The sequence below is a fragment of the Muscardinus avellanarius genome (genome assembly GCF_963383645.1).
Source record: "Muscardinus avellanarius genome assembly, chromosome: 2".
In the NCBI taxonomy this organism is placed as follows: domain Eukaryota; kingdom Metazoa; phylum Chordata; class Mammalia; order Rodentia; family Gliridae; genus Muscardinus; species Muscardinus avellanarius.
Window position 1 is genome coordinate 146,114,287 of NC_137787.1, and position 144,179 is coordinate 146,258,465.

Here is a 144,179-nt window from a genome sequence, read left to right on the forward strand (position 1 = left end):
CTCTTGATCTAGAAAGTTTTTAAAATTCTAGAGAACGAACTGGTAAAATGCTGCAATATCCTCCGGTGCAAGTTTATTCTTATGTAAAGATGTGATTTTTAAATGTTTATAACACATCTAAGTAGTAGACTTTTTCAGATGACATTTAAGAGTTAGGAATACTTGCTGAATAATTACTGAAATAGAATGCTGGCATATTTTCTACACTTTTTAATACCTATCTTTGCCTCTATTCACAGTAATTCTGGGAGGAGGTATTTCCCTCCTGCTCTTGGAGAGAATTCTGACTGGACAATTACTTGGTTTTAAATGCTGACTCATTGTAAAGTTCTCACAAACTTTAAGGTAAATTGTGTTATAATATTCAGTACATTTTCTATTTTATAGTAGAATATACACTAAATACAGGCAAATATAGAGGTTGCCTGGCAATATCGCAATAAGCAAGGTTTAAATGAAACCTGAAGTATGGACAAGCTTTTTGGCTAATAGAAAAGTAATTCAGAGGTACAATTTCAGAATGAAAACAGGCAAAACTGAGTCTTCCAAAAGGCAAAGGACAGCTGGGTGCAGTCGCACACACTTGAAATCCCAGCTACTATGGAGGCTGAAACAGGAGGACCACAAATTTGAGGCCAGCCTGTGTAACACAGTGACTCTCAAAATCTCAGAAAAAGGGCGGGAGAGGGATATAGCTCAGGGGTAGAGTGCTTCTGTAGCGTGTGTGAAGCTCTGGGTTCAGTAATGGGGTGGGGAAGCCAAAGGGCAGCTTTAAGTGTATTGGGTTCAAAGGATTTGACCAGTTTATACACCTAGTAGTAGGCATTTAATGTTAATATGAAAAATAAGGTAGAATGTGCCTGAGTTCAAACTCCAGTTAAAAAAACATTTTTTTCACAATCTCCAGTTAAAAAAATATTTTTCCACAAATTATTCTTTCAGTCTACATTCCATTGCAGTTTCAACCTGTTAAGATAGTTCCTATTTTTCATTCAAAAAATGTTGAAAAAGCATGTCAGACATACACACCAACAATGGATGGCAGTCATTATTAATCAGGCATATTGCTCCCAATCAAAGCTGCTGGGGGGGGGGCTAACCAAGAAATTATTAATTTGGTAAAATAGACCAATGGCCACAACTAAACCCCCAGCCATTCATGTGTTAATCAGCAAATTAATATAAAACAAGAAGCACAATCTTTTTGAATGTACTTGGCTTTTATTACAGTATCACTCCCAGTATTTGTGAGCACATACTTTGTAAGTAGCAGAGCTCCATATTAGTGTGTGTGCATACACACACACACACACACACACACACACACACACACACACACATATATATGTATATAATTTTTTTTGGTACTGGGGATTGAGCCCAGGGTCATTCTACCTGAGCTGCACTATCAGCCCTTTTTATTTTGAATGGGGGTGGGGGGCTTGAGAGGTTGCCGAGGCTGATCTTGAACCCGAATCTGTGATGGATCCTTCTGTCTCTGCCTCCCTAGTGCTGGGATCACAGGCATGTGCCATCACGGCCAGCGTGTTTTTGCTTTTTAAACTAAAATTTCAGATGGCCCTTTTTCTTCTCCGGCCCTAAAAGGCATTCTTCATTTTTATCATTTCATTTACTCTGCCACCACGATGAGGCCACCTTGCCAAGTCAAGCCCACGGAAGCTACAGCTTAGACAAAAAGAAAAAAAAAAAAAAAAAAGCCATACTGCTGGAGATAAGCTCCACCTGTTGAGGTCAGTTGGCTCACTGGGCTGGTCGGCTTCTTCCCTCCAGGTAAGGATGGGGTGCAACCACTCCCTTTTCAGAGAAGAGCCTACCCCGGGGAGTTTAGGCAGGTAACTGCAAACATCTGCGCCGGCTGCCGGCTGCCCGGTCCCAGCCCGTCGAAGGGCGCGGGGACCGCATGGCAGCCACGACTGCACTGCACAAAAGGCGACCCCGGCGCGGGCAGCCCCCGGGCTTCCCTGACCCCGCGGCTCCGGGCGCTGGGGCATCCCGCCCAGGGCGAGGGCGGCGCGGAGGACGGGGACGAGGACGGGGACGAGGACGAGCAGGAGGGCTCCGCCGCGCGCCGGGGAAGAACGCCTGACTCATGCCGTGGCAGCGGCGGCGGGCTCCTGGGAACTGAAACTCGTGATGCTGTTGCTGCGGAGAAAAGCCTCATTACCCATTCCGCAGGCGGGACACCACCCAGGGCGCGCACGCCCGGGCCCCGCGCCCCGCCCGGCCCCTCCCGCCGCGCCCCCTCCCCGCCCGCGGGCGCGCGCGCCGGCCCCGCGCGAGCGAGCGAGCGAGCCAGCGCGGACACGCCCCGCCCGCGCGCGCCCGCCGCCCGCCCCGCCCCCCGCGCGCGCGCCCGCACCGGCCGACCCGGATTCGCTCCCTCGGCCCGGGCCCCACCCCCAGCGCCCGCGGCGGCGCGGCGCCTCCGCTCGCCTTCGGCAATTTCCGCCGAGAGCCCGGAGCTCGGCCGCGGCCGAAGACCCTCCGCCTCCTTCCCCGCCGGACCCGGCTTTATGTCTGCGGCGCCGGGGCGCATGCGCAGACGCCATCTTCCCTCCGTCTCCTCCGCCCGCCTCCTCCCTCTCGGCCGCCGCCGCCTCCACTCGCCGGCCGTCGCCCCTCCTCCTCCTGCGCTCGGGCGCTGGTCCCTCCTCTCCCGATGCCGCGAGAGACCCGGGGATACGGCGGAGCCCGAGAGGAGCGCTAGTAACCACCGCCGCCGCCCCTCCCCGCCGCCGCCCCCCGCGCCGCGCCGCCGCCCGGCCTCGCCCGCCCGCCCGCCCGCCCGCCGACGGTCGGCTGCGGCGCTGCACCAGCCCCGGCCCCACGCCGCCCGGAGGGACGCCGAGAGCCCGCAGCGCCCGCGCACCGCCGCCCCGGGGACGCTCGGGCGCCGGCCCTTCCTCCCCGAGGACGAGCGCCGAGCCGCCCGCCCGCCCGCCCGAGGGAGGAAAATGCCCCGGCTCCATGGCTGCCAGTGATGGAGCGGTCCCTGGGCTCCCGCCGCCTCCGCCGCCGCGCCCCGGCCGTACCCCGCGAGGACCCGGCGCCCCTGCGCGCCCGCCCGCGCCCCGCCGCCGGGCTCAGCGTACCGGGCGCCCCGCCGCCGCCCGCCCGCAGCCGCGCCGCCCCGGCCGCGGCCAGCGCGTCGTCCCGGAGCAGCCGCCGCGAGCCCAGGGGGTTTGAGAGGGTCCGCGGGGCGCGGGCGGGGGGAGGCCGCCGGCGGGGGGGCTGAGCGGCGCCGAGCTCGGCGGCGAGGCCGCGCTCGGTGCAGCGCGGCGGGGGCTGCGCGGCGGCGGGAGGCGGGGTAGGTGGCTCCGGAGTTGGCCGAAGAAGGTGGGCATTTCTCGCTTTTCCTCCCTCGCCCTCCCCCTCCCGGCTCCCCCTCCCTCCTGCCCCGCACCCCACGTGAAGCGGAATATAAAGGGGGGTGTGAGACTAGAGGGGAGAGTGAATGGCGAAGGACTGAAGGGGGCCCCCTCCGGGTCCCCGGCCGTCCTGTTCACCCTGGTTCATCCTCCCTTCCCGAAGCTCGCCCTCGGAGGCAGGAGCGGCCAGCGCCTCTGGCTGAGGAGGAGGAGGAGGAGGAGGAGGAGGAATCGCGCCGGGCGGAGCGTCGGGTCCGGTTTTCCTCTCCGGCGTCTCGAATACAAAGATTACGGTGCAGAAGGAAATTGCACTCGCCTCCTCCGCCCCCCGGTACTCTACACAATGCACCAGCCGCCCGAGTCCACCGCCGCGGCGGCCGCTGCAGACATTAGTGCTAGGAAGATGGCGCACCCGGCAATGTTCCCTCGAAGGGGCAGCGGTAGTGGCAGCGCCTCTGCTCTCAATGCAGCAGGTACCGGCGTTGGTAGTGCTGTCACATCTTCTGAGGATTTTCCGCCTCCATCGCTGCTCCAGCCGCCGCCTGCTGCAGCATCTTCCACGTCGGGACCACAGCCTCCGCCTCCACAAAGCCTGAACCTCCTTTCGCAGGCTCAGCTGCAGGCACAGCCTCTTGCGCCAGGCGGAACTCAGATGAAAAAGAAAAGTGGCTTCCAGATAACTAGCGTTACTCCGGCTCAGATCTCCGCCAGTATCAGCTCCAACAACAGCATAGCAGAGGACACCGAGAGCTATGACGATCTGGACGAATCTCACACGGAAGATCTGTCCTCTTCCGAGATCCTGGATGTGTCGCTTTCCAGGGCTACTGACTTAGGGGAGCCGGAACGCAGCTCCTCAGAAGAGACGCTGAATAACTTCCAGGAAGCCGAGACACCTGGGGCCGTGTCTCCTAACCAGCCCCACCTTCCTCAGCCTCATTTGCCTCACCTACCACAACAGAATGTTGTGATCAATGGGAATGCTCACCCACACCACCTCCATCACCACCATCACATTCATCATGGGCACCACCTTCACCATGGGCACCATCATCCATCCCATGCTGCTGTGGCCAGTGCGTCCATTCCTGCAGGGCCACCCTCGAGCCCGGTGTCCAGAAAACTCTCCACAACTGGAAGCTCCGATGGTGTTCTGCCAGTTGCACCAGCTTCTGCTGTATCATCGAGCGGCTCACTTGCCTCTGTAATGACGAATATCCGCGCTCCGAGTACTACAGGCAGTATAGGTATAAGTTCTGTTACTGGCGCTAATACAGTGAATAATGTTAACATGGCTGCTGTGGGTAGTTTCAGTCCTAATGTGACAAGCAGTATGCTTGGTAATACTAATATAAGTACGAACAATATTCCTAGTGCTGCTAGTGTAAGTGTTGGGCCTGGAGTTACCAGTGGTATTAATGTGAATATCTTGAGTGGCATGGGCAATGGTACTGTTCCTTCATCTGCTGTTAACAGTATCCCGAATGCAGCTGCAGGGATGACTGTGGGATCAGTTTCAAGTCAGCAACAACAACCAGCAGTTAACACGTCAAGGTTCAGAGTTGTGAAGTTAGATTCAACTTCTGAGCCCTTTAAAAAAGGTAGATGGACTTGCACCGAGTTCTATGAAAAAGAAAATACAGTACCTATTACGGAAGGTGCAGTGATAAATAAAGTGGTGGAGACTGTAAAACAAAACCCGACAGAAGCGACTTCTGAGAGGGAGAGCACTAGTGGGAGTTCAGTGAGCAGTAGCGTCAGTACACTGAGTCACTACACAGAGAGTGTGGGAAGTGGAGAGATGGGAGCCCCTACCCTGGTGCAGCAGCAGCAGCAGCAACAACAACCAGCTCTTCAAGGTGTGGCCCTCCAACAGATAGATTTCAGTAGCACTGGTCCACAGAGTATTTCCGCAGTTAGTGTGCCACAGAGTATTTCTCAGTCACAGATGTCACAAGTACAATTACAGTCTCAAGAACTGAGTTATCAGCAGAAGCAAAGTCTTCAACCAGTACCTCTGCAAGCCACTATCAATGCTGCAACTGGTATTCAGCCATCACCTGTAAGTGTGGTTGGTGTAACTTCAGCTCTAGGTCAACAGCCTTCCATGTCCAGTTTGTCTCAACCCCAACTACCATATTCTCAGATGGCTCCTCCAGTGCAAACTCCCCTTCCAGGGGCACCACCCCAACAGGTACAATATGGACAACAGCAGCCGATGGTTTCTACACAGATGGCCCCGGGCCATGGTCAGTCAGTGACTTCAAATCCTTCAGAGTATGTACAGCAGCAGCCAGTTCTTCAAACAACAATGTCCTCTGGACAGTCCAGTTCTGCAGGAGTGGGGACAGGAACAGCAGTGATGCCTGTGGCTCAGCCACAGGGTATCCAGCTGCCAGTGCAGGCCACAGGAGTCCAAGCACAACCTGCAGGGGCATCTGGCCAGCCTGTCGGCCAGGCTCAAACAGCAATGTCTGCTGTACCTGTTGCTGGTCAAATTGCAAGTGTTGGTCAACAAGCAAACATATTAACTGCAGTGCAGCAGCCCTCTACCCAAGTCACACCTTCAGTTATTCAGCAAGGTGCTCCTCCATCTTCACAAGTAGTTCCACCTGCTCAAACTGGGATTATTCATCAGGGAGTTCAAACTAGTGCTGCAAACCTTCCTCAACAGTTGGTTATTGCACCCCAGAGTACCTTGTTAACTGTGCCTCCCCAGCCACAAGGAGTAGAGCCAGTAGCTCAAGGAGTTGTTTCGCAGCAGTTGCCCGCAGTTAGTCCTTTGCCCTCTGCTAGTAGTATTTCTGTTACAAATCAGGTTAGTTCAACTGGTCCTTCTGGAATGCCTTCTGCCCCAACAAACTTGGTTCCATCACAGAATATAGCACAACCCCCTGCCACCCAAAATGGTAATTTGGTTCAAAGTGTTAGTCAACCTCCCTTGATAGCTACTAATATAAATTTGCCTTTGGCACAACAGATACCACTAAGTTCTACTCAGTTTTCTGCACAATCATTAGCTCAGGCAATTGGAAGCCAAATCGAAGATGCCAGGCGCACAGCGGAGCCTTCCTTAGTCGGCTTACCTCAGACTATCAGTGGTGACAGTGGGGGAATGTCAGCAGTTTCAGATGGGAGTAGCAGCAGCCTAGCAGCCTCTGCTTCTCTTTTCCCGTTGAAGGTGCTACCGCTGACGACACCCCTGGTGGATGGCGAGGATGAGAGGTAAGATCATGCCATATTTCTGCAGACATTCAACAGATTCAAAGTTAAATAATTGGTAGAAATATATATGCACAAATATAAAGTATTGTTTTTAGTTTTGATGGTGAAAATGAATACTCATGGTAAGTTTTTTAGAAGAGCATTATGGAATGATTTCAGTGTGGATAGGAAATAGTATAAGTAATAAGGTAAATATTATTACCCATAGAGTTATTGAGCATATATTCATATTAAAATAGGTTTGAGGTACCCAGTGGTTTGAATTATAGTAAAATGTCTTTTAGAAGATTAATTATGAAAAAAGCCTAAATTTTCCTAACCTACATAATAACTAATCTATTCTTCTGAGTTTCTGAAATCCTTATCTCTTAGGAGGGTTGTGATGCCCACATTTGTTCTCCTTTACTAGATAGACCTTTTTTAGTTCTATTGTGCTTGATCTTAGGCTGTGAAAGATACTGTTACCTGCTTTTCCTATTCAGACACTGTAGGAAAGATGACCTAATCTGGGTTATATAGGTTGCCCTCCTACTGTAATTGACCAGCTTTTTGTAAACTTAATGGTCATTTTATCAGAACAGACAAGTAATGTGAATCTTAAAAAGTATTTTTTGAGGGAGAAAGGCAAACACTATCAAAATAGCCAGATTTACCTTTGATAGACACGTGCTATAGATTTTTTCTTTTGCATAGTGGTAGCCATTTTAAAGAGTAAAAGTAAGTCTTGCATGTTGAATATATACAGGCATGAAAATAAGGCATTCTGCTAATCTACTGCACCTGTTCCCTTACCAAAAAAAAAAAAAAAAAAAAAAAAAAACAACAAAACCCAAACTCAAAACCATAAAGCCTAAAATGCATGATTTTAAACCAGCATTTTTTCAACTAGATTGGAAATGTGCTAATAACACTTACTGAATATAATAAAATTATATCTGAAGCTGACTGGCTAAAAAGTTGTGAAACCGTTCGAGTTTCTACATTGCTTTAAGATCCAGTTTATTTTTTTAAGAAATGTTCTTTTCGCAGATTTGCCAGTCTGACTAACCTTGATCAGAATATCATAGGAATTATAAAAAGACTATTCATTTTCACTGGATTTTGAGTAAGCGTTCAAGATATTTAATTATTTTCGTATTAGTTGGATATTTTTGAGATTGTACTTTCATCAATTGAAGCATTTGTATTTTACATTTATATTTGAGAGTTTCACTGTGGAAAACAGCGTATTGCAAAATAATTTTTAGCTTTAGAAAAAGGAACAGGCCAAATGAGATTGTTAAAAATTTTTTAGTTTAAAAGGTAAAGGCATGGTTAATTAAAAACAAGTTAAAAACCCGTCTTCAAGAGTTTCTTTCTAATAGTCATATAATTAAAATCTTGTTACTAACAAAATGTATCTTGATCCTTGTACAAAATTGTACTTTGAATGATGGGTATTTCTTTATTAGTCCCATATAGTTATTATTCAATCCTTAATTTTATCTATCATTCCGATACTCATTGGAATCTTAAGATTTACCCTAATTATTAATGTTTTCTAGACCAAAAGGGTGTGATCTGAATTAAGGCCCTGTAAAAACCAGGTATACCATGTAGATGCTAAATTTAGAAATGAAAGACAGGGGTGACATATATGAACGAAAACCACACATTGGGATTTCAAACCTGCCTTGATTTTGTTAATTACCACTGGTAGTCTGGTATGACTTTCTCTTGTTCCTCTTGGTAGAGCATTATAGGGCTTTCTAAAGTCTTCTGTCCCACACAAAGGGTGTAACTTAAAACTTTAATTTTTTAACCGTAGGGATAGAGTACTAGAGTTTAAGATATTAGTGTAAAATTATTTTTCACATAGTAACTGAAATAAAGATTAAGGACAAATTATATAGAAAAGTTTGGAATTCTAGTAAAGAACAAGAAATATGAACTGTTAAAGTAATTTGTCTTTATACTACTTATTTTGAATTTACTATAAATTTGACCCTTTTTTAGTTGACATCAAAGTTAACTTTTTTTGTTACAAAAGTATCTTTCAAATTCTGTAAAATCAAAATGTTTCAACCCTAAAAATCTGTAAGGTCAAAAAGAAATAAAAATACACACACACATATGTATGTATATATGTATATATTTATTTATGTGTATATATAAGTGTATAAAACCTTTTTATTGGGTCGTACTGCAGATTCTTTGTTTTACTATTATAGTAGTTTGGGAAAAGAAATGTTTCATTTAAAAGTGATAAAATCTTAAGCTGGGTGTGGTGGCACATGCTTGTAATCCCAGCATTCTGGAGGCTGAGACAGGAGGATCACGTTTTGAGACCAGCCTCAGCTACTTAGTGAGGTCCTTTGAAACTCAGTGAGACCCTGTTTCAAAATAAAGAATAAAATATAGGGCTGGGGGTGTATCTTAGAGGTAGAATGCCCCTGGGTTCCATCCTCGGTACCAAAAAACAAAAAGTCATAGAATCTTTAAAAAGTTTATTCTAATCTTTCCGTATTGTTTCTGTATAACTTGCATCCGCTGGGCTTGGTCACCATTAGTCTCTCAGGGGAGAAAAGGGTACCATATCATTGCAATATTATGATGCAGGAAATATGTTAACAATATAAAATTTTGGTAGTAGGACAAATGAGAGTTGTTATTTATTTATTTATTTATTTATTTATTTATTTTTGTGGTACGGGGGTTCCTGGAAACCCGTCTACCACCGGGCTACACTCCCAGACCTATTTTTTATACTTTTTAATTAGGAAACAGGGTCTCTTAAGCCAGCGCATGTGGCTGGCTTTGAACCTGCGAGATCTCCTATCTCCGCCTCCCAAGTGCGGGGATTACAAGCGTGTGCCACCATGCCCGGCTTGAGAGTTGTTATTTTTGGGTCATCTTTTGTAATATTCTAACACTTCAGATGTTAAAATATTTAAAAAGCATGTGAAAAGTGCTTTCAGTTGGCCTCTGTAGACTATAAAAATACAAACATGGTTCAAGGCATTAAGATTACTTTATTTAAAAAATAATCACTTAATAAAAATTCTGATCTCTTAGCCTTTATTAAATAGCCTTTGTAAGAATGGGAAGATATAGTTATTCACACTGAAATATAGTATTTTGGGTTTTGTGATTGTTAGTACAGCCTCTTATGCGAAATTGGTCGAACCTATTCATCCTTCAAGATTCAACTCAGACATTCCCTCTGGAGGATTCTCTTTCCCCAGGGGATGTTTCCTTAATACTTTTATTTAGGCACTGTATACATTTCATTATATTTGTGTTTACCAGTCTTTCCTACAAAGGAGGCATTCCATTAGGGTAGGTATTAAATATTTTTGAACAAATGAATGAGCAGACATTTCTCTGCTTTTCCTGCCATGATTTAGGTTTCTGTTGTCTCTCATCTTAAACACAACTATTAGGTATGTAGGATCATAATTTTTGCAATGGTTTGCAAAGAAATGAATAAATGACTTGCTAATCTCTTCATTGTTCCTTGAGATAGATTGATGTCTACCTTGAGTTTTTTCTTTTTTTAAATAAAAGAGGGGTAATACTCATTTTGCCCACTATGGAGAATGATAGCATCATGAAAACACTTTAACTGTAAAATATCGAGTTAAACTTTTTGAAGTTTAAAAAATATTTAATATGTACATACACAATTTAAAGTGTCCTGTGATTTACATAGTCATCCAAAATAAACAGCTTCCTGCTCCCTTCCTTCCAAGGTTTCCTTTCATAGAAGCACTTTATCTCTTTTAGGTGATTAATTTGATATTACTTCCTACTCTCTAACATGCTTGTCTTAGTACATGTACAACATAACTTGATGGTTAGGAGGGTGGACTCAGGAGTAGTTAGACTGCTTAGGTTTGATCCTTCCTCTGTCATGTGTTACTTTATGTAACTTTGGGTCACTTAGCCTCTCTTTACCTCCATTCCTCATTTAAAAAAATAAGGATAGTAGTACGTTTTTAGAGCTGTTATGAAAATTAAGAGAATTTTTTAAACCCTTAGAACTTATGACTAACTTATTAGTCCCTAAATAAGTGTTTATTAAATACTCTTTGTTTTCCTTTGGCTTTATTAACTTCTTGGATAGAAAATGAGGATCTACACAGCTGGAAACCTTTCTTACCAATATTTATTTCTTTGTTACTTGTGATTCTATCACTCTTGATTTTTTAACATTCGTATAAGTTATTTTTTATATTCCAAAAAATATCCTGTGGTTACTTCCCTGATCCCACTCCATCCCTAGCTATCTCGTATGTCGAATGTTGGTGGGTTCTCCCTTCCCAAGTATTCATTTACCATCATAGTCTGTTTCTTTCAAGTTGCTTCTCTTACTCTACTCCTATTTTTGCATGTTTTGGGCTCTACCTTTTTGATAGAATCCTTCCTTAGATATCTGGATATTCTTGGTTGTGTGCTTGCACTTAAGTATAAGAGGTCTATAGAACTGGTTAGAAATTTTCACTGTGGCTTAACTGTTAACTTTACCCTGGGAAGATGTGGCTGGAATTGCTCCTCCACCCCATTTTGTTTTTCTTTTTTTTTTTTTTTATCTTTAATTCTACATGTTATCAGCTGTCTCAATATTGATACCAGTTATTGTTACCAATTTATATTCCTGAGATCTTTCTCATAGCCTTCATTCTGGGAAGATCGCCTTCTAGGCTTGGGATTCTTTGCACTTTCTCCTGTGTAGGATTCCCATTTCCCAGTGAAAATTTGATTTCATTTGTAACATACTCTTACTTTCTTCATTCTTGATTTACTTGATGTTATAAAATGGCTTTAGTTTACTCTAACACTTGTTTGATTCTTTGGTTAGGAAGAGTACTAGGTGAGGAAATTATCTTAAATTTTGTACCATTCCTATCTATGGATATACTGCTTTTAAGAAACCTGAAACCATTTTGAATTCTCATATCATGACCTTATGTATGTGTTGTTTTTCTTTCTTCCTTTCCCTACCCTTATTTTAAAAATCTATGAAAGGTTTTAAGACATTGTTTTCAGTGTTCTTAAATTTTTACAATGCTGGGTCATTTCATGGGTCTTTTTATTTCTGGTGCTGAGTATTTGATGTGTACCCTTTTAAGTCTGGAAATATGTTTTAGTTCTGGGACTGTTTCTTAAATGAGACTATTGATCACTTCATTTTCTCTTTCTTAAATTCTTATTTGGATAATGGACTGTCTTGACTCATCTGATTTTCTGTGTTTTTCTTAACTTTTTTATCTCTTTGTCTTTGCTCTATTCCTATTGATTTTTCATTTTATTAAAAATATATTTTACTTTTCAAGAGCGTTGTTGTTTTTTGTTTCTAGTTTAGTAATGATAGTACTTTTAGCCGGGCGTGGTGGCGCATGCTTGTAATCCCCACGCTTGGGAGGCTGAGATGGGAGGATCGCACAGGTTCGAAGCCAGCCTCAGCTACTTAGTGAGGCTCTCAACAACTTAGTGAGACCCTGTTTCCAAATAAAATACAAAAAAAAAAAAATAGGTCTGGGAGTATAGCCCAGAGGTTAGAAAGCCCCGGGTTCTACTCCCAGTTCCACCAAAAAAAAAAAAAAAAAAAAAGATACTACATTTTATCCTCTCTTTGCATGGAGTGGGTTTTTGTTTAGTTTTCTTTTTGTGCTTTCTTTCTTCCAGATTTCATTTTCTTTTGCTTTGCTCTTTTATCTTTCATGTTGTGGTCTTCCCTTATATAGTTGGTGACCCTATGTAAGAGTAGGTAATTGCAGTGGTTATTAGAAATTCTCAGCAAGGCTTATCAGTTGTTAGCTTTATTTTATGCTAACTTCACTGGGCCATTGGTTGACAGACTCCTAATGCCACCTAGCCTGTGGTAAGGTTGCTATAAAAAGACTTTTCTGATTTCTTGTCTGGAAGTGAAGGCATGTCTACAATTTGTGTGTGTGTGTGTGTGTGTGTGTGTGTGTGTGTGTGTGTGTGTGTTGAGTGAAGGAGAAATGGAGTAAAAGGTTTTGGATTTAGAAATACATTGGGTTTAGCATCCCCAATATATTTCTTCACTTGACCTTGTTTGCAGCATATTCTGCCTTCTGCTTTTCCTGATAACTTTCATCCTTAAATCTTGGCTTTACAAACTTCTTTAGACAGTATAGTTTCAGGTTTTTTTTTTTTTTTTCTTTTGGTAGAGTTGGAAAGATATAATTGGGATCTTTGGGACTGGTTATAGTCTTTCTTAGGACTTTCTTCCTTATCCACATCCTGCTTGATACAGGGTTGTGATACTGCCAATTTTGGATTCTTTGGGGGACTTTGTAGTTTAATTTGGATTTGTTCTTGGCTTTCTTCACCATTCGTTAAAGTTTGATTTTCTAGTGTTTGCTAATTTATTTGTAACTCAACCATCTACTTTTAGAATTCCAAATTTCTGTTGCTATTGTCTTTTTACCTCTCTTTCTCAATTTTAATAAATTTATATATTTTTATCTTTAAAACTCATGCCATTTTAGTGGAGCTTTTGAGGAAGGAATGAAAAAATGTGTTTACTTAGTTACACATTTATTTCAACAGTAGAATACTGCAGTATTGGTTGTAAAGAATGATCTAATTTTAATAAAACCATTGCTCTGAGGTATATATAATGAATATTATACATGGATTTTTTTTACTTTTATTGGTTGTAATTATAGATGATAGTGAGACTCAGAGTGATATATAAGTACATGCATACAGCACTTGGTATATTTCCCTGCATATCCCATCCTATCCTACTATTTTTTCCTTTTTCCCCATACATGTTAGTGAGATTGGTAGTGATATCTTCATTACTGCATGAATTTTAATAGTGGAATTGCTTGGATTATATCTGTCAGAAATAAGAATAGCATAAAACTTAGTATTCCATTTATAGAAGTGATTAGAAATGTTAGGATTCGATTCAATTAATATATCACATTTAATCACTCAGTCTTTTAATTTTTTCCCCCTATTTCACTGGAGAATAAACTGAATCTTACTAAGTTTATTAGTCTAAATGAGTTGTCTAAGGTTCATTATGTAGCCGTAAAGCAGAGCTAGAATTCAAAGCCATTTTTTCAAATTCAAAATCTAATACCATTTGTGTTGCAGTGTATAATGCTAACAAGAGGTAAGGCCAACACCCATAAATAATGTTTGAGTGGCTCAAAACCTGGAAAAAAAAAGATAGGCTTGTTTTGTGTGTAAATATAAGAATTGTCTTAAAATACAGCATTTTCCTGTAAACCCTTGGTCAGGAAAAAGCAAGTAAAGGTGTAACAGTGTTGTGCCTAGAATGCAGTAGGCATTCAGATGTTGAGTTAATTTGGACATGTTTTTTCTTTTCAAAGTTTGTATGGAAATATTCTTTTTAGGAAAACCATTTAAATTTTCTAGTAATTTAAATTCAGTTTTTGTAACATTGGCTTCAGAATTGGAAAACAATTCTGTTTTTTGATGTTATTTCTTGTTTAGAAAGTTTAAAAATATGAAACTGTGGAAAGCATGATCTAGGTGCTGTAGTTTCAGAACCTTGGTGTTGGGTTTTGTTGTGTTACTATTGTTAAAGTTGAGTTTGTGCTGGTAAAAATACGCTTTAATGACTCCTTAAAAGAAAGCTGTATGAGGGGAGAAATTACAGCATCTTTGTGCCACATAAAAAGATTAAGTCAGGCATGGTATTGTATGCCTGTAATCTTAATACTTGGGAGGCTGATAATAGGAGGAATGCAGGTTTGAGGACAGCCTTGGCAACTTAGTGACACCCTGTTTTAGAGTAAAAATAAAAAAGGCTAGGGGTGTAGCTTGGAGGTAGAATGCCCTTGGGTTTAATCCCTAGTACAAAAAATATATGTATTTATAAGAGTCTCAGATTCTAGGTTGAGTTGTTTCCTAGGCTCACGTCTATTCAGCTCCTCCCAGACCCACCATTCTTCTTTAGTAGTCAATTTGACTAGGACTTCTGACTGACTTTCCAGCAGTTGTTAGACCTAGTTCTTAGTTTCCTCCTTAAAAACACTTATACTTTCTGCAATAACCTAGTCCTACCTCTGTGGCTGTTCCTCTTCAGTGTCTCAGATTCTTCTCTGTCAGACGCTCAGTGCCATTTTCTTTGGATATCTGAGTTCTTTTCCCACTTAGTGTATTTTCCCTGTCCTTAAAGCTTTGAAGATGTTCAGTATGTTATCAACTTCTAAATGGATGGCACTAGTCCAGCCTTGTCTTCTTAGTCTTTGCCTAGATTTATATAGTAATCTGTCTTTGAAACATCTATTTGACTTCTCCTAGTCTCCTCAGTCTCAACAGGTAGTAAACAAACTTGTCTTCATTTATTTTAATTCCACCCCCGCCCCCAAGTCCATTGTACCTGTCTAGTTGCCTTTATTTTGAATATCAGTTGTTCACTTTAGGAACGGGACACTCATTCTTTGTGTTGCTCCCATACCTCACTTTCCATGGTCAAACCATTTCTTCAAATGTATTTTGAATTTGCCCCCCCACTTTTGCTACCACAATTCTAGTGTAGAATAACAGTTTACAGTGTACTTCCTCACTGAGTCTTCTGCATACACTTTGCTTTTTTCAAATATTGTAAGTCATTCAGAATGATATTCTTAAAAATCTCTTCATGTTAAATAACTCACTTGCTCAAATCCCATTGAAGGGTCCGATTTATTTTAAGGTAATTGCTTTCTGTCTTTGCTTATTCCTGGCCTCATATCATACTGTTTTTCTCCTGCTTTCTGCAGTTCAATTGGACTTGTTTCAGGAAGTGTCTCACCGTGCCATCTTCTCCACTAGGTTACACATGTTCTGCAGTCTGCACATCCCCTGTGCCCTCCCTCTGTTCTTCCTTAAAGTGTCAGTTTTTAAGAGGCCCCTGATAACTAGACTTCGGTTCTCAGTTAATCCTGATTAAAAGTGCTTTGTTTTTTCTTTTATAATGCTCATTACAGTTTGTAATTGTTTTTTTGTGATAATTTTAAGTTTTATTAATAGGGATGTTTGGTTTGCTACTACATATTCAAAATCTATTCCATTGCCAACCGATAATATTCAGTCTGTTTAATGAAGAAACTATATTAATATTGACATAAGAAAGTATAGTAGAAGCTTATCCTTTAAAAAGAGTATTATGATATATTTAAAAGATAAGTTATTTTCTCCTTTACTATAGAGATGATTGAGCATTAATTGATTTACTTTTTAGTAGCCAAAAATGTGATACTTAGTTGGTTGATTTTAACAAGCATTTTGTTCTGTGTTTATTTTCTATTTACTTATGCCAATAATGATTCTCTTAACTTGAATGACAAACAATACTCCATTTCTTTCAAAATTAGAATCAGCCACTATTTCTGCTTTTGACTGGTATAGCCATTTCACATACCATGATTCTTAAAAATCTTAAGTATTACTTTGGAAGCAGTTTTAGCCACTAAAAATACAAACTTTTAACTTGTGCTGAGTTTTTTTTTTTTTTTTTTTTTTTTTTTTTTTTTTGTAGCAGTACAGAGGATTGAACCCAGGGGCATTTTACCTCTGAGCTACACTCCCAGCCCTATTTCATTTTTATTTTGAAACAGTGTCTCACTAGGTTGATGAGTTCCTCACAACTTGCTGAGGCTGTCTTTGAACCTGTGATCCTTCTGGCTTAGTCTCCCAAGTACTGGGATTACAGGTGTGTGCCACTACTCCTGACTGTTGAGTTTTTTTGTTAAACAGTTTAGTAAACATTGAGTAATTACTTGTTTAAACTTACTTATTTTGTACAGGGCATTACACCCAGAGCCCTGCATATATATGCTAGGCAAGTGCTCAATCAGAGCTACATCCTGAGCCCACTTTCTTAAAATTTTGTGCTCAGTTTTACTTATGGTTATTCTAATTACTTGTTAAACTAGTAAGCTAAGAATTATAAAATGGAGAGGAATCAAGAAAAAAGTTGATCAGAATTGGCACTAAACTTATTATGTATGGGTGCTAAATGGGAGTCAAAAGGCATTTAGAAATAAGGCCTTTACTTTTAAAGTTAGAATAGTTAAAAATAAAAAGAAATGATAATGCCATGCAGCTATCATTAGATGCTAATTCTGAGAATTTAAAGGTTTCTTACCCTGATTGTGGACATATCAGTGTTAAACCTGGTTGCCTGGTGTAAAACTATGTTTGTTGATTGGGGAAATTTACTGTGGCTTGATTTTATTAAGGATTAATTTTAGATCATGGGGCCTGGTATTGGTCCGGTGTTAGATACTCTGTTTCCTTAAGTCAATTGAAGTGCATTGGAAAACACAGGAACTATAGTGGCATAGACTGTTTCTTTCATGATAGAATACCCAAGACTGAATATTTTTATAAAGAGGAGAGAGGTTTATTTTGTCACAGAATTCTGGTGTCTGGGAAAACCAGGATCGGCAGCTGTGTCTGGTGAGAACCTGGTGCTCCTTAAACTCACAGTTGAAAGCAGAAGGGTAAGCAGGTGCAAGTGGAATAGGCAGAAACAGGAGGGGCAGCTTTGCTTCCCAGTAACCTACTCTTGTGATAACCAGTTCAGTCCTGAGAGAAGGGTATTATTCTTTCCTAATGACGTAACAATCTTAGAGTCTCCACTCCCCAACACTGCCACAGTGGCAGTCAGATTTATTTCAGCATGAGTTTCAGAGGGGACAGGCAGTATTCAAACTGTAGCATGCAGATATTTCTTAAGTCATGTCCTCAGAACACCCTGGTTTAGATTTTAGAGTTCTGAAGGGGATGCTACTCATATTCCTATACTCAAGAAAACAAGCTCCATAAGAAAAGTAACCTTACCTTTCTGATTAACTGCTGTATTCCTGCATGCAATAGTGCCCTGCTCACAGTAAGTTCTGAAATGTTTGTCAGATAGGTAAATTCAGACATAGAAAAACAAAAAAAGCACCTATATTCAGGATGGGATAGAATCATTACCAAATACTTTGCCATCTTGCTTGCCATTAGGTGCAGAGCTATTTGAAATATAGGACTAAGGTTCTATTCTTCTTAGATATGTTACTGTTAAATCTCTCTCCACCCATCATTTGCCTATAAATGGGTAGATTTACTGTATAGATACTAAGTGTAAATCATTATTTCTAGTAATGGTAGGCAAAGGTATAATCAAACAAAGTTTTTGTATTTTTCTTTTTTTGTGTGTGATACTAGGAATTGAATCCAAGGGCACTCTACCGTTGTCCTAAACCCCTAGCTCTTTTTATTTTTATTTTGAAACAGGTCTTGCTCTGTTACCGTACACTGGCCTCAAACCTGTGATCCTCCATCTCAACCTCCCAAGTACTGTAATTATAGGCATATGCACATCTGTGTCTGACTTTGATTCTTGTCTTCATGGATGTATAAGACATGGGGGAAATTAGATGGAAATGTAATGGCTAAGTAACAGTTTAAACAACTTGAAGTGTGACATCAAATAATCAGAAATTTACAGCTGAAAATGGTGAGATCACATTCGACTTTTGGTTTATACATGAAAGAAAAATTCAGAGAGATTAAGTAAATTCTCATATGTTTCTTAGATTGTAATGAACTCTGGTTTTCAAAATTACATGGGCATTATTTACAGGTGAGGTGATAACTATATTGACCTTTGGTAGATGAGGAAAGCAGTGTTATTTGAACTGACTTTCAGATGTTTTGGGTTGAAGGAGAATGTTTTAGCCAGGAGAATATTAATAAAAATGGAGGAAAATAAAAACATCTGGGCAGCAAAAAGGCAACAGTAGAATGTACTAGTGTTAAGTTTGTTACCATTATCTAGGAAATGATAGGAAATGACTGGAGATTGAATTGGGGAACAGCCCTCTATACTTGTTTACTAAATGGGGTTCAAGATAGATTAGTATAAAAGGAATTTGTAGTTGGAATTGGAGTGGAAAGCAGAAAACCAATTAGAAAATTATGTTTTTCTGTTGTTAATTAATGGAATAAGTATATGAGGGGATAATGATTTCCATTATAAAATGACCCAGGACTGGCTTTTTTTGGTTAGCAGATACCTCAATTTATAAAACACTGTATTCACTTCCATACTTTTTTCTCCCTCAGAGTAATGTTTCTCATTTTGAAAAAGAAAAACAAGACTTAATAATGATTTCTCCAAAATTGATTCTGCAATTTCAGTTTTAAAGGTTCAAAGTTAGGGTTTTTGTTAGTTTATGGTTTTTTTTATTTTAATAGTATTTATCTATATATGCAAATCAAGGCAGATGTGTTCTAAATAGTTTGTGAAAGAAATCCAAACGAATGTGCAATATGAAGAATGTGCAATATGAAGGATCTCAGGATTGATTCTTCATATTCATGACCCAGGAGGCCTCTGCCTGCTTTCTTTTTATACCACTGTTGGCTCTCTACCTATGGGTTTTGCATCCATGGATTCATTCAACCTCATATAAAAATATTGGGGGTATACTGAGCATATATAGTTGTTTTCCCTAAACAGTACAGTATAATAATAATTTACTAATCATTTACATTTTCTTAAGTATTATAAGTAATCTAGAGATGATTTTAAAAGTGTCCAAGATGATGTGCAAAGGAGCTAAATGCAAATAACATATTTGGTATTCTCAGCAGGGTCCTGGAACCCCTGTGGATAATTGAGGGAGGACTGTAAACAGATTCTATCACCAGTTTCTTCATTCAGTGGAAAGGGATTCTTTCTTTCCCTAGGACTCCTAGGTCTGACAAAAAGAAAGTTGTATAATTCTTAAATTATTTAATGTGAAAAGTGTTAATGTTACTATTAAAATATGAGTAATATGATTATTTCATTGATATTTAAAGTGTTACAAAACTTCTGTTTCTTTATTGCATTTCTCACCTTGTGATTTTAAAAGCATAATATATATATGTGTGTTAGGTATATATGTACATTTATATATATGAAAAATTTAAAAATTATTTTGAAATATTTGCTTTTGTAAGTAAGCTGCTTTAGTTTGAGGAATGGCTTGGGATAGAAATCCAGTAAATGGGAAACGCATGACAGTAGGAAGTGATAGGAGATGTATTAAGTGGTAATGAGAGTCAGGGAAGGTGAAGATCACATGTGTGAGGAAGAGATACTTGATAGTAGATTGATAGTTTTGAGGACCAGTCATTGTAGTACAGAATACATAAAAAGGTTTAAAGTATCAGGAACATTTATAAAAAAGAATATAAGACATCATCCAAGTTGGTAGGAAGTGGGGCTTTTATACAAGATAAGGCTAACTTTGAAAAATTTTTATGTAGCTCATTGGTAGAGTTAGCATGCATGAAAACCTGGGTTTAATCCCCAGCACTACAAGAAAGAGGGAAGGTATAAATGCAAGATTGAGAGGTCTGGACTTAATTGGATATGGAATCATGGAGTGGAGATTGGCTTCTTTTGGTTTTTGCACCATGTAATGCATGGCCTGATCAGCCCTGTATTTTAACAAAGTCCTGGCTTTACTGGGAATGTCTAGTGCTCCCTTCCTTAATGGGTTGAGAAACACAGTAATTCCTTTTTCTTCAGTGGTGTAAAATAGAGGCATATTCACTTAGATGTTGGCAGTCTGAGGTAATGGTTTGAATTGTTGATTGTGGCCTCTTTAGGAAAGGTAAGGAAGGGGTAAGGACCCAGTTCATATGTGTAACAATACACTTTTCCAGAGGTTGGACACTGGTAACCTAACCATTTGGAAGGGCCTCAAAGCTGCTTGAGGGTCTGGGAATGTAGCTTAGTAGTAGTAGAGTGCTTGCCTAGGAGAAGTGAGGACTTGGGTTCTGTCTCTAGCACTGGGGGGGAAAAATGCTTGAAGTTGCTATCAAAAGAAATTCATGTGGGGCCTTTTGTTTTGAAACAGTCATCTTAGGCTAGCACTGTCATCTTAGATGAAAGTAGGGAGAAAAGCATTATGAAGCAGTTCTGATGACATCAGGAAAGTAGCAGTGTATATAGACTGACATGAAAGTAGATATTAGAAACTTTAAGGAAACCCAAAAGAACTGCAGTGGTAGTGAATTATTACAGGGAAGCATGGATATCAAGAATGAATTCCAGTAATGTTAATTACTGAGCGGTGGACAAGTATGAAGAAACTGTTTTAGGTATCTCTGCCTCCACTTGTAGCATTTAACCATAGATAAATAATTTTACTGTTACATATTGCATCTTTTGCATTCTAGATATTAACAAATGCTTCAGATTTTCCTAGTTATTAATATAGTAAGGTTATTCTGTAAGATATTTTTAATGTGTTACCAATAAAAGCTAGACCTCTATATATAGAAATTAAAAAAATATTTGTAGTCATATTTAGTGGCAAATTTTGAATTCCCTAATAGATGCTAAGATTTCTTTATTTATTTAGAGACAAGGTCTCCTTGTGTTGCCTGGGTGGACCTCAAACTCACAATTCTCCTGTCTCAGGCTTTCTAGGCAGTAGGAGTACAGATATGTACCACTGACATGTATCACTGAATCCAGCTCTAGATTTAAGTAATTATTAATTATGATTTTTATTTTAGTTAAATAACTGATAGTAAATGAAATATCAGATACTGACAGCATAAAAATTTTGTAGATACTTTCTGATTTAGGTGTTTTGGTGTTATAGAGATTCCCCCTTTATTTCTTTTTTTTTTTTTAGTGGTACTGGGGGTGGAACCCAGAGGCTTTCTACCTCTGGGCTATACTCCCAGACCTATTTTATATTTTATTTGGAAACGGTCTCACCAATTGCTGAGAGCCTCACTAAGTAGCTGAGGCTGGCTTTGAACCTGCGTGATCCTCCTGTCTCAGCCTCCCAAGCGCAGGGATTATAAGCGTGCGCCACCACAAGTGTGCGCCACCATGCCCGGCTATCCCCCGCTATTTCTTTGAAATATTTTTAATAATTGCCTTTCTCAACATAGTAAATCAATATGGTATCCAAGGGAAATTGATTTTTATTTTTATTTTTATTTTTTGGTGGTACTGGGAATGGAACCCTTCTATCTCTGTGCTATACTTCCAGACCTATTTTTTAAAAATATTTTTTAGTTGGAAACAGGGTCTCTTAAGCCAGCAAGGCTGGCTTCAAACCTGAGCTATCCTCCTGTCTCTCGGATTACAAGCGTGCGCCACCATGCCCGGCGTGGGAAATTGACATTTTATGTTTTAATTTTTTTAATGGTGTTGGGGATTGAACCCAGAGACATCCTCTTTCTGAGCTACACCCCAATCCCAATTTTATGTTTTGTGTTTGAAATGGTCTAGTGAGATTGCTCAGAGTCTCACTACATTGCTGAGGTTGTTCTCCTGTCTCAGCCTTCCAAGTACTGGGATTATAGGTATATGCCACCATGTCTGGCCTTTTAAGTTCTTTTTAAAGAACCAAATAATCCAATGAACTTTTTCATAAGAAAGTTTTTATTCATGCTTAATGTTATATTTTTTTTAGTTGTGCTTTCTAAATATTTTTGTTGTGGTATTTTTGACATACATTCTCTTTTTGTTGAGGAAATAGTCACATGTTTTAAAAATTGCTTTTTAAAGATGGTCTTCAGAGAAACATTTTATAGTATATTTTAAAAAATACACTGCTTTGTAAATTCCTTTTTGGTTGATTTTTTTTGTTTCTAGAAATGTCTGCCTTTGGGTACGAGGTAATGAGGTATGTGACTTGACAAAATCTTTTCATGTGGTTATAATGCTGTCCACGGCTCAGTCGCTGATAAACCATCAAGTTTTCCTCTTCCTTTTTTTTTTTATTTTGTGATGCTGGGGATTGAACTCAGAAGCATTCTACCTTGGATCTGCCTGATTTTATTTCTTATTTAGAAACAGTGTCTCGATAGGTAGGTGAGAGTCTCACTACTTGCTGAGGCTGTTCTCGAACCTGCGATCCTCTTGTTTCAGCCTCCCATGTACTAGAATTACAAGCATGTACCACCACGCCCAGCTTGCCTCTTCCTCTTCCGATAGTCTTTTTCTGCTTAAAAAAAAAAAAAAAAATCAAGCACGGTGCCATTTCTTTTCTTTAGTAGAAGTTCTTTTTATTGTAGAATATTGAAATAAGGGATTTAACTGATTCCCATGGTGTTTTTTTCACTGTTATTTTCTTCCATGGGGATTCACCAAACATTGACCAGTTATTCTCTGAAATTTTATATAGTAAGATGTATACATTGTATAACTGGTTTAATCTTATTATTAGGAATTTTATGAAATTTGAGATTCCAGGCAGGGAAGGTGGGCCCAGAATGAGGAGATGGTAGTGAGAACTTAAAATTAGATATCATGCCAAGCATGGTGCACATGCCTGCAATTCTAGTACTTGGGAGGCAGAGACAGGAGGAGCCCAGGTCAGGGTTAGCCTCAGTAACTTAGCGAGGCCTCCTCAACTTAGACCCTGTTTAAAAATAAATAAAATAGGACTGGGAGTATAGCTCAGAGATGGAATGCACCTGGGTTCAATCCGCAGTACCATCCCTAGGTACCATATTAGTTTTTTTTTTTTTTTTTTTTTACCTGTATTCTTAAATCTCACAACAATGAAAGAACCATGTTATCACACCTAATCCTTTTAGGAACACATGTATTTAATGGCTATTGAATATATGTAATATTTGAATTGACAACCAATTTAGCTTCTTTCTGTTGTAAATTTATATAAAATAAATAAATTCATAGGGGACCTGGGGATTGCACGAGAGGGAGATAATTCTAAGATTTTTTTTTTTTTTTTTTTTTACTGTTATTGTAGATAAAGTAGAAGTTAAGATGACTTGGTCACATAATTACTAAGTAATGGAACTATTTAGTATTTCATTAGGCAATTTGATTCCAAAGCTTGCAGTCTTAACTATCTTCTAGAGATTTTCTCCATGTCCACTGATAAGCAGCAAAACATCTGACAACTATAAGCAGCCCTCAGCCTATGGGCATGAACGTGTTTGACTCTGTAGATGTCAGCGTTTCCTTGGGGTGCCACTATTGTAGAGTTTCTAGTGGTAGTTCCTTTAGTGTGTATGTGGGGTGGGGATTTGAGTAGTTATTGGGGATTGAACTCAGTGGGTTCTACCTTTGAGGCATACCCCTAAACCCCTCCTCTTTTTTTTAAACAGTATCTTACTAAGTTGCTGGGGCTGGCCTCAAATCTGTGATCCTCTGTCTCAACCTCCTAATTATTGGGATTACAGCTGTGCACCACCACACTTGGCTGCTTTAAAACATAATTGTAATTATTATTTTCTTAGTACATCTTAAAGGTAGTTTCTACTCCAAATGGCTAAAAACTTCCAAATTTATTGTTAAAGTATAAACTTTAAGAAATTTGATTAAGTAAAATCCAGTTTCATAAGAATAGGTAGTATAGGGGCACTCAGTTGTAAGACTCGAGTATTCAATAAATCAGGTTGGTAACTTCCTGCTGATTTTAGTGTGTGTGTTTGGTTGTTTTACCATAAGCTGTCAATACTTAGGATATTGTCAATACTTAGGATATTAAGCATAATGTTGTCAAATTACATTAAAATATTTTTAAAAGCAGAAACCTTAGTTAATTGAATTGTGATAGCACATTTTATGACTCAGATCTTTTAGTTGTTATTGCATATTCACGTCACATGCTTGTTATTAGAATAGGAAAGTAATAATTCATGAATGCTTTAGTATTCAGTTGAAAAATAGGATTTACCTTGACTTTTTGCTCATCATCCTGGAAGTTTATTTTTTTATTGTTATCTAAGTCAATTATTTTATGTATTGTTACTTAAAAAATTTTATAGTAGAGCTTCATTTTCATTTTGTTTTTCCTGATTCATTTATAAACATTGGAGTATTTAAAGAAGCAGTTAGAATTTTTAAAATTGTAGTTAACAGTAAAGATTTATGGTAAAAGATAATTGTAGTTTGATTTATCATTTAATAAATAATATAGCCCATTTTATTTGCCTGTTTCATAAATTTTATGTCATGCTAATATGAAATAGCGCAAAGCTGCTGAAGGCTAGTGATTTTTTTACCTCTTATTTTTAGATATTGTACTTACTGGGTATAACTAAACAATCACATAATTGCTATTTTCCCCAGTATACATAGGTAGTTAATGTTTTAATTGAGTTACCTTTTGTAAAATGAGCAGTTTAAAACCCACTTTGGAATTCTTTCTTAATTTAGGGTTTCAGTTATCTTTTTAGTTGTACTCAGATTCTTAGCTCATGAAGATCTCCAAGTACTTTACTAGAAATTGATCCAATATGTAAAAATAAAAACTTTTAACAAGTAGATACCTTAGCCTAAGAAAACCAACTAAACCATATTGTGCTCTATTCGAGTTTATGCATATGGGACCTAAGTGCCATTAGTCTGAGTTACAGGCTCAACACATGAGTAGAGGAAAAAAAGAAAGGAAGGGAGTAGACTGTGGAATAGGGCAGAAGGGAGAGAAAAGTAGGTCTGAGGACGGGTGATTTGGTAAGCAGTTGGTGCAGCCTGTTGGGCACTGTGCCTCATTGCCTATATCTGTAAATTTAGCAATATAAATTATGTTAGAAAAATGAGACTAGGGGATCACAGATTAGAGGCAAGCTTGTAGAAACTCAGACCCTGTTTCAAAATAAAAATTAAAAAACAGGCCTGGGTTATAGTTCAGATAGAAAGTCTTGAGTTCAATTCCCAGAACTATATGTATTCCCCACCCCCAAAAAAAGGAAAAGAAGAAAAAAAATTACCCAAGCTAGGTCAAGCAATTAATAATCTAGAGGGCTTTTTTTTTTTTTTTTACAATAATCCTGTATTTTCCTGATGTTGTAGTGACATATGTAGTTCATAAGTATTAGTTAATTGTGTGCTTTGTACCTAGCACTTAGCAAAGGCAATAAGGATACAAAGAAAAAAAGTCATGCTTTTGTTCTTCAGGAGTTTTGTTTAGTACCTTGAAAGAGCATCATAAGATTCTTAATTGTATCATTCTCAGTTGTTCTGTATATTGCAGGACAGCTTTTCTATTCAAATTAGTTGATTGAACAATGCTCTAGGTTGGTGAATTTAGAGTATTTTAAGGTAGAGTTTAATGAACACTAGTCTTGCCATAAAACCTATCAAATTTTGTGTCTTCCATCTCTTTATTGTATGGCCTCTGTAAATGAGTTAACCTTTCTAAGCCCCATTTCCTTACTTGTTTAGGAGTCATAGCTACCCTTGAACTGGTTGGTAGGATTCAAGAAGATAAGGTGTGTCGTGCCCCTCCCCTCGTCCAGTTGTTTTTGGTAGCTCTGTGCTGAATAAGAGCAGGTAGAGTGAAAAGCTCGTCCACATGCTCAGATGCCCTGTGTCTCTAAAGCTCGTCCACATGCTCAGATGCTCTGTGTCTCTAAAGCTCGTCCACATGCTCAGATGCTCTGTGTCTCTGTGACATTTCCAGTGCAGCTCTTCCCACCTGTGCTTCCATATTATAGAAAAAGTGGCTACTTTTATAGTTCTCCCAACGATGATATATTACTAGTATCACCATTCTAAAGGCATAAAAAGTGAATTTCTTATATATAATGGAAACATCATGGTTTAATTCTTTTGCTAAATCCCATGCTGGTAGGACTATATCAATTTGAATAGTGCTTTGAAATTCTTAAATTCACAACAACAAAAGTTGTTTACAAAGCATACCGCCCCCTTTCACCTAAGGGTACTTGGAAGAAATAAGTGTCATATATCAGTTTGTTAATACTCCAAAATAGAACCATTACCCAAATCAAACAGTTTTTCAAGCTTTTTCATTCTAAAGATTGTTTTAGGTGGGCATAATGCCCTAAAGACCATCTGTTCCATGATCAGTCCCATATGGGACTGAAAACTATCTTCTTAGAATGAATGGGATTAATCAGTTTGTTTTTAATAAGATAATGAGTCAGTATCTGGTATTTTAAGTTTCAAAGATTCATTGAACTGTATTTTGAAATTGAGTATAAAGTTTCAAAATTCTGTTTTTGTATACATGTTCTTCAAATGAGGGGAAAGAAGTTCTAGAGCCAAGGATTTATTGCATATATATAATGTCTTTGAGGTTGATCCACATTTTATTAAAGACTGAGAAATTTGCAGAGGCAAGTTTGTTGACTCCCAACTTTTTTCTATCAAATAACAGCTATTACTGATTTATAGAACGCTAGTGCCCTTGCAACACACATTAGAGAATATTAATTTGTTTAATTTTATATTCAAGTGATGGCAGGCCTCAACTGGAGCCCATTTATACATTTATTATTCTACCATAACAGTTCCCTTTCTGCTTACCACCCTGTTTTCTGTAAATATACAATTCATGTTAGAAATAAAAGTGTAATTGTCATAAGAGAGACTACCAAGGGGAAATCTGGCAGACATTTAGGGACATGTTTTGAGAAATACAGCACTGACATATTTGCAGGCTCATTTAACTGGCCCTGTCTTTGTTAATAGTTTGCAGTTGTTAGGAATAGATCTAAGTGTGCTAGTATAGTCCTGAGAGAAACCGGTAGTAAATAAGTGAGAAGGAACTAGTTAACATTGTAAACAGTCAAAGATATGGAAACTAATCAGACTTTGTTCTTTGTTCCAGTTCCATCAATACTAACTTTACATTCTGTGTTCCCTCTATTAGAAAGTTAAATCTTGTTAAGTAAACAAAAGAGCCTATTGAAACTTCTGGTCTACTGTCTTACCCATTTCCTTTTTATGTTTATTCAAGGAATGGAATATGACAGAAGTATGAAGAAGATATGTCTGGTTCTCAGGAGAAATGTTTTTTGGGCCTGAAAGATTTAATAAAGAGGTGAAAGTGATTATTGGAGACATTTTTAAAGATGTGTTAGCAAAATGCAGAAGGAATTTTTGACTCTTTGGGGAGTGCCTTTAAGGTGGACCATCATAAGACTACAGGAAACTCTTTAAAGTACTATTTGAATGGGAATTTGGGAAGAAAAATAAAGATTTTTTTTTTCTTGTTAGAAATACCATAATCTGGTATACCATGTCTGAATAATGCATAATTAATGACTTACTAAAATGTGTGAAGGAAGATACATTAGGCTCATTTACTCTTTTTTGGGAGGTTATAGAAATATATAAACATTTATTTGTAAGCCAAAGAAAGATTGAAAACAAGCTTCCTCCACATGGGGTGGGGGGTGTCCTTGAAAGAGAGTTTGCCCCATTAGGCTCATTTCCAAGTGGAGGTGTATCCCCAGGTGAAGATAGCTAACTTGCTAGGAAAAGAATGCGGGTTCTAGTAGTGGCACTATTAAGGACAGAAACTGATCTTCTGTGGCTTTTACATTTATTCACCAATGGCCAATACAATTCTAATAACAAACTCCACCATATCTGTTATATCAAACTATATTTCTTTGTTCTTTTTATTTGATGTTCTTTTTGTCTTCATATATTTTCACCATTTTCCTTTTGGCAGTATTTTCTGTCTCATATATGGATTGCTACTATCAAAATGTATTCCCCAAATGTTTGGAAAGTGGAAATAGCTATGAAAGTTGTGAACAGTCAGTAAGACACCGGGATTAAACTTGTTTTTTAGAATTTAAATTTAGGATCTTGGGTCGGTTATCATTTTTCATTTTGGTTTTTAATCTCATAATTGTCTAGAAATCAATTATGTGATAAGTAATTGGTGAACACAGGCTTTAATTCCTGATAAGAGCTGGCCCTCTTTCTAAGCCTGGTGGATACTATTGACATATTTCTTTGTCATTTCAGGCTCTGTTGGTACATAATTGCAATAGAGTAGGTTAAAGCATTTATTTGTAAGTAGATATGTTCTATGTTTTAAAACACATGTCTTTTATTGGTAAAGAAAGTACCAAGTACCCCATTCTTATCCCATATATTGAGTACAGATATCATTTATATTGATTTTTTATTTTGTTAGGTTCAAATTGAGATGAGGAAGGGACTGAACTTTTTTTGCTCTTATTACAGAATAACATAATGATAGAATAACTTTTTAAGCTACCTATCAATAATACTTAAAGTTATATTAAAATTTAGGTCAACCGCAGCCTTAATATAGAACATTACCTGTTCTGTAACAAACAAAAGGCTATTTTCTGGGTAGCAGAACTGAACTCTGAATCTAATTCATTATTTCCAGAATTATTATTATTTTAATCATGTTTAGAAAGAATAAACTGAAATTATGTTTATATTACATTAAGATAATAACTCATTCTTTATAACATTTTCATATTAATCTTCATATTTGTATACACTTAAATTAGAAATTCTAGTTAGAAAATAATTTACCTTTTTGTGGGTAATTAAAAGGAGAGAGAAATCTCTTGATGATTACTTCAGCATACTTTTAGATAAAGGCTTTTTTTATAAGTTCATAGAAACATGTTTTAAGATTATATTGCTGATTTTGACTTGTTAAATTTTGCTACAATTTATTTCCAACTTTTATTATCATCCATGTCAAACTTTTATAAGTTGATAGAAATGGCAAAACAAAGACCCACCCTCCCTCCCTCTCTTTCTTTCTTTCTTTCTTTCTTTCTTTCTTTCTTTCTTTCTTTCTTTCTTTCTTTCTTTCTTTCTGGTTGGGGATGGAACCCAGGGGCATTCAACCACGGAGCTCATCTATATTTCAATGAAATTGAAGGAGTTTCAGAATTCTGCTTAAAACAAAATGTGTTTATTCTTGCATTTTTATTGTATATTGTTTTAAAACAAGTAATTGTTACTCAAAGTAACCATTTGGAAAAGTGTCAATGTTAATTATATCTCAGGATCCTGGAATCAAAATGATTTTGAATTTTCTATTCTTCAGTTTACGAGATGTGTGATTCTAAGTGAGTTACTTCACTACTTTGTACCTCAGAATCCTTATTGGTGAAGTTGTGATGATGATGACAATAATATTTAATATAAGGTTATCGTGAGGATTTAGTGAATTAGCATACATAAGATATTCTTCATATATTAAGTTTCAAATGTTTTAAAATAATTTATTTTGTGTGTGTGTGGTACTGGGGGGTGGAACCCAGGGGCTTTCTACCTCCCGGCTATACTCCCATACCTATTTTATACTTTACAGAAACAGGGTCTCACTAAGTTGCTGAGAGCCTCACTAAGTAGCTGAGGCTGGCTTCAAACCTGCGCGATCCTCCTGTCTCAGCCTCCCAAGCACTGGGATTACAAGTGTGCGCCACCACACCTGGCTAAAATTAAAATAATTTAAAATAAAATATTCAAGTATTTTAAAATAAAAAGTTATGAATAGTTGAGAGTTTGGGCTCTTGAATTTTAGTTAAAATAATAAGGAATACGTGGTACTATTTCCTGTAGAAATCTATAAAAAGTTAGAAAATCATCCATTTTTAATGCCAAAATAAAATTTATGCATGATAATGTAAATTGAAAGACCTTTTACTTTTTTTCATGTGTTCTGTCTTATCTATCCTGTAGTCTAGAGTTAATACCCACACTTATTTAACATAAACACAATTTGGCTTTTCTATTTGTAGGACCGATTTTCTCTTGATCAGTAGTTCACTACACAGATAAACTATTACTTTCTAAAAATTTTCTGATGTTGTTGTGGAACATGAAATAATATATTGATCATAGTGGGACTAGTTTTTAAGAAAAGATAGGACTAAACTCATCTGAATGGAAAAAATGTGGATTTATGTCTTTCAACTTATTGGATATTCCACAAGTACAGAAACTTATTCAGGGCCCTATGTTTATTTTTATTTATAAGAAATAAAAATTTACTCTAAAATTTTTCAGGATCTTTCATTCTGTGTTTTAATTTTAACTTTATTTATTTTGAAATAATTTTAGACTGGCCAGAGTTGCAGAAAAGGTACATAGACTTTTCATAAACCATTTTGCCCAGCTTGCCCTAATGTTCATATTCTGTATAACCATAATACAAATATAGAAACCAAGAAATTAATGCTGACTAATCTGCATTAGACTAATCTTCATAGACTAACATTGACTTTTTGCCTTTCATGACCTTGAGTTTTTTCTTGATCAGATTGATGGGAGTGATGTTATGGCCTTAGGAGTCCATCATATGAAGGTATATGCTGTTCATTTGTCCCACTTTTGGTGGTGTCATCCTAATAATTTGGTTAAGGAGGTGTCTTTCAGGCTTCTGAACTGTCAAGTACTATTTTTCCTTTTGTAATTAACAAAGTGTATTGGGGGAGATATATTGAAACACCGTAAATACTCTGTTTCTCTTTATATTTTACATTTTAATTTTATTAATGTTGGTGTTATTGCTTATTGTTTTGGTACTAGGGACATAACCCATGGGCATTCTACCTCTGAGCTCTACCCCCAGCCTTTTTTTATTTTTTAAAATTTTGAAACAGGGTCTCATTAAGTTTCTGAGGGTCTCCCTAAGTTGCTGAGGCTGGCGTCAAATCTACAATCCTCCTGTAGTGGGAATAGTACAGGTGTGTGACATAATTTACGCTGTTGACTGATAAGTCATTTTTCTTATAAGTGATTCAAAGGCCTAATTCATATCTATACGTGGGTATTTCTTACTGTAGTCTTTTATGTTAACTTTTTCTGAGTATACTCATTGTGAATGTAGTACAACCCAAGATTCTAGAATAAAACATAATAGAAAGACAATCCTTTATTTTAAAATAATGTTAAGTGTACTTTAAGGTATGTTGACCTTCATAAGAACAAAACCAGATATTTCATACTGAGAAAATAAGCAAACAAAGAAGAGGCTAGAGAGGTGTGAAGTAAATGGTAATAAATAGGCTCACTTCGAATAAATATTTCTTAGGGTAATTGAGATTTTCTTAAAATTATTTTCACTAAGCATTCTTTTGTCTGTATGCAAGCTTGTTTCATTCAAAAGAATTGGGCAATTTTAAGCATTTTTGTGCTTAGTCTTAACTCTGAGGATTTTTAAAAATCTCTTATAGTTGATGTAATTTAAGCAGATATGTTTTTAATGGGTTTTAGATTGAGCAGTCTGACAATAATTTGTTTTCGTTTAAGTCTGAAAAAATCTATAATAGGTATTTTGATTTTGCTGACATTTTTATCATCTCAGGATACCATTGAAATTTTTGCTGATCAAACTAAAAAATTAATCCTAGAAGTGATTCCTTTCAAGAGATTTATGAAAGTAATACTTTTGATAAAATTTTGCTTCCTTTTGAACTTTTTATTGTCTATCTTAGATATTAGCCACTTGACAAAATCCATCCTTTCTTTCTTTCTTTCTTTCTTTCTTTCTTTCTTTCTTTCTTTCTTTCTTTCTTTCTTTCTTTCTTTCTTTCTTTCTTTCTGTGTGTGGCACTAGGATTTAAGCCCAGAGTTATTCTACCTCTGAGCTAAATTCCAAGCCCTATTTTATTTTTATTTTGAAAGAGTCTCACAAGGTTGATGAGAGTCTCAACTACTTGCTAAGACTATCCTAGAACCTGTAATCCTTCTGGTCTCGTTCTCCCAAGTACCTGGAATTCACTGCACCACGCTCCTGGCTATAGTCCTGTTTCTTGATTGGTGGGATAGATGCATTTATAAAACATGTATGGAATTGTTTACTTGCATGCCAAGCGGTTTTCTAAGGGCTAGAGATAAAAAGGACTCCGCTTTGTTAATCATGTTGTTTCTTTTTTTTCTTACTGCCAATCTTACTGGGGCAATTTTGGACACTTAGAGGAATTTGTGAGAAATTTGTTGTTGGTTTTTTTTTTTTTATAGAAATGCTTTAGAACGAGTAAGGATGAGTAATAAAAGATTACTAAGAAAAAGATGTTATATCATGCTTCCAACTCATTTACTATGTCTGTTTTATAAATAATATATATTTTTATAAACCAGCATGTTTAACTTTAGCTCAATTATAGCATAAGTGTATAGAAATCATGGTCTTTGTAGACTCATATTACCTTATATATTATTGCTTAAAAATTAGGTGTGGTCTTCCCTTTTTCTTTTATAGTCATTTAATTTATTATTATTATTATTATTATTATTATTATTATTATTATTTATTTGGTAGTAGGAATTTTGAACCCAGGGACATTCTACACCGAGCTACACGCCCAGCCCTATTTTAATTTTTATTTTGAAACAGGGTCTCGCTAGGTAGATGACAGTCTCACTACTTCTGAGGCTGTAATCTCCCTGTCTCAGTCTCCCCAGAACAGGAATTATAAGCATACACCACCATGTGTAATAGTCTAGTATTAAGAACAAATATTGGAAATCTAGTTTTGAAATATATCTCAGAAGAAATTATTAGTGTTATTTATATATGGAATACTTAGCTTTATTTCTGATTTGAATATAACTGGCTTTTAAGAATCTTTAAAAATTTAAGTATATATAGAAAATGTTAAAATGATTTTATCGGCATTCTGGCAGATTAATAGGCCTATAACAGCTGTTTGACGTGGCATTTCAGTATTGCTGATACTGTTAGCTTTGGTTTGAAATTTATTCTAGTGGTTGAAATGTTAGTCTTGAAGAGAACACTTATTTTTTCAAAATATCACACAGGGAAATGCTGCATATTAAAGTAGAATTAGGTAAGGTCCTCGTGTATTATCCTATGAGCTTCCACCAAAGATATTCTCAAACAAAAGCTGCTCTTGTCTGAAGGATGACCTTTTTTGAAGGCATCCGTACATTTTTCTATATAAATGATACATTATCAAATCCAGTTTTCATGAATTATTAATTCTTGAAGTAAGAAATATGAGCTCTCCTCAATGATTTTAAAATAATTCTTATTTAGAGAAATCTGTGTTTACTCATTTCCAAGTATGAGTGTGTTAAAGTTTTGATACTTCTGGTAAAATAGAGTTTATATTCTAAAAGCAGTCTAACTTATATAGAAGTACTCTAACATACAAAGAAATGTATATATCGGTCAGTTTCTTTAGCCAACTCTATTTAACTTTTCTGTAACCTAAGGATGTGTGTATGTGTGCTTTAATTTAAGGTGATTGTATTTTTAACGTTTTTTATTGGGTATTATAAATCATGGTTTGGAGGTATTACCTTAAAAGCTCCTACAGAAGGAGAAGTTGTAAACTTAGTCCAATATTAATTCGAGCAAGACATGATTTCTTGGGAGTTGTTATTGTTTTCAAAGTGAAGAAGGCTTGAAAACTTAAAACAGAAATTACCAAGTATATTTCCTGTTTCAAATGTACCTTTCCCTTTTCCCATGTTTTCACTCAGCTATATATTATTACTGATAAGTCTTTGAAAATTGGAAGAAAAGTGGGCAATTTAGAAAACTCAACTTGTTTATAATTTCAGAACAGGTTTTTAACAGTCTTAATCACTGTAGTTAGGTTTAAATTTGACTATATTAATTTAGAAGTCTTAAATTTTATGCTTTGTTTTGAAATTACATGAAAAGTGATGGTGGTTGGTCAAGAAAATCATTAGAAAAGTCTAAAGGAAAATCACTTAGTAATTTTTAAATACTTTGCACCATTTAGGAACAATGAAAATATATAATATAGATAGCTTTGAGTGTACTAGTTTTAAGCCTTATTCATATGTTACAGAGCTACCCTTAAGAACTCCAGCTGTGGAATATTTTGTTAATCTGGGTTTTTTGATTCTTGAAGCTATCTAATTTAAGAGTACATTTCATGAGATAGTATTCAAATCTTTTTTTTTTTCAATTTATAATTCTTCTTTTTGTCATCCTTCATCTATCTCCTCAATGTGATAATACTGTAAAATGCTTTTATAAACCTGGTCTAAAAATATAGCCTCCTCAAAACTAGAAGACTTTAAGAACTTAAAATAATCTGACTGGGAATCTTAAATGAAAAAAATAGCTGCCACTTAGGCTAGTGAAGTACTTCTCTAGTTATTTATTTGATACCTCTTGCCTAGAGGACAATTTCACCTCTTGACTTCTTTCAGATTTCTTTTTTATGTCTCTTAATTTTTGGAAATAACAGATTCAATGGTTAAATTCACAAGTTTTCTTTTCTTAGGCCACACTGTTTTCATTTCTCACTTGTAGAGAGTTGGATATGTTCCTAAGCAGAAGGGTTAGCTTGTTCTTTTCATCTTAAGGCTTTTAAAAAGTCTAGTCTAAATGTTGTTAGGTAATGGAATAACCATTCCTTTTCAGCTTTGGGTATATTTCCAAACTGGCTGCCAGAGCCAGGAGGAGGTGAAGGCATTAAAACACTAACTTGGTTGGTCGCTGCCTTCTTAGTGCTGAGACTGTAACGTTTGTTGGTTGATTGATAGAGAACAAGAGAGCACAGTCCTCGTTCCACTAACAGGTAAGGAAACCTTGTGATAACCACTTGGTGTTGAGAGGGAGGTTACTTGGTCATATTTTTTTCTTAATTTATCTCAAAATATAACATGCCCCAGAAATAGGACACTGTGACTGACTATATTTCATAGAGTAGGGATATGCAGTACTTATATTTAGAGTAAGATCTGAAATTTAATAGGGATGTATCACGGTACCACAAGGTCTGATTGATCTGTTTTCCAGAGGCAACACTGTTAACATTTATCCTGCAGTCCCTGTAACTTTAAACACATATCTGCCTATCTTATTCTCCTTTCAGCTTTTCCTTGACCAAATGCTATGTGCTTTGAACTTCCTTCTCTCCGTTTACCTTATTCCTATAATAAGCTATTTTCCAGTATCTTTGCATCATCTGTTATTTGGGTATATCTTACTGCTTTAATTTCTACGTTGTAGCCATTATATATTATTCCTGGTCTATCTTGACCCAAAACAAAATGATCATGCATTTTAAAAAGATTTTGACTCTATATTACCTACGTCCACTATTCTGCCTAATTTTAAAGATGAATACTTGAAGAATAAACCTTTTTCAGTGACAGTTGTCCTAGCTCTGCTAAAATGCAGGTTTAGCATAGTATTGCTATTTGGCCTGTAGTGTGATTAAGTCCTTAATTGCTGAAGACTTGAAAGCCGTTAACAAGTTCAACTTCTTAGACATTCCTAAGGTTTAGAGGTATTCCTGCTAATGTGCTTGATTATTCTATCTCCACCTTTCAATCCATCTTCTTCTCTTTGACAGAAGAATGAACTGGCACTCCTTTGTTATTTCTGAGATTGAATGCCTTTTCCCTGTCCCTTTAAGACAACTATGATCTTGTTTCCAGTCATAATTTATTATTATTTTTTTTACTTCAATCTTCCACTCAAAGCTGAGTGGTTTGTCACAGAGTGTGTTATGGCTTAGACCAATACAGGTCCCTTTGTAATAGTTACTGAGGAATTAATCATTTGTGGTGACAGACTTCTAAAATTCAAATTAAGAAGGTGCTAAAGAAAGTACATCCAAAGATAGCTCCTTTTTGTCCTGAGGATAAGCCATTACAAACTCAAATGACCAGAGAATGTAATTTCTTATTAAGAATTTTTTCTTAAATCTATATTCAGCTCTCTATTTCAGTGCTTCTCTCCTACAAGAGGTGCAAGGAGTGATCCTAGAACCACAGATACAGCCAAGACCACGGAGAGCTTTTGACGCCAGGGGTCCACTTTCTCCACTGAACCCTTGGAGACAGAATATCCAGCTTCTGGAGAGAGTGGGAAAGGATAATAAACAAGTGGGTGCTTTCCATTATTTACTTGGGTTTATTTATAGATCGAGTGTCCTTCCATTGCCCATTTTATTCAATTGGTAAACTCCTTGGGTTCATATAAGAACCAGGTGGGGCTACAGTCTGTTTTTCTGAGTGCTACCTTAGTGCCCATTCAGAAAAAGGAACTTAGAGTCTACTTAATTTTTCTCTCCAGATAATTAAAGTAGTAGATGATTTGGAGCACATGATTTGGTGAATGCCTGTGTAGTCCACAGGATTTAAAAAAATGGAATATTTACCTGTTTTGGCCTTCATGGAACACTTCTAAGTGCTCTTTTATATTCCAGTAATTTAAAGGTTTCAATATTTCATCTTTGACTAAGCTGGACATCTGAAATCTTTTAATTTATACAGTAGGATGTCCAGGTGTTATCCTGCCCTGTTAGTGAGAACTTTTTGGTCTTTTCCAACCTCAAATGTTAGTTCTTCACATTAGATCTTTTAGAAGATGCAATGGCAGTACTGTTACGGTTTTACTGTGAAATCTAGGCTTCATTCTTTAATAATATAAATATGAAAGAGTATAAATTTCAGGGTGTAATATCTCTGAAAGTTAAGTTATTATACTCAAAAGTAGTTTTCTATAGTTTCTAGGAATAATGTTATTTGTGGTAAAGGCCTTTTGCTAGATTTTCCCCATGGCATTAAGATGGTTTTCTCTTAGTTTTTTTGATGCCAAGGGTAGGATTTGATTCTAGGAAGTTCTTACCATCTACAGTGGGTAGAATGTGAACTTGGTACCTTTGGCAAGTTTTCATTTTTCCTTGGTGGATTCCTTCTGTGACTCCAGGTATCTTGATAATGGGAGACTGGTTTATTTGTTCTCTAATTGCCCAGATTTCTTTCAACTGGTAAAACATCCTACTTCTTCAGCAAAAGGAATTCTCCTAGCAGAGCCTTCATGGATGATATCTGTCACACATGCCAGCACCTGCAGTTTGGAAGGCAGTGGTGAATGGATCCATGCAATATGTGTAGAAGACACAAGGATGAGCGAGCAACCTGATATTGTTATTTATCAACTTTTAAGATTTACTCTGGTTTATTCTTGGTCTGAAAATGGAAAGGCTCAAATAATGAAATAATCTTTTCAGATTGGAATTTTACATGGCCATGAAATATTCCTTTCTAGTCACAAGATTAAAATAGAGGAAGCTTGGGAGAGACTCCTTTCTTTTAAAGCAGCTCTTTATTTCACTTAAAAATTTTGTGGAACTAAAATCCACCTTAAAGTAGGCAAACTTTTTAAAGTAGTTTAGGAAATAAAAAGTATCTGATGAAATTTTGTTGTTGTTGTTGTTGTTACCTATGCTGAAAGGAACTAAAAAATATAGAGTGAACTTCTCAATTATTCCAGCATTACTTTTAATATTAGTACAAACTCTTTTATCTCATCTTTTGCTGGTTTTGAGCCTTATTCTTAACTATGTTTGTCAAATCAATAAAGACTGTAGTATACAAGTAGAAAAGAGACATCTTTGAGATCAAAATACCTTGGTCTGTCTTCTAAAGTAATAAACTTTATTATTAAGCTTGAGGTATTGTTCTGCACGGAAGGCATACTAAAGTTTGAATGATACTGTCACAGAACAGTAGTTTAGAGCAAAGACAACTTTGTAGTGTAGAATAAGCCTGTAGGATATAAGTACTACAGAGTAGTTACCTAAACTGTCAATTAGTAGATCAGTTACCAAAATGTTTCTCTTTCTTTGCTAGCTATTAACTGGTCAGTCAAAAGCCATTAAAGAAAAAATTTGAAGTAATATGATGCTGCCAGTTTGTTTTATTTTGGTAAAAATTTTATGAAGAAACAGTCTAGAATTACTAATGTGGAAACTATTTTTAGGAATTTCAAAGGTTTTAGAGGGTAGATTGGCTAAAGTGTAACCTGGCCGTTAGTCTTTCTTGGCTAAGTATGGGAACTGTTTATTCCTCATTAATTAATTGTAAGTAAATTTTCATAAGTATACTGCTTAAACATAAGTGTAAAAGCTCAATTTAAACTAAAAGTTCCCTAGAGAGCTTTGAATTTCCATAAATGATTACAGCTTTTTATTCCTCACCTGTTTTTGTTAAATGTTAACAAGACCATTGGTTTATACTTATAAACTATAAAACAGCTCTCCAGCATTTTAGAATGAACTTAGGGGAGCAAAAGTGAAATTTGCTTCAAATTAAGTTAGTTGAATTCTTTGAACCACAGTAAAAAACCATTTTATGGCCTGTGAGATTATTAGCTTTTTGTTTCAGCTTTGAAGATGAAAAGTGATTTAATCTTTTAATCTCATGCTTTAATTATATTTTAGCTCTGTTCCTTAAAGTGTGCAAAAGAAATGTAAGTGCATTTCTATTTACTTCATGCCACTACAAGCTATTTAAAAGTGAAACTTTTTGTATATTAATGTGAACTGACTTGTTTAAATTTTTATTTTGATGCATTTTCTTCCAGATTCTTAAAAATAATGTCACAATGCAGACCTATATTTTTCAGTGTTTATGACTATTAATATAAGCTAATTTTTCTAGAATGACTAATTGTAATATTTGTATTATGTGATCATTTGAAAACTAATAAATATTTTCTCCATGAAAAAATGCACTTACTGATAAATGGCTTATTTCTGTTTCAGGATTAGAAAGTCAAAACTGCAATATAGTATTTTTAAGTGTATTTTAATTTTATGTGTCTACCTCTGAGTATTTCTGAATATATATTTTGTTCTTCTGTTTAATTCTTTTGCAAAAAACTCCTTTTATTATTAAAAGTCTCTTGAATTAATAATATAAAAATCAAGAGTAATTTGGTTAAAAATTTTAAGGCTAGGCTGATTAAAATCTCTTTTAAAATAGCATATAGTCCCTCTACTAAAAAAAAAAAAAAATGGGAATAATGATTACCCAATTCATGAGATGTTACCAGTAGAAAAAAATGTTTTATATTTTGATGTTCTACTTGGACAAATAACTGCAGAGGAGAAATCTTAACTTGAGTCTTCTACTTTTAAAGTTATCAAGACAGCATGGAAAAGGGTAAAATTATTTTAATCATTCTTGACTTTATAGGTATGTAAACTTATTTGGAAGAATTTACCCTTTCTATTCAGGGTCTGCTAGAAGCAACAGGATTTCCTTTTAGATTTAAAGAAATATTATACAAGAATGGACTCAAATTTTTAAATAAATATTAACATGGAGTCCTATGCAAGAAATGTAATTGATGCCAAGCTGTGGATTAAATAAAATAATTTGGCTTCCAAAGAAATTATCCTCTAAAAAAAATGAGAATTATGAGAGTGATTTGGGATAGCTACTGTGTTGACCTTAGGTGAAAGGAAGTTAAGATTCTTGGCTTATTTATCTGGTAAGTTCAGAAAAGATGAGTTAAAGATTCTGTGGACAAAAGTCTTAAAAGCCTTTCTGGCATAGGTATAAAAGGGTTGGGGTGGAGATGGAGGATGAAAAAAATCCTGTTCCATGGACTCTTCCATACACTATCAATAGCCTTCAAAATAAAACTTACAGAATGTTGAACTTGGCTAACCATTGGATCTTCACGGTTTAAGAAGATAAGTTCATGGTTTCACCATCAATGATTATATGAACTATAGTGAAAAAGTCTGTTTTGATTGTTCTTTAGTGAAGAAACAATTTTTTTTGGTAGTTTCTATTAAAAAAATTCCCAACCTGGGTGATTGTAAATATATGCATGGATCTTATTTTTTTTTCTGCTATATTGAAACAATTTAGAAAAGTGTCAGTGCTTAGATGTCCTAAGCAAGTTCTTTATTTTTATTCAGTTATTTTTGTTTCCTATTAAAATATATTAGTCCTAAGGTTTGAATGATTCCTGTTTTAAAAATAAGCACATAGGTACTATGGAGGCTTTCCCCCCTACTACCACATACTTTTAAAGAAATAAGATTATTGCAAAATAAACTTTAGGGAACTTTGAAGTATGCTTCAGAGTTTTCAGAAATTATGATCAAAGAGATCTCTACTCAAGAGGTAAGGCATGGCATAGGCAGAAAAATGTTCATGATATGTTCAGTGTAATGTCCCATGACAAACTACAGTCCTTATCTTTGCATTTTCAGACAGATGTAGAATTTGGAAAGTGATTCTTCTTAAAACTCCCAGAGAACAGAAATGGATAGACCATAAATTTGTTTTTGCATGAATTGGGAGTGTTTTAAAAACGTCCATAGACATTATACCGTTTGTATGTACATAGCCTCTCATTATACAAGGCATCTCTACCTTTGCTCTCTTAGTGTTTATGATTCATACTTAATTTGTTTTTTTAAGGCCTGAACATTATTAAGACATTTTTCTTTGCCTGGAAAGTTGGGTACATACTCCATGAGATTGTTGTCTGGCTTCATTTTGGCTATGTATGACTATTTTTATTAAATGATAGGACTTAGAAAACAGTTGCTCGACTAATTTTTATTTTGGTTTGAGAAATTAAGGAATTTTATAAACATTCACTTAACACTAATTTGGGACTCATTAAAAATGAAAAGAAATTAATATTGCCTAGTACATAAAATTGAGAGGAGAAAGCTACACACAATTCTCTAAGGAATATTAAATAGGTACAAAGAGTTGAAATGTTAGTATATCTAAAAATGAAAGGCTGTAATATTGCATATGGATGTGATAAAATAGATGAGTTTTTCCTAGAATTAAATTACCATTATAACTTAATGAATGGCAACTAGAAGACATAATATTCTCTGTCATGCAGGAGGTTTTGTTTTTAATAAGAACTCCAGCTCATGGATATTTGGCTTTTTACTTAAAAGAATTTATGTATCCCATTTCCCCCTTTATATAGAATAGAATAGAAATGTTGGTGTGAATTAATGATACAATTCACCATTTCTTGAGATAGCTGGTTCCATGTTCAAGATGGTTTAATGGTAAGAAGTTGGTGCAGAACTTTGATGTCTTTAATTTGAAAATTACATTAGAAATTACCCTGTTTAGCCGGGCGTGGTGGCGCATGCTTGTAATCCCAGCATTCGGGAGGCTGAGACCTGGAGGATCGCGGTTCGTGGACAGCCTCAGCTACTTAGTGAGACCCTCTGCAACTCAGTGAGACCCAGTTTCAAAATAAAGAATAAAAAATAGGGCAGGGGGTGTAGCTCGGAGGTCAAATGCCCCTGGGTTCCATCCCCAGACCTGCAAAGAAAAAAAAAAAGAAATTACCCTGTTTAGTATGCTTGTTTTACATACATGGTTGATGTCCAAAAACAACATTTCTAATATTGTACTTGATAAATAATAAATTGTCCAGAGGACTCAGATCTCTTGATTACCAGCTGAGAGATAGGTACCACTTTACTACCTCCTCTTGTTGATTTGAGTTCTGGATGATAAAGCAGTTCTGATCCCTTTCAGATTCGACATCAGTTAATTCCCCATCAATTTTCCTACAGATAAAGCATCTCCAGTTCTTATCTCTTATTAATGAGTCTTGAGAACCTTAAGGCCGCATGCGGTGGTGCATGCATGTAATCCCCGCGCTTGGGAGGTGGAGACAGGAGGGTCACTCAGGTTTGAAGCCAGCCGTGCTGGTTTTAAGAGACCCTGTTTCCGAGTTAGAAAAGCATAAAAATAGGTCTGGGAGTGTAGCCCGGAGGTAGAAGGGCTTCCAGGAACCCCAGTACTACCAAAAAAAAAAAAAAAAAAAAACCTTAAAAATTTTGTAGATCCTCATTGAATGTAGTTCAGGTTGTGTTATGTGACACTGAGCCAGCACAGCACAGTTCCGTCTAGGGTGTTAGAACACATGACCTTTCATTTGTATTTGGAGTCTTCATACCATTTTGTGCTTACATATTTACTCAGGTGCATAATTTAATGGGCCTCATTATTTTATGGATTCTCCTGGCCAGAAAAATTAAACACAAAATATTTTGTATGTTAAAAAAAGGCTACTAAGTATTTATGAAAATATTATATACAGGGCATAATTTAGTAGAATAAAATCTCAAGGTATCGCCGGGCGTGGTGGCGAACGCTTGTAATCCCAGTATTTGGGAGACTGAGACAGGAGGATCGCACAGGTTCAAAGCCAGCCTTAGCTACTTAGTCCCTCTGCAACTTAGTGAGATCCTGTTTCAAAGTAAGGAATAAAAATTAGGGCAGGGGGGTGTAGCTCAGAGGTCAAATGACCCTGGGTTTCATCCTCAGACCCGCAAAAAAAAAAAAAAAAAAAAAAAAATCTCAAGGTATCTAAGACCTTAAGAAATCATAGAAAATATCTTCACTTAAGGTATTTTGGTTTACTTAATTCTGATTTAAGTAACACTATATCAAATGACTTGTAAAATATGTTATTTTTCAGATGTTCTTACAAATTTAAGGGCAACCGGGCCTATTGGAGCCAAACTTGTTATGTGGCTGGCATTGAGAAGAAAATGACCTTGTGTTTAGTAACAAAATTAGAATAAAAGGCAATGCTTCAGTGGAAAAGTTTGGGAAATATACCAAACAGCAGAAGATGGTGAAGAAATGGCCCTGGGAGTCAAATTGTGGCCTTAGTCCTAATGCAAATAAAGTCTTGCATTGCATCTTGATATATAGGATAATCGCTACCATAGCCACCTTATTTCAGAATTGCATTATTTTAAATGACCAATTAGACTATCTAGCTTTTGTCTCTAAATACTAAAATGGCCCCCATGAAGACATGTTCATTTAGTGGTTGAATTACACCTAAGGCTACTACCTGTGTGAGAAACACTGATTGAAATAGGGTATGTAGTTGTCCCTCAATGACCTTAGGGTATTGGTTCTAGGAACCTTGTGGATACTCACATGTAGGTGTTCAAGTCCCTTTTATAAAATGAGTGTCTGCTGTTTATAGTGTATAGCACACCTACATCTTACTTTAAACCATCCCTAGATTACTTTTAATGCTTAATACAGTGTTAAGTGCTAGGTGAAGTTGTGCTGTACTGTTAGGGAGTGATGACAAAATCCTTCACCTAGCAGACAGCTTTCCCCCCATATTTTTGATCTGCTATTGGGTGTATCTCCATGGATTTAGAACTCAGATGTAGAAGACTGACTATTCTACCTTTCTTGAACTAGAAAGAATTTTTGGGAAAACAGGAAGAAAAGAAACATTTACATACCTATTTTTCACCTTTAATTCAGCTAACCCATGAGAAAGTGATGAGTTCCATTTTACACATAAAGTTCCTGAAGCTCACAGGTTTCAAAGCCTGCACACGGGCCAGGCAGAGTGGTGGTTCTTGCCTATAATCCCAGTACTTGGGAGCCTGAGACAGGGGCTTTAAGGTTGGGGGCCATCCTCAACAATTTAGTGAGAACTTGTTTTAAAATAGAAAGCAGAGGGCCTGGGGGGAGGATGTAGCTCAAAGGTAAAAGGCCTTGGGTTCAATCTCCAGTACCCCCGACAAAAAAAATCTGCCCAAGAACTTATAGTTAGTAGACAATGAAGATGGCATTGCAGCCTTGAATCTAAAGAATTGTCACCCCATTGTCAAATCTCTTTGCTAAACGAATGCATATTCTTAGGAAAATTTTTTATAAAACTTAAGTGTCTAGGTGAGTTATTTTACTTGATATGCATTAGTAGACTTAAAGAGCACTTTTAGGCATATCAAAAATTTGAATAGAATGTACGGAGCACCCATTTCCTTCCTGCTTCCACAGTTTTCCTGATTTTTGCCATCTTGCATTAGTGTGGTACGTTTATTATAACTGATGAACCAGTATTGATGCACTATTAACCAAGGCCCGTAGTTCACATTAGGGTTCACTGTCATATTATGCTATAGTTGCCAAATACATAATGCTATGAGTTCACAATTACAGTATCACACAGAATTAAGACCCTAGACATACCCTGTATCCCCTACTCTATTGCTGAGTCATACAGTGAGTGGATGCTTAGTTGTAAGTAATGTAGTGACTAAAGAACTCTTCCCACAGTAGCCATTCCCTTTGGCATGCTCATCAGCCATGAACGTGAGTTCTGTTCCATGTTCTCACCAGCATTTGGTGGTATCAGTGTTTGATATTGGCTACTCTTAATAGGTATGTAGTGATTGCTCATTGTTTTAATTTGCATTTCCTAATCATCTATGATGGAATTCAGATGCTTATTTCCCATTTTTCTTGACTTTGGTGAGGTGTCTACTCAGATCATTTGCCTTTTTAAAAATCAGATGTTTATTTTTTATTGTTTTAAGAGTTCTTAATCTATTTGGGATACGTGTTTGGCAAGTATTTCTCCCATTGGTGGTGTGTGTATTTATATTTTTGCCAATGTCTTTTGCAGTAAAGAATTTTTAGTTTTGGTGAAGTCTGACCAAATTTTTCATTATTTGGTTATGATTTGTTAGCGTGTCTAAAAACTCATTGCCAAACCCAAAGTCATCTAGACTTTTTTCTGCCTGCCTGTCTGCCTTCCTTCCCCTGCCCTTTCTCTCTTTCTCTTTCTGTTTTGTATTTTACACTAAAATCTATGACTGGTTTGGAGTTGACTTTTGTGGAAGTTGTAAGGTTTGTGTTCATATTGATTCTCTTTGGGGCCAGGAGAATGTGATGTCCAGCTGTTAAAGACTGTCCCTCCTCTCCCCCAGCCCTGGAGTTGTTTTGCTTCTTCCTCAAAGATAATTTGAATATATTTGTGTGTTCTTACTTTTGGGCACTCTTTTCCACCACATTGACCTTCTCTTTTACCAGTATCATACTACTTTGAATACTGAGGCTTTTTTATTAAGTCTTGAAATCAGGGTAGTGCCAGTCATCAGACTTTGTTTTTCAATATTGTGCTGGCAATTTTGGCTCTTTTGTTTTTCCATTTAGACTTTCAGGCCTCATATCTACAAATAAATGCTGAAATTTTGATTTGGACTGTGTTGAATATAAAGGTCAGTTTGGAAAGAACTGACATCTTAACAGTTTTGAGTCATCCCATCCATGATGATGGACTATTGTCTTTATTTTTAAAAAATTTAAATTTTGGAGCCAGGCCTGGTGGTGCACACTTATAATCCCAGTGCTTGGGAGGCTGAGACAGGAGGATCAAATAGGTTCGAAGCCAGCCTGAACTACATAGTGAGGCTGTCAGCAACTTAATAAGACCCTGTTTCCAAATAAAGTATAAAATATGTCTGAGAATATAGCCCAGAGGTAGAAAAGACCCTGGGTTCCACCCCCAGTAAAGACCCTGGGTTCCACCCCCAGTACCCCCCCCCCAATTAAGGTTTTCATGAACATTTTTTTAGTTTCTTTTCGTATAGGTCTCTTGAGATCATATTTTGTTGGATTTATGCCTGGTTTTAATTTTTTGTTTGAATGCAGTGTGTTTTTAATTTCAGTTTCATTTGTTGATTGCTGGTATATAGGAAAGCATGGACTTTATATATTAACCCCATATCCTGCCACCTTGGTATAGTAACTTACTTAGTTGTACAATTTTTTTCTTTTGGTTTCTTGGGATTTTCAATGTGCAAAATCATAATCATCTACAAACAAAGACACTTTTTCCCCCTCAGTCTGCATTTATTTCTTTCTTCTCTTCCTGTCTGTCTGTCTGTCTGTCTATCTATCTATTTATCATCTATCTATCTATACTAGCAAGGACCTGCCCATATAAAGTAGGAGAAGAGTGGTGAGAAGAAATACCCTTCACCTATTTCTGGTATTAGGGGGAAGCCATCAATTTTCTCACAAATAAGTATAATGTTACATGTAGGTGTTTTTTTTTTTTTAAATAGATCTTCATTATGTTGTAGAAGATCCCTTTCATTTTTAGTTTGCCCGGAGTTTTTATTTTAGATTTTATTAAATGCTATTTTCTGCATGTATTGATAGGCCAGGATTTTTTCTTCTGTAGCCTGTTAATTCAGTGGATTATGTTAATTTCTGGGTGTTGAGCCAGTCTTGAATTTATGGAATAAGTCTCATTTGGCCATGGTCTATAATTCTTATACATTGTTGGGTTTCATCTGAATATTTTATCCTGCATTTCTGCATCCTTCATGAGATTGTTAGTCTGTAATTTTTCTTATCTTTATCTGATTTAAGTCTTAGTGTGATGCTGGCCTCACAGAAGTGTTAGGAATTCTCCTGTGTTTCTACTTAAGATATAGAGAATTAGAATCATTTCATTAGATGTTTGGTTGAATTCACAAGGGCAACTGTCAGAGCCTATTGTTTTCTATTTAGAAACCAGTCATTGATTTAGTTTCTTAATGTAGGCCTGTTAATTCATTTAACCTAAAAGATTTGTAAGGATCAAGTTGCTTATAACACTTATCCTTTTAATTTTCATGGGCTCAGTAGTTAAGGCCCCCTGAATTTCAGTTGTATTGTTAGGGTCTTGTGTCTTTCCCTTTAGCCTGGCCAAATGTTTTATTAATCAAGTCAGTTTTATTAATCAAGAACTAGGTCTTGGTTTTACATTTTTTGTATTTTTCTGTTTCCAGTTTCATTGATTTCTATTCAATTTTTATTATTTTTTCTTCTTTTTGCTTCAGATTTATATTGCTCTTCTGTTTCTAGTTTTCACAAGATGGGAGTTTAGGTTATTGATTTTGAGTAATTTTTCTAATCTATGCCTTCAGTGCTACGCATTTTTCTCTCTCAGCACTGTTTTTGCTGCATCTTCCACACTTGGATAAGTGATGTTTTCATTTTGACTTAGCTTGAAATATTTTTAAACTTACCTTGAGACTTCATTGACCAGTTTGGTATTTATAATTTCCAAGGAATTTTTTAGTCATCTGTAAATATTTGGCATGTGCTTTGATTTTAAGTTTAATTCCATTGTGGTCTGAAAGCATGATTTGTGTTCTTTTACTTTTTTTTATCATGTGTTTTTTTTGCTCAGAAAGGTAAAAAATGAAAGTTTCACTTGAGCTTGAGAAGAACTTGTGTTTTGATGTTGCTGGATGAAATAGTCTAGAGATACATTCTGTTGATTGATGGTGATGTTGAGTTTCATTATGTCATTACTGATTTTCTACCTAGTTTAGTGACTGCTAAAGGGATACTTATATCTATGATAGTAGGTTTGTTCAGTTCTCATTATTTTAATAGTTTCACCATTTATTTATTTATTTATTTATTTATTTATTTACTGTAATATTTGGAAATTGAACCCAAGAGGCATTCTATCTCTGAGCCACACCTTCAGTCCTATTTTATTTGTTTGGTACTGGGAATTGAACCCAGGGACATTTTACTTCCAAGCTATCCCTCCAGCCCTTTTTTAAAAAGTTCAAAGGAGGATATCATTAAGTTGCTGAGTGTCTCACTAAGTTGCTGAGCCTGCCTCAAATCTGCAGTCCTCCTGTCTCAGCCTCCCAAGTACTGGGAATACAGGCATCTGCCACAGCACCTGGTTGCCCTTGTTATGTTCTAAAAATTCATTTTGATGTCTACTTTTTTGTACTTTCTTTAGCTTAATTGAACACTTTATATAATTCAATTTTATATCTTCTCTTAGCATATTATACTTTAAAATTTGCTTTAGTCTTAAAGTTTGCAATATTCATTTAAGACTAATCCACCATCAAATAACACTATACTGCTTCATGGGTACTGCAAGTACTTTATGGTAGAGAATTCCCAGTTCCTTCCTAACATCCCTGTAACATTACTATCTTCATTTCACTTTCCATCAGCTAGAATCAACTGTATTTTTGCTGTCATTATTTTGAACATATTTGTATTAGATCAGTCAAGATTTCTTCTTCTTCTTTTTTTTTTTTTTGGTGGTACTGAGGATGGAATCCAGAGGCCTTCTACCTCTGGGCTACACTCCCAGACCTATTTTATATTTTATATTTTTTATTTAGTCTCTTAAGCCAGTGGAGGCTGGCTTTGAACCTGCGCCGTCCTCCTGTCTCAGCCTCTCAAGCGTGGGGATTACACGGCCCCAACCTGATTTTTAAAATTTATTTTGAAACAGGGTATCACTGAGTTGCAAAGGGTATTCACCAAGTAGCTGAGGCTGTCTGTGAATCGCGATCCTCCTGTCTCAGCCTCTCAAATGCTGGGATTACAAGTGTGCGCACCACGCCCAGCTGATCAGTCAAGATTTCTAAAATAATTTTATTTTACCTTTTATTTTTGCCTAATGCTGTGTCCCTTTCTTTGTGTAGATATGTGACCTGTATCATTTCCTTCACTCACACTTTTTTTTTTTTTTTTTGGTGGTACTGGGGTTCCTGGAAACCTTTCTACCTCCGGGCTACACTCCCAGACCTATTTTATATTATTTTTATTTGGAAACAGGGTCTCTTAAGCCAGCGCGTCTGACTTTGAACCTGAGCGATCCTCCTGTCTTCACCTCCCAAGCACGGAGATTACAAGTGTGCACCACCACGCCCAGCTAATTTTCTTTAGAGATAGGTCTGTTAGTGACAAATTCTCTCCACTTTTATTTGTCCAAGAAAGTCTCTTTTTCTGCTTTTACTTTTCAAGGATAATTTTGCTTGGAAACAGAATTGTAAGCTGGTAGGTTTTGTTTTGTTTTTCCTTTCAGTACTTTAAATATTTCACTGTAGTCACCTTGCTTGCATGGCTTTTGAAGAAATACCTGACATAATTCTTATTCTTTTTTCCTTTGTTGGTTAAGGTTCCCCGTAACTCCTCTCCCCATAGCTTCTTTCAAGACTTTGTCTTTGATTTTCTGAAGTTTGAATATGACATGTCTAAGTGTAGTGTTTTGGTATTTATCCTACTTTTTGTTTTCTGAGCTTCCTGTATCTTGTATTTTTTTTTTTTTTTACAAGTGTTGGAAAGCTGCCAGCCATTGTTTTTTCATTGTTTTTTCTCCTTTTGGATTCCTGTTGTATGGATACCTTTTAAAATTATCTTAGTTTTGGAATATTCTGGGTTTTTTTTCTTTTCAGTTTAGAAAGTTCCTATTAAGTGTGTTCAGTCAATGGTGATCCTGTAAAATGCATTCTTAATTTCTGTGATTTTCTTTTGTAGCATTTTCTTTTAATTCTTTATTCGAGTTTTCAACTATATGCTTACATTACCCATCAGTCTTTGCATGTGGTCTACTTTTTTTCATTAAAACTCTTAACATATTAGCTATTTGAAATTGTTCTAATAATTGCAAAATGCCTACCATACATCAATGTGATTCCAGTGCTTGCTTTTATGTCCTAAGACTTAAAAAAAAAAAAAAAACTTTTAGCATGCTTTATAGGTTTTTGTTGAAATCTAGATAAGATTACTATTTACTATAGGTATCACAGGCTAACATTTCTTGTAGTGTCGTTTTTGTCTGTTCATCTTTGAGTTTTTCTAGAAACTTCTTTTAAGTTAGAATCTGAGCCTTGCCTTTGAGTAGTAGCTGTCTGTTACACAGGAACCCTGTTGATTGTAAGATGTGAAAATGTCTCAGGCTTTTAGTTATAGTACCCTAGGTTTTACCTTCATAGTTCTCATGTATTCTGCCCATACGTGGGACCGGAAGGCTAGAGATCTCTGGAGGTGTGTATTTTCCTTCCTCTACTTTCAACATGGCTTTGATTGAAGCCATGTTGGTCAGTCTCTGGTAAAGTAGTTTTCCTTAAGGGCAGTCAGTCCTTCAAGTAAGGGGAGCAGAGTGCTCTGGGTGTTACTGTGATTCCATTTCCCTACCTTTTTCTAGAAACAGAGAAAATTGTTCTGTGTTCTTTATGCTTATTACCTGACTCATAAGGCAGTTTTTCCTGTGACTTCAATTAGCTGATGGTCAAATAGGGCTTTTCAGCATTTTTTGTGGACAAGCATGACAGCTTGCTGAACTGGAAACTGCAAGTCAGTATACATTTTTAAATATTTATATCTGCTCTCCTTATTCATGTGAATACCAACACTTTGAAGTGTGTTCTACTAGAAGGGTTTAAAGCCATTGTAGTTTTTTAATTTGATTCATTCAGTCATTATTGAACATTTCCTTACTAAATTCTCTATATATTCCAAGCATGAGAACTATTGAGATGCTTGGAAGCCCCATCCATGTTCTTCTTTTCAGAGGCTGTTTTCCATTGTTCTCTGAGGCTGGTTTTCTCTCTTGTATCTAGTTAAAGACTTTGAGGCTTTAGTATTCTCTCTCCTGTATTATCACATCTTTCTCTCTACTGGATTATTTCCATGAGTATCTAATTATGTTTTTACAGATCATTTTAAGAAAAGGAAACTGTCTTGACCCTTACTTACCCTGTAACATTTACAATCTCTGTTCTTTCATTACTGAGAACTGTCTATTTATAAGGTCACAATTTCTCATATTTTATTTACTTTTCAATCTAGTCCATTCTGGCTGTTGTTTGATGCTGTTATGACTGCTCTTGTCAAAGGCATTGAAGTTCTTTCTGTTGTCAGATTCAGTAGACAATTACCTGGCCCTTCTTATTTGACCTTTAAACAGAATTCAGTGTCCTCAAACACTTCTGCTTTCTAAAAGTACATTCTTGGCTTCCATAAGTTGATTTGCCTCCCATCCTTAACCTTTTAAAAGTTGTAGTTACTGTATATGCTTTCATCCAAACATGAACATACTTCAGAGCTCAATTCTTTATTAGTGTGTGTGTGTGTGTGTGTGTGTGTGTGTGTGTGTGTGTGTGTGTGTCTGGGGATGGAACTCAGAGGCATTCGACCTACGAGCTACATCTTTATTTTGAAACCAGGTCTCACTGAGTTGCAAAGGGCCTCATTAAGTAGCGGAGGCTGTCCGCGAGCTGCGATCTTCTGATCTCAGCCTCCCGAATGCTGGGATTACAAGTGTGCGCCACCATGGCCGCCTCAGAGCGCAATTCTTGAGTCTTCCTTCTACCTTTATACTTAAATGGTCTTAACCATTTCCATGGCTTTCTGTTTTTTCTTTTGTTAGCTATCCCCCATTTTTATCTTCTGCCTGACTTCTTAAAAGCTCCAGTATTATCAACTTTTCATTAACATACCCAACCCTGAACTATTTTCTCTTCATCTTCCTCATTTCAGTACAGCTGTTATCCACCACCCTCCACCCTGAAGTTGCCTCTAATAACATCTTACATTATCATGGTACATTTATTGGCTAACCAACTTTGATACATTAACTAAATGATCCATGAATTTGTATTTGGGCTCACTTTTCGTGTCATACTTCTGTAAAGATTTTGATAAATGCGTGATGTCTTGTATGTTATTATGGTACAGAATAATATTTTGTTCCCTTTACAAATATCCTATGCTCCACATACTTCTCCCAACCCTAGCTTCTGGCAACCATTGATCTTTGTACTGTCTTCTTTAGTTCTGCCTTTTCCAGAATGTCTACAGATTTGGAATCAGAATCTGAGACCTTTTCAGAGTGTCGTCTTTTACTTTGTAATGTGCCATTAAGGTTTTTTCTTGCCGGTTTTGACTTGCCCACTTATTTTTACTGTATAGATCTACCACTGTTTATTGCTTGTGGAAGGCCATCTTGGTTGTTTCTGATATTGAGCAGTTGTGAATAAAGCCGCTGCAAACATTCTATGCTTGTTTTCATATGGTCAAAAGTTCAATTCATTTTGGAAACTACCTGTTCTTGTGTCTAATAGGTCATATGGTAAGCTGATGCTTGGCTCTAGAACGCAGAGGCTGCCAACTGTCTTCCAAATTTTGCTTTTGCACCAGCAATGACTGTGAGGAGGTTCTCATCAGCATTTGGTGGTTTCAGTGTTTGATATTGGCTAGTCTCATGGGTGTGTAGTGATACCTTATTTTAATTTGCTTTTCTCTAATTTGTGATCTATGTAATGTTCTTTTGTCCCCTTTAAAAACCTTTTTTAAAATTTTTTATTGTTGAGATTTAAGAATTCTTGGAGAGTCGGGCATCATGGCACATTCTTGTAATCCCAGTACTTGGGAGACTGAGACAGGAGGATTACACAGGTTCGACACTTCTTAGTGAGGCTCTCGGCAACTTAGTAAGACCCTGTCTTCAAATTAAAAAAAAAAAAAATTTAGGTCTTGGAATATATAGCCTGGAGGTAGTTGGCCCCTAGGATCCCCCACCACAGAATTCTTGGAATATTTTGCTTAACAGTCCTTTATCAAATACCTGTTTGGCAAATAGTTTCTCCCATTCTATGGCTTGTGTTTTTATTCTTTTAATAGTTTCTTATAGAGGAAAAAAATGTTTAATTTTTTTTCTTTAATGGGTCATGGTTTTGGTAGTACTCCCCGAAACTCATTTCCAAACCCAAGGTTTTCCTGCAGATTTTTTAGTTTAAGCTTTTGCATTTGGGTTTGTGATCCAGTTTGAATTAACATTCGTGAACAGTGTAAGGCTAAAGTTTAGATAGACTTTATTTATTTATTTGGCATTTGGATGTCCATCAAGTAAGTACCATTTGTTGAGGAGACTACTTTGTCTCTGTTGAAATGTTGCTCCTTTGTCAGAGCTCATATTTACCTGTTAAATATTGTTCAAACCTATCTACTTTGTGACATTATTAGTTTAGCCCTTCTGGCCTTACTTTGTCTTACTTTTTCTTCACAGGATATAGTTTATTGTTATTTAAAGTATACATAAGATACCTGTCTCCTGCTTAATACTCAGAATTAATACTAAGTATACTCAGAATACTTTCTTTGTATCAATAATATGTCTATGATGTAATCCCTTTCTTTCCTCTAATTTTACCTTCAGTCTTGTTCAACATCCAACTTGGACTTATTTCATTCACTCTCTGAATTTCTTTCTCTCACCTACCTTAGAGAATTCCTAATTACTGGAATGTCCTGTCTCCCATTTTTAGCTTAGATGGTTTTCTCTTTAGAGATGCCTTCTCTAGTCACCATATCTAAATATTCAGTTCTTCTCCTTGACTTACTTCTCTCTCTTTTTTTTTTGTGGTAGTGGGGATGGAACCCAGAGGCCTTCTACCTCTGAGCTATACCTCTAGACCTATTTTATATTTTATTTGGAAACAAAGTCTTACTAAATTGCTGAGAATCTGTGATCCTCTTGTCTCAGCCTCCCAGGTACTGGGATTACAAGCATCTGCCACCGTGCCCGGCTTGACTTTCTTTCTTTAACATTAGACTGATTCCTTCTTAGTATTTTTCTCAATTTAAAAGCATATGTTGAGCCGGGCGTGGTGGCGCATGCTTGTAATCCCTGCGCTTGGGAGGCTGAGACAGGAGGATCGCACTGGTTCGGAGCCAGCCTCGCTGGCTTAAGAGACCCTGTTTCCACATAAAGTTAAAAAATAGGTCTGGGAGTGTAGCCCGTGGGAGTGTAGCCCGGAGGTAGAAGGGCTTCCAGGAACCCCAGTACCACCAAAAAAAAAAAAAAAAAAAAAAAGCATATGTTGTTTGTTCATTTACTGTCTGTCTGAACCCTAGGATCTTGTATGTCTTGTCTGCATTGCATTTTATCATCTGAGTACCACACAGTAGACACTAAACAAATGTTTTAATGAAGAAGACCAAGGAAGCTGTTAAGACACCCAGATGTAGTAAGGGAGATCCACATGTAAATAGATAAACTTTGGTGCCACTTTCATGGTGTTAGAAAGTTGTCATGGTCCTAGAAGACAAGCATTGGATGATTAAGAAAAAATCCTTTGGATTCTTTCCCACTAGTGTGAGCTAGTTATTACTTATGTCCACTATTTGAAGTCATATTGCCTAGGCTTCATTGGATCTTATTTGATAATATGTGGTTAGCATAGCTCTTATCCTAGCAATCTCAGACTTGGGGTCTCAAGTGTCCCTCAAAGCTACCAATCTGTTGTGACAGCCTGGGTTCTGTAGGGACAGTCTCAAGCTTACCAAGTGGTTGTGTAAGAGCCACTGAGCTTTGGCTCTCTGAAATCAGTGTTTGACTTTGAATATCTAGCCATGGCACTTACCTTGTCATTTAAACTGTGTCAGTTTCCTTTTCTGTGAAGGGATTAATAAACCACTTCCTGGGGGTATTTTGAGGAGTAAATGGGATAATATATGGAAAGTATTTACTATGTGCACTGCAATAAACATGAAAGTGTTTTCTATGCTATATATAGACCTCATTTAACTAAAATGACATGATAGTACACTTGTATTGGGTAACATGTAGCTTTCTCAACAGATGTCTCACTTCTGACTTAATATAGAATGTAAATTAGAAACTATCAGGTGAGACTTTCTTCATTCTGTCAATACCAAGCATAAATCTGACTTCTTCAGCATCCATCTCTTTAGCTCCACTTGTGCTCTCGACCCCATCACCTCTGCTGTCTTAATGTCAAGAGATTTTATTTCTCCTCTTGGATATGTAAGCTTTTCCTTTTAGTTGTATTATTTTCATTTTCATATGCATAGAAACTGGTCATGTGTCTTCAATTAAAATCTTTCATGAATTCATATAATTCTAGCCACTGTATTATCCTTCCTTTATGTACCACACTTAAAAACTATAATCTTCATTTCTTTCTGTGTCCCTCTCTCCTCAGTCCAGTGGTTCAAGTTTTCACCCTTAATAATGTCACTGAAATATTATTGAGGTTCTTAGTGAGCTTATCAGTCTCATTCTACCCAGGATTCATAAATGGGGGTTTCTCAGGCTGGGTCTTTGGCTACTCTCTTGTCAATTCTTTGGCCATTTTCACCTATACAGCAGGTTAACTATCTTAATACAGATGGCTCAAGTTGGTAACACTGTCCAGCTTTATGGATCTAATTACCTACTTGACATTTCTCTTTGGCTTTTCCAAGAACACTTCAAACATGTTTTATGAATTTATGATATTTCTGCCCCTTCAAATTTGGGTTTTCTTTAGGATTTCTCATCTTGGTGAATGTTACTCTCATGCATCCAGTTATGGATGCTAGAAACCTTGATGTCATCCTGAATGCCTCTATTCCTTACACCCCAATTCATCATCCAATTCTCCTGTTGATTTTGCTGAAGGTGTGTGTGTAAAATATCTCAGCCTTTTGCCCATTTCTTGGTATGACACTGGCTTCATCCATTATGTACTTGCGTAAAGTATATCAGTTCTTTTTTTTTCTTTTTTTTTTTCTTTTGGTACTGGGAATTCAACCCAGAGGCATTTTACCACTGAGCTAGACCCCCAGCCCAATTTTATTTCTTAGTTGGAAACAGTCTCACTAGGTTTCTGGGAGCCTCACAAAGTTGCCAAGGGTGGCTTTTTTTTTTTTTTTTTTTTTTTTTTTTGGTGCTACTGGGGTTCCTGGAAGCCCTTCTACCTCCGGGCTACACGCCCAGACCTATTTTTACATTTTTATTTGGAAACAGGGTTTCCTAAGCCAGTGAGCGCAGCTGGCTTCGAACCTGCGCAATCTCTGCCTCCCAAGCGCGGGGATTACAAGCGTGCGCCACCATGCCCGGCTCCAAGGGTGGCTTTGAACCTGCTATCCTCCTGTCTCATCCTCCCAAGAATTGGGATTACAAGGGTAAAATATGTCAATTCAAACTGTCTCTCGTATATACCATTGTGCTAAACAAACAAATTCATTTGAGCCAGGCATGGTGGCACATGCTTGTAATCCCAGCATTTGGGAGGGTGAGACAGGAGGATCCAGGTTCTGGGCCAGCCACAGGTACTCACCCTCTGCAACTTGGTGAGACCCTGTTTCAAAATAAAGAGTAAAAAAATAGGGCTGGGGTGAGCTCTGAGGTAGGATGCCCCTGGGTTTCATCCCCAGTGCCACAAATATAAAAATCATTCTCCACTGTGGCCTGGTGATTGAACCCAGGGGCATTCTACCTCCAAGTTGCACCTTATATCCCCAACCTCTCTTATTTTTTTATTTTGAAACGGTCTCGCTAAGTTGCTGAGGGCTCATGCTAAGTTGTGAAGGCTGGATGACCTTCCTGTTTCAGCCTCCCAAGTACTGGGTTTACAGGCATATGCCATGGTGCCTGGCTCTGAGTAATGTTTCTTAAGACACAAGTTGAATGATCTTATTAGCCCTTTTATTAAAACTTTCAATGGGTTTCCCATTGTTTTCAGGATCCATGAATAGAATAGAGATAAAAATTTTTCATAGTATTGTGAACTCAAAGATCAATCCCCTTTTACCTCTATAAGCTTGCCTTTTATCACTTTTTAGTGATTCTTATCAGTGTCAGGCTCATTTTCCTACTTCAGGAGGCCTCCCGTGATGTTCTTGAGCAGGCTGGACCTCCACCCTGTTTGCTGTCATAGTGCCATGCATGTGTTATACTCCGTATAGCAGTGGTTTTACATTTTTACATTCCACACCTCCCTGGCTAGGAAACCCCTAGGAGACCAAGGGTTTTGCTTTTGCTTGGCATTTGCCAGTGCTACTAGCATGGTCACTTGCTTATCCTTTTTATTTCAACGAATTTTCTTATGCCATCTTTATTTTTCTTTTATTAAGAAAAACAGGGATGAAAAGTAATCAGTGAAAGAAGAAACCTAATGTCAAAGCGGTAAAATGCGCTGCTTAAGAACCAGTGAAAAAAGCTGAGTGTGGTGATGCACACAGGCGCACTTATAATCCCAGTACTTGGGAAGCTGGGACAGGATTGCAGATTCATGGCCAGCTTCAGCTTCTTAGGCCCTCGGTACTTAGAGCCTGTCTAAAGAATGAAAAATAGGGCTGGGGGTGTACCTCGGAGGTAGAATGCCCTTGGGTTCAATCCTCAGTACTGGGGGGAAAAATCAGTGAAAAATAAGACTATAGTATTAATTTTGTTGAGTTTTCTTTAAAAGCTGAGTTAACATGAACTGTAAATTTTTTTCCTAGCCCCCTGCTTTTCCCTGGTGGTTAAAGAAATGTTATTGATGAAAACATCCAGAATATTTCCTATTTTTAGATTCTGATACCATAACATGGTATCATGGACCCTAAGACAATGGGAAACCCATTGAAGGTTTTAATAAAAGGGCTCACATCATTCAACTTGTGTCTTAAGAAACATTAGTCAGAGCCAAGGCACTATGGCACATATAATATGGCTTTGAGAGTAAGATGTCCTTTTGAAGAGAAAAAATTGGCCCTTAATGCTTCAATTATTGAGGTTTTCCTAAACTGAAAAATTGGAATTGTTTCTAACTCTGAAAATATCCAAACTAGTTTTTATTAGTTTAGCTTTTGTGTAGTAGGTTTGGACACTTTCTGAACTCTTCTAAAAATTAAATGGTAGTTTCTTGGGATATCCCTTGGGGGAACAGATTCTTGATTAAAAATAGCGCAAGGATTTTAAATTTAGGGTGATGTATAGTGAAACATTACTTTGCCTGTCTTGTTCGTCATTGCCCTTTTTTTCTTAGAATTTTGTTTTAGAAAAATTACACACTGTGAGCATTTCTGGCTTCATTCCTCAGTTGAGGGGTTGGTTCTCCTCTGACCATTCCTGTGGGAGGCAGGAGAAGCCATTTCTGTAATTGATTTGATTTCCATTTTGCCTCAATTTGTGTAAAGGAATTTAGAATTTTTTTTTTTTTTTGGCCATTTCACATTGTATAGTTTCTCAAAGGAGACTAAAATTTTATTTTAAAGACCCTTTTTAATTTCAGGGTGTTTTGCCAGGTAAAAAACTCTCCTGATAGTCTGACATTTGATAGTTGGAATAAACTAAATACTTCAGCCTTTTGCAATCACTTAAAATACTCATTAACTGTGAGTCATCATTTTGAAGTCATGTACGTTATACTTTTTACTCTTCATTTTTCTTGAGTTGTCCAACTGTTCTTTGGAGCAGGTTTGTGGCAATTATGAGCTTAATGCCCATTTTTATTCTCCAAACTGCATAGTGCTAAAATACATTGCTAGGCAATAAACTATTATAAGTAACCAAGTTGGGAGTAAGATGTCTTTTTGTAGAGCAAAAAGTACATTGAAGTATAGAACTTTTTTTTCTTGCTGAGAAAATACTTTGAAATACTTTGAAAATATTTTGAGAAAATACTGTGTTTGAATAGGTAACTAATTACCTCTAGCATCTTTTCAGACTTTTAAACATGTATCTTTCCTAAAATTGGAAATATATGTCTTCATTATTTCAATTAAATTTATAATATGGCTTTGAGAACAGAGAATAACTTTCATATTTATTTAATAGGTCAGTGAGTTACTGTTATCACACTGATAAAAATCTCTGTACAGAATTTCCTAAAATCTAAAGATTCAGTCATAAGTAATTTTTCATAAGTAATTTTTTGGGAAACTTTTTAAGTGGGTACTCTCCCAAATTCTAAGTTTGTATATTTTACTATTGGTGCCCCAACACTTTTCTTCATGAAAAATGTGAATTAATAATGAACTTCTTTCAATAATTTCTTTAAAAAGGCCTCATTAACAATCTCATGGTGACTACCAGAGTGTTTTTTTTTTTTTTTTTTTTTTTTTTGGTGGTACCGGGGATGGGACCCATGGGCATTGTACCTCAGAGCTACATCTCCAGCCCTATTTTTTAGTCTTTTTCTTTTGAAATGGCCTCACTGAGGTGCAAAGGGCCTCGCTAAATAGCTGAGGCTTTCCATGAACTGCGAACCTGCGGTTTCTGCCTCCCAAATGCTGGGATTACAAGCGTGCACCCCACGCCCGGCTCAGATTTTTAAAAGTAGTAAGCAGTACTTCTGCTTTTCATATGAATTATTGTGATTCCAGAGCTTTAGTATCTTAGTTGCAAGATTCAGTATACTAAAAAAAAAAAAAAATTAATAATCACCTTCTAGCTACTACTATTGCTGCCTGAACTTTTTGTGTTGGTGGTTGATATAGGAATATTTGAATCAAGGCACAGTTCATGCATATTTTCTAACTTGTCTAAATTCCCAAGTATTTACTTAGAATATTATATTTGTACTCCTATCTTTTTATAATATTTTTAAATAGGTGTATAGCCTATCAAAATTGGCACATTTTCACCCAGTCCGCTAAAAATGTCAGGTTACCTATAATCAGTAAGTTATCCTAAAAGATTGAACTATTCTTATACATTCAGCCATTGTGACCTGCGGGCTCTATTAGAATGAAGAAGTTTATATGTAAATTTTAGCTAATTTTTTAGTAAAAATACTATTTATTGGCTCTGTGTTAAGCACCATCATATTTTTAAGTTTGGATTCTTGATAGAAAAACTGGAATTTATAAAAGCCAAATTTGTCCTATGTTATTATATTTATTTATTTTGATTAATTTTTCTATTTCCTGGTACTGGGGATTGGTACCAGGGATGCTTTACATTGAGATATATCTCCGCCTTTTTATGTTGAGAGACAGAGTCTTGCTAAATTGCTCGGGCTAGCCTATGACTTAGGCTCCTTCTGCTTCAGCCTTTGCAGGTGCTGGGATTGTAGGTGTCTACCACCACAGCCAGCTTAGTTCATTTTTTTTATTGTTCACTTCTGTATGTTATAAGTGGTTTTTTTTTTTTTTTCTAGCTCACCACTAGTATAGGTACATATTTTGAGTGCAGGTGTCAGAGGTTTATTATTATTATTATTATTATTTTTGGTGGTACTGGGGTTCCTGGAATCCTGGAAAACCTTCTACCTCCAGGCTACACTCCCAGACCTATTTTTATATTTTTATTTGGAAACAGGGTCTCTTTTAAGCCAGCAAGGCTGGCTTTGTACCTACAATCCTCCTGTTTCTGCCTCTGAAGCGCAGGGATTACAAGTGTGTGTCTCCACACCCGGCCTGGTGTTAGAGGTTTTTTTAGATGACCATTTCAGTAAAAAAAAAAAAAAAAAAAAGGGGGGGGGGATTTTCCTAAATATTCACCTAGAACATGTTTTATTATTTTTAAAAATCTTTCTTAAATACTTTATAGCAGTATGAATCTGATACCAAGGTCAGTTTACTCTTGACGTGTGTATGTGTGTGTGTGCGCAGTGCTAGGGATTGACCCCAGGGGTATTCTACCACCAAGGTACACCCCCAGCCCTATTTTTTATTTTTGTATTTTTTATTTTGAAACAGTGTCTCACTAAGTTTGGGAGGGCCTCACTAAGTAACTGAGGCTGGCTGCAAACCCAAATCCTCCTGTGTCAGCCTCCCAAGTACTGGGATTACAAGTGTGCACCACCACACCCAACTCTAATCTGATACTTGTATGGCTGTCAGAGTGTCAAGTTTAGGAAGAAGCAGACTCAAATAGTGCTTCCTAATCTTGTGTCCTGGGGTTATAAGACTGTCTAGCAGATATGCAGAGGCTTTGGGTGGTCCGTGGCCAGAGAATTTCTCTTATTTGGAAGGTTTTACATCTCTGTCATCTTAAGAAACAAAAACCTGCTGTTAGGCTTCTTTTGGAAGATTTTGAAACAGGTTAAACATATTCTACTTTGAAGCAGCCATCTTATTCATGGATTTTTAACTTTTTAAATCAAAGTTCTTTTGAACTTACTAACATTCTTATAAATACTGAAATAATGGTATTGGGATGGAAAATAGCTTAAATTGCTCAGTTTTGGGTAGATCAAGGAATAGTATTCCTGCAGATTTCCAAATTGAAAATTTAATAGATTGTCTTCTGTTAGTGTTGATATGTCTTTCATATAGTAGAGGATAATTCTTCTGGGGAGTTTTCTAATTTATGGTTACTATGCATTTTCTCTTAATGTTTACCAACACTTTAATGAGAAGGGAGTATTTTTTTTTAATAATAATGGCTACCATTACTCTTCTTTACTTTAGATTTAATGAAAATAAGTACAGTATGTACTTATATGTACATACTGTACATTTAAGTACAGTATGTACTTATATGTACAGTAATAATAAATATTAGTTTGTGAACTAGATATAGGATGAATAGTTCAGTTTTGAAAAATAGCTCTTGGAGTTGTTACTTCTGATTGCAAGACAATCTGGGTCAAATATTTATGTGTATAAACACACACACGCACACACACACATGTAAACACTTTATTGACCTCAAACTAGAAGAGTATGCTGGGTTAGACAGCTGTTGTTACAAGATGCTTTTTAAAGATTGTTGGCTCCGTGTAGGGCTACGAGATCAGGTGGCAGGATGAAGGCGGGTGGCTAATGACCAGGCCAACTGGAAAGAGACACTGCCCCCTCTCTTCATGTACAGACACTTGATCTGTCTTTGCTAAGCTGTTTTAGTTTTTGCTTTGAGAAGCTCCTATTGTTAGTCCTGTTGTTGCTGTTTTCAGAAGTAGGAGTGGGAAATGAAGGGAATGGTAAAAGGAAACATGTTTAAAGTCTGGCTTTGACGGGGAAACTGCTAAATGACTTGCCCACATCTTATTCTACTTCATGCCATTCCAAAAAGTATTATAGAGGGGCAACAGGAAAAGTGTTAACTTTTAGAAATAGAATACTATAAGCATGGGGTTTATTCATATTATATCCTTAATTTTTCTTCTTTGAAGTGACTGCTTATTTGAGGGTAGGTGGTTTTGTTTCTTTAAATTTATTATTTTTTATTTCTGTCTTTCTTTAGTCTGCCTCTGAGCTATAGCCTCAGCCCCTTTTATTTTTGTTTTGGAACAGATTATCCAGAGTCGCATGCTGTTGCTGAGGCTGGTTTGGAACCTGCTATCCTCCTGTCTAAACCTCCCAAGCACTCCTTGGCATGCACTATCACTATCACACCTAGCTCTTTTAGAAGACTTTAATAGGTTTACGATGGTACATGTTGCAAAGCTTTTGCTCTTGCCTCTGCCCCCAAATCACCAAATACTGCCCACCTTCCTAACTCTTAGCTATATAGGCAGCTGCTATTAAAGTTTTTTTAAATATTTTTTCAGATATTTATACATGTATTAAAGCAGTTAAGAACTTACATTCTTTTCATTTTTAAAAACTTTACACAAATGGTAGCATACTATATACATTCTGCCCCTTGAGTCCCCCCCCCTTAATATTTCTTGGCAGTCCTTTTATATGTCTGTAAGTAGACAACCTTTTTAAAAATTTTATAGTTGTGTAATACTGCATTATATGGAGATAACATGTTTTTTCATGTTTCTAATAGTAATGTAGGTAATTTCTTATCATTTGCTACTACAGCTAATACTCTGAAGAGTAACCTGGTACATAATGTTATCTCCTATCTGTGCATGTGTTTTCAGAAGTTTTCAATATTTATTTATGAATATTGGTAAGTTATCTTCCATGAAGGCTGTAGCTGTTCTACCCTGATACTAATAATGAGAATACCTCTTTTCCTCTTGCCTTGTCATTAGAGTTTGCTATTGAGCATGAAAATTGTACCAAGAGTAATTTTATTTTTTACTTTAAAAAGTGACTTTAAATTTTAATTATATGTTTATTTCCACATACTGCCAAGTTTTATTTTTTTGGATTAGCCTTTTGCAAATGATATGAATAGTAAATATTCTTCCCAGTTTGACATTCTATTTTTTTTATGGTGGAATTATTTTTTGGCTATTCAGATTTTTTTATTTTTATGTAGTCAAGTTCATCAGTTTCCTTTCATGATTAGAATTTTGAGTCAGAAAGACCTTTACTCCAAGGCTAAAATGACACACATTCACTTTAGTTGTTGATGTTTTTTCTTTGTAATTTTTTTTACCCATTTGGAGTATATTTTGGTGCACCGAGTAGATCCAACTTTGTTTAATGTTTAATGAATAATTTATATTTTTCTCCAGATGATCAAGTTGTAATCAGAGTGAGTTTTAATTAAAATGTCCTTCAAAATTTTGAATGTAAGGATAATAGAAATAATAAGTAATAGAAATTGTAACTTTTTTATTCTCAGTCACCTTGTTCAGTTACCAAAACTTGAGCTGTCAATAGCTGCCCACAGGTTGAAAGGAACTTTCCCTAAACCTTTCTACTCTGTCCTTAGAGGTTAAAGTAGGTTATCTCAAGGATTATCTACCACAGTTACTTTTAATTAAGAGTCAGGGTTGTTCATGCTTGCTGAAGTAACTTGTCATCCGAATTTTCTTCTCTCAAGGGCCTTAACTAGCTTACTCAAGAGCAAAGTTAGGAGAGTGAAGGAATGAGACAAGATTCTCTGCTGTGGCTCATAACATTGGTTGATATTGCTTAGCATGACTGCATTTAGATATTTGTCTCATAGTTATTAGGGTTTCTAGTGGTTTGCAGAAGTTCTGAATGAAAATGGAAACCTGTAGGATTTATACGCTGATCTCTGTTCTAGTCAACTCATGTTATTTTTGGAGTGCTTTCCATTGTTAAATATTCCACTGTGGTTTGTTAGGCCAATTTCTTCCTAATCCAATTGTCCCCACATTTCGACATGTGAAGACCTATTTCTAGTAGTATCAAAAAAGATGACAGAGTCTTATTTTATATACAGTAACTGAGAAAAGACATGACAAAAACATAATTATTAGCAGTAAGATTTAAGTTAGTTTAAAAAGTATTTGTATACATTTAAAAAAGTAAATAGGCTCATGTTTAAGTTCTGTGGAGTGGAGGCAATCATTACTGTCAATCACATATTAGATCCTATACACTAAGCCATTCTAACCACACTCTAGATGAAGTAAAGCTGACTTAATAGGGTAGTCAACTATTTCAAGAGCATTACCTACGTTTTGCAACAGAGGTGGTGGAGGAGCACCTGTTGAGTCCAGCCTAGTCTGGAGGACAGTGAAGGCCTGCCTGAGTAAGTGACATTGAAGCTGGTATCTGAAGAGGATTGATAAGGGGACTAGAGGCAAGAAAATCAGCTAGGAGGCAATTTCAGAATTTAGGGAAGAGCTAAATGACCTGAATTGAGATAGGCTTTAGAGATGGAAAAGATTGAAGAAATACAGAATTCCTAAGTCTTGCTAATTGATGGATATAGATGTAGGGAAACAGGTAAGTTAGGGATGACATAGTTTTATAGGTGGGAAGTAGTTTGCTTTCACAGAAATAGGGAATTTAGGAGGAGTAAGTTTACAGAGGGAACATCCAATGGGTTTTAAGCATGTTGAATTTTAAATAAGTAGAGATGACCAGAGGGCCTGAGGATAAGGATAAAATTCTGAGGTGAGGCTGCGATCTTAATGGTGGTAATTAGTGCTATCACAGTAGATATGCTCAGAAAGTGACAAGAGCCGAAGGCTGGAGGTAGAACTTTGAGAACAGCAATGTGCAAGTGGGGGAAGCTTCTAATGGCCTTTGGTAGGCAGCGTCTCCTTACCCTGATTGCTTTCCAAACTGTTTACCCAACCAAATCTAATCAATCTTTCTGAGTCCGAATGGAAACCTATTTGTACCATGAAACTACTTTTTTCCCCCACTACTTTTTCCCACTACCTTTGTTTCCAACTACTTTTTCTAAAGGCTTTTTAAAAAGGTTTATATATGTTGGTGGCAGCATTTATATTTCAGCATAATCAAATGCTACCTCATAGAATCCTGGATTTTTTACTTGGTTGGCTGGTTCTTGATTTAAAAAGTGTGTGTGTGTGTGTGTGTGTGTGTGTGTGTGTGTGTATTATTATTAATTGTGTGTTACTGGTGGTTGAACCGAGGGGTGTTCTCCCACTGACTTATATGTACTGACAAATTCCTTTCCAAAAGGGCCTTTATTATACTTTGACTAGCAGTGTATAAGGTACTCATTTCCCTTGCCCAGATTATCTTTTATATTTTTCCTTACAAATTTTAGTAGTGTGAGGCTTTTTATTAATAAAGATTAACATCTAAAAGTATAATTACATTTTCACTCGTCTATCCCTAATTCTGCTTCTTTAATTCTAATAGCTCATTTAGTGAGAATATCCATCTTTTATGTTTTTCAAGATGAGATTCCGATATTTAGTTTTAAAACTGTGGAAAATTTTCTAAAAATTGTGATAAGATGCATAATATAAAATATACCATCCTAACCTTTTTTTTTTTTTTGTACAGGGGATTAAACTCGGGGACATTCTAAACTCTTTTTGTTATCCCCTCAGATATGTCACCTTAATTGCTCCTCTATAGGGTCCCTTCTTCATCTAGAGTTCCTCCTGTTACCCATGTCTCCCTAATATTTGCATATTAAGAAAAGCATCTGATTTCTTATTTTTTTTGTAACATTTTACTGTAAATGCCTTAATTTTGTTCACCCTTATGGGTGGGCAAAATCCCATTGTGTACATATCCCATAGTTTTGACATCCACTCATTCGTTGAAGGATCTGGTCAAGATTGATGTTCATCTGCCACTTATTATTTATCACATGGGACCTCCTGAGCTTTTTGTGTGCCTTTTTGTTGATTTTGACAATACTCAGACATTTTTATTTATGAAGGAGGTTGTATGTCTTTCTCTAGCTCTGTGTACTAGCAGATAGTCTGAGAGGTAACAAAGGCTTTCCTGTGAGAATGAGCTAGCTTCTCTCAGGGAGCAAGAGAGAGGCCTGGGTTGCTGAAAAATGAGGAGCCATGTCACAGTGGTGTGAGATGAAGTTGCAGAGATAAAACAGAACTGAGTCTTACATGAGGTAGTTTTCTGCTGAATAGAACTGTTTTAATTGGAGCTTGGAGTGGGAGTAATATAGTTTAATGTAAGATCACTTTGGCCTTTGGGTGGAGAAACAGATTATAGAAGATTGAGTAGAAGTTTAGAGATGTGTTGGGAAGTGATTTCTTGCCCACGTAACAGTGTAAACTGAATGATTCCCCCCCCTCTTTTACTAAATCCATATTGTGACCATTAGTAGCACAACTGAAGATAACTGGCCAAGTTTACTCCATGGAAAAGTAAAATTTATCAGAACATTTAAACATTAGAACCATGAGTTTATTAAAATCTTTCTCAACCAAGCTAGCCAACCCCAGGCTAAATATAGTTTGCATGCTAATCTCAAAAGTTCATTGTTGGCTATCTTTGATATCCCTGTGAGGTTAGCTAAACTTTAATCATAAATGATATAGCAAGTTCAAAAAGATATTCAAATTCCTCTTTTATTTTATATTTTACTGAAGATGGAGCCCAGCGGCATTTTGCCTCTGAGCTATACCCCCAGCCCTATATTTTATTCTTTATTTTGAAACAGGGTCTCACTAAGTTGCAAAGGGCCTAAGTAGTAAGTAGCTGAGGCTCTTCATGAACTGTGATCCTCCTGTCTCAGCCTCCCAAATGCTGGGATTACAAGCATGTGCCACCATGCCCAGCTATGATATTCCTGTTTTATATGTGAAGAGGAGGTCATATAGTACTAAAAACTAATACTAAACATAATACAGTTATATGGTGCTCACAGAAGAAATAGACAAATACTAGAAGAAATAGACTAAATACTAGAAGACAAATACTAGAAGAAATAGACAAATACTAGAAATAGACTAAATACTAGAAGAAATAGACTAAATACTAGACTAAAATAAAATAAAATAGACTAAATACTAGAAGAAATAGACAAATACTAGAAGAAATAGACTAAAAACTAATACTAAACATAATACAGTTAAATGGTGCTCACAGAAGAAATAGACAAATAGTTCATTTGTCTATTTCTTCTGTGAGCACCATTTAACTGTATTATGTTTTTAGTTTAATTCTTTCCAAACCTATTATAACTTCAGTGTGTAGATGAGGTTTGAGTGTTTTATGCACATTTTTGGCATATACTATTCTGGCACATATTATTTATTTATTGAAGCTATGTCCTTAGTTAAAAGTCAAGTAATCCCTCTGGGAAGCTGCCTCTGACCCTCTAGGTCTTGGGAAGGGGCCTCTGCTGTCTGTGCTGTCGTCACAGCGCCCAGGCCTTGTGCTAAGCTTTTTTCACGGTGAGTTATATGACACTCTGAGGATAGAGATAAAGGTTGGGAGACTGCATTGCAAGAAGCACAGAGGGAACTGGGAAAGCAAACCTGAAGGGACTTGAGCCAACAGTGACATTTCCTTGAATTTTTGTGAATCTTCTGTTTCATTCCATAGTGCAGTTTCATTTTGATATGAAGCCCTTTACCTAATACTGAGGAAAACTGACATTACAGGGACCTGTACATTTTGTTTGCATTGTGGCTGCCTCTGTTTTTGGCACACCGTTTTCATCTCCAGTGTGAGGAGCTACAGTGCTGTAGTATATTGTGTACTTTAAATGAGCTTGCCGTGTTGGCTTTGGGGAATGGCATTGATACCTACATGATTAGGGTTTGTGAGTTGGAAAATAATCTTCATATAAGATAATTACATGGAATGTAACTTTTTTTTTTTAAAGAATTCAAATCCTTGGCATAATACAACACTGACTGCACCTTCCTCCACCTCAGAGCTTGGTCTTCTGCTTCTTGCTTTTGACAGTGTACTGCTGTGCTTTTCTTCTTAGCTCTGCTATTTTTATCTCCTTTCTTGGCTCTTTACCCTTGCTCCCATGAACTGCCTGTAGGTATATAAAGGTCATTTCCTTCTTTCTCTTCCTTTCTTCCCCTTTCCCCTGGCCTCTGCAACTGATCCCAGATCCTCATCCTCACCCTGGGTCTTCCCATTGCCCTTCCCTGGGTAGCTGATGCCTTCCATGGTCTGTGAGCTCCTTCTGCCTCAGCTTGTAGCTTCTGCTATGATTGCCCTGATGATGATGATGCTGCTGCTGATGATTTGTCATCCAGGCTTGACAACCATGTCACTTCTGACTCCATTTTCTCATGCCTCCAACATTACTTCCTGAGCCCCCATACCCCAGGACATAGCTGGAACCCTGTACACAGCTTTCCAGCTTTGTAATACCTGATTCTGTAGTGTGTCTTGCCTTTTTGTTTTTTTCTCTTTCCCCACTATCTCTTCCACAGTTCAGGCTAAGACTTTGGTTTATGAGTGAAATAAACTTTACCCATCATCAGGGTCCAAGCCCACCTTCCTCCTCCTCAAACATAAGATTAATCTTAGTGGCTCCCCAGTGTTCCCTTCCAGCTAACTTCTTACATGTACTTTTGATATACTATCTTAACATAATCCCTTTTTCCTGTGTATCCTCTTTTCCCAGAATTCCTGTTCCACTCTTTCCCTCACCTACACTTTTGGGTCCATATTTCAAATGAAACCTGATTGGATGTGATCTGCTTTTGGCAATTTAGCTAAAAGCTGCCATTCTTTGTTACCCTGTTCTGCCTGTGCTGCTTAAGAGTCAGCAAAGCAGAGAGGTTTGGAGTATGGGCTCTGGTGCCACACCCCTTGAATTTCTCGCCCTTGTTCCACCTTTTGGTTGTGCCAGGTTGTGAGTTGGTTATTTAACCCCTCCAGGCCTCATATTTCTCATCTATAAATTGGGAGATGTAACAGAACCTATCTTACAGGGCCACTGTGAGGAACAGATGAGTTAGTGTATAGTTTAAAATGCCTAGGACACTGTTTAGGACTGTAGAGATGTTTGTTATTACTACATGTTTAAAAAGCCATTCTGCTTTTCATAAGCTCCTGAAGGGCAGGGAAATATCTTAACTGGATGCCCCAGCAGAATATAGCATGGTGCCTTATACATGGTCAGCATTCCATAAGTATTTATTGAATGAGATTGACGTTTATTGAAAAGCCCAGTTGTCCAATAATATCTACTTTTGGTTTTGAAATAAGGTCATTGAAGCTTATACAGAGTAATTTCAGCAGTCATAAAGTGAGGTCACGGAGTTTTTCTGGAATAATTTAATAGCAGAGTATGCTGTTTACTTGTTTAATTATATGGTTTGGATAAAACAACTGTGTAGTTTTAAAAATATTTTTAAACAAAATTATACAAAGATGATGAAATAGTGAATCTTTGATCTCTAAAACTTAAGACATCAACAAACTGGTATTTACAGAAAGCTCCCAAACATTAAAAATCATATTGGGCAACAATTTTTATATAGTGGAGATAACCTCCTAAGTGAATACATTCCAGAGTAGAAATATCCAGTTATAATGAGTAATTTTTTTTTCAAGCACACTAGTTTTAAGATCTGTTCTTAGGCTCTAAACTTTGGCATGTATTAAGCTTTTCTAACCTATCTTTACTAACCTATATTTTGTTTCTTTGTTTTGTGGAACTGGGAATTGAACCTAGGGGTGCTCCTTCTCCGAGCTACCCCCCCCCCGTCCTATTATATTTTTAATTTTTGAACCAGGGTCTTAGATGTTAAGTAACCACATGCTGGCCCCAAGTGGTCTTCCTACCTCAGACTCCCAAGTTCTGGGATTATTAGAGTTTTTGAGTTACTCAGAACTCTGTGTTTTAGAACTGATGTCCAAGTTTAAATTTTCTGTTGGTCTTGATATGTTAAACTTGAATACATTTTGAATTATGGTACCAGTATTTTAAGCTTAAATATTCAACACCAATTTGGATCTTATTTTTATTTACGTGATTTTAAAGAAATGGTAAACATTGTTGTGATAGACATTCATTGGGATTTTATTAATTTGCTTGAGAAATTAAAAAATGACTTTAAGCTGGGCATGGTGGTGCACGCTTGTAATCTCAGCATTTGGGCGGCTGAGACAGGAGGATCACGGTTCATGGACAGCCTCAGCTCCTTAAGCGTGGCCTTCTGCAGATTAGTGGAACCTTGTTTTAAAATAAAGAATAAAAAAATAGGGCTAGGGGTTTAGCTTGGAAGTAGAAAATAAAAAGACTTTTAAAAAGCTCTAAAACTACACAATAGGTGAAATATAGAGTAAAGTTTGATTTCTGTGGGACAAAAGGAAAGAAATATCCATTAGATGTAGGTTTAAGTTTTCTGGCTCTATGAGGAGAAAAAAATGAATTTTCATCAGTAAACAAAATTCTCACTAAATGTGCTAAGATGTTTTATTACCTTGGTAATATCAAATAAATCCATTCCCCCTCCCCCCGGAGGTTTTATGAAGTCTCTGAAGGATCTGAAAGCAAACCTCTTGCAGCGTTCTGTGGCTTTTGTTTGGCCAGCGAACCCATAGCTCATGCTCCTACAAAACTTATGGTAAAACCCAGGTATGTTATCTTGCCTACTTAGTATAGTTGAAAACTAAAATTGACAACTTTTTATGATAATATGCTTTTTTTCTTTTGCGGGTGTGGGGACAATTTTTACCATGATCTTATTCCAAATATTTTTAATGTTAAAATCTCTATTTGAGATTAAAAGTAGATCTGCCCAAGAGTCCATAAACTTGTTTTTGTAGTGAAGGGAGTAAAGGTATCAAGTAGTTGTGATGAAATATTTACAACATGACCTACTCATCAACTTGCCAAGCCTGACTTTTGTTTCTGTTTCATTTGTCTTTACCACCTTCATGTTGAAACACTGAGAAGTTTACACTGTAGACTTCTCTGTTTTCTGTGCAGTAGAGTTTGTAAATACTGAAAGATTTTATATTCTAGATTATACCTTCTCCCCTCTTCTCCCAAATTGAAGAAAATTCTTGGGGCAACTGGATGATTTACAAATCTATTAACAATGGCAACTATATGAAAATTCAAAGGTATTTATGTACGGCATCCTGTAGTTTTGGTGGAAATAATCTATTCTTTTTTTCTTTTGCCATGTTAACTTAGTCTATATTTATAGATTCCAAAATAGAGCCCCAGCAGAGTTTTAGAGACTTTCATCTTTATGTTATCTGTCTGTCCTCTGTTTTTCCTTTGTACTTTAGGTTATCTGTGTGAAAACACTAGTTTTTAGAAGGGACTACGAAATAAAATTGCTGAAGTAGCAATCTTTATATTAGTAGTATATAACTTGAAAATGATATATTTTGGTCTTGTAAATCTTGTCCATATTCATATCTGTAGGTTTCAAGATATTCAGTATGCACATATTAGCATGTCTTTAATGACCAATGACTATAGTTTGGCCGAAGCAAGATTTTTATTAAATAAGCTACTCATGCTTATTTGAATTCATTCTGTTTCCTAATTTCTTGTGATTGTTATTATTTGCAATAATTAATTTAATTCTGAATATCTTTTGTAAGCTTAGCACTGGGAATACAAGGGAAGTTTATGTGGTCCTTATTCTAAGCAGTTGACAGTTTTATTGTGAAGAGAAATTTGTGCCTGTGAAATAATTATTAAAAAATCTTAAAAGAGGGGTAGCCTATGCATGGAGGAAGAGTAAGAGGCTTTAGAGTAACAAAGTTACTCACTGCAGCAGTAGAGACTGTGCAGTAGGCTGGATTTGAATTCTGGTTCCACCATTTATTGGCTTTGTGAGCTTGAATGTTTGCTAAGCTGTCAAAAGGGGATGGTAATGTAACCTACCAATTGGAATTGTTGTGACTTGTGGTCTTTCTTAACTGTGGCTTCTTGAAAAAAATTAAGGCCTAATGACCTATGGCATGTATTGTATGAATGAATTGACTTCTCTGGAATAACACTAGTCATGGACCGTTCTTGGGGGATTTGAGCAAACAGCCATGCAGATAGTTTTCTGTGTGCCTAGATTCCAGTGAGAAACCCTAATTAAGATTAAATGATTTAACATAAATCCCATGGAATAAGGCTCAAAAGTTTTAGTTGTGATTGGACTCTGAAAAAATAAGAGGATTTAATAGGTAAGGAGGGTTTGGGGTGAGAAAAATCAAATATAGGCTATATAAAAGTATTTTCCATTCTAAGCAAGTATCTAGTTACTTAGCATCTCTGGGACCAAATGGGGCCAAAAATGATCAACAATTTAGTCATCAGTAAGGCACTGAACAGAGGATTACAAATAAGAGTGTTTCTTAGGAAGCATATAAGTGTCATTGTCATATAAATCTACAAATATATTTAACTGAGAGATTTCTCGTGAGGAAGAGATGGCTACTGGAAATTAACCAATTTATGCCTGAAGTATATAAACTGACACATCATGTTTTTATGTAAAAGCAAGTTGGAGGAGACACATTTCATTTGATCTACAGTGCCATTATGTGAGTCCAGTTTTAGGTAGAGTAAATGCTGAAAATTGGTGATTGAGATCATTGATGGCTTTGCAAAAGAGCCATTTTAGTGGAATGTCAACCCACAGTGCATGTGTTAGCATTCATGTTTTCTTTCATTCTATCATAGAGTTTCAGTGTGATACTTGCAAATTTTTGTTACTTTGGTATAAAAATTTATGTGACTTTCAGTATAAAAATGTAAGCAAACCGGATATGCATAGTATTCCTGCTACAGCTAACTCTTGCTCTGTCATGCTGTGTTCACACTCACTCTACCCTGCAGTCCATCCTCCATGTCATTGCCATGATTATTTTCATCTTGACCTCACTTGTATGCTCACCCCACCTCCAGCACTGCCTCTGGGACCAAGTCTGGTCTTAGGGAGGATTTAAAGAGTTCCAGTTTAATACCAGGGGATTTGGCGGTAAGGGTGGTTGTTACCAGTTTGATACTTTATCTTTTAATATTAAAAATTGATACACTGCTTTATTGCAAAGATCAGTCCCCCCACCTTGCACACCAGTTTAGGTATCTGGTCTACTTCTATTTCTTTTTGAAGAGTGCTTGCTTTGATAATGCTTTGATAGTGTTTGGACTGCCTTTCTCTGCTGAGTGACATCTGCCATGTCCCATCTGTTCGACTGTTAAGTCATGCTAAAACTTCCTCGTACCAACCATTTACCTAGTTATTAACTGTTGCCTGTAGCAGTTTTGTGTGTTTTCTACCTGGTAAGATTTCTGCCTACTGTGCTTCTTCACCCCACAGTTTCTAGACTTACAGCCTTGTCCATTCCTGGCCCACTTTAGGAACCTCAGGGTTACAGAATTTAACTGTGCCTCTATCAGCTGCAATTCAGGTGGAGATACTATTTGTTGATAGCAAAATTGTGATGACTGAAAGAGTGAAAAAAGTCTCATGGTTTGAAGAAGGGCTATAATCAATGAACACAGGATTATGGACCTAAATTGATTATAAAATAAGTTGATTATGTCTGCTACCTATAGATTTGGAGACCCAGAAGCAGACTAGCTAATAATTAGTCAAGTTTTTTTAAAATAAAGAATTATTAGTTTTTTTAAATAAAGAATTATTTTTCAGAAGGGCAGGAATATATCCAGCATGACAAAATTATTTGTATATTTTGGCAAAGGAGTAAAAAAGTTTACGAACAAGGGCAGAGTCCAGAATGAGAATAATGACTGCAAGTGAGAAAGTCTGAAAATAGGCTAAAAATAAACTGTGAGCTTCTTAGTAGCCAATGCAAGATGAAAATAATGATCACTGACCCTAAGCTTATGAGGTATAAACCAAATTATATAGGCAAATCACAAGGATTTCTGATATTCAGAAAATATATTCTTGAACATACATATCTGCTGAGTCCAACAGAAATAGCTATAGAAAAAAAAAACAGTCTTAATGACAAGAAAATAAGTTAATAGCTTTCTTCATGCTTTCAGGTGTCTGAAATCAGTAGATATTGTTATAAAGTGAATAGAATTAGACTCGAGCAATTAGAGTAAGACTAACTTCATTAACATTGAGAACAAAACTTTTTGTCCACCAGGCATGGTTTCTCACGCTTGCAGTCGGAGTACTTGGGAGATGAAGACAGGAAGATCACAAGTTCAGACCAGCCTCAGCAATGTAGTGAGACTCTCAGCAACCTAGAGAGATGCTGTTTCAAAACAAAAAATAAGGGATGGGTATGTAGCTCAGGCTTGGGTTCAATCCCCAGTACCAAAAATGGAAAACAAAACAAAAAAAACCCAAAAACTATTTATCATAGGAGCAGAGTTATAGGAAGTATTTATAAATTGTAGATATTTCAAAATAACAGCATAACCCTCATCATCAAGGAAGTCTAGAAATATATTCTGTTTCATCTTGGGCTCACCTGGGTACATAAATTAGAGTGTCAAAACATTTTTAGATATTTTTAGCAGAAATAAAAGGAAAAGTAGAGAATATTTTCTTTGAGAAATATCTTTAAAGAATTTAGTTTCTAGCATATTGTTAAATCAACCAAATGATTTGTTGAGCCTAAGAACATGGTGGTGTAGCCTGGGGTTGGTAGATAGGAAGGTACAGGAGTGTGTGTTACTATATATCTAACTCTAAATTGTGAAGTTAAATTGTATATCTAATACAGTGAAAGCTGTTATTTTAATTTTTGTATTTAGGTTTTTAAACTTTTTTTTATTCCTTAAACTAAGGGATTTTTACCTTGACTATAGTCTTACAACAGCAGCAAAAATAGTTTTTTACATGTTCTTACATTGGTTTAGACCAGTTTCCAGTTTTTTTTTAATAAGAAGGATTAGGAAGTATTCTTTCATGTATTAAGTGTGTTAATTAAGTCAAAAGCTCTTCTTTTAATTAGTTTGAGGATGGACTACTAAGCAGAAACTTTGCACAAATAAGTTGCCAATTATTCTCTCAGCTATCAGCCAGGCATGGAGAACTAATGATTAAATAGCAAAGGATGAGTAGATCTCGGAATTATTTTCTGTTTGACTGAATGACAGATGAAAATTTGCTGAGCCAGGTACGTGTGATATAAATAATGATAAAGTTACGTCTCCTGCTCTCGGAGTTTATAGAGGGATTATAGAACTATAAGAAAGTAAGCCAAGTATATCACAGTATGGAAAGTGTTCTCAGAAGTGGTAGGTATACTCTGAAAATACAGTACTGAGGCCTGGGGGAAAACTCCCCGTGAAGAATGAGACATTGAGTTGAATTTTTAGGAAAGTTTAACTTGCTTATCAAAGAATCCCCCAGCAAGAGAGGCGCAGAGCTTAACATGGATCTTTGAAGTAGGAAGAGTTAACTGTGTAGTAGGAGGAAGAGAAGGAATGATCGAAGAGGAGTTCAGAGGGGTAAGGACGGGCTAGACTAAAATAGGAAAGGTCTTTGATGGCTAAGAGGCTCTGCTCTATCCTGACAGCTTGTAGGGAAATGGGAAGATTTTTTAATAGAAAATCTAGATAATTAGATTTGTATTTTAGAAGGATGGATCTGACAGCAACTTGGATTGAGTGCAGGGAACTGTTGGCCATTGGACTGCCTTGGAAACTGCTGTAATTAGGAGGTCAGAAGTAGCGGTCCTTTACCGGTTGGGTTAAAGCAGGGATGGTCACAAGGGAAAGGAAGGGAGAGAATCACATTCTAAAGAGGTCGGGTCGACTTTGGCTCATCTTCAAATGGGATGGATGATGAAAAAAACTGAAGATCACTAGTGGTTTATGATTCAGGCCACAGATTTCATTTGTGTTTGTTTTCTTATCAACACGAGATTCAACTTAACATAAAATTAACCAGTTTAAGCTGTATAATTCAGTGGCACTGAGTGCATTTTTGATGCTAACTCCTACTTTTAGCAAATTCCTGAATATTTTCATCACTCTAAAAGAACAGTTAATCAGACATTCCCATTCACCAATGTCCTTACCCCCTGGCCACCACTAACCTGTTTTCTGTCTCAGTGGATTTACCTATTCTAAATATGCCACATGAATGGAATCATAATAGTACGTGACCTCTTATATCTGGCTTCTTTCACTTAGCATGAATTCAGTTATCATCCACATTGGAGTATGAATCTGTACTTTAATCATTTATGTGGCTGTGTACTCCACTTTGTGTATTTATCTGTTGATGGACCTTTGACTTGCCTCTATCTTTTGGCTCATTATAGATAACGAGTGCTGTTATTTGTGTCTTAAGTACCTATTTGGCTACCTATTCCACAGTGATTCTATGCTTAGCTCTTTTGTATGCTTTTATTGGCGCATTACAGTCTCACATCATTATGTATCTTATTGACAGTGACACACAGCACTTGGTGCCTCCCCATCTCCCCCTTTCCCCATTCAGAGCACTGAGATTGACATTGGTAATTTTTACATATGTATATATAGTTGATGGAGTAATTCCTTCAATGAACCTCACTCTTCACTCTTCTACGTTTAACTTTTTGAGAACTACAAAAATGTTTCCATAGTGACTACCCTTTCACTTGCCAACCATTTGTATGTATGAAGGTTCCAGTTTTTCTACATCCTCACCAATGCTTGGTATTTTTCATATTTTTAATTATAGCCATCCCGGTGGATAGGAAGTGGTATCATGTGGTTTTGATTTATATTTCCCTAATGAGTAGTGAGGAGCATCTTTCATGTACTTGTTAGCCATTTGTTTTTTGTATTTGTTGTTGTGGGGTTTTTGGGTGAGGGAGGATACTGGGAATTGAGCCCATGGACATTCTATGAGTTATTTTTAATTTTTTATTTTGAAATGATCTCACTAAATTGCTTAGGGTCTTGCTACATTGCTGAATCTGGCTTCAAACCTGCAATCCTCCCAAGTACTGAGATCACACCCAGCCCTTGTTAGCTATTTGAATATCATTTTAGAGTCATTTCTAGGTATATACCCATAAGGTCTATTGGGATCCTTTGCCCCATATTTCAATCGGGTTTTATTTTATAAAAGTTGTATTTTACATTGTATTATGAAAAAGTTCTTTATATATTTTGCATACAAGTCCTTTATCAGATATATGACTCAAAAATACAGTCTTCCATTTCTGTATACTATCTATTCACTTTTTTGATGGTGTCCTTTGATGCCCAAAGTTTTAATTTTGATAAAAATTTAATCTATTTTTTCTTGCTTTGTTTTTAATTAGAAATCCAATGCCATGTCCAAGGTAATAAACATGTCCCCTATGTTTTGCTCTGAGAATTTTAAAGTTGTAGCTCTTACATCTAGACCATTAGACGGTCTATTTCAAGTTTGTATATGGTGTGGGGTTGGGATCTCGGTTTATTCTATGTGGATATCCATTTGTGTTGGCACATCTGCTGAAGAGTATTCTTTCCTCAGTAATTGTTGAGACCCTTTCCTAGCATCAGTTCACCACAGCTGGATAGGTCTCCCATCTGTGCATGTGGTACGTTTGGTGGTATCCCGCAGTTCTCTTGGGCTCGGCTCATCTTTCTTTGTTCTACCTGCTCCTCAGATAATTTTAATTGATGTATTTTCCATCTCACCGATTCTTTCTGCTGCCAGCTAAAAATTGTTGTTAAGCTCCTCTGGTGAAGTTTTCACTCTGATAATTGTATTTTTCAATCCAGAGTTTCTCTTTGTTTCCTTTTGGCAGTTCCTGTCTCTACTGACACTCTCTGCTTGCTCTTCCTCTGGTGTCCTTTTGTTCCTTGCCCATGTTTCCTTCAGCTCTGAGCATACATAAGACATTTGACTCAAAGTCCTTGTCTACAAATCCCCATTTCAGAGGCAGTTTCTGTTCATTTATTCTGTGAATGGGCCGTACTTCCTTTTGGGGAGGGGGGGGCGGCAGTGGGGATTGAACCCAGGGACATTCTATCTCTGAGCTACACCCTAGCCCTATTTTTTAAATTCTTTTTATTTTGAAACAGGGTCTCACTAAGTTTTGGAAGGCCTCACTGAGTAGCTGAGGCTGGCCATGGACCTGCAATCACCACCACACCTGGCTCATGCTTCCTTGTTTCTTTGCAACATTTTTTACTTTTTTTTTTTGTAAACTGCTCTCATTGTCATTAAAATGTATGTACCTCTGGAAATAAGGTTTTCCCCTTTCCTCGGGATTTGTCTCTGATTTGTGAGGTATCTGTTCTTTAGTTGTGATCAGCAAGTGTGTTGACAGAGATTGCCCCGAATACCCGAGACAATTGAACACCCAAACTCCCAGCCTTTACAATCGGTTCTATGTGAGGACATTCCTTCCATGCTTATCCAGCCAATGCATTATCCTTTCTTAGCCATCACAACCTGCTTGTGTTGAGCCCAAAACTCAGCCAGATTTGAAAGTTGAAGATCTTAGTTTTGTGTGAGCATGCATCTCATCCTGGGCTGGGAAAGCGCAAGGCTTTCTGAATTCTTCACAGATACATGGTAGCTTTTTAGTGCACTAAATCTCCAAAGATTCTCTCAAGCTTTCTGCATATGTGTATGTGCCTTAAGTGTAATCCTTTGCCTCAGGTAACTGGGCTTTTGACTTACTCTGGCTATTATGTGATTTTGCTCTTCCATATAAAGTTTGTGGTTTCTCATAAAATAATTTTGAGATATTGATGGAATATCACTGGATATACAGATCAGTTTGGGTAATGATGATATTGAGTTCCTATTTAGGTCTCTTTAATATGTTTAAAATGAAGCTCTGTATCTTTCATTAAATGTTAGGTGTTTTATATTTTGTTGCTTTTATAAATTGTATCTTTTAAAAAATCATTAAATTATTATAAATTATACTTACTAAATATTGGCATACAGAGAATACAGTTGGCTATTTTGTTACATCTTAATGATTTTAAATAAATTCCCTGAGTACTTGTTTTTCTGTGTAGATAATCATAGCAGGTGACTTTGATAAATTTGTTTCTTTTTGTCCAATGAATATGTGAGCCATATTAAAAAATAAAATAAATTAAGTAAAGTTAAATTATTTTTTATTTTTTATTTTTGGTGGCACTGGGGTTCCTGGAAACCCTTCTATTCCGGGCTACACTTCCAGACCTATTTTTATATTTTTATTTGGAAACAGGGTCTCTTAAGCCAGCACGGCTGGCTTCGAACCTGCGCAGTCCTCCTGTCTCCGCCACCCAAGTGCGGGGATTACAAACGTGCGCCACCACGCCCAGCAGAATTATTATTTTATATATAGTGTTTGTTTAGTTTTACCCATATGTTTATGAGTTTCTTTGCTTAATATTCCTTCTCATAGTTCAATGTTTTTCTTCTTTCTAGAGAATTTTTTATAAGTTACTATAGTGAATTCAAATGGCAATAACTTATTTTGCATTTATCTGAAACTTTTTTGTTTTAATCTCACTCTTTAAAGGTCTAGGTACACAGCTCTAAGTTGGAAGTTATTCTGCCTACCCGTTCTTTCTGTAATAGGGCATTTTTAAAATATCTTTCCAGGGGAAAATGTAATTAAAAGTCTATTATTCATTATGTATGGGTTTAAACATTTTTACAAGCTGGGCATGGTGGTGCACACTTGTAATCCCAGTATTTGGGGGACTGAGACAGAAGGATTGCAGGTTCCAGGCCAGCCTCAGCTATTTAGTGAGGCCTTCTACAACTTAGTGAGAACCTGTTTCAAAATATAATAAAAAAAAATACTGCTTGGGTTGTAGCTCAGAGGTGAATGCTCCTGGGTTACATCCCCAGTTCTGCTAAATAAATAAATTAATTAAACAAACATTTTTATTAAGACTTTTTTACTAAGAAGATTTTCACTAACTTGTACAAAAATTATATTAGTGTATGGCAGAATTACCATACACTTAAAGACTGAGGTATAACTAAAAGATCTTTTCATATGCATATTGATGGTGAACGCCTTTAGATTTAGAGAGTCACTTGATAGTGCTTATTATTGTTTATGGCTTTGAATTTTTAAATGCTTATATTAAGCACTCATTTTTCAGAAAACTTGTACCTTATTAGTTCTTGGTGATAAGAAGGTAGTCTATGAGCAAGCCTTCTAAAAAATATCTTATTTTCTAGAGATGACCTGAAAATAGCAGAGGGACTATTAGGGAAGGGGAAAGGAACAGAAGGAAGGAGGGAGTCGGGAGGGTGGGTATTAATAAATAACACACACACACACACACACACACACACACACACCCCTCTTTTTTCTAAAATAGTAGGATGTGCTGGGCATGGTGGCGCACGCTTGTAATCCCCGCACTTGGGAGGCAGAGACAGGAGGATCGCACAGGTTCGAAGCCAGTCGCGTGCGCTGGCTTAGGAGACTCTGTTTCCAAATAAAAATGTAAAAATAGGTCTGGGAGTGTAGCCTGGAGGTAGAAGGGCTTCCAGGAACCCCAGTACCACCAAAAAAAAAAAATAAATAAATAAATAAATAATAATAATACAATTTAAAAAATAGTAGGATGTTTTTGAAATGTCTTTATAGGGAAAAATAATCCATATATGTGTATACATGCTTTTGTGGAAATGTCACACTCATTCATTAGTATAACAACTAATTAGCAATAACAATTTTTGAAAGAATGGAAAAATAAAATCTTATTTTCTGGTGGTTGCCTTGATTGAAGTCTATAAGTGGATTTATACTATTATATCTCTCCGCTCTTGTTTACTTTTATAATATTGTAATAGGAAGGTAGAATTCAACATTTGTTGAATCCTTATGTATTACTCATACTATATACTCTATAGCTTTTCTTTCTTTCTTTTTTTTTTTTGTTCTCACTGTAAACCCACCTTATTTTCCATTTTACAAATAAAGAAGTTGGGCTTAAAAGTTAAGTGACAGCTCAAGGTATCATAGTAATGTAGGGACTGGTATCAAGATACAAACACTCAAATATTTTCTGTACTTCTGGTGTCAGTTAAGAAATGCCATGTTCATCAATCTTTGTGCAGACCTTGGGATAACTGTGTGGTTTGATGTTAGATGTGAGAAAATCTCTCACCTAATCATATGGCTTACTGTTATTCTGTCGTGCTGCAAAGGCCTATAACTAGATTGCTTTTAGAATTTGAGGTTATTATTTTATGCTATAAATTTTCAATGTGCTTGTCATTATTACTAACAATTTCTGTCATTACCTGCCTTCCTCAACTCCAATTCACATCCTAGAGTAGTGTGACAACTAATAATAAACAACTGTATATTTTTACTCTTCTAGGCTAATTAAGGTAACTTCTGCACCCACATTCAGAGGCATTATATACCTGTGCATTGGGTAAATAATTTGCTTACCATAGACTGGTTGGGGGGAAGGGGAAAGGACTACATTGAGGAAGTTAGTATATTCTGCATGACCTTAAAGAGTTTCACAGTAAGAAATGAAAATCTGTTATTGTATAGACTAGAGATTTTAAAGGAATTTTCAAATTCTTTCTTTTTCTTTTCTTTTTCTTCTTTTTCTTTTTGGTGGTACTGGGGTTCCTGGAAGCCCTTCTACCTCCGGGCTACACTCCCAGACCTATTTTATACTTCTATTTTATTTGGAAACAGGGTCTCTAAAGCCAGCGCGGCTGGCTTCAAACCTGCGCGATCCTCCTGTCTCTGCCTCCCGAGTGCGGGGAATACAAGCGTGCGCCACCACGCCAGGCAGGAATTTTCAAATATTTTCATAGTTTATTGTAGAAATAATGCCAACTTTCAGGCTAACCAAACCTCAAAACATTTGACTACTCTTTTGAATTTCTTTTACCTCTTCCCATCTTTTTTTTTCTTCAATTTCAAACCTTTTGATAGTATGTTTCTTATATTTATTAAAACATTTTGTAGCTGGGTGTGGTGGCGTATTCTTGTAATCCCTGCACTTGGGAGGCTGAGAGAGGAGGATCGCACAGGTTCGAAGCCAGCCTCAGCTACTTAGTGAGGCTCTCAGCAACTTAGTGAGACCCTGTTTCCAAATAAAGTATAAAATAAGTCTGGAAGTATAGCTCGGAGGTATAAAAGCTCCTGGGTTCCATCCCTAGTACCACCAACAAACAAACAAACAAAAAAACAAACATTTAATGCATTTTATTTTTTAAAAATGTACAGGATTTGTATCTGTCTGCCTATGTGTTCAACTTCAGAAAAATGAGGGTATAAATTATATGAAATATATAAATAAAATTGTATTTAATATAAGGTAGTTTGGATTGTGTATGTAAAATATGTCCTAGGAAGATATCATTTCAATAGGATGCAGTGTGTTAGTGCCATCTACTGTTAAGAGGAATCATCACTTCTTGGTGTTCACTTGGATTTTTCCCAAAGGCATATTCCAAGTTCAACATATTACTGTGGGTTTTCTCTCTTACTTAGTATAGCACTCTCTACAGTTTAGATGTTTTAGTTATTAAAATTACATACTGCCTGTATTCTGGGTTGACCCATTTTGGGATGTCTTGTTTCATAATCCTTGTTGAAGGAAAGGGTAATTTTCCTATAATTTTCTTAATAGTTGAGGATTTTAATCAACTAACGGATTATGCTTGCTTTCTATATAGCATCTTTGTTTTAAAATTTGCTAATCAAATAACCAGTGACACAAAGTCTGGTGGATTAAAATTGGGATTTAAATGGGACCTTCCATTCATAGGTCAAAGCTATGTATCAGTGAGTTTGTTATTAATTAACTGAATGTCCAAATCTGCACAGTATTGAGTGTATTGGTAAGTAAGGGGAACTTCTAGTTACTATCTTGGGGTTTAAATTCTTTCTTTCGTTCTTTCTTTCTTTCTTTCGTTCTTTCTTTCTGTGGTACTGGGGGTGGAACTCAGGGGCTTTTCTACCTCCGGGCTATATTCCCAGACCTGTTTTATATTTTATTTGGAAACAGGATCTCACTAAGCTGCTGAGAGCCTCACTAAGTAGCTGAGGCTGGCTTCGAACCTGTGTGATCCTCCTGTCTCAGCCTCCCAAGCACTGGGAATACAAGCGTGCGCCACCACACCCAGCTGGGGTTTAATTTCTTAATGGAAAGGATATGCAAAAATAGTTTAATATATTCTGTACTGAGTAAGAGATTGGGTTTTAAAGTCAGACTCCCTGAGTTTAAATATTGACTTTGTGTTCCATTTGTGATCTTGAGACCATCAACCTTATCTTCTCTAGCTCACTTTTCTCAAATGCAAATAAGAATAGTAATAACAGTATCTACTCTTGGGATGACCATGAAGCATAAATAAAATTATTTTTCTTAAGCACTTAGCAAAGTGGCACATTAATAAGCAGTCAGTAAATGTTGCTTGCTATAATTTATTTTCACTAATATTTGTTTTAATGTTTATATAACTAAAGTGAATATAATGTTTTCATAAGTACATATTTATTTTAGTAACTGATACTTTTTTTTTGCAAAGGACCTCATAATATTTGACATAAAATATATACCTTGAGAATATAAATGCTTGGTATGCTTACTCTTTGTTTCTGGGGATCATTTAGAGGAGAGGATCGGGTGGCAGAGTGGAAAGAACAAGGTTGGGTCTCCAGTCAGGGCTGTCGGTTAATAGCAGTAGAACTTTCAGTAAGTTATCCAACCCCCTTAAAGCTCAGTGTCTTTACGAGTTGTTTTGAGGATTCAGTCACACAGTGTATGTATGAAGCCGTCATTTTCGGCACTTAGTAGATGAAGAGCATAAATGTCAATAACATACTTCAAGTTAACTAGCATATACTTATAGCTGTAATTTTGCTTTATATTACTCATACTAAAATAAAAGGATATTAAGCATCATTTTTATTTGAAAGTTGTTGGGGTTTAAGAAGGATATAAAGAAATTGTGATATCCATAAGGTGTATAGTTGAGAGATGGTATATGAACACATGAAGGTTTGCTTTCTTAAATTTGAATTATGGTTCAGATAGTAAGATTTGTATGTACTTGCTAAACAAATTATACAAACATGTTTTGGGGGGATTTCAAAGGAAGAATGCTTTTTACACTGGACCTGGATTTTGTGTCACCCACTAATATTATTTTAATGATGTTTTTGGTATTACAGCCTGTTGGGTATTATAGGAGGACATTAAACAGATAACTCTATTCATAGATTATTAGAAATATTTGTTTTCATGGGCCAGGGCTGTGAATGCATCCAGTCTTTGAGGTGGACAGAGTGGAGCAGGGTCTGGAAGCAAAAGTTGAGCACTGAGTATTATTCCTGAGCCAAATAGATGTGTGTAAATCTTTGAGCAAAAGTGTCTACATCACAGTTATACTGCTGAAATTGGTATTCTGACTACTCGCTAATTTAAATGTCCGTGTGGCCTAATGAATAGGTAATTTCCTGCTGTGCCTCTGGGCCTTTGCTTCATCAGGGTGCATTGTCTTTTGCTATCTTTAATCTCTTGTAGTCCACTGGCAGTGCACGTGAACCCGCAGCCTTTCTGCCTCGCCCATTCGTCCTTACTGCTGTGGGGTGTGGCTGTGCCTTCTTCCCTCAGCAGCCTGCAGCCCAGGCATCAGAAATTGTCCAGCAGATATCACCAGTGGTTTCCTAACCGCTGAGCTTCAGGTTCAAGAGCTGCTTTCCGCTCCCTCCCTTGAGCCTCTCGTCTCTGGCATTGCTGCCCCTTGCTCCCTGAAGTTCTCCCCTTGGCTCCAGTGTACCGGCGGCTCCTGTCTCTCCAGTCTTTTGGCCCTTCCCTTTTCAGTTTCACTTACTGTTTGCTTCTCCCAGGCCTCTTAAAGGTTGACATTTCCCTAGGTTCCATAATTTGTCCCTCCTTTTTTCTTGCCTAAAAAGTTTCTTTGCATTCTAGGGATCAGGTCTGTATGCAGCTGGTACCTCCATCTGGGATTTATCTATGGGACCCAGGTCCAGCCACTCACAGTGCAGGAAGGGGGTGTGGGCCTTAGCTCTCAGCATCACTATCGTCTGTTAACACACTGAGCTTTTTCTTAGGAGTCACACTGATCTGTGTGAAACAACTCAGAAAGCAGATGCATATGTTAACGCAGGGTTGGTAGGATGGAAACTCAGCCTCAAGAAGTGTCTCTTAATTCCCACCCTGAACTCAATTCCTCTGTAGAAATTCTGGAGCTTCCCCTGCTTGTTCTCCATTTTCCCATGAAAGTGTTTACCTGGGTGTCTCATTCAGACCTGGCCCCTCGCTGTATAATCTGTCTCTCACAGTTGATAGTACAAAGATAGATACTGGACCCTAAACCCAAACTCTAAACATTCTAAACTCTACTCTTTGATTCTTAGCTGCCAGTCCTGCGGTTGCTACTGCCTGATCTCTTTCACTTGTAACAGAAATTTACTGCATTATATTGCTTTTTGATTAGTGTCTGTTTCCTTCATTCATCTTTGTGTCCCAAGTACGTGTTATAATTTTACTTAGTACTAAGTGCTCAACTAATACTTGTATATGTAAACAGGAGTTTAGCAGCAGTCACTAATTCCCAAGAAATTAACAGCATTACCCTGTTGTCCTAAAAAAAAAGCAAAAGCTCTATAAAATAACAGGTTTTATAATCTTAATTTTTAAATCTTATGTTAATGGGTGCTCAATTAATGTTATATTATAGTGGAATACTTTAAAATCTTTTTTAGTTGATCAGTTGAAGCCAGGCTTTTTATATGCATTTTGGAAATTGGTTACTTTTGATGCTTTTAATAAAAATAAATGAAGTCTAACCTTATTAGTTTTATAACAATCTCATTTTCTTATTTAATTTTTTTAGTTTATATTTCTTAACTGGATGCTTGATAGTTTCATATTAATTACAAAATAGTATCTTCCATTTGTTACCATTTTTGGAATAAGTTGTTCACATTGTATAGTAATCCTAGAAAGGGCCAGTCTAGAGTAGTTGACTTTTCCCCTTTCAGTTCTAAATAATGAAGTGATACATCCTAGATTCTGAGCGGCAACAGTCTATTTACCTGATTTTTCAATGGTTTGAATATTTGACATAAAAGAAATATTCAGCTAACTGAAATTTAAGCTTTCACATTTCTAGCCAGGCTTAACCTGAGACCTTTGCGGGTTGCCGAGGACGCGGGTCTGCGTAGGCTGACAAGTCGTCTTGTATGGAGCTGCTGCTTGTTTCATGTTGGGTTGAAAGCACAGTCTCCTCCAGGCTGTGGGTGTGAGTGGCCGGCAACAACTTGCCATTTTCTTTTGGGTATTTTTACTCTCCCAAGGCTCAGCAAGCTAGATAATCAAGTTTAAAGGGTTTTATGGTAAACAGGAGTCAGTAACTATCTTACAAGACCTGAGGAGCAATTTTGCTTAGCTGTAGTGGCTGTGCAGCGGAATTCTCCTCATGCGGAGGTCGGTGTCCATCCACCCTTGGAGGTTTCTGGACTGCATGCTCCAGGTCGAGGCTGCTCACTCCAGACACATGCCTCCCATGCTTTTGTGCTTCATCTGGTTCTGGTGCTTTCTGGAATCAGTCTAGTGTTCGTTGCATTGCATCCACTAGTAGAGCCATCTGCGACCAAGTAAGAGGGCTTAATATTTTTTTCTTTCAGTAATATTCAGAGTCCTTCATGCTTTTGGGTTCAATCCCCAGCGCCACACTGAAACAAACAAAAGATTCAGAGGCCTTTACTCTTGAGTGACAGAAAGGTTGACTGAAAATCTACACACACAGGCGAGCGAGCGCGCGCGCGCGCGCACACACACACACACACACACACACACACACTATGTGTGCGTGTTGTGTTTCTGTGCACACATAGTGCGTATTCATGAATTTTGATTCGGTTAGTTCATTGCCAGGTTGTTGCCTGCCACTGATAATAGTATTTATCAGCCTCGAGGTGCGCACACTGGGCTCTGAGGTGTTCAGAGAAGAGCCCAGCAGTCATTAACATGCCTATGGATTTGCCACGTTACTTAGTCTTTCTGTGCCTCAGTTTTCCTGCCTATAAAGTAGAAAAAAATTGCACATGTAATTTATTTATAAATTTATATATATAATTTATATTTGAAGTACTTACAAAATATATGTATTAAGCATGGAGTTCAGTGGTGGTGATGCAGTTATTCTACATGTTTATATCATTTGTTCCCTGTGGAAAAACATTTGAAATGTAAGTAAATTTTAATATTTCTTTAGACTTAAAACTTCTCCAATCTTGTGGCTTCTTTAAGAGAATGCTGTGATTTAACTGTTTAAGCAGTTTGAAAATAGTTGAGATTTGTAGTTATATACTAGCTCTCCCAAGAAGTCTGGTTAAATTATTTTGCCTTTTATTTAGGATATTATTTTAAAATAGGAATGCTATTTCTGTGCTCTCCAGGGACACCCTTTTCTCTCCTTCAAATACATATGACTCAGGGTGTCATGTTGGACACTGAGGATAAGACGGAAAAACACACAGGTTCTTAGTTGGTATACATAAAGTAAGATGGGAGACTTACTCACCTTTAGCCAGTAATCACATACAGCTTTTTTTTTTTTCTGGTACTGGGGATGCTGGGGATGGAAGGGCATCCCCAGTACCTATCCGAAGGGCATTCTACCTCTGAGCTACACCCCTATTTTTTATTCTTTATTTTGAAACAGGGTCTCACTGAATTGCAAGGGCCTCACTGAGTTGCAAGTAGCTGAGGCTGGCCTCGAACTGAGATCCTCTGGTCTCAGCCTCCTCCCAAATGTTGGGATTACAAGTGTGTGTGCCACCACGCCCAATTTTGCAGCTATTTTTTGAAAACCCTGTATAATCTATGTTTCAAGGTCAGTTGCACCCACATACTAATACAGGAGACCAGTTTCTCCTTCCTTCTCCTTCCTTTTCCCGTCTTTATTTTTTTCCTTTCTCAAGTCTTCTTCCATCCATTCTTGAGTCCTTATTGGTTTTGTGGGGTTTTTTTTTTTCTTTCTCCTACATACAAACACTTTTTAAAAGTTGTTAAAAATATGGATTCTTAGCCGGGCATGGTGGCACACGCCTGTAATCCCAGCTTTGAGAGGCTGAGACCGGAGGATCGTGGTTCGCAGACAGCCTCAGCTACTTAGTGAGGCCCTTCGCAACTTAGTGACACCCTGTTTCAAAAATAAAGAATAAAAAAATAGGGCAGAGAGTGTAGCTCGGAGGTCAAATGCCCCTGGGTTCCATCCCCAAACCCGCAAAAAACAAAACAAAACAAAACAAAAAACCCTACAGATTCTTCTAGGTTTTGGATCAAAAAGAAACGATCCACTGAGAGCATAATAGTATTAACTTGCTAAAACTAAAGAAAAAAATCTCATGCATTTTTAAATCTTTAAACCATAACAAATCATTCTATTGATAGTATTTTTTAAAGTAATGAGTCATCATAAATAAGTTGGATCACTGTCCCTTTAAGTAGAAACTGCCTTGAGGGCCCCTGGAACCCTGGCCCTTCCTCTGAAGCTTGCTGGTCCCTGAGTGTCAGTTGGCCCCGGTGGGAAGAGGCCGAGGTCGGCACCGTGTCCACGCAGCCTCTGGGCTAGTCTAAACCTGCTGTGAGTACTCAGCTAGGTCAAATACTTGTGAGAGGTGGTGTTTCTCTTGTCCTAACCCCTGTCATTACCTTGAAAAGGCACTTGGCTTCTAGATACCCATCTTGGAGGGTGAAATGAGGTTTGGCTCAGCCATTTTTGTTATTTACTCCCCCCCCCCCAGTTAGAAAATTTTAACAGATATTTTTAAAGCCAGAGGATTATTTGGAGATCATGATGGGAGGAATGGGAGGAGTTTTTCCCTTCGCTTGTTAGATGAATTAAGTTCTTAGTTTGAAGATCGTTACAGAATTTAGTTGCATAGCAGTATTAGTTTTTTAATTTGACTCCCCATTTAAAGCCATTACATGAATGATGTAGAATTTTATATTGAGCCTTTCTATCAGAAATATTACCTGTAGTTGAAAAATGATGTTAGCTCTACTTTTAGTATGAAAGAGGTGCTGTGTGTAAGACATTGGTTACATGGTTCTCCAAATGTTCAAAATTTCTGTGAATACTTTTTAGAGCTACCTAATTCTGGCTTAATGATTTAAAAATTCATACATACATAATTGGCCCTCTGTATCTGCAGGTTCTTCAGATTCAGTCTTAGATTAGAAATACATGGGGAAGCCAGGCATGGTAACGATTGCAGGTTCATGGCCTGCCTCAGCAATTTGAGGCCCTCAGTAACTTAGTGAGATCATGTTTCAAAATAAAAAAACAAGGCTGGGGGTGTAGCTCAGAGGTAGAATGTTTCTGGGTTTAAATCCATAGTACCACCAAAAAAAAAAAAAAAAAAAAAAAAAAAGGAGAGAGAGAGAGAGAAAAGGAAAAAGAGAGAGAGGGAGGGAGGGAGGACACTACATGTGGAAAGAAAACAGCAATGGGTATCTATAATAAAAATGTCAGAACTTTTCACTTGTCATTACCCCCTAACTCATACAGTATAACAACTATTTACATAGCATTTATATTGTATTAATTACTATAATCTAGAGTTGTTTTAAAGTATATGGGAGGATGGCTGAGAGTATATGCAAATACTATGCCATTTTATATAAGGTGGTAGCATATCCTCAGATTTTGGTATCTGCTAGAAAAGGAGGTGTGCCCTAGAAGCAATCCTCTGAAGATACCAGAGGTGGACTATATATTAGTAAACAGTATCAATTCATGCTTTTTCTTTAGCTTAAACTGACTAAATTCTGCCAAAAGTAGCCATCCACTTCTGTAGTTCTAAATATTTTTTTCTTTCTTTATTGGTGCATTTTAATCATACATCTTAATGGGGTACAAGGTAGGAGAGGCACACATGTACACATCACTCATTTAGCCCTTCCCCAATTTCTACCCCATTTCCTCTCCTTCTCATGTTCAGTTTAGTAATTGACTTTATGTTTGTGAATGTTCATCATGTACATTAGATAGTTCCCCTCTTCCCCCTTCCCATCACCTTCAGTTCGTTATCTAAGTTTATAGCCCCACAATTTACAATTGCCTAACTATGGAACCAGCCAAGCTGTCCATCAGCAGATGAATGGATTACAAAACTATGGGATATGTACACAGTGGAATTTTACTCAGCCATAAAGGAGAACAAAATTATGTCATTTGCAGGGAAATTTGAGAGCATTATGCTAAGTGAGATTAGTTAGTCAAAAAGTTACGCAGGGCGTGATGGCGCACGCTTGTAATCCCTGCGCTTGGGAGGTGGAGACAGGAGGATTGTGCAGGTTCGAGGTCAGCGTGCTGGCTTAAGAGACCCTGTTTCCAAAAATAAAAAAGTATATAAAATAGGTCCCGGAAGTAGAAGGGCTTCCAGGAACCCCAGTACCACCAAAAAAAAAAAAAAAAAAAAAAGTTAAAAATCGGATGCTCTACTTCATGTGCAGAAGCTAGGGAGAGAATGGGTCATAGGAAGGACTCTAGACAAAGAAGTTTGAGAAAATTTAGATGAGCAAATAAGTTCTAAATAAATTAAAAACAGTCCAGTTGGGTGTGGTGATGCACAGATACTTGGCAGGCTGAGCCAGGAGGATCCCAATTTGAGGCAAACCTGGGCAATTTATTGAGACCCTGTCCCAAAATAAAATTAAAAGGGCTAGAATGAAGCTCACTGGTAGAGCACCTGCCCAGCTTGCATGAGGTCCTGGGATTAATTAATCCCCAGTGCTAGAAAAAAATAAAATACTACAAAGTAGTAAATATTGATTTTTTTAAAAATTAAGAGTCAATCAGTTTGAACCTGGGTGCAAAGACACATGCCTGCAATCCTAGTACTTGGGAGGCTGAGACAGAAGGATGGCAAATTTGAGGCCAGCCTTAGCAACTTAGCGAGACCTTGTTTCCAAGTAAAAAATAAAGGTCCAGAAGTATAGCTCAGAGGTTGAGTGCCGTGGGCTCCATCCCCAGTACTAAAATAACAGAAATTCTAATTTCTTTCTTGATTTGTGGGTTTTCAAAATGTTCATTAGCTTTCTACTAAAATAATCATATAATTTTAGTCGAGGAAGGGTACTAAGAGATCATTTAATATTTGATTACCAATGATCAAGTATTGTTTCTTTATAACAGACTCAGATGGAAAGATTGTTTTGGTAAAGATTATTAACTTAGATATTAATTTTTGATCTTAGTAGGCAAATAGAAGTTAACATATAAAACTTTTAGAATTGGCTCTGATAGCTTTAAAAAGATGTATATTGTTAAACCTAGTAGAGATTGTGGTTCACAGATAAATATCTCCCTGAAATTAATGGTTAATTGAAACTATTTCAAATACCTAGGATGAGTTTTGTCTCAGTTATAAGATTAAATAGTCTTTATTTGTCACCTGTTTTGAATGTGGCTTGCCTCTCTGATTTTGGGTTTTGGAAGTAACTTAATACTTGATAAGCTTTTGCATATATTGTCTCATTTGGGTCCTTGGCTTCATATTTGAGAGTAAGACAAGTACTTTTATCTTTATTTTACAAGTGAAGAAACTAAAGTTAAGAGATTGAAGGAATTTATAGAAACTCAGCTGGTCAGACAGACGAGGTCCCAATCTGCTATTTCGGATTATATACTTTGTTTATGTTTATAGGACATAGAGATGTTTAATAAATATTTAGTGCTGGTCAAGGTGGCTCACACTTGTAATCCCAGTACTTGGGAGGCTGAGTCAGGAGACGCAGGTTCAAGGACAGCCTCCACAACGTAATGAGACCCTGTTTCAAACTAAAAAAACAGGACTGACGTGTGGCTCCGAGGTAGAACTCCCCTCTGGGTTCAGTCCCCAGTACCACAATACATACATACATACAGGCATACATGCATACATATATAGATGCATGAATATTTGGTGAATAAATTGTAAGTATTTTTCATTACAAAAGCAATATATGTTCATTAAAGATTTAATTAGAAATTCCATTAATGAGAAATTTAGAAGATAAATTAGAAAAGTCTTAGAAATACCTACCAAAGGTTCTGGATGAGGAGTTAAAAATCATCCTGTATATATATATATATATATCAGATGTGTGTGATTTAAAAATATATAAGTATAGTTTTATATCCATACACTTAAATAGTATAAAGTGTGTATATTAATATGTATATGTACACATACATATGTACAATTGAAACTTAGATCACATTTGGAGGTTTTAAATCTGACAGTAAAATCCCATGTGAAGGAGCTTTTCTGTGGGCATGTGTATCTGACAGGGACATTTATGGCGGAAGCTTTTAGAAAGGGCTGTGGCAGAGCTTTGAAACATGAGGCCTAATGAGAACACTGGGGTTCAGTGCAAATCAATTTGCAGCGTTTGTTTCTTGAATTTTCTTTAATCTTAAGCTTTTCTGAGTTTATTTGTAGAATTCACAGGTAACACCTATACCCATGTTTCCCTTGTAGTCATTTAATGGCTTATTTGGACATTGTAACTTAGGGACAGAAAAGAGTACTTAAAGAGTTATTTGCACAATCATTATCCCTGATAATTTTTGTTTTGTTTTATACTTTTCTTTATTAATGCCAATCTTGATTCTTTGGAGTTAGACTTTATGCTATAAAAATAAACACTTAGTAAAGCTGTATAATTAGATGTGGCACTTATTTAGAGAACAATTTTTAGAGGATAGGAGTTAACAAATTTATTTGAAAACCAAATTAGCTGCTTTTCCATCAGGATTCATTATATTCTACATACTTGTCCTGAAGTAGTTACCATTGTACTATCTCTTTCAATTCTTCTGCTAAACTAAAGTTGTAAAGGTGAGCTATACCTTTTTGTGTTTCTATTCTTAGGACATAGCAGGTGTTCAGATATCTCCTGAAAGGATGCATAGGAAAGAGGGAGAGATAAATAGATATACCAATGGCTGTGAGTATCTAAGAGATTGATATTGCAAAGTAAAAAGAGGCTGACTCATATTAAAAAAAAAAAAAAAAGGAGGAGGAGGAGCAACCGCTGTTTTGGAGTTGTGAGATTAAAGATGTGACCAGTAGCCTGACGTGGTGGTGCACACTTGTAATCCCAGCATTTGGGAGGCCGAGACAGGAGGATTGTGGGACAGCCTCAGCTACTTAGTGAGGCCCTTTGCAACTCAGTGACCCTGAATCAAAATAATAAAAAATAGGGCTGGGGGTGTAGCTCAGAGGTAGAATCCCTTTGGGTTCCATCCCTAGTACCACACACAAAAAAAGATGTAACCAGTATTTGTTAAGCTGAATTTAATTCAAATATAGAACAGAATAATGCAACAACCTCCCACCTCCTAACGTTAACTCTTGAGCATCATCATTAACAGAAAGATTGAAAACCTTATCCACTTACCCAAAAGATCAAATAAGTGTTTTAAACATTCTAAATAGATAGGTCATTTTCATCTGGGTTAGTTATCTATTCCATTGGCTCTGGTTGCAAAGACCATGGAAACTGGGGCTCTGTCTCCTAGCACAGGTCGTGGACCTCTAGACCTCAATGACCTTGTAGGTAAAGTGGAGATAACAATGGTGTCTCCTCCACAAGGTTGATTTCAGAATTGTTAAAGGAGATAGAGCAGGAGTAGAACAAAACAGATTCATAGGAAGCTCTAATGAGTTATTACATTGAGCTATATTTAACCATTTTTTATCTACATAACAATTTCATATGATTCAACCTAATGTTACTGTCACCATATTTTTCTGTAATTGGTAGTTCGTATTTTTACAGGGTAAGCTTCCAGTCCTTTATATGTCAAAGGAGACTTATTTATTATTTAATAATTTTCTTAAAGGAATTATTGCAGATGGTATTATAAAAATGTCAGTAGTTGTATATTTTTATCCAATATTTTGGTACTAAACTCTTATGTCAATATGATATTGAGAAACAATAATTCTTTAGCTCTATAGGAGAGTCTGAACAATCTAAAAATTATAAAGTACATTCAGTAAAGATACTTTAGAAATTTCTCATACTGTGTTTACTTCTACTTCACAGTTGAAAATTACTGAAGCAAAACAATCCAGTGGGCAGTTGAGCTTTTGCAGTTGTTTATCATTATGGTTATTTAGCTGTCAGGAAGGAAAATGCCCTGCCAAGGGCTTACTCAGAGATCCACGTGCTCGGGGATCATATTTCTATATTTCATGCTTGAAGAAAGAATTTAATTTTAACCTCAAATAATTTCTTAAAACATTGAAAAATTATAAATCTCAATGGATTTTAGTGACTATCAACATTAGTATTTAATACATTAAAATAATTGTTATGTTACTTTGGTTCTTTTAAAAATACCCTGTGGTAGAGTAGTTTTGAATAGGAACCACAAGGTGGCAGTGTTGTGTTTTTGTAGCTGCTCTGGCTTTGCACAGCAAACCTTTCATTATCTAAAATCTGAGTTTTCCATGTGAGTAAATATTAAGCATTTTATATTGCAGAACTTTTAAATCTTAACTTTTCTCATAAAAACTTTATAAACTATTTTTCATGCTTTACGAATTTCTTAACCAGTAGAACATGACTTAACTGTTATCAGTGTGCAATTTGAATACCAGGTACTAGATAGGTTTAGGATGGAGCAGTAGATAAGGGTGGAATGAAGGACTGGAGACTGGCCCTGGCCAACTCTGATCTTTTGCTCTTCATAGTTATCTGACGTCAGCTTGCTTTGCTTAACTGCATTTTTTCTTTTAGTAGGTGAAGTGAATTATGTCAAGTGCCAATCTCAAGTGTGGTAGAACAGAGCTGTGTTCTGAAAAATTAAGTAGCAAATGAAGACTGACACTGCCTTCTGAGGGGGTTTGTGATATAAAGTATTGGGGAAGGAAAGTAAACTATCAGGCCTTCAAATTTCTTCATCAAAGGCCACTCTGATAAATGTGGCCCCTCGTGGTCTATGAAGAATAGGTTTCTGTGGTTATAAGGAATATTAGAAAGTAATCTAACTGCTTATGGAACAACTTTAAGAAATGTCTCATCTATACATAATGTACATGTAGAAGATAATTGAGTCCATTTTCCTATTCTGGTCATCAGAGAGCCATTTGCACATTTACTGGTGATACAGCAAGCACTGGGTAAAGTCTTCCTCTCTGGGACTTTCTCTCCCCTCCCTTGTACTGTGAGGTCTATGGTTTTTCTGTGAATCTATTATGAAAAATTGGACTACAGGAAAATTTTCTTCTTTGTTTCTTTCATTGATTATTGCACATTTTTATAATCATTATAAATATGGGATATATCATATTTATTGGAAAAAGCTTCAGAATGAATAAATAATTTAGCATCATATGAACACTAAGAAAACAACAGCCATACTCTACTGATCCTAGGTAGAAGGGAAAGACGTCTCCTACAGGGATCCTGTGTTTTCTCTAGCTCTAAAATGCTCATCTGCCATTTTCTCACTTGTGTGGATTTGGCAGAATAGCTGCAGAGACCATCAACTAAAGAGAGAGAGAAATTCTCTTCCTTATCTATTGCCCTTCCTGGGGTAATGGAGAATTTTCATAAGTGTTCCAGAGAAGCCATGGGTTGTAACTGATAGAGTAGCTTCACCTGAAATTGTTATGATTGCATAGACACTTGATCCTTTTCTCTTCAGCTCTCTCTGGTAGTTGAACTTTTTTTTTTAACCTGATAATAGATGAGTAAGTGGAACTCTCATAACAAAATATATGAATAAATTTCCATAGCTTGTACCTCTAAAGTGTATTTATTTTCCTCTTGGCCAAATATTGTATATTTTTAAGTAACATAATTCCGTTCGAGATTGACACACTGGTTTAGTGCATTATATAAAAGATTTATGAGCCAGGCTTAGTGGCACATGCTTGTAATCCCAGTACTTGGGAGGCTCCCAGTACAGGAGGATCACACAAGTTCAAAGCCAACCTCAGCTACTTAGTGAGGCTCTCGGCAACATAGTGAGAGCCTATTTCCAAATAAAATATATATATAAAAAAATAGGTCTGGGAGTGTAGCCCGGAGGTAGAAAGTCCCTAGATTTCATTTCATCTCCAGTAACACACACACACACACACACACACACACACACACACATTTATGCTTTTACGACACAGCCCAAGTCTTCTGTGTTGCCTTATGGGTAGAATTTTCTGTAAATGTACACTTTGAAACTATTACCAGAAAGATCAGATGCAGGAACTTAGCCTGTGTGGAGAATATCCTCCTACATGTTCTGTCAAAAGTGAAACAGCTCACTTGAAGTAGTGTAGAATTGAACACAACTCCAAGATTGAGCTAGAGGTTTATAAAAAGGATTTAAGTAATTAGTCTACAACTTTAAGTATTTATCTCATTTTGGATGTATGTTTACTTCTTGTTTTCACGAAGGAATTTTGGATTAAAATGCCTCGTGGCAGAATGTATAAAAATGAAGCTGGAAATGGGTAGAGTTCAGTTAGTTACAGATCTTGAATGCCAGGCTACAACAGACTAGAGGCTTGTCCTGTAGTCTGTTGTTATTAAGCCTATAGTTATTAAAGGACTTGTAATTGATGGGGCAACAGGCAAGAAATGTTTTAAGAAATCAGGCCTGAAGTAGTAGTTCATAGGATGGCTCCATCTGGCTGTAGAGTAATACAGGTAGTCATAATTTAGGAATCTTACAGCATTAGTCTGGGCCAGTGTGATGGCAGAAGAAACAACATTGGCAGAATTGTCAAGGCATACCAACTTGCCACGTTAGGTTAAGAAAAAGTATGTTATGTAAAATTTCTATTTTTGTCAGGAACAGAAATCTTAGATTTCTTAGAAGCCCATCTTCTACAGGAAAATAATTTCTATGCATTGTGGATTCTTTGTGATAAAGGAGATACTGTGACTTGATTTAAAGTTCCAGCCTTGGAAGACACTGTTGACTTGGGGCCTGATTCTATAGAATGGTTTGGCTGAGGTGACTCTCAAGTATCTAGTGTAGTGGCTCCCAAATGCTGAAGAAATACTAGCTGCCTCAAAATTACCGGGTTTTGGGGAATGAAGGGTGTCTTAATGCAGAATTTCATGGTTAATACACAGACCGTGTACGTCCACAGGTTTGAAACCTGGGTCAACTTAACATGGGCAAGTGACTTTACTTCTCTGTCCCGGTTAGCTATTAAGGTTGTTCAGTAACTAAATAAGATGAAATATAAAATGTGCTTAGCAGATTGTCTGGCATAATATAAATGCTGAATAGATGGCAGTACCTATTGTTCATTTGTTACTTTCTAACTCTAGAAATTCTAATTTATAATTATGATAGTGGCCTTGGAATCTGTATTTTATTACTATCCCCTCTTGCAACTCTGATTAATAAAATAGTTGCCACCTACTTTTCTACCTCCATATAAGTAGGACTATATTTATCCTTAATTTTAACATCTCAAAGATGACCATGTTTTTAAATGGTATGTGATATTATTTCTGCTAAGTCACTGAATTGAGTAGCTCACTTAAATCCTTCTGGAACTAGCACCAATCTCCATCCTTCCCAATGAATTAAGGATCACAGGTTCTAGCCCTTAGGTACCAGCTCCACAGGCTGCTGCATCAGGAAGCCAGCATCCGTGCTTCTTGTTCTTGGCCCTCACTCTCTTTCTCTGCTTATTTCCAGACCTACCTGTGTCCTAAGAAATATCCTTGGAACATTGTTGGGAAAAATGAATATAGAGTCTTATTTATTAATTAAAACTATAGTTTATATTATATGCATAAATAGTATCAAGCAGGGAGGTTTGTTTCGTTTTAATATTTTTTTCTTAAACCTATTTTCTAATCTTTTAGTAGTTGCTGGTTGACCTGTTCTGGTCTAATGTTTTGTAGTCACATTGAAATCACCTGGGGAGGAGCCAGGCATGGTGCTGTAAACCTGTAAGGCTGAGACAGGAGGATTGTAGGTTCAAGGACAGCCTCAGCAAGTAGTGAGACGCTCATCAACCTAGGGAGACCAAAAAATAAAACAGGTCTGGGATGTAGCCCAGAGGTAGACTGTGGGGAACTGGCTTGCACACAGTTAAGTCAGACTCTCCGAGGGATGGGCTTGGGCATCTGCTGTTTTGAACCACTTCCTACTTGGTTCCAAAATTCAGCCAAGGTTGAGAACCACAGAGTCAGCCTCACTGCTCTCATCCTCCACCCTTCTAGTAGTCCTGTTGGAGCAGGAGCCAACATCCACCTGAAGTGAATACAGCTTTCCCAATCTGGCAAAATCTTTGGGGTGGATAAGGAGACGTGTCCCTTAAGCCTATGTTTCCTGGGAGCCTCTCCTTCTATTTCTGTCTCTGTGCTTTTGACCTTCACATGTGCAATTTCTGCATTAGGTCAAGGTCTTCCATTAGATACTGCCCTAGTACAGCAACCGTTTTCTTAAGAATACAGGCATTTCTTTAAACCACGACACATATGTTTCTAAAAACCTTCTTGTTCTGCAAAATCACATTCTAAAAATAAGACAATTTAGGGAGAAAGGGTGGAAGCCAAGTATTCGAAACCTATGCAGCTTTGTAACCATAGCGCTGAGAGAACAAATTGGTACCAGCTCAGGTTAGCTGCAAGCTCTGATGGTAGGTACAGGCACACAAGATTCCAGCAGCATATTTTAATTAGAGCAGAGGTGGCAAGGCCTGAGATAATGCAGAGGGAAGTGGGGCTCCAGGCCCAGGGTCCGCAGCAAGGAGGTCGGGTACAGACAGCAGTGGGATCTGGCAAAGTTCCTGGTGGCAGCGCTTGCTTTGAAGTTTGGTTAAATTCAAATGGAAATGCTCTTGCTGCTGCTGCTGTAGAAGAGCTGAGAGCGCTTTCCTTTCTTCTCTTTTGGCTTCACATGTGTTTGTGTTATACTGACTTCATTTTCCCATTTACTAATCATTTAATTTGCCTCTGGAAGGAATTGACTTACCTTCCAGAAATATGTCATAGCAAAAAAGATTGTACTTAAAACTTGTAATCCTAGACTAATTTGTAACATTACTTAGTTCCTCCAGGCTATAGACTCCAATAGGTTGGGAGTGGTGGTGCTTTTGACTTAAATCCCACTGTTGTTTGTTCATTGAATGTATGACTTAAGCAAAACTTCTCTATAAAGAAAATATGGGAGTCATATAGCGGTAATCTGCTTTGTAAAATTGCAGAAATTAAAGTGATAAAAGCTAGTAACGTTTAGGAAGTAATTATTCCTGATTTTATTCAGGCATAGTCACATTCTAACACTATTATTGTGGCCTGTCTTTTGGAAATACATATTACTTTATTACTTTAAGGTAATAACAATTACCCTAAAATTTAGTGGCTTAGAACAAATTTCATTTTGTTTGGTACTAGGGATTGGGCCCGTGGGTATTATACCTCTGAGCTACACTCCCAGCCCTTTTTTATTTTTTGTTTTTAAACAGGGTCTTGCTAGGTTGCTGAAAATCTCACTAAGTTGCTGAGGCTGGTCAGGAACCTCCTTTCTCAGCCTCTCAAGTACTGGGATTACAGGTGTGTACCGCCATACCCAGCTGACATTTCTTATCTTAGTTTCTGAAGGTCAAGAATTTGGGAGTGGCTTAGCTGGATGGTTCTGGCTAAGGGTCTCACATAGGGTGACAGTGGAGAGGTCAGCCGGGATCAAATCTGAAGGCTTGGCACCGCACCGGGGCTAAGGGATCCACTTCTGGGGTGGCGCTCTCTCCTGCTGGTGGGTTGGTGCTGGCTGTTGACAGGAAGTGCCTCAGATCCTTGACACAGGGACCTCTCCATTTGGCTGCAGGAGGGCATCACAGCAGGACAGCTGGCCTCTCCCAGAGCACTCAAGGCAGGACAATTCTGCCTTAGGACGTACCATCATTTGTACACTATTTTTCTCAGGTCAGCCTTGCTCACTGTGGGAGGGGACCCTACTGGTGTGTACCACGAGCCATCCAGAAGGCTGGCTACCACATGTATGCACTCACTCTTGGAGATGACATTCTTATTCATTGAACATCATTGAAATATTTCCCATGTTGCCTAGTTCCTATTATTTTTTGGTGATACATAACTCTGTAGTTTTACTTCTATTCATGAAATTATAAAATATAAGTTATACTTAACTTTCTATAACATTCATATCAGCAGGTTTTGAGTCCTCTATAGGCATTTTAAACTTGCTAATACATTTCTGAATATGAACATGTAAGCTAGATGGGTATGTATAAAATAACTCAGCAGTGGGTATAGTAACTAGTATTGGAAATGTCCAAATTTTCTTTCATAATTTGATCTTACTATTCTTGTATTCTTTAACAATTACTATGGTTATATTTCAAGTAAGAAGTCTTTCAACCTTTTTTCTTCTTTACTGTATCCCAAGAGTAAGTGGATATTAATTAGCAAGTATTTTTTCATGAAATTCTATAATAAAAAGCCACATGTTTTAGGATTTAGACATTTGTTTTAGAAGGCTATCTTGAAAAAGAACATCTCTCTTCATACAGACTAATGAAATCCAGCAGTTAATTTGACCGCATATACGCTGACTCTTCTCTGAGGTGAGGTGCATGGTGGTTTCTGTGTGGGCTGTTTGGTCCTCTAACTTCTCATTCAGAGCCAAGTACAGCGAGTCACAGAAGAGCTATCTAGCACAGTTCAGTTATAGCTGCTGTGTCTATAATCCTGGATAGATTGAAGAGTAACACAGGTATGGGAGAAGGTTGTGAGTATACCAAGTCAAATTGGATATATAGATGTTAGGTCATTACCATACTTAAAAGAAGTTGATGGACTTTTACTGAAAATCCATAATTTCAGGAAATTCCATGTTGTTTTTATGTCTATTTGTTACTTTTTTCTTTTATGCTTATACTCGGATGTGATGTCTGTTTTTGTTGCTTTTTAAAGTAAAATTGAGCCGGGCGTGGTGGCTCATGCTTGTAATCCCAGCATTCGGGAGGCTGAGACTGGAGGATCGTGGTTCACGGACAGCCTCAGCTACTTAGTGAGGCTCTCTGCAACTTAGTGAGACCCTGTTTCAAAATAAAGAATTAAAAATGGGGCAGGGGATGTAGCTCGGAGGTAAATGCCTCTGGGTTCCATCCACCAACCCAGTAAATAAATAAATAAATAAATAAATAAATAAATAAATAAATTGAACTGTTTGGCCAAATTTAGGAGAAATTTATATACAATAATTTTCTTTTATGATCAACTTTGGTTTTTGTTTCAGAATTAGGATACAGATTAATTCCCATGGAGGAAGGACTAAAAATTACCAAGTGATCTCTTTCATTGAAAAGAGTAACCTGGCCAGGCATGGTGGCACAGGTTTGTAATCCCAGCATTCGGGAGGCTGAGGCAGGAGGATAGTGGTTCTCAGCCAGCCTCAGCTACTTAGTGAGGCCCTCTGCAACTTAGTGAGACCCTGTTTCAAAATAAATAATAAAAAATAGGCCTGGGGTGTAGCTCAGAAGTAAAATCCCCCTGGGTTCCATCCCCAGTACCACAAAGAAAAAGAAAAAGAAAAAAATGAGTGACCTAAAATACAATTTTTAAGTTCTCTAGCTCTTTTTTTTTTTTTTTGGCAGTACTAGGGACAGAACCCAAGCGCATTCTACCTCCAAGCTACACCCCAGCCCTATTTTTTATTCTTTATTTTGAAACAGGGTTTCACTGAGTTACAAAGAGCCTCACTAAGTAGCTGAGGCTGTCTGTGAACCGTGGTCCTCCAGTCTTAGCCTCCCAAATGCTGGGATTACAAGTGTGCGCACCACGCCCAGCTTCCTCTTGCTCTTAATGAGTATAACTAACATGAATCTAAAGTCTTGCTTATAACCGAACACTGGCTTATAGTACTGCATGTTTCACAGATAAGTAGTTCTTAGTTTTCCAGACACATTCACTGTCTTAATGGATCTGATATATTGTGTTCTGGGTTTTTTCCTGTTTTTTATTCACTTCTATTCTAGTTTTATAACTTACGCTTTTTTCTTTTCTTTCTTTCTTTTTTTTTTTTTTTTTGTCCTTTTGGGATGGGCTACACTCCCAGAACTATTTTATTTATACTTTATATGGAAACAGGGTCTCACTACATTGCTGAGAGCCTCACTAAGTAGCTGAGGCTGGCTTCTAACCTGCGCGATCCTCCTGTCTCAGCCTCCCAAGCGCGGGGATTACAAGCGTGCGCCACCACACCTGGAAGGATTCTTGTTCTTTTTGATGTGGAAATAGAGCCCATATCAAGTTATTTTTAAGACTCAGATAAGTAACCCCTAATATAATTCATAATAATGAATTTTTAAATTTTATCTATATTCCTTGATACTGTATAACATTTGTTTTTGTTTAGCATTTTGTGCTGTATTTGTGTTCATTTCCATTTGGAGGCTCATAAATTATTGAAATACATTGTCCATCTAGCCAAAAGTTGTGTGGGCCAGAATATATCTTGAACATTTCCTATAAAAAGATCACGATGAACTCCAAAGGCTTATTAGAAACATGTTGTCACTGCTTATTTTTTTCTCATTTAATTTTAAAATTTGCCTACTTAAAAAATTTTAAGTTTTAAAATATGTTTAGTTTTGCTTGTTTAATGCAAAAAGTCTTCTCTGCTTTTTTCATTAAAATGATTAAATGAAGCCAGGCATGGTGATGCATGCTTGTAATTCCAGTACTTGGGAGGCTGAGACAGGAGGATTGGGGTTCAAGGCTGGCCTCAGCTACTTAGTGAGGCCCTCCACAACTTTGCTGTTTCCAAACAAAGAAGAAAAAAATGGGGCTGGAGGTAGAATGCTGAGGTAGAATGTCCCTGGTTTCAATCCCCAGTACTCTGGAAGGAAAGGAAAAGAAAGGGAAGGAGGAAGGAAGGAAGGAAGGAACGAACGAACGACCTTTTTTCCCACCATTTTGTAATCATCTCAGATATCCTTTTTGAGCATTTCCACAAAGATGCCTTGACCTCCTGTCTCTGTTTGGCTGTGCTCTTCATTTTCCTTAAAAGGTTCACTCTCTGTTCTAATGACTATTAGTAACATTATTCTTGAAAATTTAAGTCAGGAGAGAATTCCCTGTGAACTCTTTCTTGTGCCTTCCTTGCCAGTTGCCTCCTGTGCCCATAGCCTCCGCCACAGCTAAGCTGTCAAACTTCCACCTGCGCTGCTTTGACTTTGGGCCCTGAGTATCCGAGCAGCATCTCTTCTCGCTGTTTTCTTTGAGGAGCTCCCATCCTTCATTTCCGGTCTCTGCTCACGACCGCATCCTCAGGGAGGCATTGCTTGAAGCCTAGCTGACATTCCCTCCTCTCGTCCTGCATCTCTGCTTCTGTTCATCTCCTCAGCACTCGTTGATACTTCCTGTACCATGTCTCTGCTTACCAGACTAGTTTACTTTTTCATCCCCATTTGAATGCAGGTTGCACAGGCCTTTTTGTTCACTACTGCTTAGGACAGTGCCTGGCAAAGAGAGGGTTGCTCACTCTCACTTGTGGGCTGCCATCACTGTCAGCTCTTAAATATTCCAGTGATAAGTGTTTCAAGAGGCCAAGGAGTAACAAAACGTGTGGCATTTGTTAGATTGCAGGCATCTGTTTTTGTTTTTGTTTTTCCCCCTTTGAGACATGGTCTTGCAGTGTTGCGACAGGTCTTGAACTCCTGAGTTGAGGTGATGCGCTTGCCTTAGCCTCCCAAGTAGCTGGGACTGCCTGCACACGCTGCTGAAGCTTCTGTTCCTGTTTTGCTTTACTTACTGGTGATGAGCGTGGGCCTGCTCGGTCACACAACTCCTTTGTGCTTTGGTGCTCTCGTGTGTGTAAATGGGATAATCATGATACCCAGATGAGAGGATTGTGGAGAAGATTAGAGTGGCTTGGAATAGTGACCACCTAACTGTAATTAAACGTTTTCTGCTATTATTACTGAAACATATTGATAAATAAAACTCCTGCCCTAGCCTAGTACTTTCTAGTGGAAGAAACAGTACTTACAGAAACTCAGTAAGTGGAGGTGACATAACAATTTCAGCCTGGAGAAGTCGCCCCTGGTGCAGGCCGAGTGTCGAGCGTGCAGGGTTTCGTGGTATTTACTGATTGCATCCTTAGTTTGGTGGGAGGCTTGTGCATATTTGTTCTACTGTTATGCTTCCTAACTTCCGTATATATTTTATATATTTTGGACATTTTAGGCACTATATTTAAGAATATTTTCTGTCTCAAAAATATTTTACTATTCAAACAGGTTAATTAACTCATTTAATTTAGTTAAACTGCTTAGGTATGAAACTTGGTTTTCTAAAAATATTGTAATATAATCTAATAAATATTCTTTAATAAAGCTATAATTATTAGATTGTATTATAATAATCTTCTCCCCACACCTAATGTATTAATGGCAGTGCAGTGAGAGTTTTTGGTTTTTTTTTTTTTTTTTTTTTTTTTTTTGTGGTGCTTGGGATGGAACCCAGGAGCTTTCTACCTTCAAACTACACTCCCAGTCCTATTTTCTATTTTATTTGGAAACGGTCTCACAAAGTTGCTGAGAGCCTCACTAAGTAGCTGAGGCTGGCTTCAAACCTGCACAATCCTCCTGTCTCCGCCTCCCAAGCTCTGGAAGTTTCAGTTTTATGTAATTGTGCAGAATCATCCTAATGTGGTTTATATGATAGGTGATGGGACTTATCCCTTGTCACTGACACCCTCTTAATGGCTTTGCAAAGCATCTTGTTATATTCAAAATAATGGATTAAATGTCTAAATATATGTTTTATTTCATTTGTGTAATGGGACAAAGGATTTCATTTTCTCTACATCAGACTAAATTAGATCATTTTGTGTTTTTACCTTCAAATCAATTATAAAATTAAGTAAAATTGAAGCATATTCAATTATTTCTTTTTATTAGAAACACAGTTCCTAATAGTGTAATAAACCAGTGTGTTTGAGATATTTTCTGAAAGTATTTATCATGACTATAAGTAAAAGTCACTATTTTAAGGACACATGTCAGTTATTTACTGTGCTTGTTAAGTTGTGCATGTCTGGGTATCTAGAAACAGCCCACCTTTAGGTTCTGGTTGATAGTTCAGCTTGCTGTATACCAAAGGTACCTGGCTTGAGTTTGGATCCTTGTGCCATTTATTAGGCATTATGTCTCCTGGGGAGGTTGTTTGACCACTCTGAACCGCGGTTTTCTTTCCTTTAACTTAATAATGTTGTTATTATTTTGTGATACTGGGGACTGAACCCTAGGAGCATTCTACCTCTGAGCTGCGCCTAGCCCTGTTTTATTTTTTATTTTGAATCAAGGTCTCACTAAATTGCAGAGGGCCTCACTAAGTTTCTGACGCTAGCCATAAACCCAAGATGCTTCTGTTTCAGCCTCCCAAGTACTGGAATTACAAGTGAGCGCCACCACGCCCAGTGTAGTAAGTGTAGTAGCTCCTTTCAATACTTTATTATTATTTTATTGTCTTCTTCCCTTACTTGGAAATAAAGGAGAGTGGCAAGTCGGCATCACATAGACAGTGGAAGGAGATCCAAAGTGGTGACCACTAAAAATAGAGAGCTGTTGGGAGTATTGGAAGCCACAGGGGTTCTTGAAGTGATGTGCTGCTGAAGCTGCTTATCCGTTTACTCCTGGCCACAGGTCTTGGGGAAGCAACCTGCTTTCCATCTTTATAAGTGAGCATTGTTCTGGCCCATTTGGACTCCCTCAGACCTTTCTCACAGCTCTTAGGGATTCTTCAAAAAACAACAGGGCTGTGACAATACAGTTTGAGAATCCTTAGGCACATTCCCACAGTAAGGTGCCTGTCAGCAGGCGGTCTCTGTCCTACCCCCTCGCTGCCCGGACTGGAGAGCACCTTCTCAGACTGTGGTACTCGCTAGTGCTGGGACTGGACCAAGTGCCCTGCCAGCTTACCCCACATCCAAGACTAGGCCGGGAAATCCTGCTCCAAACTGCCCGGCTCTTAATGCCACCTTGGTCTCTCTCTGGTTTGGGTCTCCAGACATTCTCTCAGCTGGTTTCCTCCTCTGTAAAGTGAGTGGCTGTAGATGGTTACTCTGGCTCACTGAGGTCAGCAGGGGGAGCTGCACTCTGATCTCTGTGTGTGGATCTGGAATTTCTGGCCCGTTGTCTCTGTGCTCCATGCTGGACAAAACATGCAATGCCTTCGAGCTTCCATTTTTAAATCTACAAAATAAGCATATCAGAACTAAGTAATCTCCAAGGCCCATTTTATCTCCCAAATTTTGAATAGATGAGCATTAATTGAATAGATGAGCATTAAAAACCATTTAAGTCATTTAAGTCATAGAACTAGTGTCCAGAGAGGCCATAATATAAAAATGTGTCCTTAGTCAAAGCAGAGGTATTTATTAAACAAGCTGGGATGATACAGAGTCATCTTTTCCAAGGTATTAATGCTAAGCATGTCCAGCTTAGACATTCAGTCGCTAGGTAATACCCTTGGACTGATCCTTACTTCCTAAATATCACTGTTCAGTTGAACTTTACTTACCTGTTTTAGGGTTATCACGGGAATGACTCTAAATGACCCCAAAGTGGTTCTGTATATATTGAAAAACTATCGAGTCCTTACAGGCTCTCTTTTCTTTACTGCTTATTATCATTATTATATTCTGGAATTTATTATTTAAAATAGCTTAAATTAACAATTTATTTTTAAAGTATAAGGAGAGCTCCATAGCAATGCAAAAGTAAAATAGAAATAATATTCATTTTTGATGGGGAAGTTGCATGAGGTTCTTGAAATAGCAAACCGTAATCAGGACAGCTTTTCGCTTCTTCAGATGTTTTATATAGAATATCATTTGGCTTCTAAATCTGTGATGCCTTTTTTGTCAGTGGCTCCTGATTTTCATAATGTACCACTATTTTGCAGAAATGATATTTATGAAGAAATTTAGTTTCGAGATGATTATTTTCCTGAAGATAAAAAATATGAGAGTGTTAACTGTTTGAACCCTGTTGCAGAAAGGCACTGCCCTTACTGCAGAAATCCTAGGGCAGCAGTTCCTCTTGGAGGGTCTTTCTGCCATCTGTAAGAGGGAGGTGCAGCAGCTAGTGTTTGATGTACTGCAAGTACACCTTTAGAATTAGAGGTTGGTTAAGCTGGGCATGGCGGAGCATGCCTGAAATCCCAGTACTTGGGTGGCAGAGACACAAGGATCGTAGGTTCACAGCCAACACCAGCAACTTAGGCCCTCCGCAACTTAGTGAGACTCTGTTTCCAAATTAAAAATAAACTAGGACTGGGGGTAGAGCGCAGAGGTAGAATGCACCTCAGTTCAATACCCAGTACTGCAAAAAGGGCTGGGGTATTGCTCAGGTGTAGAAAGCCCCTGGGTTCATCCCTTAGAACCAAATGATGATGATGATGATGATAACAGTAGGATTAGAATTATATTAAATAAAACAAAAAAGAGGCATATGCAGCCAACCATAGGGATTCTAGAAAATGTTTAGAGAATTATAACATTTGAAAAGAATCATAAATGTTTATAGAGAGCAATATAAGAAAAACATTTACAGAAAACCATATATAGTATATATAGGTATGTATATATAAATAAAAGGTTATACTTAACTTTACTAGGGTTTTTAAATTATACTTAAAACAAGTATTTACTTTTACAAGTCTTTTAACACTAATGAGATTTAGGAAACCAGTATTATATCTGAGTGTGTGGGGGGTACTGGAGATGGAACTCAGAGGCTTTCTACCTCCAGGCTATACCCCTTACCTATTTTATACTTTATTTGCAAACAGGGTCTCACTAAGTAGCTGAGAGCTCACTAAGTAGCTGAAGCTGGCTACAACAATATGAATATTCCTAGTGCTACTTAACTATACATTTAAAGATGGTTACGATGATAAATTTACAGATGTTTTTATTATAATAAAAATAACACATGTATATACATGTAAAGATCAAATAGAATAGAAAAACATTAGCAGGATTTTTCCCATTCTTCCAAGTCTGCTACCTAGAGGCCGTAATTTAAAAAAATTTTTAAGATATAATTTCAGTGCAGTAACATTTCCCTTTTAAGTATACAATTCTATGGGTTTGCGGGGAAATAAAACAACAGTGGGTATGCCACCACCACAAACAGGATGGGAAATAGTTCATCCACCCACAAAAACTCCTCTCTCCTCCCTTTCTCACTAAGGCTGCAACGACTTTGAATCTATCTTGACTCTATAGTTTTATCTTTCCTAGAATGTTTCCATTTCCTAGAAATGGAATCACATATACTATACATATATATATATATATATATATATATATATATATATATATATATATCTTAGTCATATATTATACTTTTTACATTTAGTTGGATTTTATTTGATGAAATTTTGTGAAAACATTTGCATATATATTCATTAGTGGTATAGATCTGTAGATTTTTTTCTTTCAGCATTAGGAGAATGCTGGCTTCATAGAATGAGTCATGAAGTGTTTTCTCCTCCTGAAGTCTTTAAGTCTTGCTTCTTTTACTTACCAGACCATATCTGAGATTCATTCACTCCTGCTGTTCTGTGTATTGGTAGTTCATTTCTCTTTATTGCTGAGTAGCTGTACTCTATTATACAGATGTACCAGATTTGTTTATCCATGTTTCAGTTAAATGACATTTGATTGTTTAGTTTGGGTGATTATATTTTAAAAAAGCTATTGCAAACATTCATGTAAGGATTTTGGTGATAATATTCTTGTTTCTCTTGAGCAAATAACCTAAACTGGGATTACTGGTCTTTAAGGAACCTACATGTCTAACTTTGTAAGCAACTGCAAAAACTGTTTTGCAAAGTGATTCATTTTGTATTTCCACCATCAATGTATGAGTGCTCCAATTGCTCTGCCTTCTTGTCAGTATTTGGTATTTCATGGCTTAAAAATGTTTAAAGTCTTATGTTAGCCATTTTATAGGTATGTCATGTTAGGAATGTCTCATTATACTTTTGTTTTTCATTTCTGTAATGATTAATGATGTCTATCATTTTTTTCATTTGGCCATTTACTGTCCATTTATCTTTGATAAAGTATCTGTTCAAGCATTTTACCCATTTTATTGAATTGTTCTTCTTTCTGTGGCATTTTGAGTTTTTTATGCCTTTTATCAGATATGTGACTTGTAATATTCTTGTAACATTGTCTTTCAGAGAACAGATGTTCTTTATTTTTATAAAAGTCCAGTATATCAATTTCTTTCTAAAAAAATCTTTGCTAACCCAACAGAATGAAAGATTCCTCTGGTGTTACCTTATAGGAGTTTTGAGCTTTAGATTTAAGTCTGCTTTGTATTTGAAGTTAATATTTCATGTGGTATGAGGCTTGGATGAAATTGGTTTATTTTTATTTTTATTTTTATTTTCTGAGTATGGTTATCTAGTTCCTGCACCATTTGTTGGAAAGACTGTGTGTGTGTGGGGGGGGGTACTGGGAGTGGAACCAGGGGCTTTTTTCCAACTCCGGGCTATACTCTCAGACCTATTTTATACTTTATTTGGAAACAGGATCTCACTAAGTTGCTGAGAGCCTCACTCCGTAGCCGAGGCTGGCTTTGAACCTGTGTGATCCTCCTGTCTCAGTCTCCCAAGCTCTGGGATTACAAGCATATGCCATCACGGCTGGCTTGGAAAGACTTTATATGCATCTTGAAAATCAATTTACAGTATATGTGTGGATGTATTTCTGATGTCTTCTCTGTTCCATTTCTTTGTATGTCTGTCCTTTTACCAATACTACGCTATCTTGATGAGAATAGCTTTACAGAAAGTATTAAGATCAGGTTGGTGGGATTCCCTCAGCTTTATTCTTTTTTTTCAAAATTGTTTTGGTTATTCTAATTCCTTTGCATATAAATTTCAGAATTACAATTTTCAACAAAGTTTTGCTGAGATTTTGATTAGGATTACAGTGATTCTGTATATAATAGTTATAGGGGTAGGAAATTGACAGCTTAACAATATTGAGTCTTTGACTTTGTAAGTATTGTATAGCTCACCATTGGTTAGATTCTTTTAATTTCTTTCCCCAGTATTTAATCGTTTTTAACATATAAGTTTTATTTATATCTTGATAGATTTATACCCGGTCCATGTATTTTCATGCTGTTGGAATTGAAACACTTTTAAATATCAGTTTTAGTTGTTTATTACTAATGAATAGAAATGCAATTGATTTTTATATAGTGAACTTAATATCTTGAGACCTCAAGGTAGTTTTTGTAGTTTATATGTGGATTCTCTGATTGATTTTCATATTCTTATCTTACATTCCCAGGACAAATGACATTTGGTTATGATTTATTATCTTTTTTGTATACAGATGGATTTAGTTTACTAAAAATTTGTTAGGAATGTTTGCATCTATATTTATAGGACTATAGATCTATATACTTGGGTTTTTTTTATAATGTCATTAACTGGCTTTAGCATTAGGGGAATGCTGACCTCATAAAATGAGTTGTGAAATGTATTCTCTTCAATTTTCTGGAAAGTTTGTGTAGATTGATAGTATTTTTTCTTTATATCTTTAGTAGAATCCACCAATGATTCCATCTGGGAGTGAGAATTTCTTTACAGCAAGATTTTGAACTATGAATTATTTTTGTAAATAGATACTAGGCTCCTCAAGTTATCTATTCTTTGTGAATTTTGATAACTTGTATCTTTCTAAGAATTTGTCCATTACATCTAAATTGCTATATTTGTTAAAACAAAATTTGATATGTTTATATTTTTTTCAGTTCATAATACTTTCTGATTCCCTTTTTGATTACCTATTTGACCCATGGATTATTTAGATGGGTGCTATTTATTTCTAAGTATTTGGAGATTTCTCAGGTATATTTATGTTACTAATTTTTAATTTAATGCCATTTTATGATTTGAATCCTTTTACATTTATTTAGACTTGTTTTATGGTTTAGGATATAATCTATCTTGGTTAAAAGTTATACATGTTCTTAAAAATAATATGTATTCTCCTGATATTGAATGAAATGTTTTATAGAAACCAATTAAGTGGTTCACAGTATTTTTAAGGGTTCTATATCCTTGTTTTCTTGTTTTACTTCTTTTTTCTTTTCTTTTGTGCGCACGTGCGTGCGTGCGTGTGTGTGTGTGTGTGTGTGTGTGTGTGTGTTATTGGGGATGGAACCCAGGGGCATTCTACCTCCGTGCTACATCTCCAGCCCTATTTTTTATTCCTCATTTTGAAAGAGGGTTCTTACTGAGTTGCAAAGGGCCTCACTAAGTAGTAGCTGAGGCTATCCGCTGTGATCCTCCTGTCTCAGCCTCCCAAATGCTGGGATTACAAGTGTGTGCCACCACACCCAGCTTATTCTTGTTTTCTGTTTGCTTGTTCTTTCAGTTATTGAGAGAGAGTCGATATAATCTCCAATTATGCTTGTGGATTTTTCTATTTCCCCTTGCAAATCTATCAATGCTTGCTTTATATGTTTTGCATTTCCATTATTAGTACATAAACATTTGATATTTTTATGACCTCTTGATGACTTGATATTTTGTCATTACGAAATTAACTTTACGCTTAGTAATATTCTTTGCTCTGTAGCCTACTTGGAGTAGTATAACCAATCCAACTTTCTTTTGAATACTTTCAACATGGCATATTTTCTCCCATCATCTTAACTGTATCTGTTTGTGTTTTATACTTAAGGTATATTTCTTAGATATAGCATACATTTGTCTTTTCCATCCAATCAAACAGTCTCTGCCTTTAATCGAGGTGCTTAACTTAGACCATTTACATTTAATGTAATTATTGGTGTAAATGGTTTAAATCTATCTTGCTATTTGTTTTATTTTGTTTTGTTCTGCTTTTCTCTTCGTTTGGCTTCCTTTAAATTATACATTTTGATTCTGTTTTATCCTTCTATATTGGCTTATTTGCTTTATAATTTGTAGTATATATCTTTCATTTACCACAATGTATTTTGGGTAATGTAAGAAACTTACAAGCTTGGCACAGTTGCACAAGCCTGGAATCTCAGCGCTTGGTAGGCTGACAGGAGGCTCAAGGGTTCAGAAACAGCCTCAGCAACTTAGTGAGGCTTTTAGCAAACTCGTGAAGCCCTGTTTCAAAAAATAAAAGGACTGGAGTGTATGTCAGAGGTTCAATCCCCAGTACCACCAAACAAAACCACATACGTATATGTATCTGTGTATACACATGAAAGAGAGAGACAGAGAATATGAACGAGACTCCAATCCTTCTAGCCTTTATCTTGTCATAGATTTCACTTCTATATATGTTATGGCCCATTCTACACATTTTTATTATTTCTGCTTAATAGTCCATTATTTTTTAAATGAGATTTAAATAGTAAGGGGGAAATCTTTAGTAATTAACCATATGGTAAAAAAAAATTCATATACTCTTCATTCTGTTGTGTAGATCTGGATTTTCATCTGGTATCATTTTTCTTCTGTTGGAAGGACTTTAATTAAAATTTATTTTAGTGTAGGTCTGCCAGTGAGAAAATAAAGTTCTAGCTTTTGTATGCTTGAAAAAAAATTCTTAATTTTGCCTTTTAAGAATATTTTGCTTGGCATATAATTCTAGGTTGACAAGTTGTGTTTTTTCCCTCTGAGAGCTATAAAGATGTTGCTGTACTGTGTTGTCTAGCCTTGTTTCCAACAAGAATCCTGCTAGCATTCTTATTTTTGTTGTTCAGTATGTAACCTAGTTCTTTTCTCTGACTGCGTCCAAGGTTTCCTCTTCATCACCGTTTTAAGTGACACGACTGTGTGTCTTGCTGTAGCTTTCTTCACAATTCTCTTGCCTTGGAGTTTGAGTCTAAAATCTAAATTCTTAAATCTGTAGATTACTGTTTTGATAAATGTGGGATTCATTTCCATTATTTTTAAAAACATGCTCTTTCTTTCTCTCATTCTTTAGGGATCTCACTACAGATAGATTTGGATTTTTAAAAAATTATCTCATAGTTCATTTGTGCTATTCTTTTGTTTCTCCATTTTTTGTTTTATTTTGAATAGTTTCTATTTTTAATATATCACTAATATTTCTTCTGCCCTGTCTGATCTGTTGCTGTAATCCCATCCCGTATATTTTTCTTCTCAAACATTGTATTTTCCATTTTGATTAATTTAATTTGGGTTTTCTTTGTAACTCTCATGCCTATCTTTTATATGCTAAGATTTCATCTACCTTCTGGAACATACATAATATAGTTATAATAACTTTTAATATCCTTTTCTACAAATTCTATCATCTTTGTCATATCTGGGTCATTTTGATTGATTTTTCTCATTATGAGTCATATTTCCCTGTTTGTTTCTGTGTCTGGTACCTTTCATTGGATGCCAGATATTGTGAATTATTACATGTTAGAGATTCTATTTTATTAAATATATTTGAGCTTTGTTTGGGGACAAAATTAAATCATTTGGGAATGGTTTGATGCTTTCAAGTGTTTCTTTATAAACTGCTTCTCACAGGAAAAGCGCCCTTCAGTCTAGGACTGACTTCCCTCACTCTTCAGACAGTATTCTTCTGAGTATCCTGATGGTCTGTATTTAAAAGGCTGTGGTGGAAGCCTTATAAACAACCTATTTGGATTGATGGAAATTGTGCTGCCTGCTTCTTTGGGGTGTTTCTTTCTCTAGCCTGGGGTCGTTTTCCCACATGCATGCATGGTAAGTACAGGGTTGGATCCCTGCAGATCCCTCTCTGTGACTCTGCATCTCTCTTTTACTTAATCCAGGCAGTGCATGTACATATTACATATTTAAAGAGCAAATCGAGTGAATAGAAAAAGCTTAGCAATGCCTTTTCTTCCCAAATCTGTTCTTGAGACATAACCACTTTTAATTTTTATGTTTTCTGATTTCTGTATCTCTGTATATTTATATTCTCTGTATATTCTGTATACTCTTGCTTTTAAATTTGTTATTATATAATCAAGTTGTAGTAATGATTTAAAAGAGTTAAATTAGGGATTTTTTAACTCTTTCAAATCATTACTACCACCTGATTCTTCCTTCCCCCTTCCCAATAAAGTTAACTTTTAAAAGTTAAAAATAAAAAAAAGTGACTGTAAATTTTATTTATGAACATTCACTTTTTTCTTGCTTTGTTTTCTGTAAAACTGCCTTTGTATTTAGCTAATGACTCCGTTAGCGCTGCCCCCTTTGTGTCAGTGCTGCCCTGGCTCGGCCCTGTAACCCTCAGAGGTTCCTTCTCACCTGACTGCTCCAGGGCCCACCAGCTCCCTCCTCCCTGCCTCCCTTCATCTGCAGCCAGGTGCCCACAGCTGCCACCGGCTCTTCAGCTGACCATTCCCTTCTTTCTCCCAGGTCTGACTCTGGTTCCTGCTTCCCAGACCTTCTTTTGTCTTGACTTGCTTCTCCATTTTGGTATCTGACAGATCTAAAAGTATTTTTATTCTACATTTGAATTAAAACGATGGCTTGGCTGAGTGAAGAATCCTAGATAAAAACGTTTCCCCAGAATTTTAAAGACATTTTCTTCATTGTTTTCTGACAGCTTGCAACCATTCTGAAGATGCTAGGTCTTGTGTTTTATAACTTGGTTTTGCCCCATTGGAAGCTTTTAGGATCTTTTCTGTATTCCTACTGATCTGATGTTTCGCAATGATGTGCTTTGGTGTAGGGCTTTTTTCATAAATTGTGGTGGGCATTTGGTCATCTCATTTTATCTAGAGATTTGTGACCATCAGTCACAGAAAAAGTTCTTAAGTGATTTTTTTTATATTTCCCTTCCCTCTAGTATCTATTTTTGGAACCCATTCTTTTTATTGTGGGATCTCCTAGATTCATCCTTTTAAGTTCTTTATCTTTTACCTTGCAGTTCTATTTCTTTGTTGTTGGTGGTGGTGGTCTACTTTTTGGAAGATCTTTTTCAACTTTATCTTCTAATCTTTCTATGAAAAGCAAGGATATTTAAAATATGATAGAATTTAACAGCTTTTTCTTCTTTTGATTTCATTATTTGTAAATCTTTTTTTCTTAATGTATTTCAGTTTTTAATTTTTTTCAAATTGACACAAAATTATATGTATTCATTATATACAATATTCTGAAGTTCACATATGTTGTAGAATAGTTAAATCCAGCCAATTAACATAGTTAAAACATGCATTATATTATATACTTTTTATATATATTGTGGTAAGAGCACTTAACATTTATTCTTTGTAAACTCTTTAAAAAATAGTATTGTCATTATAGTTATCAAACTGTACAACAGATCTCTTGAATTTATTTGTTCTAACTTTAATTATATATTCATTTAAGAACATCCTGTCCTGTCCCTCTCCCCTTTCACTACCCCAGCTCCTGGTAAAAATTGTTGTTCTACTGTTCTTTTTATGAGATCAACTTTTTTAGATTCTACATATGAGTGATATCATGAGGTACTTGTCTTTCTGTGCCTGGCCTATTTCATTTATTAAAAATCTCTAATTTCATCTATGCTGTTGTGATAAGATTTTATTCTTTTGTGTTTTGAATATATTGTGTTGTGTTTCTCACTGTGTGTGTGTGTGTGTGTGTGTGTGTGTGTGTGTGTGTGTGTGTGTATGGACACACACACAGCACATTTTCTTTAGCTGGCAATCCTGTGGTTTTATTTGCTAAACATGGTAAACCTACTTTCAGTGCCCAGGGAAAGTAAGCTAGAAAAGTGGAGGTGAATGGGAGTCCCTGGACAATGGTGACTTAGTCAGGCACAAGGGGGTGTGCCATAATGAACTGCTTCCTTGGTAGTCACTCTAGATTTGTAAGGACATTGGCCAGGGGAGAAAGAGATCATCCTAGTGGAGTTGTAGATCCCCACCTGTACCAGTATTGCTAAGTCAGGTCAAGTTTGGGGAAAAGCACATGTTACTGAGCCAGAGGTATGGAACCTTTCCCCGCCCCACCCCGTGCCCTGCATCTGCTCTTCTCTCACTTCCTGTGCTTCCTACCAAGATGCAGAGGTGGTTGGAATGGAATCTGTGCAAAAAGCTCTAAGGCAGACAGTAAGAGCAAGACCCCTCAGTCTCCAGTGTCCTGCTGTCCCCTGTGTTTGGATTACCCAGGGAGTGAGAGCTCCTGATCCTGATCCTTGTGTAGTGTCTGAACTGACTTGTAAGGTCAGTACCTTTAATGGTCTCTAGGAGGCTGGAGTGTTCACTGTCCCCTTAGCAAGTCTTTGGTGAGCTCTGACTAAACTGAAGACTCAGGTATTTTGTCTTGCAAATAGAAGAATTTTGAGTGTAATTCTAGCCATTTTGTGCGTCAGACATTTCTGATCTAGTGGTTCTCCTCCATGGAGCTTTCTTCCATTTCCTTTGCCTTCTTTTTCAAATTATGTCCTTTCAGTTTTCAGGAGGAAAAAAAATTTAGTTTTGTAATTTTGTCTTATTTAAATTTTTTTTTCATTTAAAATAAAAAGTATTGGGAATAACCAAAATGTTCTCAGTAGGGATTTTGTTTTGTTTTGTTTTGTTTTTTTGTGTTTTTTTTTTTTTTTGGTGGTACTGGGGTTCCTGGAAGCCCTTCTATCTCCGGGCTACACTCCCAGACCTATTTTTACATTTTTATTTGGAAACAGGGTCTCCTAAGCCAGCGCGCGCGGCTAGCTTCGAACCTGCGCGATTCGAACCTGCGCGATCCTCCTGTCTCTGCCTCCCAAGCGCGGGGATTACAAGCGTGCGCCACCACGCCCGGCCTCAGTAGGGATTTGGATTAATTAGACTTCAGCTACATATATTTGCTTCTGTTGTTTAGTGGTCAACTGAAACAATTGAAATAAAAACAAAATCAACTTATCTTTTGTTTATATTTCAAGAACAAGAGGAATAAATAAAACTCATTCAGTAGTATTAAACTTTAACTTTGATTTTAAAATTTGTTTATATGATCTTAGAAGTTTTTTAAATTCTTTATAGCTTTATTCAATTAAAATATGTGAATGGACCTTATCACAAATAGTTTTAGTTGCAAATTTTAACTTTCAAAATATAGAAGTTATGTAGTCAAGGTTGGGCACATTCAAAGTGGTATGGCCAAAGACAAATCATTATACAGCAAATAATTTAACATTCATAGAGACCACATGCCTATTTCCCAAGTTATTCTGATTTTTGCATTTCCACTTACTGCTTCATTTTACTGGTGTCATCTTCAAAAAATTCTATAATTGGAGAATGTGTAATTCTTATAAATTATAAATACGCTAACAAACATTTTTATTCAAGAACAAATTCTAACATATGAACCTTATAATAAAAGGGAATCTTACTGTCTTATAGTTACTTACACTTTAACTCGGGAGAGAATTACCCTCTTCATCTACTGTAATCATGGTATTTGGTTCATAGTTGCTTTAGACAAATTCTGAAACCAAATGTCCCTCTGCTGTCGTAGGTCAACTTTAAAGACTATCTAAAAGGCTCTAATGGAAATTTTAGGAAAGGATGAGCCTTGAAGGGAGAACGAACGCTTGTTTTGGGAGAGAAGGTGTGCATGTGTGTGTGCGCGTGTAGCTAGAATATACATTTATGTCATGGTCAAACAATGCGGAGTTTCCTGTGATAATACACAGATCCCAAGTACTTTGTAGATTTTGTTTTTATAGTATTTTGCCATTAGAGGGCAGTATTGGAGAGGTTAACTTTTCTTAGCTCTTATAAACGCCTTATATGAAATAAGCCAACTTCTCGCCTTAGATTTATAGTATATTAAATTAAAACCTTAATCGATGCATCCTTGAAGATATTTTTAGTTAATAGGGATAATTTTCTCACAGGCTTAAACCATTTTACCACTACATCTCTTGACTTGGGTTTCGTGAAGGAAATTATCTGATCAGTGTGAGCAGAGGGTGAAATAGAGGTGAGCCTGCAGCTTGGCTACTCATCTGTTTTTATCCACCATCAGATACCCCTCTTTACTGCTTCTGAACACTGTAAATGGGCAGAGACTAAAGGATTGCATGTGCCTTGAAACCGTACCTGATAGTATTTCCTTCCCTCTGATGTAAGCAGGCTCTATGGATTGAGTCTTGGAGGAATTGCCACTTAACTTCCAAAAACTTGCCTGGGAACTTGCTGAAATTAGATCTCTTTAGGATTCAACTTGTGGATGAACTTTTCCAGTTACAAATGGAAGAAGACCTTTAATTACTGGTACTGTTAGGGAGATGTGATTTCAAGGTCAATGGTTCTGGGGACATTTTGGAAACATCCTCTCGATTTCATTCTATAAATTCCTTTGACCTCATTTTTATGTGCCTAGCAGTGAGAATTTACTGTTTGTTTTGTTTCTACAAATAACTGATCGATTTCTGCAACAATAGCTCTCAAAAAGCAAATGCAGTTTTTCCCTAAAATTCATTGGCATTTTAAAAAAGTATTCCTGTGGAAGGGTTGTTATAAATAAAACCGCCTATAAAACCCTCCCATTTTACTGCTGCCTGTAAGAACCAGATAATTGAAATCTAGCCGCTCCCGCTCCTCGGAGTCTAGCGGTGGGACTGGGCATGCCCAGTAGCTCAGACGGCGGTTCTGCTCGCAAATAGGAAGCTTCCTCGCTCGGCAGCCACCGGGACGGGCCGCTCCGCGGACGGGTCCGACCCCCTCGACTGTAAGCAGTGCGGGCGCCGGTCGCACCTCGGGGTCCGGGGTGCTTTCTGCCGACGCTGGCGCGGGCGTGCGGGGGATATGCACGGGCTGCGGGGCCTCGGCGGCTCGCAGCTTGCAGCAGGGCCTGCGGGCCAGCCAGGAGGAGCGGGCTGCGGCGGGGGGGGGGGGGGGGGGGGCGGGCCGGGCGGGAGGGGCGGGCCGACGGGAGCCGGCCAATCGGCGCGGCTCTGCGCGGCTTATATGTTGCACCAAGGCTGGGGACCTGGTCTAAAGCAGATCGGAGTCGCCGCAGATCCCCGAGGCTGCACACCGTGTTGGGATCCGCATCTCCCCAAACCGCCCAGCCCCAGGAGCCGGGTTTCGTTTTTAACTGGAGTTGCTGTTCGCTCTCCCTCCTTGGGCTGCAAAAAGCTTTATCAAGCTCAAACAGGGCTGCTGGTGTTCCCTCTTTTTTTTTTTTTTTTCTTCCACGAGGGTGTTTTTTGGCTGCAATTGCATGAAATCCCAATGGTGTAGACCAGTGGCGATGGATCTAGGAGTTTACCAACTGAGGCATTTTTCAATTTCTTTCTTGTCATCTTTGCTGGGGACTGAAAACGCCTCTGTGAGACTTGACAATAGGTAAATGTCGGCTGGAATAGTTTCTTTAAATTTATGAGCTACTTGTAGTAAAGCAGGTAAAAGATAGCCGGGCGAATTCCTTTGTCCATTGCTAATAGATTACTGTGACATGGATGTTGCTTTTTGAAATATTGGCGAAAGCGTTATACTCGCAGGTTTGACTAGAGAACAGGCTTCCCCACATTATGTAATTTAGGCTTTGTGGCTCAGTAAAATGGGGAAATGCCTGGATAGTCGTCAGAAAGAAAGTGGCTGGTATTTTCTGGAAGATGCTAATTTCATTTCGTAGCATTAGAGGATAATCAAAACGTGATCCTAGTAATATCACAGAATTGAAAGATGCTTCTCTATTTGGATGTTAAGATAAATTCCATTTATGGATGGTCTTTCTCTTTTTCAGCTCTTCTGGTGCAAGTGTGGTAGCTATCGACAACAAAATCGAGCAAGCTATGGTACGTGCCGATGAAAGATCGATCATTTATACTAAACGTAGGTGCAGCAAAAAAGCGAGATGTCTTGGGGTGGAACCAGTACATCCTCAGGCTCAGACGAAACGCCTGCTCTTCGTACTGTAGGAAATACCGGCACTATCTCTAGCCTGCCAGCGTGAAGCCACATACCAGTGCTGTCTAGGAGGGAGAGAGGGCTCCTGGGGGTATTAAATGTTGTTATTTGCTGGGCTCCTTACACATAAGGTTGGGATTTTTTTAGGATGTTTTGTGTAGGGAAGCGCTGGCCTAGCGTCCCTTCAGTGGATCCTGGGCATGTCGTTAAAGATGTGCAGAACTGGGAATCCTGAGCTTTTACTAGGGAGCCAGGAGGGGGAAGGGCCCGCTAGACCCTGCGCAAACGGATCTCTGGCCATGCGTCCTACTGCACAATGAAGAAGAATCGGAGAAAAGTTTTGTTTTCTTAGCCTGTGCCTGGATTTCTCCTATTTTTTATTTCCGCCTTGGCTGTTCTTTGTTATTGGAGCAGCGCCTGTAGCTCTTCTCACGGGATTCTCTGCCCACTGTTGCTAGGCAAACTCAGAACCTTTAATTCGGAGCTATAAATAACTCGGGCTCCCATTGGCTGCGACGTCTGCCCAGGTTTCTGTGATGTCAGCTTAATCACGAAAAGGGGGGTTAGGGGTGGAGGGAAGAAAATGCGGCAACATGCTCTGTAGGAACTGGCTGCAGCCGGTGCTGAGGGAGGCGGCTCTGGAGGGCTGGGAAGGGACTTGGGGGCGGGGAAGCCAGAGGCCACTGGGCTGGAAGTCCCGAGGCCAGGCTCCAGGAATCCAGGGCCTGGAGGAGGAGCCCCAGTGCATTTTGCCATCTTGAATAGAAAACCCGACTGTATGCACCCCTGGCTGCTGAGAATAGAATTTTCAAAGGCTTGCCACATTAAATTTAAGTATGATACAGTTGTGATTTTATTCAGATTTCCCCAAGTGTGGTTTCTTGAACTTTAAAGGCGAAATCTGTGAATGGTTGGGAAGAACTATGCAAAATAATGTTTTAGAAATTCAGAATTCAGGAAACAGTAAATAGTAAGCTAACCCCTTTTTATTCCCCCCCTCCTTTTCAGGATCTGGTGAAAAGCCATTTGATGTATGCAGTTAGAGAGGAAGTGGAGGTCCTCAAAGAGCAAATCAAAGAACTAATAGAGAAAAATTCTCAGCTGGAGCAGGAAAACAATCTGCTGAAGACACTGGCCAGTCCCGAGCAGCTTGCCCAGTTTCAGGCCCAGCTGCAGACTGGTTCCCCTCCTGCCACCACGCAGCAACAGGGGACCACGCAGCCCCCAGCCCAGCCAGCGTCCCAGGGCTCAGGACCAACCGCGTAGCCTGCCATGCCCCCGCAGAACTGGCTGCTGCTGTCTGAACTGAACAGACCGGGAAAGTGTACTAGGGAGAGTCCGCCTCCACAGTCGCCCATTTCATTGCTTGCTGCAAGAGACGTGAGACTGATATATGCCATTATCTCTTTTTTTCCAGTATTAAACACTTGTAGGCTTTTGGCTTGAAGAAGTTTATTAGTTTGGTGAATTAAAGGTTAATCAGAGAATTAGCATGGATGTACCCTGTGCAGCTTGGCAGATATCTGAGGAATGGTGTAATCGATGATGAGGAGCTGTGTGCCTTTCCATCTCTTCCCCGCTGCCCCCACCACATCCAAGAGTGCTCTCTCCTGCTGGCTGGTAGTGTACAGCCTGGGGTTAGGAAGTGGAGGAGCCCCTCGCTGGACTATGCGCTCTCCCCTCCTCCCTTGTGGAACTTGAAAGGGAGGCGGGAGACAAGACTGAAATGAGAGGGGATTGGTTTGTTGTACAAATTGACGACTGTCACCAAATCCCATAAAAACAACAATAGTACTGTGCCTCTTTTCTGAAACAGCAAATGACACAAAACTATTAGTGATAAAATGGTGACAAGGTAGCTGGGACCTAGGCTATCCTACTATGAACGTTGTTTTCCTTATTGTATATTTGTGTATGTAGTGTAACTATTTTGTACAATAGAGGACTGTAACTACTATTTAGGTTGTACAGATTGAAATTTAGATGTTTCATTGGCTGTCTGGAGAGGTGTGGACTGTCTTTCATAGAGACCTGCATAAAAAATGGCCACATATAAAAACCACACCTGAAGAAATTTTAAGAATTTGGCACAGTTAGTCACTTTGTGTAATCTGAAATCTAGCGGCTGAATATCCTAAAGTAAATCCTTGTTTGCTGAAGTCTTTGGATTGAGCTGGGTGATTACTTTAAGAAATGATCAGTTCTAGCTAATGCAATGGGTTTCCCAGCAGGGGTTTCTGCATATTACCTGTAAAGTAGTTATATGCATATGTTTCTTGTGCATGTTCTCTACACAGTTGTAAGGTGTCACTGTATTTAACTGTTGTATTTGTCAACTTTCAATAAAGCATATAAAATGTTGATAAACACGTTTCTAAGTTACAGTGTTAACACAGTTGCAGTGATTTCCACACTATTTTCAGGTAAAGTTAAAACAATTGGGAGTGAAAGGTCTGGACAAAGTAGGGACACCGTTTTACTGTGACAGTAAATGGAAGTCGACACTGCGTTGTTCAACTAGTAAGAGACAATGGAGACTGCTCAGTTCTAACTACTGCATGAGTTGGACAAGTCACTTCACCCCTATTGGCTGATGAGGGAGACTGAAAGATAATGCCTTAAATTTTCCTATGATTTTAAGGTTCTGGGAGTCCATGAAGATCATCTTCTATTGTCTGCTGAACTGAGAGGGGAAATGAGCCTTATGAGCCTTATTCTATGTCTAATCCCAGCATACATCTCTGGGATCAAAAGATAGAAGTTAGAGAAACTGATTTCCACTCCTAAGAACTCTTTCGCCTTGAATTGCTATGTCTTTCCTAGAATGGTGAGTTTTTAGTTCCTAAAACAATTTATTTTGTTCAAGCAAAAGACATGATTCCAGGGATTACCTGTACTGAATTTGAGGTGGGACCTGATGACCAAAAGAGTCCCCCTCAGTTGAATCTGTAAGACCATGAAGAAGGTCAAAATTAAGTTATCCTGGAGTTCTAAAGCAAGTGGAGGGGGCCTAAGAGGTCCCACTCTGCTACAGGAGCAGCAGGAGCAGCCCATACACAGGGCGGATTTAGCTCTAACTTCTGCTCAGAGTCTTAGCTCTGTCCTTGTAGGACAAGGACTTAATGTTCTGAATTTTCCTTTTTTCAATATAGAGCTGGTGGAAGATTGGCAGGTGAATGGGACATGAGAGCCTCCTAAAAATAATTTTAAGGGTGTATCTGAGTTATAAGTGGGGATGTGGAAGCAGTGAACTGCTAATGCAGTTGCCCAAATATATCTGGGGGATTTTGAAAGTACATGAAAAAATATTGTATTAGTTTGAATGTTAGAAGATAACTTTATTTAAATAAAGGGATACTACTTAAGTAATTATATTTCCTTTAAAAAGAAAACTACATATAGTGAGTAGAAAACCCTAGCCATTCCATCTTCTATGTTTTAGTGAAGTTCCCTAATACTGTAGGTGGTAATTGTGGAGAATTTGGAAGATCTCAATCTCCATTATTTAAGAGGCCTTTGGGTCTTCCTATTAAAACTGTGAGCTCGGGAACCAGGTAAGGTGGTAGTAAGTTCAGATACTTAGCTGAGATAGGAGGATTGCAAGTTCAAGACCATCCTGAAAATGAGACCCTGCCTCAAAAACAAAAAACAAAAAACAAAAACAAAAAAAAAACGGGGGTGGGGGTGCGGGTATTGGGGATGTGGCTCAAAGGCAAACTGCCCTAGTGTCATACACACAAAATGTAAAACTCCCATGAAATTTTGATGGCTGAATATTGCATGTGAAATAAGAATAAATTACTAAAATCGAAGGACATTTTCCATGCAGATTTCTTGTTTTACTAATTATTCATATTTAAGCATATTTAAGTGATTTTAAAAAGTATTTTGCTACTCAGTGACAGACCTGACTAGGCCTTATTTCCCTATGGGTTGTTATATAATTGAGATATCACACTTAGGTTCTGTGGAGCAGAAGCCCTTCCTGAGGGGGAAGGAATTTATGTTGTAGGAACACTGGGCGTTGTTGACATCATAGGCTGCAGCAGGACAGACCGCCAACACTCAGTGAAGGATAAGCAGAAGGAATTTTGCATAGTTTTAATGAATGTCTGCTTTCTGTTTCAAATTAGCAATGTTCAGAATTCAGTAACTGTGCTTTTTTTTCTTTTTGCATACTTTAAAAGCAGAAATTTACTTTTCATTATGTGATGACTATGCTATGCCAGAATCAGCTTTAAATTTAACAAGGCATGTATAATAAAAGTTAATTATAACTGAAATTAAAAATGAAAATTTCAATACAGACATCACCGGCCCTCCTTATGTGTAAAATAAGTAGTTGAAGCTACCACGGCCTGATGATACATGACTGCTCTGAGATGTCACCTTGAAATCCTTTCCAACAGCAAGAGCAGCATTAAGATTCAGATTGCACATGAGCAGAGAGATGGTCAAATCTTCAAGGAGTGTTAGCCATTAGTTATTTTTTAGTTATTCTCATGTCTGTTTATAAGTGCATATCTGTTTATATTTACATATATATGAACAAATGAACCCAGGGCTTTCATGCATTTTAGGAAAGCGCTCTCCCACTAGGCTGTATCCCCACCTTTTAAAAATTTTTTGAGACAGCATCTTACTAAGCTGCCCAGGCCAGCCTTAACCTTGCGATTGTCCTGTCTCAGCATCCTAAGTAGCTGGGATTAAAGGCATGTACTCCACCACACTCAGCTTTATATTTAGTTTTATATTTTTCATAGGAATAAAGCTGTGGTAGCTTGATTTTCAAAGAGCTTTTAATTTTAGCATTTGGTAATGGTAGTGGCTGTTTAAACCATACTATGAAAACAGAAAGAAAAGTGTCAAGAATATGGATAGAAAGGCACCGCTTTTTCTGTATCTAAGAAATAATACCACATGACAGCTGTTTCATTGATGTGACTTAGAGAAGGGATTATGTCCATATTTGAAAATAATACTAGTAGGAGTGGATAAATGATTACAGACTGTATATATCCTAAATTATTAATTTTATTATGCAAAAAGGTCTATGTAAAATAGTGCTGTATAATGCCAGGCAGGCCTGATGTCACCAGGTTTAGTAATCAGGCCCTGCCAATAGCTACTGAAACATTAAGTAGCTATTTAGAAATGTGCATCATTACTGCAGTATTACAAGGTAGATCTGCACTGCAAAGCAGGTGTTCTGGACACCAGTGCCTACTGGATATGACAGTGGCATGCCTTGAGGGAGAGGGTAGAGCAATAGAAGGTACAGTGGCCATGCACTGGAGAGCAGTGCTCTGTCTAAGGGGGAGCGCTGCCATTGGCTCCATCCAGTTGTCGCCGTGTGGGAATTTAAGCACTGTGTTCCAGAGCTTTCAGTTTCTCAAGATCCAAGAGTTTGGGGTTCTGTCTGTTTTCTAGACATTGTGCAGACCAAAAAAAGCATACTTACTTAAGCTACTAAAATTTTCACCTCTGCTTTCTATATTCTGATTGTCTCAAGGACCAGCCTCCTAACCAGGGGGATGCACACCTGTAATCCTAATATTTGGGAGGCTGAGACAGAAGGATCGCAGATCAGCATCTTAGACCCTGTTTTATAATAATAAAGACTAATATTAACCTAGTGAGACCTTATTTCAAAACAAAAATAGAACAGGGCTAGGGGTATAGCTCAAAAGTAGACTGCCTCTGGGTTCAATTCCCAGTACCCCCCAGTTAATAGCAATAACCAGTCTGCTGCCCTAAATGGCAGCTCACCTTTCTGCTCAAAACAAATTAGGAGAACCTTTTGTGATTTGAGAATGTGTGCACAGGCTCATCTAGTAAAACTGTGTGTTCATTCAGAGAGCATTTACTGAGTACTTTCTGCATGGTGGGGGTAAGTCTAGTGAATGAGCCACAGGCCCTGTTCTTGAGGATGGTTCACACAGCTCCTTTAAGACAATGAAGTAGCTTGTTTCCTGGCCTTGTGTGATATAATATCTGAATCATTTTTTCACTGTTTCTTTCCAGACGAACCTTTTAACAAAATCATTTCTGGGAGTTCTGTTAAAGGGCTCTGTTAGTTGATTGGCATTTCCTAGTGCATTAGCACTGCATTTTATAGCAGCTGGCTCAGAGACAGAGACTACAAAGATGTGTACTACAAGGTTGTATCACGCCCTAAATTTTCATGCACAACATATTTCCATTAAAATCTGCCCCATTGCCTCAAAAGTACACGCAGTGTAACAAAATGCATTGTGATTTGCGGTCTCTAGGAGATCAAGATTAGGGTGATTAATTGTACTGGTTTGCCCAGGACTTAGGGTGTTCTCAGCAAGTGGGAATTTTCAGCACTAAATCCAGGAAAGTCCTAGGCCAATTGGGGCAAGTTGGCCACTCTGGAGCCCATTTTCTCTTCTACCTGGTCAAGCAGCAATATTTCCCTTGGAATCAGGTGTGACCTTGGGACTCAGGACTAGTAAGCAGATGGATACCAAAGTCACTGATCACTCCCAAGCTGGCCCCTTAGAAAACCATTCTCAGTGATCTCTTATTTTTTTTCCTTCCATGGGTGGGAAGAAGACCAAAAGGCGACAGAGCCCTTGTCAGTGGGACTCTCAGCGTGCCTGAAGGAGCGTGGTTTCCCCTGCTGACCTGGAACCTGGCGACCCAGGTCCATGAGCTAGAGTGTACACACCATTGAGCATTCTAGTATCTTCTGATTTGGTGACTGCTAACCTTGGCTGATAGGGAAATGAGCACCCTGGAAGGAAGTGCTACTGTCAGAAAACCTGAGTATGTGGCATTGACGAGGGTCGGGTGGTGGGCGGTGATGAAACTTTTGGGAGGCAGAGAGATGGGGATCCATACTAGGAAGTAACAGAAGGTCGTGTAAAAGTCTCATTTGTGGTGACTTAAAAGGCCCACTGCACATCTCAAAAGAGTGCAGCTCTGAGGAGCCAGAGGTAGAGACCCATTATTCCTCACTGTAGGGCAAGAAACTCCTCCCTGTGATATGTCCCCTATGTTTTACAAAAGACAGATGACCTCGTGACCCTTAAAGAAGAAAACAGTTCTTTATGCCAGGTTGTATTCTGCTTCAAAGATCTGAGCAGTTGGAACTATTTCTCCTTCATAGATGTCAAATGGTTGAACTGTGCCCCAGCTCAAAGGCTTGCAGTCTCTTCCTGGGAAAGGGAACACGGAGTCCATTTTTATTTTTGCACTATCAAGTACTTTCTGTGCATTAAGCACTTTTGAGAACAGTGTTTCATTTATTCTCTGTGTGTGTGTATGTGTGTGTTTGGTACTTGGGCTCATACCTGGGGGTGATCTATACTGAGGTACATCCAGCCCTTTTTTATTTTTTTGAGACAAGATTCCACTAAGTTGCCCAGGCTGGCCTTGAACCTGCAATTCTCCTGCCTCGGTCTCCTAACTGCAATTATAAGCATGCATTACTGTGCAGTCCTATATTCTTCACAACAGGCCCATGAAGAAAACATTATTAGCACATACTTTTTTTTTTTTTTTTTTTTTTTTTTTACTGATTGAACCGAGAGGCATTCTACCTTTAAACCACACCTCCAGTCCTATATTCTTCACAACAGGCCCATGAAGAAAACATTATTAGCACATACTTTTTTTTTTTTTTTTTACTGATTGAACCGAGAGGCATTCTACCTTTAAACCACACCTCCAGCCCTATTTTATTTTTTATTTTGAGGCAGGGTCTCAGGTTGCTCAGAATCTAAGTTGAAACAGTCACTGAGGCTGGCCTTGAATCTGCAACCTTCCTGCCTCAGACTCCCGAGTACTGGTATTATAATCATATGTCTGGCACCATGTCTTTCACAGAAGAAAATATTACAGAAATAGTTTATCACATCAAATTTAAAGGGCTGAGTGTGATGTAAATCAAGCATGTCCCCCACCAAAGTCCTTGTCTCTTAGCCACTCTCCTGGCTGCTCCCCCCAAATAGGCAGCTCCTTCCTGATATGCAGCACCTATCTGGATTCTGGGCTGCCCCAGAGCTATATTCTGTCTACCCTCTTAGTGTGTGTCCCAAACAGGAGCATGTGGAGACGGAGTTCATGGGTGGCGGGTGAAACCCTTCCCTTCCAGCAAACAGCAAGAGACAGATCCTGTCCAAAGCTCCTCCCAAGCTATCAGGTTGCTTGGTCAGTAGGATCCAATGAATTTTTTAAAAAACCAAAAAGGACTTCCGGGAAGATGGCGATGGAGAAAATCGGGGCTTATGAGCCCTGCTAACAACCAATCTCTAATACTACAAAATCAGCACCTCTCATAGTCAGAAAACACCATCAGCAGAGAAACAAAAAGTGTAATTACAAGGGACAGAGAAAAAGAGGTCTGGAAAAACGAGACACCAGAAAGAAACCAGATCGCAGTGCTGCAGCCGGAGCCGTGGCGCGGAATGGCGGGCGCCATCTTTCCTTGCAGCACCAGGCCCCAGAGAGGAGGGGGACTCAGAACGGAGCTCAGAGCCACAGAGGAGATACGCCAGCCTCACGCCTGAGGACGCGGCAACAGCACCATACTGCGGGCAGCAGAGGCGAGTTCACCGGACAGCTCCAGATGAACGCACTCAACAACAGCCCACCAGGCTCCAGAGAGGAGTGGCGGACAGCGAGCCGAGGTGAGCCGCTGTGGAACAGCCGGGCGGGATTCAGCGCAGGGAGCATCTAAAGCTCCCAGTGGCTAGGCTCAGCACACCCTGCAGGGACTCAGAGCGGAGTGCAAAACCAGAGAAGAAATACGCCAGCCTCACGGCCAAGGGCATGGCAGCAGCGCCATATTGCCACCGGCGGCAGCAGCAGCGAATTCACTGAGCCCACTACAGTGCACTCAACAACAGTGAGTCAAATTGCGGCCCCTAGAGGAGAAATACCAGTACTGCACTCCCAGGGACTTGACCCAGTGGGGGAGTGGCGGTGGCAGAGATATCACACCATAGGAGAACGCCTAACCTGGCACTCCCCATGGTCTAAAGCAGCCTTGATTGACTCCCTGGGTCTGAGACTCTGCCATACAACCTAGTAAAGGAGTAGTGAGGACTGAGATACCACAGATTCGAGATCCAGAGCACCTTAAGTGAAGTCTTAGTGACCCAAGGGAAGAACCCAGAGAAGGAACAAACTTCCAAATCATGGGAAAGAGGAATAACAATGGAGCAATGAATGCCCACAACCCCACAACATCACAACCTGACAAAACAGAAATTCAAAGATTTCTAGAAGATAAAATCAGGAAAATAACTGTAGAAATAATAGAGGTGTTTTGAAAAGAATTCAGAGAGAGCCAAAAAGAGATAAAGGATACAATTAATGAAGTAAAGTCCTCAATTCAAAGTACAAACAACCAATTAGACCACATGGAGAATAGAATCTCGCTCTTAGAAGATGATCACTCCAAAAATGAACGTATAGTTCCTAAATTAGAAAAAAATATCCGACAGCAGGAATCTGACATTGAAGAAATATGAGCCCATTTTAAGAGAGCTAACCTAAGAATAATTGGAATAAAGAAGGGAAAAGAAGGTGAAACCAAAGTAATTAACAATCTCTTCAAGGAAGTAATAGCAGAAAATTTTCCAAACATAGAGCAAGAGGTTGATACACAGGTCCAGGAAACTTATAGAACTCCCTTTAGACAGGATCGGAGAAGAGGATCCCCACGCCACATAATTGTCAAAATGACCAATGTGGAAGCCAAGCAGAGAATCTTAAAGGCAACAAAAACAAAGGGCCAAGTGACATTCAGAGGCAAACCAATGGCAATCACTCCAGACTTCCCAAACCAAGTCATGAGAGCCAGAAGGGCTTGGAGTAACATATTCCAAACTCTGAAAGAAAACAACTTCCAGCCAAAAATTTCCAGCAAAACTTTCTATCAAATTAGGTGGGGAAATAAGAAGCTTCCATGACAAACAGAAACTGAAGGAATTTATGTCTTCAAAACCAGTGCTAGAGAAAATACTCAAAGAGATTAACTACAAAGAAGAATTAGGTAACACACACCAGAACCAGAGAAATAACATTTTCCATCCAACAGATGGGTTATCTGTGGAGATTCATTATTTATGTTAGTCTTTTACCTATTTCTAAATTGTATTGTTTGCTTTTATTGTTGCTAATTTTTAGGATTTCTAGTTGGAATATTAATATACCTTCAGATATAGCATTTGGAACTATTTTATCCCATTCTATCAGTAACTTTTAACTCTGTTTACATTGTCTTTGGATATACAATTTTTTTTAATTTTTAGGGAGTTTGTTTACCCTTCTGTTGCCTGTGCCATTGAAATCATATCCAAGAAATTACTGCCAATTTCAATGTTGTGAGGTTTAATGACCCAGATTTTCTTCTAAAAGTTTATAGTATTAATATTTATATTTAGGTCTTTTGTCTATTTTGAGTTAATATTTGTATATGGTGTTAGGTAAGGGTCCAATTTTATTCTTTTCCATGTAATTATTATTTTTCAACAATATTTAGTTAAAAGTTTATTATTTCCTCCACCAAATGTTTGTGGAAACCTTGTCAAAAATAACTTGACAATATAGGGAAGAATTTAGCTCTAGGCTTTTATTTAACTCCAATGGTTTATATATCTGCCTTTTTAACAGTACTACACTGTTTCAATTATTGTAGCTTTATATGGTTTGAAATCAGAAAATATACATCTTCTAGCTTTGTTCTTCTTCGAGATTGTTTTGGGTATCTAGAGTCCATATTCCACATTAGGATAGATTTTTTTCTGAAAAATAAATAAACACATGTATGATAGTTTCACCTAAAAAATAGGAAAAAATATTCTCTGGTAAGAAAGAAAGCAAAAAGAAATATTGAAATGTTATCTTTAAGTCATCAAAAGCTTGGTATCAGACAAATGAAACTGTTCTGTGAGATTATCATTGTTAATTTTGGATAAATTGCTATAATACTAGATGTCAACCACTAAGCCAAGCATGGGAAGGAGGGATGGGGAGGGAATGGGGTGGGGATCGGGTTAGGGGCTAATTGGGCGATGTGTGCATGTATGTCTACAAAAGTTTTTTTCTATCCCATTATGATGTATGAATACAGTGCACCAATAATAAAAATAAATTTAAAAAAAAAGGGGGCCGGGCGTGGTGGCGCACGCTTGTAATCCCAGCATTTGGGAGGCTGAGACAGGGGGATCGCGGTTCGCGGACAGCCTCAGCTATTTAGTGAGGCCCTCTGCAACTCAGTGAGACTCTGTTTCAAAATAAAGAATAAAAAAATTGGGCAGGGGGTGTAGCGTGGAGGTATGCCCCTGGGTTCCATCCCCAGACCCGCAAAAAAAAAAAAAAAAAAAAAAGGAAGATAAGGATATCAGCCCCCTTCTCCTTGTTCAGCATGGTACCAGACACAGCCACAGCACAGATGGCCCAACTATAATCCCTGTTCCCAAATCACTCATGAAAGCTGCCATTCTCATTAAGCACCCACAGTGTGCCAAGTTCAGGGACTCCCTTAGGTGTTGTGGGTACAAGGCTAAGAACAGTTTACCTCTGTTCTTGAGGTGCTCTAGACCAGTGGCCAAGACACACATATTACAAATTACTATAGTGCTATGTGAGGGACTGTGCCTCTCAATCGCACTGTATACCAAAGTGCAACAGAGGAGGAAAGAGTTAATTTGGTCTGGGAAGCAGGTAATTGAGAGAAGCCAGAGGCACAACCTCAGTGAGCAAGTTTTGGTCTCGGCCCATACTTGTTCCATGTGCTTCCGGCTTCTGCTCTCCCTCCTGCTTTGGGGAAACCACTTATGGCAACAGAAATAACCCCAACTGACGTTTGACGTGCACCTGCCCCAGCCTGGTCCAATCAGAGTGACCCAGTCTCATCCCTGTTTCTCTTCCTCCTTCTTTCTCTGTCCCTGTTAGGATTGGTAGTTTAAACATGAGTTGCTTGAAAGTGCTGCATCCTTAAGCAGAAGGCTGGGAGACCCTGTGGGAGCCGTCAAGGGATTCAGGAAGCAGAAGCAGCTGTGGATGCCTGTGACATTATTCAATCCCTGAAGTCATGAGTCTGGAGCCAGATCAGTATGCTGGACTTTGCTCTTGTCTCTAAACTAATTTAAGTTAGGTTTTCTGTGCCTTGCAAACTAGAGGATTCCCCCCAAAATGCAGGTTCTTTCTCTGTTCTCAGAACATCACTGCAAGTAACGTCTGTGTATCATGAGGACGCTTTAGGTTAATATGTAGCTCAGGACAGTACAGCCCAGGAGGAGAAGGCTGGGATAGAACACTGGGCGGAGTTGGCCAGAGGGGTGAGCCAACCAAGGAGACTGAGGAGAAACCGTGAGGGGCTGGGCAAGCCCCAGGAGTCAGGAGAAGCACGTGGGTAACATTGTGGTGTGCTGGAGAGATGCCAGAGCAGATCAGAAACAGGAACGTGTCTGCAGAGGTCAGCGAGAAGAAGGATGTGCTGAGCTTAACTGGGTAGAAACCTAATTGCAGGGGCATGAACAATCCAAACTTTTGTTTGTTTTTTGTTTTTTGTTTGATTTTGGTGGTATGGGGGAACATTCTGCTTCTGAGCTACATCCCCAGCCCTGTTATTTTATTTTTATTTTTTGGTTCTGAGGATTGAACCCAGGTTCATTCTACCTCTGAGCTACATCCCTAGCTCTACTTTACTTTTTCTTTAGAAACAGGGTCTTGCTAAGTCGCTGAGAGCCTCACTTAGTTGCTGAGGCTGGCTGTAAACCTGTGAGTCTTCTGTCTCAGCCTCTCAAGTGCTGGAATTACAGGTGTGTGCCACTACACCCAGATCCTATTTTATTATTTTTATTTTGAAATAAGGTTTCACTAAGTTTCTGAGGGCCTTGCTAAGTTGCTGAGGCTGGCCTCAAAACTGCAATCTTCTTGTCCTAGCCTTTCCAGGAACTGGGGTTACAGGCATGTGCCACTACACCCACCTGAAACCAACATTTTAAGAAACTATGCCATAGAGAGGAGCAACTAGACAGGGGATCAAGGGGGAAAAGTAAAGATGGGAGGCATGTGCACCTGTTTATCAAGCCTAGAGATAAAAAACAGTCCCTGGAAAAGGAAGACGAAAATGGAATCACAGCACAGGAGGAGGGATCAGCTGCTTCTCAGAGCAAGAATGAAACATGGAAGCCAGGTGCTATACCCACAGGCCTGCAGGTGCTGGGAAATGAAACATCCCTCCTGACTGGCAAACCCTCGGTGAATAAGGAACCAGGGGACTGCCCAGTAAGTTCAGATGGCAACCACTGTAAGGGAGTTAGAAGCAGGAAAGGTAGAATCACGCCTACGATTTCTTGAAGGAAGCATTCCAAGTCAAGGACTTTTGGTTCCAGCAGCAAATCCAACCTCACAGGACCCTTTTCAGTCTCTGCAGATACATTTGTCCACAAAACAGGTGGCTCAGAGACCAGGCTCTGGGACTGACACTGGGCCATGCAGAAGACAGTGGGACTTAGATCAGACAGGAGGTCACTGAGTTAGTATTTCAGACAGTTCACATGGGAGAATATGGAGGCCTGGATCCCAGCAGTGGTTTGAAGGAAGGGAATAGGATGGGATTTAGACACAGGAAAGTTATAGGATTCAGAGGACTAAACGACCAGCTAGATGATACAAGGATTAGGACTCTGGTGCTGGGTAGGTGTTTGGGACAGAGAGCATGGCTTGGGAGTCTTTTCTGTCCCAGCAGATACAGACACCTAAAAAGTCACACAACAGAATCACATCACTAGGAGCAGGAGGGGGCCCCTGAGTAGCCACTAGCCTCTAATTCTACCCTTTCTTCTTCCTACAGATAGGGGCTATTGAGTCCTAGGGGTGTAAAATCACTCATTCATGATCACTGTTAGTGACCAAGCTAGCCCTGAAACGAAAACTGATTCAAAGAGAAAGGGAAAAGTTGAGAAGTAGAAAGAAGGAGGGTATTCATTCATTCATTTGTTCATTCCTCCACTTCTTCATTCAGCCTTCTACGTGCAGAGACCACAAATATGAATAGAGCCAGCTACCTGTCTTTAAGGAACTTCGAGGGAGTGACGTGAGACAGACAGCTGTTGGAATGAAGGGAGCAGGATATAGTGGGATGTGAAGAAAGTAATGGTTATTTCTGCCTGGGGTGTTGGAAGGTGAGAATCAGAAAGAGCTTCCAAAAGGAAGCCACTGAAACTGGGCATGAAAAGATGGGCAGAGCTGCCTGGCAGAGGCTGTCTCAGCCTGGGGAGTGGGGAGGCCAGCCTGGGTGGGCCGGCTAGCAGGGTTGCACAGAACCAGCTGGAGGAGGAGAGCAGCTACCAGCAGCCTTGAGGCTCCTTGGGAGAGGTGATTCTCCTTGGAATTCAGCTTCCACAAGGAGGAAACTCCACTAGAGGAACATCTTGGTGGAGGAGCAAATGTTAGAGTTTTGCACCATACAGATGCGAATCTGCCGGTAATGAAGGAAGTCAATTGGCCAAGTTGCTCAGCTAAGAGGAGGAGGAAGCAGAGCTTGGAACAGACCCCCAGGGATGCTTCTCCACCAGGCAGCTCAGGATCCCTGTGGCGAGTCAGATTCCCATAAATAACACAAATTAAAAGTGACAGTGCTAAAATGTAGGGGGGGATTAACTCCAGCTGGGAAGAGGCATCCAAGAGGTGTTCAGGGACAGTCCAGGAGGATTTTGACAGAGGGGATCAGGAGGGAGTCACAGAGTGATGAGAGCTCTGTGGGGGAAACCATTAATTATTCTGGTGGAATTTATACTTTAGGGAGAGCATCCCTCGATTTCAAAGCAGTGAGCAGCCAGATTTGTGGTTTCTCTGATTTCTCGGAGCTGCAGCTTTTCTGGTCTGCCCAGCCATCTTCCCCTCGCCTGCCCGAGACACGGATTATCTTAGGAGCTGCCCTGGTGTGTCATATTTTGTTTATCTCCTTCATTGTAGGTGCTAAATAAGTGTTTGTTAAATGAATGCATGCACTGAAAAAAAAAAGACAAGAACATATTCAAAATAGCCTCTACCCTCCACTATTAAGGAAACCATTTTTAAACTGTGGGATTCTAAAACAGAAGGTCTGGCTTATTCACAAAGCCCCTGATTTAGCTTTCTTCTCCAAGTTTCTGTGTGTGTGTGTGTGTGTGTGTGTGTGTGTGTGTGTGTGCGCGCCTTGGACCCCTTTGGTGTCTGGCAAAGCCGACAAAACCCTCTTCAGAATAAAGTTTTAAATGTTAAAATAAAATACAGGGCCAAAAAGAAAACTTTTACACAAAATTCCAGTTACCAGAATATTTTAAGAAATAAATTATCTATGGTTATAGGGACACTCATTTATTAACACAATAAATAACAAGGTTTAGTAGCAATTTTTTATAATCCTGGTAGTTTTGAAGCAGTGAAGAGCTTAATGACATTTTGAAATAAAAATAGCTCTAATATCCACTGATAACAAAGACAAACTGAGAACATCGCGAACACTACACTGGTTTGTTGTCTGCATTTGTTATTGAAGGAAGCCCGAAGTGACAATTGGATTAGCGAAACAAAATTATGTGCTTCCTTCCTCCCAGCCAAGTTGATGCAGCCTCTGAAGTCAACAGCTGGTAATGAACTGCCCACCATCCTCAGCGTCCTTACCTGAGGGCATAGGTCTTTGGGGAGCATGCGCAGTGCGACAGGCCGCGGTCTCTGGGGAGCATGCGCACTGAGACAGGGCGTTCTGCGCTTGCAGCAGACCCACTGGAGGCAGATCAGCCGGGGAAGCCAAGCTGCCTGTGCTTTGGGGTCACATTGGCCCTTGGATGCAGAAGGAAATTGTGGAGACAAGTTGCTCTACTTTGTCCCGAGGCCGTCTGGGATTTGCCTCCAGGAAAACCGCTGGCTCAGAAGCCCTCTCAGGTTGCACAGGCTTCTAACTCCATTTGATTGGAAGCAGGCCTAAACTCAGAAGTTTCTCCTTTCACCCCCTTGACAAGAACCCAACCGAAACTTGTGCACAAACCCCATGAGTTACCAGCAGTCCACCGAAGGGTTTCGTTTGCCCCTTTGTCTTCTGGCCTGAGCATTTCTGTGTTGGGCTCCACGTTTCTGCAGGGGAGTTGGGCAGTGTGGACCCAGAGCCTGAAGTCTGCACGTGCGCTTTAGTGTAGTAATCCTACTGCTGAAACTTTAGATACACACACAAAATGTTAATCGGTGTTTTTTAACAATAACAAAATTAAAAACAATTAAAAATAATAAATGAAACAAATCCTTTATGACACATTGCAAAAAGTGCCAAATCAAATGCTGCCAGGATGCAGCAGAGTAGGGCAGTACCGGAGCTCTGTGGAGAGCTGAAACACAGTCAGGAACAGTGAGGCCCAGAGCACTGAGAGGAGCCAACGGTGCCCTCATCGGCCCTCATGGGAGTTTGGTTTTCTATTCTATGTCCTCTAAAGCCCTCGCAGGAGCTTACACTATATAGCAGATTTGTTTTCAAAGACATGAAGGGTAAACTTGTGTCTAAAAGAGGGACTACCGTGTTCATTAAAAAAAAATTCTCCATAAATCTGTAGCTTAACTTACACCTATCCTCTATCTCCTAACGGTGTAAATTCAATAAAAGCAAGAGAAGGAAGGGAGGGAGAAAAAGAAGGAAGGAGAGAAAGAAAGAAGACAGAGGAGGACAGAAGAAAGGGAAACTAGGGAATAGGAAGAAGGGAGGCAGGTGGTGTAGGGAAGGGTCTAGGTGGGATGTGGCCTCCATGGGCCTCCTCCCTCAAGGCTTTTCCTCTCAGTAGGTAATGGTAGGAACCCTGGTGGTTAGACAGGCTCCCCCGCCACGTTCTCAGGGCCCTAGTCCTTAGCAGTGCCTTCCTTGGCTGCCTTCCCCCTGACTGGTGGGCAGGCGAGTGCTGCCTCCTGCCCTTATGGAGCACTGGTCCCTCCTGAGACCCCTCCCATGCCACAGATCCCACAGCCTCTTTCTCACCTGGGAAAGGTGGGGGTGTCAGCCTATGTATATGTATTTACTTATTTATTTTGAACTACTAGGCATTCTATAGCTGAGCTACACCTCTAGCCCTTTTTATTTTTATTTTGAAGTCAGTCTTGCTAAGTTGCCTAGGGTCTCACTGAGTTGCTGAGGCTGGCCTCCAACCTGCTTCCCAAGTACTGGGATTATAGGTAGGCACCACCAGGCCTGGCTAAAAACTACTGAATTGCATATTTTTTATCTTGTTTATATTTTTTGCAGTGCTGGGGATCAAACCCAAGACCTCGTGTATACTAAGCCAGCACTCTGCCACTAAGAATTATCCCTAGCATCTTTTAAAATAGTGGTCAGTGAGGTCCAGAGAACTCTAGACCAGGACCACAGACTCATCTTGCTAAGACTGTAGCCTTCTGGAATCTTCTAACTTTACATGGCTGGAATTCCTGATGCTTTGCTTTGGCTTTACAAACCTCTTTCAGAGATTGATTGACTCTCACATGTAAATATTTATAGTACCTTCATACCTTCAATCCACAAATATTTTTAAAGCATGTTCACCAGAGAAAACACACTGTTTGTGGTTCCCTCCAGGACTGTTCGAGCCCCTCTGCCCAACTATCAACAGGCAGATTCCATTTATCCTTCCTACTTGGTGAAGGGGGGCCATTTAATGAGTGAAGAATGAGGGCAGGGACGAGGTCCTGGGCTCAGTGGGGCTGCACTGAGGGGTGCTGGGGGCAGAAGGGGACTTCACTAGGGTGGGGTTGGTTCAGGAGGGGTTTTCATGGGCCTAGGGATTCCATGCAGGGGAATGCAGGTAGCTAGGCTGGGCCAAGGGCCTCCGGGAGAGAGCTGGTCTGATGTGTACAGAGCTGATTGGCAAGGTTTATGTCTGAATTAGGACTCATTACAGAAACACACCTAGCAGGAGATCTACAGATATCTAAGAGGGTATTTACCATGGGAATTGTCTCACACAATTTTGGAGCCAAGAAGTCCCACGATCTATAAGCTGGAGTGCCAGGGAAATTGGTGATATATTCAGGACAAGTTTGAAGGCCATGAGCTCCAATGTCTGAGGGTAGGAGAATATGGATATCCCCATCAAGAAAGAGAGGAAATTCTTCCTCTCCTTTTTTGTTCTAGTCAAATTCTCAGTGGGATGGATGATGTCTGCTACACTGGGGAGGGCCATCTGCTTTACTCAGTTCAGCAATTCAAATGCTCATCTGTTTGGGAGACACCCTCACAGACACACCTGGAAATAATGTTTCACCAGCTCCCTGGGCATCCCTTAGCTTATTCATGTTGACACATAAAATTAAACATTGCAATGCCATTTGTCCCTTCACTCTTACCCACCTCTAGCTAGCAAGTTCTCTAGGTACATATGTAGAGCTCTCTACTCTAAAACAATGTCATTCTGAATGCCATAAAATAATTTCTTCTGCCTGGGCAACTTAATCTAGAAAGCATGCTTAGGCAGTGTAAGTTTAGGAAGCAGAGATGACAGGCTCTGCTGGAGGAGCAGTGAGGGAGGAGACTCCAAAGGGAAGGAAGAGAGGTGTAAAACCAGAGACTCGTCAAACAGGACTTTCTGGTCTTGGAACTGAGTCTTGCAGCCAAAGTCGAGGCTGCTCACCCTAGAAGAGGCCAATGACGAGCAGGCAGCTGGCCCCAGGGCCTGGAGAAGGCTGAAGCAGGCAGGTGGTAAGTGTTCAGAAACCCTGTGCTGATACTCATGGGCCAGGTGTGCTAGAAACACAGGGTTCTTTAGATACACGTCTGTGGCTGATACTGCAGTGCAGGGAGCTCTCTGTGGCTGTGGGAAACTGTGGCCACGTGTACTGGTGGTGTCCCTGGGAGGAAGGAGTGGATGTGAGATGTGTGTAGGAATAAGATGGGCAGATAGGATGTGATGGGGAAGGAAACAAGATGAAGACCAGCGATGGCTGGTGCTGTGCTGGCTGTCTCCATCATCCTTCTCCCTGATGTGGTCCAAAACAACTGACCACATATCTTAGGGGAATGAAGACTTATTTGCTCACTTCTGGAGCTTTGGGGGTATAGTTGAGATGCTGAATCTGTGGAATTCAGGGCACAGCACCAGGAAACAGAGAGAGGGAGAGAGCAAACACTCTGCTTTCAAGTCATGGCCAGTGGCGGCCAGAAGCAAGAAGGCAAACAAGCAAGGAGATTCAAAGACAAAGGCACCGTCCCTAAGGCCATATCGTAGGATCCCTGTTCTCCAGTCACACCCCATCTGCTTAGGTTACCACCCAGTAATCCATTACAATGCATTTATTCACTGATAAGATTATAGTCCTCTTGACTTAATTACATCAACTGAACATCAATACATGAGCTCTTCAGGGGACATTCTATATCTCACTATATCATGGAGCAACCTGTACATTTGGGAGTAAGAAGCCAAGTTGAGTTTTGAGTTGGTTATGGGACGCCTGGGGGTGGGATGGGAAGCAGGGAGGCGGTTGGTCATTGGGATTTGGAGCTTGGCAGGGGGAACGCTGAGCTGGAGCTGAGCTTTACAGACAATGCTGTGAGGGTAAAGGTGCCTGCCATAGAGCCAGGCAGCTGTAGGCCATCCCAGTACTCCCACCCACTGCCCTGCAGTTCAGCTTGCTTCTCTAGGCCTCCTTCCTCCTTGTAGCGTACAGAGAGCATTTGGGCTTGTGGTGACCTATGGCTTGTGCATACAGAAGTGTCCAATGCAGGTTAGCTCCTGCCGTGACTACTTGAGACTGGCCATGGTTGAAGTTTTATGGGTATAATGGCCCAGGGAGGAAGGGCAGTGAGGAGCAGGGAGAGGCCCCAGCATGGCTCTCACCTTGAGCATGTAGAGTGCTCTCTCACTCCATACCTGTGGTAAAATACTGGTTAAGTGCTATAGTTAAAGATCTCTTTAGAATAAATCTTTACCTGAATATTTAATTGAATAGACTTGCAGCTAAATATAGCAAGCCACTTTTTTTATGAGCAAGCCATATTAAAATTGACTCTTGATGCACACCTGTAATTCTAGTACTCTGGAGGCTCAGAAAAGAGGATTTGAGGCCAGACACAGCAACTTAGTGAGGCCCTGTTTAAAAAACAAAACAAAATAACAACAACAAAAAAAGGGCTGGGTGTATAGCTCAGAAGTAGAATGCTCTTGGGTTCAATTCTCAGTTCAGAAAATAAAGAAGTGACAAAAAAAGGTTTGCGGGATATGGAGGCATATGCCTATAATCCCAATACTTTGAAGGCTGAGAAAAGAGGATTGCAGGTTCACAGCCAGCCTCAGCAATATACTGAGGTCCTCAACAATTTAAGAGAGACCCTGTTTCAAAATAAAGAGTAAAATAGGGCTGGGTATATAGCTCAGAGGTGGAATGCCCCTGGATTCAATCCCCACTACCACATATACACATACAAAATTCCTCTCTCTCTCTCTCTCTCTCTCTCTCTCTCTCTCTATATATATATATATATATATATATATGTAAATTTGGAACCCAGGGGCATTCTACCTCCAAGCTATACCCCCTGCCCTAATTTTTATTCCTTACTTTGAAACAGGGTCTCACTGAGTTACAGAGCCTCACTAAATAGCTGAAGCTGTCCACGAATCATGATCCTCCGGTCTCAGCCTCCCAAATGCTGGGATTACAAGCATTCACCAATACGCCTGGCTCTTCTTTATATTTTTAAATGAACAAAGTGACACTAGCAAGGAACACACAGGACATTTGTGTGTGTGTGGGGGGGGGGTAATGGGGGTGAAATCCAGGGGCTTTTCTACCTCCGGGCTACACTCCCAGACATATTTTATACTTTATTTGGAAACAGGGTCTCACTAAGTTGCTGAGAGCCTCACTAAGTAGCTGAGGCTGGCTTCAAACCTCTGCGATCCTCCTGTCTCTGCCTCCCAAGCACAGAGATTACATGCGTGCGCCACCACGCCCGGCTCACACAAGACATTTTTAGGGTGTCAGGGAACCACTGTTGAGCTTTCTGGTGACCCTTTGTGCGATCCCGGGGAGCCAGAGTGACTTCTGAGCCTCTGGTCGGTTCGCCATAGAATGAGCGAGTCGGATGAGAATCTACTGCTCAGGTTGCCTTCAGTTCTCAGAGTCTGGATCCCAAGGCCACCAAATATTAGCCTGTTTTCAGTTACTTGGCAAACTTGGAAGTTCAGGGTCTCCTCTAAAAGTACATGTCTGTGAAGGCAGGGGAGAGCTAGCAGGGACAGGCAGGAAGAAGGCAGGGGGGGACAGCTTGGTGGAGAGGAGGTGCTTGGCCTATATCCATAGCATAACCTGCTCAGCTGTCAGCAGCCACAGGGCCTCCTGGGTCTTAGGAGAGGCCCACACCCATGACCACAGGAGACAGGCTCTCTTCCTCCTCACTGTGGGATCGTCTTGCCCATCTCTTCCTCTAGGAAGCCTCCACTGGCGAGGTTAGCCCAGCCAGCGCCCTCTCCGATGGCCCACCCTTGTGCTCCCCACGCCTGCCTGAAACTGCAGGCTGTCATCTGGCCAGTGGACTCTGCTCCATCCCTCCCGGAGTACTTGACCCAGAGAGGTGCTCCGTGAACTTGGTGAAGTGACTCATCGGCTGAAAGTTGCAAGCCTGGGATCTGCCAGGCTTCCCTGTGGATCTTCAGAAAGGGGAACCATGCAAAGTGGGGGACACTGCACAGCCCCAGCCTGAGATTGGATTGAAGAAATGGCCACCTATGGGTGGCCATGGGTGACGGTTATGGAGCTGATCAGAGGCCAGGTGGGTGTTTACTGGAGAAGGGGAGGGAGAGGGAGAGTGAGGATAGTTGACTTCAAATCTGCAAAGGGCATACGAGGACGTTTGCTCTCTATCACCACTCTCTGTAAGGCACATCTGCAAAAGCAGTGAGGTTTTTGGATGTAAATAAAAAGTCAACCCAGGAGAAGAGAAAGCAGAGCATGGTACCAACCTGTAGACCCAGATGACATATTCTAGGACAAAGGTCACAGAGGTGAAGGGCCACTGACCAGCCCTGAATTATCCAGTGTAGACAGAAGATAGGCCATCAGAAGTTCACATGGCAAGAACTTTCAGATATGCTGAGCCATGAAGATAATGGTGGGAAATATTCCCAGAACCTTGAAAAGTCATAGCAACCACCTGCACTGATATTCACAACTAGAAACTGTGCCGATGATACCTCCCTCTCCCTCTCCCTCTCCCTCTCCCTCTCCCTCTCCCTCTCCCTCTCCCTCTCCCTCTCCCTCTCCTTCTCCCTCTCCCTCTCCCTCTCCTTCTCCCTCTCCCTCTCCCTCTCTCTCCTCTCCTCCCTTCTCCTCTCCCCCCTCTCTGTCTGTCTCTCTTTTTCTCCCACTGGAGTCTAAACTACAGTGAGCACACATCCTTTAAATTCAGCTTCTATAGCATCTGTTCCAAAAATTTCATACCCTACTCGCTTGCTGAATTAAATTGTATTCAAAAGATTGGAGATGCCTGTTAGAATATTGGGGAGATATGCTAAGCATAATGAGGTAGGCCTGCATTTAAGATTTTTTTTTTTGTACTGGGGATTGTACCCACAGGCATTCTATCTCTGAACCACACACCCAGTCTCATTTTATTTTATTATTTTAAAATAGGGTCTCACTAAGTTGCCGAGGGTCTTGCTGAGTTGCCGAGACTGGCCTTGAACCTGCAATCCTCCTGTTTCAGTCTCTCAAATACTGGGATTACAGACATGTGCCACCACCCCTGTCCATTTCAAGTATTTTAAAACGAACTATTAACTTGTAAAAATATTTACCAGCCTATTAAAAGTCAATCCAGAGGCTAAGATTTCAGGTTTCACATAATTCCCACAGATTTCTGTGCAATCTGCCTTCTGTATCTGCGAGTCCCTTGTCCAAAGACTCAGGCAACTACAGATTGAAAATATTCAGAAAAAATGCATCTGTACCGACCATGTACAACTATCTATCATTTTAATTGTATTTGGTAATATAAGTAGCCTAGAGATAACTTTAAAGTATGCAGGAGGATGTGTGTCAGTTATATGCAAATACTAAGCCATTTTCGACAAGGGACTTGAGCAATCATAGACTTTGGTATCTGTGGAGGGAGGGAAGGAGAAAAGGTTTCCTGGAACCAATTCCCCATGGATGTCAAGGGATGACTACATTTTATATGAATCATCTCTGTAAACTGACTATCAAAGAAATCCTCAGGACCTACCAGCTGTGTTCATAAAGGTATATGATGGCGCCTCCCTTCCCTTCCCCTGCCCTTGGTCAGACTACATCTGGAGTATGAAGTTCTATTCTGATCCTGTATCTTATACAGGAGATAGAGGAATTCAGAATGACTTCAGGGAAGGGTGTTAGGAAGGAGGAAGCCCCCAAAGGTATAAGATGTGGAAAGGATTGGAGTAAGACTCCATCCATGTCCCAAGAATCTTGTGGCTCTTACCTCACTCGGCCCCTCTTGGGTCCTAGCAGGCTCTCCTCTCCCCACTGTCCCCAACCAAATCATGATGACTGCTGTGCTTCTCCTGGCTTCTTTCATGGCTCTTCCTCCAGGCCTGCTCACCTGCCCATCTCCCACGCACTGTCAGAGTGAGCTTTCCAAACTGTGTAGCTGTGTCACTTCCTGTTAAAACCTTTAATAAATACTCAGACATTCACCATCTGACGATCTGACCCAAGACCACCATTACAGACTTGTCTCCCCTCTCCCATTCACAAGCGCCTGCTCCGGCCAGAGTCTCTTGCTATGCCACACAGCCAGCAGGCCTGCCAATAAGCCAAGCCCGTCCTCAGCTCCACTCCTTTGCCCTGAAGTTTCCCTTTTCATGGTGAGCTAGGACAGAAACTCAACTCAAACTCAAAAAGAGGGTGGACTGCCAAGAGTGGTGGCACACACCTGTAATCCCAGTACTTGGGGGCTGTCAGGGGAATCAATACCCTCAGCATCCTAGCAAGACCCTGTTTAAAAACAAATTAAAAGGCTTGGAAGTGTAACTTGGAGATAGAATACCCCTGGGTTCAATTATCAGAATAATAATAATAATAATAATAATAATAATAATAATTCACTGATGTGAATACAGTACATGACTGCTATAGTTTGGATCTCAAAATTTGTCCAAAGGCCCTTGTGTTTACCTTAAAGGCTTGGCTCCAACCTGTTGCTATTGGGAAGTGGTGGGCTCTAAGAGGTGGGATTAGTGGGAGGTCCTTAGGTGGTTGGGGGTGTGCCCTTGACGGGGGGGGGGGGGGGGGGCTGTGGGAACCCAAACCCCTCTTCCCTCCCTCCCTCCTCTCCTCCTCCCTCCTTCTCCCTCTCCCCTCCTCCTCCTCTTCTTCTTCTTCTTCTCCTCCTCCTCCTCCTCCTCCTCCTCCTTCTTCTTCTTCTTCTTCTTCTTCTTCTTCTTCTTCTTCTTCTTCTTCTCCTTCTTTTTCTTCTTCTTTTCTCCTTTTTTTCCGCCTCCCCTCTTCCTCCTCCTGTTTGTGTGGCCAGAGCTGTGGTGTCCAGTTGCATCTGGACAGTCACTCAGGGTTTCAAATTCAGCCTAAGTTTGTCATCTTGTCCATCTTAAAAATTGTATGATTGTATGTTTAAAACTGAGTTATAGCCGGGCGTGGTGGCGCACACTTGTAATCCCAGCATTCGGGAGGCTGAGACCTGGAGGATCACCGTTCACGGACAGCCTCAGCTACTTAGTGAGGCCCTCTGCAACTCAGTGAGACCTGGTTTCAAAATAAAGAATAAAAAATAGGGCAGGGGGTGTAGCTCGGAGGTCAAATGCCCCTGGGTTCCATCCCCAGACCCGTAAAATAAATAAATAAATAAATAAATAAATAAATAAATAAATAAAATAAAACTGAGTTATAGGGCTGAG

The 144,179-nt window shown here is 38.5% G+C and overlaps 1 protein-coding gene across 4 annotated transcripts; it reads left to right on the forward strand.

Moving 5' to 3' along the window:
* Nucleotides 1-3,732: 3,732 nt before the first annotated feature.
* Nucleotides 3,733-121,209, forward strand: TSC22D1 (TSC22 domain family member 1; the record flags this gene model as incomplete). 4 transcript variants are annotated; one of them, XM_080688812.1, is made up of 4 exons in its annotated part: nucleotides 3,733-4,636; nucleotides 4,880-6,614; nucleotides 119,126-119,177; nucleotides 120,298-120,555. In XM_080688812.1, the coding sequence occupies 4 exons, from the start codon at nucleotides 3,733-3,735 to the stop codon at nucleotides 120,553-120,555; spliced, it is 2,949 nt and encodes a 982-aa protein (XP_080544938.1). The 4 variants fall into 4 exon arrangements, with proteins under 4 accessions (XP_080544938.1, XP_080544937.1, XP_080544939.1 ...); XM_080688811.1 differs by having other exon boundaries at nucleotides 3,733-6,614; XM_080688814.1 differs by lacking the exons at nucleotides 3,733-4,636; nucleotides 4,880-6,614 and adding an exon at nucleotides 118,601-118,725.
* Between the last annotated feature and the right edge of the window lie 22,970 nt (nucleotides 121,210-144,179).